Source organism: Oenanthe melanoleuca, chromosome 7 (assembly GCF_029582105.1).
Source record: "Oenanthe melanoleuca isolate GR-GAL-2019-014 chromosome 7, OMel1.0, whole genome shotgun sequence".
NCBI classification, from domain to species: Eukaryota; Metazoa; Chordata; class Aves; order Passeriformes; family Muscicapidae; genus Oenanthe; species Oenanthe melanoleuca.
The window spans coordinates 18,620,790-18,742,685 of NC_079341.1; the positions used below are offsets into that span (position 1 = coordinate 18,620,790).

Sequence of the window (121,896 nt, forward strand, 5' to 3'; positions counted from 1 at the left end):
GGACTAAAACTTATATTTTATCATTATTTTGTTTATGCTATAAATAATCCAGGTGCAGAACCAGAATCTATACCTAGAACTGCAAACTGAAAGCTGAAGCACACTCCACTAGTGTGCTACTGTCATAAATAAAGCCTAAGAGTGAAAAGTCCTTCATTAAAATCACAACAATTACAAGCGTATAACTTTGTTAAGTACTTTTTATTTTGTGTCCTAGATATCATTCAGGTTAAAAGCATTATTAAAATCCATATTTTTAATGAGCTAGAAAATTTATTTCTTTCAAGCCAAATAAAAGGACACATCTCTTTGGTACAGAGCACTGCCACACACAGCAGCCCTCCTCGGCTCCCAGGTTCTCATGCCAAGCATTATCCCATGCTTAATGCAGAACTGCATCAGCATTTCCTTCTGCTGGTTTTCCATTTTAACACAGCCTTGTTAGATACAGGCAGGGATGCAGCCATCGTATTATTGTTCAGACCTTTCTCAACTGTTCATATGCATTAAGTTCACTTTATAGACCTGCATCAGAAAATACCCTTTCAAAACCAGCAAATAATTAACTCCATTATTACTATTGTTGCTATTACTATGCTTTCAATACCGTTTTTGAGGTAAGAAATGAGAAAAGAAAATGTGTATGAGTTTCCTGGGCACACTGTAAATGGACAGTAAAGCAAGGTGATACCATTAAAATTAAGATAGTCTGACAGCTTGCATTTTGCTACCATGAAGAGTTTCTTTTCTTTCTCTTAAACAATAAACTAGAAAATTTCCAGGCAAGACAACATTCAAGAAGGTGTTAAGTAAAAAATGTTAACTCTTCGGTGGCTGTTAGAGCTTAGAGTTGTAAGTGCTTATTTTCAAGATCTGAGTTCTCCAAAACAGATTTCTGGTAAAGATTCCCACAAGCCCTGCATGTTTTGTAGTTAATTTCATCTTATTCCATATCTGCCCTTGTCAAATCAGGAATGGGACTGATTAATGGTACTCCTCTAGAAGTGGAGGCTTCATACAGTTGAGAGCCACTGCCAATCACTGAGACCTTATACAGGTAAGTCTTATTTAAGAGAGGGGGAGAAAATTATCCCATCAAACTGCAATGTGAAGGTGAAATTTTTCATCTTCCTGCTTCTGCTCTATCCTCACATACTCCAGACACATTCTGAAATTATTCTAGGACAGAAGCCAACTGCACCTGTAAGACTAGAGTAAACTGTCCAAGGGGAAAAGAGCTTAGGAGTTCAGCAGGATGGCTCACTCTGCATTAAGTTCTAAAAACTACTTGTTATCTGTGATAGTTCTCACTACAAAATATGAAAACTTTTTAGCAGCAATAAGCAGTTACTGTAGTTATGCTCATATGATAAAAAAAGGATCCCAGGTCATATAAAAGATTACTCAAAATAATCAGCAGAAAACACAACACTAAGTTTTAGTCCTCTATTTGATTATAATATTCAAATTTAGACCTCCTGAGGTCAGGGGTCTCACTCTTTCAACATCAACAGCAAAAACAGACCAGCATAATTTTTATTACTCTCCCACAGGCGAGAAGTGTGGAGGGCCAGGAGGATGCAAGGCCCACTCCTGTGATAAAGTTTCCTGGCTGGTAACCACTCCTCTGTAGGCAAAGCTGAGAGGGAACATTTGCCAAGCCTTCAACTGAAGAAAGCCCAGTGAATGGAAGCTGGAAGGAAATACAGGGTGGATCCAATTAATGCACTGCTCATTATGCAAGTGTACTCATTCAGAGGCCTCTTTATGTCAGTCAGTGTAAACAAATACCTGCAGCACTACCAGGCAAGCCAAAAAAAGCCTTGTTGTGAAGCAGAGTGGCAGACTTGTTGAGACAGTCATGGAGGTCATCATTATAAACTATTTTAATATCAACATGTACACACACCCCATTGTACTCTCTAAATCACAAAAGCATCACATGTGGAAGAAACATTATCATCATCATCATGAGGATGACACTTTTCTTTTTCTGTTTGTTTGTCCTCAGAGCTCTTAATAGCTGCTTATATTGTTACTCTGGAAATGACTACAGTTTACATAGAACACCTGGGTTCACATTAAACTACCTGTCACATGGACTGACAGCAATGCAGTTGCAGCACACTGCCTGCTAGGGCAACACCTGAATACTACTTCCAGGCCACTCTATACATGTAGACAGGAGCTACAACCACTGCACAGATGTATCAAACCTTCTTCTCCACTATAAAATATCTTTGTGCAAGAGCAGAACTGAGGCAGGACACAGGAAAGCTGCCTACAAGGTGCATACCAGCAGCCTGTCACTGAGCAGCAGGCTCAGTCTTCAGTCACTATTAGAGATGTTCTCCTTAAAGGGACTGGGGGAAGGAGTAGCAAGGCTAGCACATGGTCCCTTTCACTGCTCCATCTCCCTACAGCATGTAGGAGCACTTTTCACCCTGTGAAAAAACAGCAAGTCATTCTAGTTGACATCAAATATTAATCAACGTTTTGTGTGTGGATTTCCAGACAAAATTAATACTTTTGGCTGTATACTGCTACATACTACTAGTCCTGAAAAAATGGAAGAGGGGGGAAAATTTATATATTTATATATACATGTATATATAGTTATAGAGATAGAATTGTTTCTGCTTCCTAATTACTAAAACAGCAACCTAATTACTAGGTAAGATTACTATAGTACTAAAACTCCACAGCTACACATGACCACGCATAATGTCATAAGATTTCTGGTCTTTCACAGAAGCTATATGCTGATAAAACAAACACCAGAACTCAGCAAAAGTTGATTTCTAATTTATATAGGCAGAAGATCAGACTCAGGAAATTTGAGCAAATAAATAATATTTAAGCGTAATACAGACCCTCAAATCAGTTCAACCACCCTCAAAGAAATTGTAATTTACACCTCCTGCAGACCTTACTGTACGAAAATAGTCTGATAAGACTGTGTGACAAAACTCTCTATGCTTGTAATACAGTTTCACAAAATCAATGCTCTTTTTATATTAAAAATTCATCTAGGAAAACAAATGCTAACATTGGAACACCAACAACTAGCCTGATGTATAGACTCCAGGATGTTTCACAGCAAACTCGACAAAGTCACTGGGATGGGAGCATGAAAACCCCGACCCTTATTTTTTCATGTATGATTTAGGATTTACCAGTCCATGTGCATCAGGCAGGCCTAAAGCTTTGCAAGAGATTCACAGGAGCCCCAAGTGAAGTTAATATAAGTCTGAAAAAGAAGACAAGATGTAAGTGGTAATGTCTGGATTCCAAAGACTGTTTTTATATATGAAGATGAACTAATTTCACTTTTTTTTTGAAATTTCTACATGTGAACAAAAAGAAAAAATAAGATGTTGGATACTACTGCCTTGGCTCTTCATTCCAGCAAGCCTTCCCCCAGACAGAAACCCACCATCATAAATAAACAAAAAAGTGAAACAGAATCCATAATAACAGCTTCCTATTGAGGTCAAGGCCCCAAGTCAGCCACGGGTATTCAAGGGAAGCAGAGGTCCTTTGCATTTTGTACACAAAACAGTGGATATGCAGGACTGAGATGAAAGAATCACTTAATGGACCACATAGCTGGCACATCTTTGCTTTGACAGATAGCTCCTCTCCATACATAGTTTCTCAATGTGCTGTGCTCTAGTCTGAGAGCTGGAAGAGGATGATAGATTATTTAGCAGATGTCATTTTCTTAGTCAATGACCTTGGGTTATTTTCAAACAATTGCAAAAAAAATCCTGTTAGAGACATAGGACTTTATAGAAAGAAAATGTGAAAGAAGTGATGGTTTGCTCCTGATAAACATGTGAAACATTTTGAGATGAGGATGACCAACACATTGTTTTCATACCAAACTAAGAAAGAGTCGTGATAAAATTAGGATCAGTTTGAAACCCTTGAGAACTCTTAAAAATAAGTGCAAAAGCAGATGCTTTAAGGTAAACTTGAAGTTTCTTTCCTATGAGGCAATTTACTTAAGAGATTTGTTATTGATATTTAAAGCTCTAAACCACTCTGGTGTTACACCTGAATTATTCCTGTCAGGAAACAAGGCAAAACACAAGGAATACTTATGTGATGGATACAAGTGGCCGAGTTCTCTTCAAACCTTGGAGTCAGGTCTCAATGGAAAAGCAAGCAAGATGAAGTAGTGCTCTGTTTCTGCTTGTGCACTTTTCATCTTGGCAACTGAAGGTAAATGTCAGGCTAGAGATTCAAACTCTTGCCATGACTCTAACAAACCATCAGACTATTTTCAAGAAAATCAATATGTTAAGAGGTATTTTTTTCCTCCAATAAAATACCAAACAAACTGAAAAACACAATTAAACTTCCTGTGTATCATGCATGATACAAACTGTTAACTCTGGTGAAGAATGTGTGATTCTGGAGGCTGGCAATGCTATAGAGATCTCATTTTTAACTCTACATCCTTGTCTTGTAACCAAACCCATTTATCTGTGTTGGCTGAAAGCCAGGACATCTGTTCCTGATGAAATTTTGACATTTCTAACTTTCCACTGCATTCCAAACTGGAAGAAAACCAAGTATTTTTCATGTTTCCTATAAATGCTCTAGAAAATAACAATTCCAGATTAGCACACATGACAGTACCTCTAATTAGCAGGAAAGATATGTTTCTTGTGTCAAATATCAAACTGTTTCATTATCACTCCATAAAGTGACATTTTGAAATATCTAATTTTCTAGAGCAGTCAATATTTCACATCCACTCCTTACAACTATTTTTTGATGAAATGATATTAAAAATAAAATAGAAAAAAAGCAGATTGCATCAGAGTGATTTGATGCCACTGTGGTATATAAATTGCCCTCTGTCACACACATACACAAATATATTTTCAACTGCGTATTTTATTACCAAAATAAAGAATTAGCAAATGTGAAACTAAAGATTGGCTTCTCTTTTTTCCCCCCTAAGTCTGATTTACTCTTACTATCCTGAACAAAAAGGGAATAAAAGCTTTTCCAGTAAGGCATGTGATTTCTGCTTTCTGTCATCTAAGCACTTCTTTCCATGATTTTTTTCAAATCCAAAATTATCTTACAGATATTTCAGTATAGAAAAGAAACAACTTAAGTGGAACAAAACTAAAATTATCCTGAAAATGGCCTGTTATAATCAAATTTCATGATGTAGGAGACTCAAAGCATTGATCCTAGAAGGGAATAGAATGTGTTTATTTCAAAGCAACTCAGACTTCATTTTGGGTACCCATAAGGTAATTCCTGCCTTAGGTAGAAGAGGTCAACATCTATTTCTCAATTTACATCTCATCTGCTCATACACCAAACTACAATAAAACCAAAAGATTCATCCTACCAAAAATGGAAAATCCATATGTCCACTCAATTAAATGTTATGTGCTCTGCCCTAATTTTCTTCTATAGGTTTTCAGTGAACTTCAACTTAATCCTCTTCTATTCAGTTTTCCAACACAGTTTACAAACTTCATGCAGACACAGATCTCAGGAGCGCCCTGGAGCCCTGCACTGATGTCATTCAGTAAGGTTTGTGATTTCACACCATCGCCAAGGTTGGAAGAGACCTCTGGAGATCACCAAGTCCACTGGATGCTCAATCAGTGCAGGACTATGCCCATGTTTTTCAAGTACATCCACAACTAGAGACTCCACAGCCTCTTTGGGTAACCTGTCACAATGTTTCACCACCATCCCAAGTAAAAGTTTGTTTAAACAAAATTTCCTGCATATCAATTGCTTGCTGCCTCTTGTCCTTTCAACTGTACACCATTAAGAATCTCTGCCCACCAGCACTCCCAGGACTCCATCTACAGTTCAATTTGTCATCATAACAATGCAATCACTGTTAATTTAGTATAAGTGTTGTAAGACTGGGAAATGTTTGGCACTGGAATTGTTCACACTTTCAGGCTACTCTCTTATCATATCAGTTCTCACCCTTCTCTCATACCACTGTGTGGGAAAACACGACAGATAAGAATCAACCACTCAATCACCACTCAATTATTGCTTCAATACATACACAACACGTTTCTGCTTGTGGTCTAACCACCTGCTTTTCTTTTTCTCAACAATTTCTTTCCAATATGATGCCCATAACTGGAATTAATTATACCCTGCTGGACCTGACCATCTCATCCAGCAGCATGCTTTGGACAACCACAAGTATTGAAGCAGGAAGTTTGAGAAAAGCTAATGGACAAATGCAGAAAAGCTTGTCAATAGGCACATATTCATGACCCACTCATTTCCTAGACCTTCGTTTTCAACAGAAACAACTGGTCTTACCAGTTCCAAGGGGGATTCTGGTCTTGACAAAGCACTGATCTCATCTGCTACAACAGAGCTCAGGAAAGCCACAATACTGATAGTAAACTGATGAGAAGCTGGAGCCCTCCAGCTCCCCAGCTGCACAGGTCTTCTCCTGGTTGAGAAGTGCTACCCGAGATCACCCACCAGCCCAAAAATTTCTGAGCTCAGTTCCATTTTGTGTAGATTTAATTTTGTCTGCTTTGTCACACTGTAATGCCCACTGGTTTAGACTAGCATTCCACATTTACGCTCCCCACTTACGATGTTTCAGCAGTTGCCATATCAAGGCTAATTTCTGTGCATGTTAAGGAACATAACCTGTTTGAGCAGTCCCCTGAATAAAGGCACACCAAGCAGTCTATCCCCAACCATGGAGGCAACTGCATCTCATCAGTACATCACACAGTCACAACAGACACAAGGAAAAGCAAGCACAAGGGATATTACAACGCACCACTGTGATCTTCCTTTCACATTACGTCTGTGATCAGAAACTCCTTTGAGTAAGCTCTTTACTTTGAGCTATAGAGCACAGTCTTCCAAATAAGCAATTCCCTGCCACTGCAGGAAAGCATCTCTCCTTAGCCCAGGCAGTTTAGCTCATTTGTACCATTTCAAGGGTAGACAGTATTGGTACAAAAGCAGTTCTCATAGTTTAAAGTTCTGTCAAACAACATAGGAAAGCAAAATCAGAGTAGTCTTTGCTTCTAATCTCTTCTCAGTGAAAAGATAGGAGTCCCATGGACATAGTAACAGTCCCAATGAAAGTTCAGGTATCTGAATTTTATGTCATGTAGAACTGAATTCAGTCAGGAAAAGCAGTGAAAAGAGATCCCAAAGCTGAAGTGAGAATTTCAGCATCATTTCTATTAAGCCTTTTTCTCTTTCTGCTTGTGAAACTAAAAATACTGAGTTTATCTCAGAGGATGGCAACTGGGCAGTGAATAGATTTGATGACACCAAATGTTATGTTATTTCATTATTGATAAAAATAGAGCTACTAGCTTTTGCAAATGATAAACACTGCTGCAAGCACAAATACTCTAATAGCCTCAAGAATGCAAGATTTTATGGCAATGAACACATTCCAAGCTCTAACCTCCGTTTGTGCAATAGGGTTCACTATGTTAGGTAGATTTATTTTTTTAATATAGTACTACAGGTTATTGTCCTCATCCATACAGGAGAAACCAATACAGTGAAGATATTATTAAAAGAAATCTTCTACTGCACTAGCATTGAGGAAAAAATGCAAGTGGTTTAGGGATTATGCTTTAACTATCCTAGTGTGACCTGTGAGCGCAAAGAAGGCTCTTCATCACTTCAGACCAAACTTTAATGTGCATCATTAATAATATTAAAATGAACTTTAGGTTAGTGAACCTGAAAGATATTTCATTAATACAAGGTAGTCTGGAGACCCTTAGCATTTCATTTCTCCCTGTGCAAAACATAACTTGGATAAATGGCCAACACACATAACATGGTTAACTGGATGTTACACTCCTTCACAATTCTTGAATTTTTAAGTAATTATACAATTACCTCAAGAGTTAAAATTTGATTGAGCTACATCAATAATAGTTACATGAGGCTTTACAATTGCTTAGACATTTTAAAGCTTAACAACAGCAGAATTTGCTATTAAGACAGGTATTAACTTTGTAGAAAAAAATACCGTTTTCTAGTTTTTGTGCAGAAGTCACAACTTTGTGTTACAGGTCCACCTAAAAACCATCTCTAAGATTACAACCGACTGTGCTAAATAGTCCAGTTCTCTCACCCTGGCTGCAATTAGAGTACTTCAGAATAACCAGAAAGGCATTGCCAGAAACTGATGGACGCCATGGGGTGTAGAGTTAGTCTTCTGTAAGGACTATGTGCTAAAAACACTTCCTCCCAGAGGACGGAAGTTCTCAGGCCATCTGATTGTCAGAAACTTGCTCACCTTACAGCAAGACATTAGTGATTCCTCCTGTTTCAAGTTATCAGAGACCCACATGTTTCATGATCAGAGACCCTTCCTTTCCCTTGACCTAGTTGTCCCCCAAAATCTGTAAGTGCCCAGCAAGTGAATGAAGTCACTCTGGTGGGAGACACAAAGCAATCCAGGCGTTAGATCAACAACTCCAAGGAATTGTTGATACACATTATATGCATGTGACTGTCCATAAGCTATCAACTACAGTCTTAAGCATACTACTGGATATCATGTAAGGCTACATCACTTACAAAAGCTACATAGTTTTATGCTGCAAAACTCCAAGACCAACTCGAGACAGGCACAGAAACACTAAATACTAATAAACTGTCAACCTACTGCAGGCATGGGATATTTAACAAATTGAGAAAAAGGAACAAACCTCTCCCCCCTCCCCCCAAAATATGGTCAAATAAACATTGTTCAGCTCAGGGATCAACCCTGTTGACAGGAACAGAGATAGATTTAAGGGAACAGAATATCCCAAATGGAATAGGAAATAAAAACTGGTTATATAAAGAAAAAAATAAATGACAGAAAACGAGTAACTTAAACACAGATCAGCAAGATATAAACGCATTTTAAAGCTATTTATTGATAAGGCTCTATTGTTACTTTTTAAAACTAAATTGGTTTAAAGTTGAAAAGAAATAGGTTTTTTAGGTATTTTCTTTCCAGAGTCTGTCTTTTCATACAAGTTAGTAATTCCAACATCCTATTCAATTTTGACAGAATTAAGTATTTAGTAAATAGAAATCAAGCAAAAAGAAAAAACCCTACATGTCATCTTATGAAAAAAAAATTATTAAAAAAATAAATAAATAACTGAGAAAGTTATTGCCAGAAGACATGCATCCACTTACATACAAATGAATTACACCTGAATGATCGGATTTTGCCTAACACACAGGGAAGTAAGCAAAAAAAAAAAAAAATCTATAAATATTACAGCCTAGGAAAAGGTTTTGACAAAAATAACCATCAATGCCCCACCCAACCTCTCCAGATGAGGTTTTGGGCTGCTGGAAGTACAGCAAGTTTGTACATTCTCTTCCAGAATTTGTATCCTGTCTAGCATCTTTTTTGTTGTAAAAAATACCCACTGATACTAGATGTCCAAGGGAGTACAAAAATCAAATTTGTATGTGTACACTACACACCAGAAACACTTGTAAGACTGTATGTATTGTCATCCAAATGAATTTTTATAGTTAGCAAAAATATATACCTATACAAGCCCAGACAATCATTGCAACACATCACCCAGATCCGCTAGGAATTCTACTGTGTCATGCTAAATGAAAATCTGCTGAGGTTACCTTTGAGATTGAATTATCATTACAAAACTAAATTTTCATATAAAAGCCATGAATTTTCACATGCTCAATGTCTACAGTTTCTTGATCAGAGTAGTAGTAAATGATGTGGCTGGCTCAGCTCAAGTCAGTGCAGCTGGAGGGCTGCTGCTATATATAATCAAGCTATCTCTGACCTTATGAGACATTCCATCAACTGCAGAATATCAGCATCACCTTTGAGAACTGCTCCCCATCACGGCCAGATTACAATAAAAGCAGTATAAGCTTAGTTTGCTGATTCATGGAGTGATTTCATTAAATAAATTTGCAACTACATTGCAAAGATGAAATATTAGTAACTTCAATAGATGAGCCAAGTGTAAAGAAAGCAGAAATATCAGACTACTTGACTCAGAAGATTGCTGGACCACAGCAGAAATCTGTTTAGTCAGAAATTGTCTTGGAGGATTCAGTCAACTTCTGGCTTGAGAGAAGTCTCTAAAACAGAAGTGTTATCCTCTTGCTTTGTGTCCAACAAGAACACTGACTGCTGAGTGAATACTGTTTTTGTATAAGCACACACTCCTCACAGAGGACATGCTTAGGAGTTCAGGAAAGGATGCTGCATCTGAGCAGTGAGGTCTAGCACAGGGGGAGAGAGCCATGTTATCCCATAAACAAAAGAAGAAAAATTGTATTTTCTCAGAATAACGGGTGTTCCATTTTTTTTTTTTTTTAGGCCAATCAAAACTACAATACCCTGCTATTAGTAAGACCAGTTTCAATTCAGCTTTAACCTGTCTTTCCCAGACTAGAACTGGAAAGCATCCAGGAAGACAGAGACTAATTATTGAGCACTTATATTACCTGAAGGCTTTGTTTACAACAGAGGGTGTCCTTAATTGCTTACATGCCTTTAAAAGAAGTAGTAAGACACACAAAACAAATACGTACTATGGGGAAATATGTTCCCACATTATTCACTGCACTACTAAACTTCCACCATCTTCCAAATTACTAAGTAACACTATCTTTGTGCTTAGTTATTATAGTTTTCTAAAACTTACTTTGTGTTTAAAGAAAGAGATAAATGAGAAGGAAGGGAAAAGAGAAAAGGCTGTTAAAATATGCCAGCATCTTTTTACATCCATAACTATGATAATCTCAGCAGACACATCCACTAAATCTCATGGCTATGAGATTATACCTCAGACCAAACCTTATTTCAGAGCACTCATCATCATCAGACTCACTTGCTGAGGCAGCTGAACATAGAAATAATGTTCTAATCTACCTTCTCCTTTCATTCAAGAGGGCTGGTCAGGGATAGCGGGACAAGGAAATGAATAAAAAGTAACTCACTTGAAAAGAGAAAAAAATTAAGAAGTGTCTAGATTATTTTCTTGGCTTGGTTAGCTGATTCACCAAACCGGTAACAAACAACAACAACAAAAATCCCTGTAGGATTAACTCTGTAAATAGGACGTGTATATGCAAAGAACAAAATTTCCAAGTTCTATCATTTCAATTCCACCTGCAAGTATGTACAAACAAATACATACTTATATAAAATATACACATATATATCACCTTGCAGCTTTGCCAAGTTGTATCCCCCAAACACGTCAAGAACTTTGTAAGCAACGATACGTGAAGTCCAACTCCCCCAAACTATATTTCTTACTATTGTGAGGATTCATGAAGTTAGTAACCCTTCCTGTAAAGCAGAGGAATAAACTCCAGCAGCCTAGCAGTCAGTTGCTATGAAGCAGTCTGAAAATAATGGACATAAAACACATAATCAGATTCTTAATATCTTGTGTCTGCTTACCTACCAGTGTACAGAATTACAAGAGCACCTCTATTAGAATTAAGATATTTTACCAAAAAAAAAAAAAATAGAATACATTGATGTTACAGTACTACAGTACAATCATAGATCTAAAATAAAACTGCAGGTTTTTCAAATGGGTTACAGAACCTATATCTATTTTTTCTTTAGCTGCTACCTTTGACTCTGCTAAACATCTGCAAGGGCATGTTGCAGGATGCAGCACATTCATCAGTCATCCACAGCTTGAATTAAAAAAAAACCCACATTTTAACAGAGAGAAGAAAGAAAAAAAAAAAAAATCAATTTCAAAGATATTCCTCTCTTCCCCTTCTCAATCTTGTATAATTGCAGACCTTTAATTGATGATGTGCATGAAGGATTTCTGTAGCTCCCAACAACCAAAGCACAGAAATCTGAAAAAACCAATTAACAATAGGCACTAATAAAGCTTGATCATTCCTCCATTCAAAGTCATACACAATCCCCCTACTTTCATCAGGTCCAGATGCTTTCGCTCAGCCTGCTTTAATAAAATGCTATACATGAAAAATCACTGTTGCACCATGCTGCGTGGATTAATCCCACACAAAACAGCCTGATCCTACACTCACAGCACAGTTTTGAAATTGATTTTAATTTTAAACGGAAAAAACACATGCCTAAGCAATTGTTAATAAAACATCTTTGGAGGTCTCTCACCTACAATCAAGTTAGCAAAACACATTTCTAGATATAAATTTCAAAATCGGTCTAATGAATACAGGCGAATTTTAAAAATACTGGTTCTCTCATCCATAAGTATAATTAACACTTAAAAATATAATTAAAAATCAATAATAAAATAATAAAAATTAATAAATTTAAACATTATTTTAAATTATTAAGAAAAATAACAAGAGTAAGTGGATGCAAACTACTACATAATCAGAGTAGCTTCTACAATGCTAACAACATCCATATCAGTATTAGCTGAAATATGAGTTAAACTTGAGGCTGAAACTATCTCTCGACTAACTATTCCTCCATCAAGACACAGTCCTGCTGTGATGCATACTGCAGTTCAGATGACAAGACATGCAATATCATGCACCCACTTTCAACACTCAAAAGTACACATCATACAGATTGCATAAAAAATTTAATTATTTGACATAATCTAAATACTTGTAGTCATTACTCCAGCTGTAACTATATTGCAGTATTTAACTCAATTGCTTCAATTAACTTTTCACAACCTCAGGTTTTCAGTCAGATGACAACTTTTTCTGTGTTGTTTAGTAAATCTGTAAAGCAACGCAGAAGATAACAGCCCATGACAACTTATTTTTCAAAACAAATATGGTCCTCTCAACCAAGCAAGGAATACAGGCAAGTTCTAACCGGGGAGAGGGAATACTTAGGAAATTTGAAGTGGTACCTGGCAGATCAGCTGTATTATCATTTTTGAAGTATCTTTACAGCCTTTCTCTGGCACGTAGTAACTACCGGACCTCCTGTAACTCCCTAGACTACCCTAATAGCATGCCTAAGAAGACAAGGCTGAAAACACGTAGGTGTTGGCATAAGGAATGTTTCTTTTGTTCTCAGCTGCTGAGGGAGCAGCACCTTTGTCGTGCGGCGCAGCAGCGAGCTCCAGGGAGCACCCTCTGGGCTGCAGCTGCCTCCCCGCGACAGGCGGCCCTGCCAGCGCCCGCACGGCAACGCTCACACAACACCGCCACTGCTCCCCCAGCGCCCCGCGATTAACTATGCGTATACACGTGTTTATGCATTTGTGAAACGTGGTTTATGAGTTCAGCAGCCTCGAAGAACGGTGAGTTTGGTTCAGGGATGAACAGCGTCTGGTGCGTTTCATCACTGAGCTTCCTGGCAGCCCCAGGAGTGTTCCGATGCTCGGCACGGACCGCTCACTGATACCATCTGCCACGCAGAGCTCTGCGCTGCCCCGGGCTGCCCTCACCAAGAACTGTCCCTTCCCACCTGAGCCCCACGCCGAACCCGCCGCCGCCCCGGGCACCCAGCGCGGGCTTGGCTGCGGAGGGCGGCCCTGCGCCGGGGCACGGGCAAACTCTCCTGCCGGGACCGCTTCCCGCCGCGGCCCGCCGCCACCGCTCCTCTCGCCGAGCTCCCGTGAGGGGGGCGGACAGGACGCCCCGACCCGCACAGGTGCCGGTGGGCCCTTCTCTCCCGCCCGCCGCGGCCGGCGCAGGTGGCGGGAGGGCTGCGCCCATTCCCGGGCAGACCTCGCCTCCTAGTGCCCGCGCCGGGCCGCGCCGCACGCAGCGGGAAGGGCAACTGGCTGCCTCTCGAAGCCCTCCACCTCCCTGCATCGGGCCCGCTACGTGACCGACAGGGCAGGGATAACGCAAGGGCCCGGTGAGGCCGGCAGAAGCGGCGGCGGGGAAATACGCTGGGCTGACAAGGCTCCCCGGCTGCCCTTGGGCCCGCCCAGCCCAGCCCAGCACGAGGGGCTCGGCGTTACCTTTCGAAGAGCAGCCGGATCATGAAGATGCAGAAGGCCAGGGGGAAGGCGAGGTAGAGGTCCTCCGCCTGTGGAAAAGTGGCTTCCTCCGTGCTCTGCAGGTCCGCCCAGGTGACGTTGTGCGGCAGCCAGAACCGCTCGTTCCAGAACCAGGCGAGGATCCCTGCCATCTTTGCTTTGTCTGCCGCGGCGCCCCTCGCTCCGCTCCGCCCGCGGCGAGGCGCGTGTGAGCGGCTGCCGGGAGAGAGGAGGATGGAGGCGTGTGTCAGCCCCGCAGCCGCGGATGATGCTGCCGAGCGCCGCCGTGCAGGTTCCCCGCCCGGCGGGGGCAGCGGCCGCCCCGCCTGTCACACGGCCGCGCGGCGCCCATTGGCTCCCGCCGCCGCTCGGGGCCCCGCCGGCCGCTCCGGAGCCGCCTTTCCCCGCCCCTTTCCCCTGCCGAAAGACCGCGCCGTAGCCTGAAACCGAAGTGGCGCGACCCGAGCAAGGGGGACCCTGTCCCGGGGGCACCCACCGCGGCCGAGGCTGGCGGCAGCAGCGCTGCACCCACCGGGCGCAGCCTCCGCCTCAGCGCCGCCGCCCTGGCCGCTCCGCTCCGTGTCACCCACCCGCCCTTTCGCCGCCCGGCCGGGTCCCGGCAGCCTGGAAGGGCTGTGGCCCGATTGGAGTAGGCGGGTGGCAGCAGTGAGAAGCCCTCTGTGAGTTCTGCAGGGCCACACGGGCCGGGGTCGGCTCCCGCAGTCCGCTCCCCGAGTGACCCCTGCCCCGGCCGCTCCCGGCCCTCTCGGCTGAGGTGTTTAACCTGGAACGGGACTGTCCCACGTGGAAGGACCCTCAGACATTCAAGGACTTTACTCTGACCTTTGCGGGTACAGCAATCAGGTGTACATGCGGCATGTAAAAGCGTCAGAAAGCATACGACTCATCAGCAACAAGATTGAGGTTAGGACTTTAGTTTTGCACTCCTAGCTAAAGAAAACCTTTTTCGTTTTACATAATTTTTTACCTCTGATTCCTTATCTCATTGCCATGTCTTGCTAGAGATACGTTGTGAGAGGAAAACTACAATTGATTCCACTAAACTTTACAGCAGGCTGTAGTATAGCTATAGCCACAGACTGCACATGTGGTGGTCCCGGCACAAACAAAATTACTTGAAGCAGTAGCCCCTGTAAAATCATTGTTTTTCTGCCCTGCCTCAGTTTATTGTAGATAGATATTGTAGGCTTCTGTTTTCTTCACTGTATCATCATACTTTCCATCAGGCCATTGAATACTGGGACACAGACCTCTGCACATGCCATACTTCAGAGTTTTATCATCCTGCTTTTATGTTTTATGCTAACTTGCTCTTTTCACCCCACTGGCTCTATTTGCCCTTCCTGAAAAATTAATTGCACAGCTCCTCATGTCTGTGCTGACATTTCTGTGCTGAATAAAATCATAAATCAATCACAATGCTGTGGAAAATGCCACATCAATTTAAAGGAAGCAAACAACTTCTGTATGTGGAGATAATTTCCATCTAGGACATTTCAGGGAAGTTTCAGGAAATACTTTGGCAGGATGGCTGATGAGCCATGCAGGTGAATCTGCCAGTGAATGTTCTGTTTTATTGATGAGACAATTTCCTAAGTGTCTGTGTTATTATTCAAATTCAGCTCTTGTGGTTGCTTCTGGGGGAGAGAGTACAGACACCTAGTCCTTCAAATTGTCTGGAAAAAAGTGTGAGTTCTAGCACCAGTGGCAGGTCTGCCTGGCCTCATCTCTTCCTTCACTTTGTATCAGGATTCTTCTCTGACGAGAGCTGTCAAAATCCAGGGCTTTGCTGTAATTTCAGTTCAGAGGAAAGCAGACTATTAGTTCCACACCCCTAATGAAGCTTTCCTCACATAAAAATAAGATTTTCTGAGCATAAGAAAACATTTCTTCACTCAAATAGTCAAGACTCCTCTTATCCAGTACCAAAATATCCTTCTTCCTTCCGACTTCTCTGCCTTGATCTCACAGTCAGACTTCACCCCTCTCCCAGCTGACCTAGAGCTCCCCTAGAATTTCCCCTGGGAGCATATCTTTCAGCACATTCTCACAAATACCTGAGCTGGCTCCTGCACATACTCCTACGCCATCCAGATCACTCCATTTTCTGAATGGACGTGCATAAGTGAGTTTTAAATGGAGGCATGAGGGCATCTCCTCAGAATGACCTCATAAATATCATCTTTGAAATCTGATGAAAAGTTCTTTAGATATCATTTTAATATCTATAAATACACAGATAACCATTTACTTCATTAATAATTGTGTTTGAGGCAGAGGTATTTTTAATCAGAAAATCGGTGCCATTATCCCACAGCTGAAGGTGACCTGTCTCTTTGCAGCCTATTTCAATATTCCAATCAGTTTAGAAGTACATTCAATATTTATGTCTCATTCCAATAAAGTAGTTATTTTCCAGTCAGTACTGAGACTCACAGGTGCTGCTGCTTAGCTTTGCTTATGTACAGACAAAGGAAAGATCTTTGCAAAATGAACCTAGCAACAGTAATAATGTGATGATGCATAAGAGGTTAATTCCTGATGAACAATTAGTGTAATTGACTTTTGTGTCAGACTAAAATCATGTTAGGACAATAGATCTGTAGGCATATCTGAAAATGAATGACAGTTTGGAAGGATGACCAATTAAAAGCTTTTAATTGAATTTAAACTGTAGCTGTAGCCAAGATATGACTATGGAATAAGAATCTCTTAATACTGTGCTTTGAAGGGAGATAGTGCCACATTTTTTTTTTCTTTCCTGTCCCCTAGAGTTATAATATCACAAAATGGAGCCCAGAACTTTAAAAACTGTGGTTTCATATGTGGTCTCATATCTTGAAGGAACTTACTCCAAGATAGTGGTAAAACTTGGCTGTAAAAGAAGGTGAAGTGCTGAAACTAAGACTCATTCCTCAAAAACCCAGCCTAGGTACTTTGTAATTACTAACAAGAGTTCATGATAGCTAAACAGAAACAGACACATAGATTCCCCAAAAGTTACTGAATTTATGTTACCATTCCAAAAAGGAGAAGACTGACAGCCTACACATTGCTAGTTCAAGACCCTGAGCCATATTGCTGGCCACCTGGAGGAGTTTGCCTACAAAAACAGGAAAAAGCTGCAGAACAAACCTCTTGATTTTAAAGGATTGCTGAAGATTTGAAAGCAATCAGCCAATTTTTTTTTTTTTTAATCTCATTTAGTCTACTGTATTTCTGGAGTAGCATCAGGCTTGCACATAATCAACTGTGATAAGACTCTGGACCAGTCCTTTTAATGAACTGGGTAGTACAGGTGCCAATAACACAATCCACTGAGATTTCTTGTTATTCAAACCTGAACTGCATTGTTCCTAAGCGGAAGCGATGGCTACAGTTGATATTTATAAAAGCATTGGTGCCAGTCCCATTTCCAGAGGTCAGTATCATCAGGCTACTAATGATGTGCCAAGCAAAAGGGCCAAGAATTATCTGGGTGTTGTATGACTGCTTTGTGCCCTCCCGGGGAAGATGAAGGACCGTGGGCACAGGGGAAGTGGCAGTGCAAGTCATGCCAATGAGCTGTCATTCTTCTAACATGTCTTCTACCAGCTGGTCCTGGCAGTTTTGTGCTCCCTTCTAGCTTCTTGTGCTACTAGTTTTGCCAGATTTTCTAATAATTTCACCTAAGAATCCCACTAACAGAGCAGCAGTCTTCATTACAAAAGCTATGTCACATCAGTCCTGACTCCTGTGTGGGGTTGTATTACTCTGAAGAGACCAGTCTGGCTTTACCCAATTGCCAAACAACATGCCCTGAATTCAAATCACTAGCAGAGCTCTGTGTAATAGCACTTAAAATACAGCAATACAGAGGTGTCCCCAGGTTACATAAATTCTCAGCCTTCCAAATGTTTTATCTTGGCAGACAAGCGAGTTTTGTCACTTGGAAAGACAAGCCATGGTAATTAGTTTGGCTGCCTGGAAAGATATGTGGACAAATAGCCCTAGCTGAAAGAAAGGTTTACAAGACTTGGGATGGTTTTTGCTTTGTGCTGGGCTCCAATAAATGTCAAGAGCTGAAGCAGAACTGCCCAATGAGGATGGTTCAGAAGCAGAGGAGGAAGCAGGGATTGCCTGAGTCAGTATGTCTCCATGCTTCATTTGTCTTCATTGTTCATTTTGATTTGGCTTCCTGCTCTAGATTTCTATAGAAAGCGTGCCAAAATGTATGTCCTAATTATGATACCATCATAATTTTCATGATTGCAATGTTGCTTAACTGCCCAAATATATTCTACACTGAACTAGGCCCACTCAAACTACAGTAAGAGTAATCAGAGTCTTCCATACCAATTTTAAATAAATCATCCTGAAAAAAAACTTATAATGAGATTTGCACAACTCTGAGTAAAGACAGGCAGCTGGAAAAAGTGCTGGTTTTATCTTAAACTAAATACACTGTGTCACATTTCAACTGACCCTTCAGAAGCATGTACTTCATGCCTATTTGTGCGTCCAGGTTTGGGCTATAGAGTCACCTTAGAATTACCTTAGTAAAGGACTTCCTATTTTACTTAGAAAGGATCTTTCATACCTGCATGACATCAAAATTTACTGTATACTGTGTGCATTTTATTTCCCCAGGATCCAGACACACTTTGTGGGACTGCAGACTTTCAGTAGCCAGGCCTTGTCTGCAATGCTCAGTGAAATCTGGGCTCTGACAAACCACACTGCTGTGCCCAATGAACATGCAATCTGGAGTCTGTGCCAGCTTTGTGTCAGCTGTGAGGGGACAGACAATACCTGACTCTCCATGCAATGAGAGATCTAATCTAGCATAAAAAGTCAGCTACTACAATGCTGACCTGTCATATCATTTACAGGGAATTCGCATTGTCAGTGTGAACTTCTGTGAGATCAGTACCTCCCATCTCGTGCTGCAAACCGTGTTCCAGTCCTGGGAGCCTGGGAGTCATTTGCTGTCTTATTAAACCACAGTCTTGAATACTCCAGAAATTACTGTCAGAACTAAATTTTCTTATTTTCTAGTCATTTTCAGACAGCTTCCAAGGTAATTACATTCTGCCCAGAGGAACATTCACCTAGTCATCTCAGATTTTTCTTCAAAGCTCATTTAACATCTCTGTCACAATGTCATCTGGTAGTTACTTGGTAACAGTTTGTGTTCATATCTGAATGAAGCCAGTGCTATGTAGTGTTTGGTTTTAAGACCCCATCTAGATGTAAATTATATTTCCCTAGGAGCTAGGGGACAGTTAACAGGATGGCAATAAATCTGTATTTTCTTACACAGATTTAAATATCTTCTTTATGAATTTCATTATACTTATGTTACAGCTGTACAGAATTTTATTTTCACCCAAAATATACATTTGGATTGACTGAAAATATTGCTAAATTAATGCCGGATTGATTAAATTAGCATTTTGTGTTCCACAAATTATCACGTGTATATTCTGACATTTTTAAACTAAAGCATCCATTTTTTATTTCATAATGACATTGCAAGGATAAGGTTATTTCTTTTTTTATATGACTTGGAAGTAAAATATAAACCAAAGGACTGGGTAAAATCAGACACACAATAATTGATACAAGTTTATCTTTAAAGCTCTAGATAGTAATTAAAGATTCCCTTAACTATACTGATTGTGTCAAAATTCTCAAGATTATAGGTCACACACTATTGCACTTAAATCAGTTAAGTGGAAAAGATACCAGAAAGCTGAAGGGATAACTCACTGGGCCACACTCCCTGGTGGTGGCACTGTTCATGCTCTGTAGGGAACGTGTCCTGCAAATACAGCCCCGACTCCGCAAATGAAAGCTGACCATCTTTTCTCCTCCCTCTGATACAGACCACAGCTATTATGGGCACTGACACAGTAGACTAGTTAGACATGGCTTTAAGCATTTTCTGAGTTGGAAATATAATACTCTATTTCTGTTTTCTCTGGACTTGAGAAGAGACAAAACCAGAGAACAACACTTCTTTTCCCAACTTTGTTTCAACCCCAGCATGTGTTTTCTCTTTTACAAGTTCATGCGGGATAACTAATCAACAGAAAAATGAGAGTACCTTCATCCCAGCTATGAAAAAGGGGTTGTTTTCATTCCTCCCATGAAAACAAAAAGCACCAAAAAACTTTGTCTGTTGGGTCATGTGTGTAGGTACTATATTATTACACAAAACATTATATATACACCTGGATTTAAATGTTGCATTTAGTCTTTGACCAGTGTCATCATTTTACCTCTTCCTGTGGGAACACTCCTCCAGTTAGTGACTGCAGCCCATTTGTATTCTTCAGAGCCTTTGTCTCTCTCGATACCCAAAGCTGCCATCCACCCTCCAAATCAGCTGGTCAACCCAGGCTAAATCTGCTTTGTGTCCAGGCACAGCAACATGAACACAGAAACTAAATCTGTTCAGGGATTTATCTTTCCTTCAATTTATTCTCATCCACGTGCCATTTTTGGAATAAATAGTGGGTTAGCTGTTTAGTGTTTTTGACAAAAAAGGTGTAAAGATTTATAAATGTGAGTTCCAGCATCCAGAAGGCAAGATGAGGGAGTTGTTCAGTCAGTATCTAAATACTTAAGTTTTAATGACTTTTAAAATTAAAGGAAATATAGTAAAATAGGAAAATCTTTCCTGCTTTTCCTTTGGTAAATTTAGTTTACTGTGTTGCATTGTGTTTCACCAAACCTATTACATGATATAGAACAAACTGAGGAGGAATCAAGGGATCATAACACTAAGCACTAAACAAAGTGCAAGCATCTGCAAGGATGGGCTGAGCTAAAGACAGTGTGGATAGTCACCATGTGAGGGAGCACTTAATGTCAATTCGTCAACTCCTTTTAACCACACTTGGCAGTTACAATTTTCTCCTTTTATTTTACTCTACCAATCAGTAACTGTAAAAAGACCAGCTGCCAGTGCTTTGCAGGTGTTCTTTTATAACAAGATAACATTAATTAGGTATTTAAATCTGTAATTGCTGTTTATTTCCTTGACTTTCTGTATCAACAATTTCTTAATGCTTTCTTTCTGCAGACTTTTTATTAGCTCCTAAACCATTTGTTCTTTCTCACTTGTCTGCCTCTCTTCTGTTCTTTCCTGTAACATGGTCATTTTCCCACTCACTTGTTATTCAGAATCAATGTTCAGTAAATGTAAGCCATGAAAATATGGATATTTTTACTGCAGTATTATTTGAAACAGTTACTGTGTTTATTAGTGCACTCACAGAATTATGATGTTCTGTTTGACTTCATGCTGGTTTGATTACTAGATTGTCTTAGGAACCAAAAGTAACCAGCAAAGAGTGTAGAGGTTGAGGCTGTTTTAAATAGGAATTAGGAGGGTACTAAAATATGCTTTTAAAATCACTCACCCAGCAATATTGAAGATAGTTGTCATGTTTACCAAAACATTCTCAGTGTGTTTAGTCATCCCATAAGCCAGCAAGGCAAATATGAGCAAGGATACATCTAATAGGGATTGGATGTGAAACAATATTACCAGATTTTCAATTTTAGGATGGGAAAAGGTACCAGCCATAAGGAATGCATATGGCCAAGAAGAAAAATTCATTTGTGTTTTTTGAAATCTCATCTTTAATTCTTTGTCTACCTCAGCATTTGCTGTCAATTCTGCAAAAAGCTGAGGTAACAGAGAAAAAGAGTGACTGAAGGGTGCATGAGAAACACCCTCAGCAGCAGAATTTTGTTGCCACTGACTTCAGAGGATCAGGAAGCAACACTAACAGAAGCCTGAACTCTGATGGTGACTCTACTTGACTCAAGAATCAGGTGAAGCAGATATAAAGGGAACTGTACCATACAATAAATGATTTAAGGATGATAAGGCTCCTGTCTGCCTGGAAGGAGTAGAGAGCAATGGCTTGTCTACAGCATAGCACTTACCTTAAGGGATACTTCATATGCTATTTCCCAACCTAGCAGCTAAAAGCACTACAAAAATGACTTATGGAGCCAGGACCCAAGAATGAGATTTGCTAGTAGAGCAACCACTGACTGCCCCACTTTGGGTTGGCCATGTCATAATATTGGGTGACAACTGACACTATGTCTGTGTTCCCTGTATAGAAGTACTCTAAATGGAAAGCAGATCCACCTTTTACTAACAGTTAATTGTTCCACAGTCATTACAGAAATGACCAGGAGTACCATGGTATTTTCCAGCAATTTGTTAATAGCAAGTTTCTTCTCATCTTGTCTGCTGCTGTTGACACATATCAGGATGGATATTAAAAAGATTCTTAACAATCTTTGCCTTCCCAGGCTAGCCATTAAGGGCCTTTAAAAAAAAGTATGCATAACTTGAAGATACTTTGGTGGTTTTACAAGCAGGACAAATGCATCTCTGTACATGGCTCAAACTACATAACTATGCCAATTAAATGCCACTATTCTTCCCCTTGTACAGGAACCAATCTGTGCCAAAGACCAACTGTCTAGCAGGTTTGACTTCTGAGTTTACTATTTTCCTAAGCTTAATATTCCAAATCCTTAAATCCTGCGACCTTCTACTTCTAATGTAATTCCATTTTATACATATGACTCTACAGCTGCTTCCCAGCACTGATCTAATCCTATCAATTTTGCCTATTAAGTCACTAGATGTATTTCCTTCTATAGACCTACTATAGGATTGCAAGATGGTGAATGACATCCTTTTGTCACCATGACTCTTGGCTTATTTCCCAACACACTGATTCATGTCTTCTCCATCGTTTCATTTAGCAGTAGGTTTCTAGTTCTCCTTGATTTCAGAGCTTCTTAAAGGAATATTTTATCAATTTTAAGACCCTTCCTTCTTTAAAAATGAGCTATATGTAAGGAGGTGCACAAAAGACTGTAATGTTATTTATAACTCAGGTGGTGGGACAAGATTTCTAAAACAAAACACAGCTTAGTCTTCGTGTAATTCTAAGCAGCATAAGCATCCCATTACTTCTGAAATTCTATTGTCTCAGTGAAGTCCTGCTACCTCCCTTAACCTTAATTTTTACATTTGTAAAATAGCAGAAACAGTATACAGCATTTTTTGTCTTCAAGGACAAACAAGGGACTGCATTCCTTTTTTTTTTTTTTTTTTTTTTTTTTGAGGCTAAATCTTAACTAATTTCACAGGAAAAAAGGAATACTATAATGAGCTTCTTTGCAACCTGAAATCTTAATTATCTCACAGCATTCACCACAGCTGGTCTCTCAGAGCCTTTGTTAGTAGTGCCTTTTTTTCTGACATCCTTGAATTGTGTGGCTGATAGTCACATCAGGATTTGAGCAGTTTCAAATATTCTAGTCAGCTAACCACATGCATCTACAGCTCTACTCATTTCCCTGGTTCCAGTGACAGCTGTGAAGCTCTGAAATGCAAACCAGAAACAATGTGTGAAAGTGTTTGCAATCCACAGCAACTGGAGTCAGAACAGTAGGATTTTACTTTCACCACATGCTTCTGGAAATAAGGGGGACAGCAGGAAAGCAGTAACTTCTGCTCCCTATTAAGATATTTTGGTCATTCCATCCTGATCCATGCCTTTGTGACTGCAGACAAGGTCATGAGCCCTTCATTTTCATCTTCTACTCCATGCCTAAAAGAAATCCTCCACAGTCCTGCACTGATTCTTGGATTTGTGGGTTAGCAGCTAGCAATAACAAAATTCAGTGTGGAGGGGCTGACACTGGGTAAAGAGAAGGCATAGTGCATATTCAGAAATGTGCAAGGAAGACAAATGTGGAAGAAATCGGAGCTGGAGAGCTGGTTGGTTGCATGTCTTGGCATTTTCTGCATAACTGGAAATTTATTCCACATGTACAGGATGGTTGTATCCTGTTCCCAAGCCCTCAGTTTATCAAGCCTGGCTGGGCAGCCCTTGCAAGTCTGAAGTCAGATCTGAAGAATCAAGGATAAACATATGCCATCTGTCCTAATGGCTTAAACAACAGAGATCCAGGACTGTAGAGAAGGGATTAATAAAAAGAGGAAAGGCACTTTACTGGTGAATTTATATTAATTACAGGCAAAGGAACTAAGGATACAATTTTCAGGTCATTGCATCTCTGCTATTCCAATGGCTGTAGGGACTTAATCCTCATCTATCTTGACTGCACATTGTGTGGGTTAATTGGCATTTCTGCACAAACTGTAATATATGAAGTGTGCTAGTAAATTTTAAGAGTCCTTTAAAAGTATTAACTCCTTAGAAAATTAGTAACATATTAATAACTTAGTTCTGAAAATTACGCTATATTTAAACATTCATTTTAAATCACTTCAAATTTCAGCAATGAACACCTACAAATCATCCTTTCTGAGAATCAGCAAAAAGACAGCCTGAAGCTAAGGAAGATTAGCAGTTGGAGGAAAAATAATTTACTTGCCACTCCATTATGCTTCAGGCTTCTAGACTGGGATTTACTCAGAGAAAAATCTGTTTAATTTGCCTTTTGAATTCTTTGTCTTCTGATGCCTTAACCTGGGGGAGAGCAGGTTGTGCCTCACCAGGCAGCTGGGAGACACAGAAATGAATGACTTCTTGATTGAATTCTACCTGTCATTGCTGCCAGGGTGCCCAGTGCCCCACCACAGGAGTGGCCCTGGTGGCGCACCCGGCTTTGGCGCAGCATAGCCCATGCTGCCCTGTCCTCCCACCTAACCCTGGGCTCCCACAGGTGCTGCCTTCCTGCCTCCCATGCTAAAGAGCCAGCAGGGCAAGGTGCAGGGGTCCACTCTCTTTTGCAACTGATGATGAAAGAGGAATACACTAATTAAATGTAAACAAGTAGAGACATACACTTCCAAAGAAAACTGCACACTGCAATGCCACCTGTGTGAACATCCCAGGAGGGAAACATGCCACAGGGATGAGCAACAGCTGCAGCCCACATGCTGCCCACATGCCCTGGGTTCTGGAAGGCACAGTGGGACTGCCCCACAGTCATTCACTTTGGTGGATGCTTGTAGATGTCACTACCTGACAAAGTTATTTTCTGTGACAGATTTCGCCGGGGGAGGAGTCATTTTACTCTAATTGCTTTGCACACATTCACACATTGCAAATACACATGCAAATAATCTGGGATTATTCCTTCTGACATCACAATAGCAGACAATTTAATTAAGAATGTGCAACATCTACCATATGTTAAAGTTAACCCAAGAGCTAGATGTCCATGAGACCATTATGCAAAATAGAAGCCACAATTTTAAAAAAAGCCAAATCATCAACCCTAGGGTGTCTGGTGACCCTGTTATGGCAGGAAGGTAGGAGGCTGGTAATGATATTGTGTAACTCTCTGGAAGTCTCAGTGATAGAGCCCCACCTGTTAGGCAAACTCTGCCATTTGGAAACCTGGCCTCCTTGTGTACATGTTGTGTAGAAACTGAGTGTTGCAAATAATCAGCTTTCTGGCATGCAAGAGTTTCAGGTGGTGGCATTTGCTGGCAGCCAGATCATATCCATCTTGCCAGGCTGGGAACAGGGAGAAAGGGATACCCCATAGTGAAAAATCCTTCCATTCATTCAGCAGCTGTTATCCTTATGTACCCTGGGGCTATGCTTACTCTACTGACACTCTGCTAGAGAAAGCTTCAGTTTAACATGCAGTATTTATTAACACCTTTTCAAATCCTAGTGTAAACCAAACTGTGAAAAGTTTGCAGTCATGAGCTGGTTAAAATTAACCCTAGCATAAGGTCCAGGGTTTAGCTTGAAAAGCTAACAGCATATAAACCACAGACTGTCATTGTACCAGAGCAAAAGCAATTACGGGGTGATTGCTCTTAACACAATACTGTGTTAAGAATAATAATATCTGGAAGAAGTGTTTCATTTTTCTATAACTGCTTTGTTTTGAAATACTAATATAAGCAGTTTCTATCCTGATGTGTTTAATTGGAGACCTCTGAAACACAAATAGTTTCAAATTACCTCCTTCTACCTGCACCTCGCCTGCTCCTCACCAAAGGGACTCCTCACTTAAAGGAAGTGTCCCAGCACCCCATCCTTGTCCCAAATACAAAACAATCTCCCTGTGGAAAAAGAGCAAAGAAAACTCAAAAATTTAAGCAGCTACAGGCAGAGCACACTTCCCTTTGACACGTTTTACAGAGGCCTCTCCTGTTTGAGGCTTGGAGATACCTACTGCACCAGAAATCCTGCTCTGCTGGGAGAACCTCTCGGAGTCCTTTGCCCTGCTCTACTATGAGGCCTGCAGCAGAGCAGAGGCTCTGGTGCAGAGCCAAGCTGATGTCTGCAGTGGGCTGATGAAAAGCACATCGTGTCAGAGAGAGCCACGTGGTGAGAATCCAGCCCAGGGAGCTCAGGAGAGATGCAGCCTTTGCAGGTGGCCTGGGAGGAGGCTCTGCAGCTCTTCTGACACTTAGTGCAAGCCATTGCAAACAGGCTTAAAGGTGCATTCCAGCCTTCTAAATTAGAGTCTGAAATTCATCATCAGGCACATGCTACTTTAGTATTTTGTAACATGATGATTGATTGTCAGTGCAGTTAAAGCAATTAATACATTTCTGAAAAGTAAGGTCAAAAACTTAATATTTTGATGTGTCCCAGAACAAATCAAGAACTTGGCATCTGAATCAGACCAAGGATTCCTTTGGTCTGCCAGCAGTCAGTACAAGGTGTTTCAGAAGAATACATAAGACCACTGTAGCCAGTGTATGAGGGAAATATTGTGTCTTCTATTCTTACCCTAGACATGCTTTAGATTTCTTCCAGATCTAATGGAGATTTTTAAAATACTTAAAAATACCTTTCAGAGAGCTTTGACCTTAGTTAAAACTCTGGTTATTTATTATTTAGGGGAACTCTAACTATCACCTGTCAGTCTTCATCTTTTTCCTTATCCTGGAGGAATACAAAGATTATATTAACTGTCCAGTGTAGAGCCTCAATTCTTTTGTATGCCTGTTCTGTAATATAATTGAATGTTGCCTTGTTCTTTTCTGTAAAAGTACTGCAGACAAAAAGCTTCAAGTGACTTCATAATATTATTTTTATTTACCGTGTTCTTATTTATCTCCACATTAAGCATATCTTGTACTTTTAACTTGTCTTCCTGTGAGACTTTTTCCATTCCCTTGATTCCACTTCCAATTTTTTTGATTTACCTTTTTTTTTTCTGAAACTACTCCAACTACCCCTGTGATATCCTTTTTGAAATGTTGTTACAAAGACTGTGCAGGTGATGCTGCAGTGGCAATACAAATGATGACAGATTTTTTTTTTCCATCACAGTGTATTTGCTATCTTTTCTTCCCCTCTAGTGACTTGTTTGCTCTTCTGGCTGCCAATGCCCATTGAGAAACATGCAATGATGCTTCAGTAAGTTATAAATTAGTTTGGACTCTATGAGACAAATGATTAGTTTAATTTTTCACTTTCAATCTACAGTAGATTGCATATCTCACCACTGAAAATTCTATTCTGTCTCATCTGACAGACTTCAAAGAGACCATTTAAAAATATTCCACTCTCTTTTAATAAGCTATGTTTTCTATAGATAATTTTCTAGATAATAGTCTCCTAGATAATTTCAGCATCTCTTCTGTTGTGGAAGTAAACTGGGGTGATAAAAAGAAAACATAATTTTTAAAAATACCCCTTTATTTACCTTTATATTTCAATTTCACAATATAAAAAGTGCAAGAAAATTATGAGGTTGAGGGGACTCTAGGGTAAGTTTTTAAAGCTAATTTAATACTAATACTGTCTTTTTTGGCAATTATGGAACAAGCCTGTTTGCTGTAAAATTTTTAAAGCCTTACTTAAATATTTATTTAGGGACCCCAATAAGTTAAGGGTATTCAATTAATTAAACTTTTTTTTTATACCTTTTAAAAATATGGCAAGTAACTTCTTATTAGCTACCTAAATTAAACATAATGATGCTGTTTTATTAATATATTAATGGGAAAATTCTGATAGCTTCCGTGATACCAGAGCATATGTGCTTACCCTCCTTGTTTGATACTATCTGGTTATATCAGCCAGGACAAGCCTTCAATAACACTTGTGTTAACAGTCTGTGAATTGGAGCTGAGAATTAAGTGCTTTTCTCTACACAAAATGAACCATTCAGCAGCACTTCTCATCATGAGTACACTATGAAATACTTTTGTGAAACCAGTTTAGCAGAGCTGCCTAACAACTGGCCACATAAGTACTTCCATCAGAAAAGTGAGCTCCTTCTATTTCTTAATTTCAGCTTTCAAAAATTGATTTTGGCCTTTATTTCAAGTACATTCCACTGCTGTCTCAAAACAGAAGGTTAGTAAGCTACTTAAATGATTGGAACCGTTTATCATTGTGTCAGGAGGAGAAATCTGTAAAAACATAGAAAAATGATCACTTGATTAAGATGTAAGAATAAGAATGGGAACCAGAACTATCTTGAGAGCCAAGGAATATGAATTCATGTTTTTATGTCTGTGAAAGGAACACAACATGGCCTAAGACAGATCACTTTGTATCACTGTAGTTCTGCTTCCTCTCCAGCTGTCAAACAGGGATAATTTTAGTCTGCAGAAGAGGAAAAAATGTAATCTCCACAGTAAATAGGTAGTGTGGTAGTGTATGATATTACTGGCAGAGTCCCATGGCCACTAGGACTCTTGGTAATCTGGATCCAATGTGCATCCAAATCTTGTTGGTCTGTGCAGAATTCAGGCACCATTTCTGGCTTGATCTCTTGTGTTTTCAGTGGAGGCAGGATCAGGCAGCTCAGCTCTTCAGTGTTCTTAAACTATCCCTGGGACCTGCCTGTACAGCCCTTAGAAGTGTTTCTGTGACTGGCAGGCTGCTTGATAGACTCTACCTCCAGTGATACCAACTGCACATCCTAACTTATTACTCAGTCATAACCCTCAGTCATACCAGCTTCCTTCCTAACTTGTTACTCAGTTATAAACCCTCAGTCATACCAGCTTCCTTCCTAACTTGTTACTCAGTTATAAACCCTCAGTCATACCAGATTCCTTGATCATGGAGAGCTGAGGCCCCCCAGGATACTTGTTAGAAGCACCATTACCATTACACCAAGTGAAATCTATTCAAAGTCCCCATGTGCCTCCAGAAGCATTTACTCTGGACAGTCTGTGCCACCCCAAAAGATTGTATTCCAAAATCAAAATGCAGACAAATGGCAAGAGAGATTTTAAATAACCTTGGCCCAAATTACAGTAATACTAATTAAAATAAATATATGCCTTGGAATCATAGAATTGTTAAGGGTGGAAAAGACCTTTAAGATCATGGACCATTACCATGGACCATAGCTCAGACCATTAAATATGGTTTTGGAAAGTGAAATGATTTCCATTTTCTCTTCTTTTCCTGTCTCTCTACAACACTTGAGTCATACTAATGATGGAGCATAAAGGAAAGTATTCTTACTTTTAAATTTTATGATGGTCACTTAAGTTGCCATAATGGCACTGCAGAGTGTCATTATTTCCTGTTTGATTCTAAGATTTGTGGAATATGAGAACTCTGTTGAGGTACTTCTTACAGTAAAAGCCATAAACAGACTTAAAACACATAACACAATGAAAAACTGGGGACAGAATTTTCAGAATTGGTAATTAATTAAAAATTGCTTCTTCATTCTCAGCTCCTATTTAAGTAATTTATCAGTTTAAGTGTTGCATGCCCCACAATTTCTGCTTTCTGATAGAAGACTTTATAAAACCAATAATGAAATATATATAAATATCAGGTCCATAATCCCAATTTAATTTGGTACAATCAGAGAAAAACATGGTCCTGCTCTATTCAACAGTGCCAGGCTAGAAGCAGCTCTCAGCAGTGCCTGGTGCAGTGCAGATGCCCCTGTCTCAAGGAGACTGAATGAGCTCCTCTGAGCAAGGGCATTCAGTGGAAGCAAAATGCAGCTCCCCCGTGCTCTGAGCAACTCTCACAGCCTTTGGCATATCTCAGCAAGCATACCATGGGCTGGTGGTAATGGAAGGAAATTGTGTGAATCTGTTTTATATTTGTCTCACTTGCCTGTGCTTAATCTTGCCCCTTCCCCACAGAGGCAGGAGGACTTGGCTCTTCTGGGAGAAACCAGTGTCTCTGTTCTCTCATCCCTCTGGACTCAGGGGAGTGTTTGAAGTCCAATGGTAAGCTCTAGACTGGGGTATCTTTTGAAGGAAAAATCAAAGCATTAGAAGTAGTTAAAAAAATCATTGAATGCCAAATACTGTATTTGAAGTAAGGTAAACTGTGTAAGGATTTATCTTTTTGGTATGCTGGCATGATAATGGGGTGGATTTTTACACACTTCCAAAGAGCTTTGCAAAACAACTATTTAACCCTCCAAAGAGAATGTTAGGAACAGGAGGTGGTAGGGTAATTCCAGTAGCTTGCAACTTCTCTGAGTACCCTCACATTAGGAATCTATCTGGTTTTGTAGCTCTCTTACAAAGAGCTTTGTTAACTGCAAATAAATTATGTTGCACGTTTCTTATGCATGCATGTATCCACCAGGGAATAAAGCTGCTGCAAACAAACACTGAAAACTTTCTTGAACAAATAAACCTTCAGCAATTCTTTCTCCCTCTATTATCTCAATACGAACTTTTATACAACTTGTTTCAAGCATGTCAATGTCCTTTCTGATTAAAGGAAAATACTTTAGATGGTAGTTCTCAGCATTCAAGTTCTGCTTTTAATTTATAATTTCTATTTTTTTTCTAAAGACCAGGAAAAGATAAGAAAGGGACAAAAAAAGATGGCTTAAAAATCAGATAATATTATGAGAATAGGATAAAGAGTATTATTAAATAAATAAAACAGTAGTGGACTGAATGTACGTTGGAAGAAACATTATGTTGATACACATTTTCTGACCAGTGTTAGGAAGTGCCAGAAAGAGCCAGGCACAGCAGTGAACTTTCTGGATTCTCACGCATTAATGGAATTCTGAAAAATTTAACTGTAGTTGCACAGATGGCCACTGAATTTTTTTGTTTGATTACCATTAAGCACAACAAGGAAACTAGTACAGAATGTTAACTTGTATCAGCTTCTCTTCAACATTACTGCACTTGTGGGGTCTTAAACTTTAGAGCACTGTTAGACATGATGGACCTAAGTCAAGAAGCTCTGCTTCTTCTTTGCCTATAGGTCCCACCAGCACCCCTATCCTTTGAAAATTTGAACTATCCTTTGAACTTCCAATGGACAGAACTGAATTAAAACAAAGCCATGACTAAAGCCTTGGGTCCATCACCACTCAATGTTGCCTTTCAGGGATTGCACTGCCTGTGCTTGAGGCCCACTCTGACACAGCATGGCTTGGGGATCTGAAGCAGCCTGCTGTGAAAGCTGTAAGACCTGCCCTCCTCCCCTGGCTGGGGTCTTGCCAGACTGTCCCCTGCCACTGGCCCTGCTGGCACCCAGAGCTCCCTGACTGCCCTGTCCTTGCTGCACCCCGACTGACGCAGATGTACACAGTCACCTTCCAGAAAGCTTCAGGTCTGGGAACACAGCCAATGCTAAACAAAACTAGAAAATATATTCTCCCTTGTATGCACCTAAATGCATGTGTGCTCGCCCTGTGGTCTGTGACAAGTTCCAGGAATCAGCCCATGGATAAAAGCAAGCAAAGTTTATGGAAGAGTAAGGAATGCTATTCTAAAGCTATGGTGGGACAAATATGAGAGATTACATCTTTTATAGAGCATTGATCAACCTTCAAACCTAGAAACTGACAGTCTGCAAGTGAGGTAGCTCTATTTTCCTCTGATTACAGAGTGTCCCTGTCACCTGGCTGAGAGAAATCAGTTTGTTCTCTCCTTGCAGTTTGAGGGCACTGCTAAATGATGCTGTGTGGCAGTCTCTGCAGAGACCTTGAAGATTGATGGGGTGGTGGAGCCTGGGACTGTGTTGATTCTGCAACTGCAGGAATCCTATCTGCCTGCCTTGCAATATTGCTCTTCCTCCATTAAGTAAGTGGCTCTAGCATCCAGGCTAGCCAGCTTGGCAACTTCCAGGGTACAGGGTTAAAATGCTTCAAAACCTGAGAAAACATTAGCTCTTTCTGTTTTGAAACCTCTCATTTGAAAGTGGTAGTTCTTTGTGTTTGTCTGCCTTGTCTCTACAAGCAATATGAAATAATTCATCAAGAGAGAGGAAATGTCGCCTGAAACTTGCTGAGGAATATAAGATCAGCACTAATACAAATCAATACAGGTTACTTTCCTGATTCATAGTGTGTGTCAGGCTGCAATTCCCATAGCTGAAGGCAGCTTGCCTAATATATTTTAGTCTAGTACTTGAATCAATGCCCAGCTCTGCAGAATATAAGATTTTCATTTACATGTAATAGTGAGTTTTGAGGTTTGTTGAGAGATCTCACACTCTCATTGGAATACACAGGTTTTTAAATGTGTTTGGATATGTGCCCTAAGAAAAGTCCTATTGGTGATGGTGAATGAGCAGGACTATTTCCAGCTCAGAGTCATTGTGGTCAGCAGGGAGAGTATCCTGAAGGGTGTCATCATTCATACGCTGGCACATCACTTGTGCTGTATCCAGTGTGCCTTAGACAGCAGGACTGAGTCCTGCATCTCTCATGAGTCACCTTTACATTCCCTGCAAATATAGCTGGCAATTTTTGTTTCAATTTCTTATTTTTAATTTTTTTTTTCCGAATCTGAAATATTAGTAGGTTTGGGATAAAAAATATTTAAACGGGTTTAAGACCTTCCTTCTGATTTTTGAATGGTTTCCACATCAATGCTTCACATATGTTACATAGTTGGATAAAGATTTTACCAGAATATCTAGGCTGTTTTTAAGAGAACTAGTACTATGTGCAGTTCAAATATTAATTCAAGCAAACATAACCAAAACTAATTTATTCATATTGCAGGAAAATCTTGTGTAAGTCTAGTGCAGTTAATTTTTTGTTATTTTTTTACTTTACTGCCCAGAATCTAAGACACTAATTAAAAGTATAAGTCTTTATTATCTGATTTAAGACATTTGGAGGACAAGATCTGAATATAAAAGTAAACATATTTTCTCAATATGCTCTTCTTCTAATTGTTCAGTATAGCATTTGTATTGCATAATCTGTCAGGCAATATCAATACATATTCACACAATCTGTGTGAAAATAAAGCTTTTGTATTGTTTATTTTATTAAAAATAGTAGTATTTTACTGCAGCAGAATAGAGAATTCTTGCAAATGTTATAACTCCTGCGCATTTTGAGTTTACATATTGTACTGTTTCAAGCAGCAAAATACAACTTCAGAAGTACATCAAAGAGAACATAAACTTGTCCCTTTAAGTGGGAGACAACAAAAAGCCCTTTATGTATTGTCACTTTCTGGGAGACTTGGAAGCATTAACAAAACCAAACTCATATTTTATTCTTTGTTTGACAAGGCAGCAAAGGAAATATTAATTTCTTTTGCCATTATTAAAGGCTACTATGTTTCTGCCTATTAGAGAAAAACTATCCAATTTAAAAGCAAATACAAAACCCATTGAGCCTCCCCTAACTGCAGTATTAATACATTCTTGGAATACATTCAAACATCTGCTTGCTAAAAAGCTCATTGCAGAGAAAGGAGTTTCTAGCCTTCTGTTGGGGTGGTGTAATGACCATAAGAAAGTCCTTAGCTGTTTTTAATGCTTCAAATTTCTTTCTGGCCAGATTAAAAAAAATATGAATATTTTTAAAATTTCGTGTGATAAATGGAATCTTCTTAGATGGCTAGCAACTTTAAAATGACAGTGATTCTTAGCTGAAATACCACTGCCACTAGTAATAGAGAAAATTAATTTGTTCTGCTTGTTTTGTATCAGGAGATGAGGTGGTCTTGGCTCAGTTCTGCAGCAAGCCATTATTCTTACATCTCATTTTGTGTGTTTGGTATCACACCTTTCTGGGAGTTGGGTAAGGTGCCATGTGCTCCTTTTTTCCTTTGACTGTCTCTGGTTGTAGATGACCTTACCTGTCATCTCTGATACTTGTTCCCATCTCTTCTTGTGCGTTCAGCTTCCTCCATTGTAAGTATTCTAGTTGGGAATTTTCTATCAAAAGTGTCCTCAGGTTACCGCCAATGAGTCATTGTTAGAACTGTCAAATTATAGTTTGTGCTATTAAATAACAGGATATGGCATCAATGAAACTGAATCTGACACTGTTTCTCTACAATCCTTTCCAATAGGGATGGTAGTCCTTTCAAGGGACTTTCAGCAATCTACTAAATTAAGGGATAAAGACAATCAACTTTACTGTGATCTGCCCAAACTTGTACCACACAAACTGCAATTTAGAATATTTCTGTAGCTAAAAAAGGCTGACTTTGTCAATCAGCTGCCTAGCTAAGATACTTCCTTAACATATCTGTTCCAGAAAATTGAGAATATTAAATTGTATATTTTCACCATCAACATAGATAGTTCTATGAAAGATTTTACCCATGCTCTTTTTTCTTTTTTCTTTTCATTTCTTTTTTTTTCTTTTTGTCCCTACTGAACTTCTGTTGGACCGTATCTTGTTTGCTTTTTAAATTCACATATAGCCTATAATTTTTATTCTATTTTGATCTTAAAGACCAGTCCTCAGCTGTCTTAAAAAAAAAAAATTAAAATTAGCATATGAGTAAGATCTTGCTCCAGAACTGTTAAGTGGAGCTGGGCACCTCCTGTCCCAATTTGTGCTAATGGCTTTAGCTTTGTAAGGTGTGCCCTGAAGAATGTTATTTTTGACAATCACAGCCCACACATTCAATCAGTTTTCTGGGTGTGGGTGGTGTTTTTTTGGTTTGTTTTGGTTTGGTTTTTTTTGTGTTTTGTTTTTTAATCATTATTTCTCTGCCTGCCTTATCTTCACTCATGGAAGCAAAGGTTTTCAGGGCTTTTGTGATGTTTAGTGCTACTGTTAGAACCACCTGCCAGTCTTCCTGGATTTAGAGCTCTGCCACATTTCCTCCCCAAAGATTGTGCTGGTTCTCAGTGCCATGTTTTCCATCCTCTGCAGATTTCTTCCTAGAGTAGATAACTTCAGTTGTCTCAGCATGTCAGGCTAACCAAGATTCTGGACTATTGAAAGACTGGGAATCATGTTTCTGTTCACGCTTCCAGCAGCAACCCAGTCAACTGTAAAAAAACAGAATAAGTTCATAAAAGTACACAGCTTAGACAGGTTTCATATTTCCCTAGAGTTTCTCTTTCCTTTGGTTAAAAGATATTGCACACATACATTTCAAATATAAGTGTAATACACTGCTCAAGTGTATTTTGTAATAAAAATTCATAGTAAACTTATTCTAAGTAGACAGTGTCTGAAGAACTTTCAGCTACTGTAGGAAATGAGCTGATACCCCAAGAGTTTTTTTGTTTGTTGTGGGTTTTTTTTTCACAGTAGCAGTACAGATTCAGATGAAAGTTCTGTTTAAGTATCTTCCTGTTGTCATTTGTACTGCTGGATCACAGAATCAGAGAACCACAGAATTGTTAGGGTTGGAAGGGACCACTGAAGATCATTATCTAGATATTCAATTCAGAGCTTCCAGAAACCTCATTCTTCCCATCAAATAATATTCTTACCTTTTGGTTGCTACCCCTCAGTATTCTCCTGGCCCTTACACATCCCAGAGCAAGCTGTGCCTGCTGCCCTGGCTTGTAGCATCCTCTTCCCATACAGCTCTCTCTGGTGCCACTCAAAGATCACATCCCAGAACTACAGCACTCCAGCTGATGCTCTGGCTGAGTGCTATGACCTATATCAGTGAGTACTTTCATAACAGCACTAAGCCATGTGCTGGTGGTGTAATCACTGGTTAAAGAAAGCTGTGCCTGTGCTAGGACATGTTTACTAACAGAGATAATTTGCGTTTTACTGGCACCGTTTCCTAGTATGTTTTTCAATATATTGGCAAAACCAGGCTTATATATCAATACAATAAGCACCCTTACATAAGCACATTAACGAAACTAGTCGAAGTGTGGCTTCTACAGCTATGCCTGGTTTTGTAGGTGCAATTGTACTGGCCAGAATGCCAGGTCGGGTTGGGGACTTTGACTGCTGTATTTGCAGGGGATGCATTACAACAATGTCTGTAACAGCAAAGTCTGCTTAAACTAGAGTAGATGATATTTGTGCACAGTTGATTTTACTATTGGTAAAGCAGGAAACAAAAATAAGAGTTCTGTCTTGGCATGTTATACCTAGTTGTATATACTAAAAGTAAGGCTTTTATGGGTACATCATCTGTGGATAACGATGCCCATTGAGTGTACTTTGTAAATTTTAATGATATGCCAGTAAATCTGAAAAAAGAACTGTTATGCCTAAACTGCCTAATTTCTGTTTCTCATCTATTAAAACACAGTGTTGATTAGAATTTTTTCTGTTCTTCTTGGATAAATTATGTTTTTAAAGAAATCATAAAAATAATAAGGGATATGTTAGAAAAAATATAATTTATAATTCTACATTCAAATTCCTTTTCTGAATGACACAAATTGTGCAAGATCCAAAGCAATTGTTAAAGTCTTTAAAAGAAGACTAACATCTAAATTTTTGAGTCAACAAATGTTTGGGTTTTTTAATACTGTGAACATTCTAGGAGATATGGAGAGGAGAGAAAGAAGTGGTTAGAGATTTTAAAGAACCTCATTGTTTTGAGGAAGAGAGATTTTTCTTTAGTTTGAGTTCTATTTTTAATGCCTTAACTGGTATTTTAATCTTCCTACAGTAGAGGCTACTCATTTGCTGGATTTACTCCATGTTGCTGGGGTTTTGTTTCAGACATTATCCAAAGTTTATCTTAATCCAGGAAGCTTTATGAGATTTAGCTGATACACAGGAAAGGATGGTAACTTCTATACTTTCCTCTTTGGGTAGTTTCTTGCAGTTTTTCAGCACTTTATTAGAGTAGAGAGAATTAGAGCAATAGGTAATTTTCTGATTTAAAAACTGAAGCTACACTGACAGTACTTTTGATCTGTCATGTGGCTCTGGAAATTAATGGTGGATATGGCAAACTCTCCTAACAAGAGAAACACTCAGAGTTATTGATGCTAAGCCCATGTTGCCAGGGCTCTGAGCACACCAACTGGATTTTCAACCTCTTTCCCTACACCTAGAGTTTTACTGTCTGTAATCAAGGCCAGCTCAGACATGGTGCTGCTCTGTAATCTCAGATCAAGGTGCTGTGAAAAAAACCAAGTTTCAAGACAGAGGTATGAGAAGCCTTGCCTGAGTCCTCTGCTGGGTTCAAGCTCAGACCTTTGCCTGTGGTTCTTGCCTGAGCAATGTTGTGGCTATGCTTGGTCTTTGCCTGAGCCTGCTTATGCTGTAGTGAAGCCCAGTCTTGCACCCTGATAATCCTGACCTTCCTTGCTGACTGAGCTCTCTAGCTGCAGCTTGGACCTGGCTCACCTGACAGTCACTGTTAGCTGGCTCTGGCTGCCACCCCTGGGCCTGTCCGGGCTCCTGACAGGATGTCTCCTGCTTGGTGTGGCCACTGGCCCTGCTGGCCACTGGTACTTGTGGCTCCTGGCTCACCTGCCCTCCAGGGCAGCCCAGCCCTTGCTGCTCCCTGACATGACTTGCTCAAGCAGAAGCTCTTCATTAAAGAGCTCTCTTCCTCAAGGATGACCTAGACTGAGGAGCTCTGCCAGCCCTGTAAAAGCCAAGCAAGCTGGACTGAGAGATAGCAACCTGAGCTTTTTCATAATGCTCAAGTTTGACTAGGAATCTTGTTGACTTACTTGAGGGGAAATTTTTCCAGCAGCATTGGACAATTTAATTTCTCATTTGTAAATCATAATGTTAGACAGAAATTATAAAATATAAACAAGATTTATTTTGGTTTTAACTACTGTTTTGATTTTGCAGGAAGCACTGCTCATCAGACCCCAAGTTTTCCCAGGACACAAAAAAACCCCCAAACAAACAAACAAACAAACAAACAACAAACAAATCTAAATGTAATCACAGGTTGTTTTTTTTTTTTTTTTAATATTTGAGTTTCATACAGGCACACTTACAGCACTTAGATTAAAAAATTATCTGAACTTACACCCCTAAAACTAAAAGGAAAACCTGTAGAAATGTTTAAATCTCAAGAAATCAAGCACGTTATAAACATTGCTGCATTGAAGCTTGTAGCTTTCCAGTAAAATATGAACAGTTTCTTCACTGGTACTATAAAAAGAAAATGAACAAAGGCTAGGGTCATTTACTTGATTGATGAATAGCCTATTGTAATTAAGGTATTGTTTTTGTCATTCCATGGCTATCTAACAAAGCTGAAACTGTGCTCCTGCTAAAATGGTGGCATTTCCTATTCCCCACTACTGGCCACATTTTTCTCAGGTCTCCCTTGTTTATCCCATCTTTGGCTAACCAGTGACTAGCCAATATTTTCAGATGAACCAAACCAGGAACTAGCTATCAACCAGGTTAGATCCTTGATCTTGTGAAGTTGTGTGAAATCTCATCCTTAGAAAATACATATTACACTCCCAGCTTTGCTACAGAGTTCTTTTATGACCTTTAGCAAATCCCTTAAGCTTTTTCTGTTTCCACTTGTGAAACTGAGGTAATTATATTCCCCAGTCTTTTTGTATGTGAAGATTATTTTATTAATATGCATGAGATATTCATCTGCTACAGTGATGAAAGCCATAGAAGATCCTAGATCAAATCTTTTACATATTTGAATTTTATTAATTCACAGCTATGGAGAGTTTATTCCTGCTGAAAGCTTCAGGAAGCCAGACACCTCCACATCATCTTAATTATATTAAACTGTAGTTCAAAAGCAACAATTACATTTAGTTCACTGATGTTTTCATGGTGACTGTATCCTAATTCATTCAAATAATGAATAGTGGAAATATGTGATTCCTGCAGGTTCCAAAAAGGCTATTGTTCCCAATACATTAATGGCTAGAATGTAAATATTCTAAATGTATGCAAAATTCTGAATTTTGAATATTTGAAATGGATAATGATTGATGTGCCATCATGATTTAGGTAATTATCCACTGGGGCTCATGGTGCTGGAACGAGCTGGTGATTTGTCAGCAAGAGCAAGTTAATGGCACAATGTGTTCCCACAGCCTTGCTTGGAAAGCTGGATGGGCAGATGTGAAGGCTGAGCTGCTGTGACAGAGGTTCCCAGCATGCAAAGCCAGCTGTGACATTGAAGAACAAGCTCTGGTAACACTGAGGCTGCATTTGCTCTCCACCTCTGCAGAGAAGCTCTGTTATTCTTTTAAAGTTATTTCTTCAATATGCCTGTCAGGGCTCTGTACCTTCAAAGGAGTTGAGATAAAGATGTGAACATTTCCTCTATCTGTGGCCTGAAAACCAGGTTAACAAAAAATACACATAAAAAGCTTTTTGCAAGGACCAGTAGCAGCTTGAGTGACATATAAGTAAATAATTGAAAGGCCCATTTGACTACATAGCAACAAACTTTAGCTTAATGGTTATTGGCTCAATAATCATTAATATCCAGAACACAGCTTTTTCCTAGGATCTTAAAAGGGCTGAGTGGAACAGCTTGCAAAGGTCTACAAGGGTGGGGGGGGGGGGCGGGGGGGACGAGAAGAAATAGACGAAGGCATCAAGGCCTTCAAGCTAGGAAAAGAATAGAAATGGCTAATTTTGTAAGGTCACTATGCTTTGATGGACATTAACTTCAGAGAAACTTAGTAAGAACTCAGCTGACAGTGTCACTGGAATTGAAGGCTTTCCAGTGCAAATGTTCCAGTGTTTCCATCGCAACATGAGGAAGAACTTCTTTACATTAAGTATTGCAGAGCACTGGAACACACTGCCCAGGGAGGTTGTGAAGTCTCCTTCTCTGAAGACATTTGAAATTCACCTGGACACATCCCGTGTAACTTGCTCTAGGTGATCCTGCCTTGGTTGGGACAGGGTTGGGCTGGATGATCTCGACTGGTCTCTTCTAACCCAAATGATGCTGTATTAATGCATTTTGTAATGTGAATTGCCAAGAAGGTACTCATTTGTTCTCTGTGAGCAAACTAACCTAAGGCAGCATCCTACATCCAACAATAATGGGCATGTTACCTACTTAACTGTGCATTCACAAGAGGAGAAAGAGAGGTTGAAAGTAATTAGTCTGCTCCCCTCAGAACCAGCTGTTGTTGTGTCAGGCTTCATATCTCATGAAATTGTTTAAAGCACAGCCAGTTTAAAGCTCAGTGCTACCAAATTAGAGGCTTTCAGACCTTACCTACATAATTGCAGAGAGCTGTGCTGCTGTGTGTGATAGTCATAACTGCATTTTTAGGCCATTTTTGGAAAAGAGGTTGGTTTTGCTTCACTTATTTCTCTGAGATAGACTAAGTGACAGTAGAGAGAAGAGTTCCTTCTCCCTCTGGGTTAGTCTGTGGTAAGTTATATTGCTGTTTTAGTTGCATCTTGCATGCTGCTTTTCTATTTAGAAAAAAAAACAGTTTGGGTGGGTGCTGTCCCTTGTCTATGCTATTAGCATACATACCATTGCTTATAAACCCCAGTTCTTACACTTGTCTGTGATTTTATATAGGTATGCTTACGCTTGAAATTAATAAGCTGTCTGCAATGTTCCTATAAGCACCAATGTTATCTTGCCTAAATTCTGCAAACCTAGAAAAGGAGTCTGAGTTATTTTCCTCTGAACACTTATTTGTTCCATCTGCAGAGGGTACTGCAGGGAACTTTCAAAAGGTCTGAGTGTGGTTTAACTCTTTTGCCATGGTGGCCTATGTGGTTTTAAATATTGCCAGTTTTATTGTAAACTGGCTGTGTAAAGCCTTTATTCACTTTGGAATCAATCGTTTGGTAACTGGGCTCAGTGATCCAGATGATCTCATGGAAACCTACATCTTCAGGCACTCAGAAAGACCAAATCACATTCAGATGGGACCATTCAGAAATAACTATAATGCTATCAGATGTTAACCAGCAGTTTAAAGAGTGGGATGGCAGTAGCATCACAGAAATTCATGGCTCAGAAACGAACCACCTCCAACAACAACTGAGTGCAGATGGAGAAGTTGGCTGTTTTCCATCAATAGTGAGTAACCCATTTTCTCTGCTGATTGATTTGGCCTGTGCTGTTGCTCTCTTACTATTTTTTTTTTATGCTATTCCTGGCAGAAAGGTCTTGGCATTAAACTAATGCTGAATGACAATTTAATACTTCCTCTTCCAAGTCTTGCTGACCTTTAATTTTGTGGCAAATAATTTCTAATTTGTATATAGGAAAATACTTTAATCATCTAGCTTTTAAAAATGAGATTGAAAGGAATCAATAGTTTAGCACAAAAATGTGCAACGTTTTTATTCTACTGCTAGAAGTCTCTATACTAAGCTGAACTGTTGCTTGTGAGAAAATGGAAGTGCAGTGTACAAATATTTGCAAGTTGCTGATACACCTGATGAATCATCAAGCAGTGGGTAGGACTTCCTTCAGCTTTTTCAACAGCACAACAAAATAGAAGTAACTTGCTTTCTTTTTTGAATAACCTTGCATTACCTGAGTCTTCACTGAATTAACCACACACAAAAAAATTAGTTAGTAGAAGGGCATTATCTCACACTGATCAAAGCAGCTAACAGGTGTTATTGTTACATGTATCTTTTGACTTTAAATCACACGTCATCATACTTCCTAACAATTCCTGAGGTTCCATTCTTTTAGACAGTGCTATAGCTTTCCTGCTCACATACTGTATTATTTCTAATTACCTTAAATTCATTCTGGAGCAGGAAGTAAGATTTTGAATATATGGAAATCTTATGTTACCACTCTTCTCAGAGCTCCATAAATCTTAAAATGCAAAGCATTCAAAGTAGGAGTGAGACTGTAGACTACACAAAAAACTATTTTCTAAAAGTAAATAAAATCCTGATGATATCATTGAACACTTGACACTACTAAGAGTGTAGAAGAAAAAGATCTATATTATTATTAACAGCAGTTTCATTTACCCCAGTTTTTTTTCTTTTTCTTTTTTTTTTTTTTTTTTTTTTTTGTAACTTTGCACTGTATAATGGGAAGCACTAGAGACGTTTAATCATGATTCTTATTTGTTTAAATCATGACTTCTAGTTAGCCAAGGGAAGCATTTCAAGTTCCTCAGTCCGTCTTGGTGGCATGAGCTGCGGCAGTGTCTGCACTCAAGTGACACAGTGCAGCTGTCCTAGCCCTAGCCCTCCTGGAGAGGGCTACTCGTCATATGGGGATTTAAACACTTTGCAAGACTGCAGCACTTTCACCAATGAAAGCAAATGCTTTCCTCACGTCCTCAAATTCGAATACAAGTCATCTTGCAGCAGCAGCAGCGCTCTCAGCAGTGACACTTCTATGTGAGCTGTGCTGCAGAGCAGCCTGTGTGCCCATACTATCGGCCTAACAGGTGCTTTAGCATCCTCTACGCGACGAGGCTTCCCTCCCTGCAGCCCGGCCCGGCCCCGGCGGGGTGCGGCAATCCGCCGGCGGGGCCGTGGCCTGCACACCTCAGCCCTCTGCCCTGGGCAAGATCTCGCAGCACTTCCAGACGCTCAGAGCATCTCAGCGAGCCGCGGGATGAGCGGGGAAGGGCGATGGCCAGAGCCGCCGCCAGCCGGCGGGCAGGTAGGTTCCGCGGCGCTGGGGAAGGCGGCGAGCAGCGGGGTGCGCGGGGCCGCTCCCGCGGGGCGTCTCGGCCGGAGCGCCCGCGCTTCTCCCTCGGGCCGGGGCGCGGTAGGGCCCCGCCTGGTTCTACCGACACCGGTACCGGCACCGCCCGGGGCCGCCGGGCCCAGCGCCGCGCTCGGGTTCGTCTCTCCCGCAGCGGCGCGGGGCGAGCGGCCGCGGCCGGCGGCGCCGCCCGCCTCTGCCTCCTCCCCCTCGGTGCCCTGCCTCCTCCCTCCGCCGGGCGGGCGGCCGGCTGCGCGGGCAGGGCGGGCGGGAGGCACGGCGCGGCTGGAAGGTGCTGCGGGAGGGGAACTTTGGAGAAGGTCGCCGGGTGCCTGGGCGCTCCGGCAGCATCATGGCGGAGCAGGGCGAGTCGCCGGTCCACGTCCAGCAGCCCCAGGCGGCACCCGCGCCCGCCGCCCCGGCCGCCGGCTGGCCCATCTGCAGGGACGCCTACGAGCTGCAGGAGGTGATCGGTCAGTGGAGCGGGGGCGCGGCGGGGCGGAGGCGGGGAGGGAAGGCAGGGATGCCGCGGTCGGCTCCGGGCCTACCGGCACTCGCTCTCCCGCAGGCAGGGCTCGTTCACTGCGGCGGACGCAGCCGGCATTGCAGCGGCGGCTGCTGCAAACTTTATCCGCCCGGAGCGGCGGCCCCGGGGGGCGGCGGCTGCTGCTGGAACCCGCCGCGCCCCGCCCGGTGCGGCTCGGCGGAGGTGCCGCTGTCCTGCGGTGCATCGTCACTCAAGCCTTGACCTGCTGCTTTGCGCTGGGACTCCGGCAACTCCGCAGATGCGCTCTGTGTGCTTTGTGTGTCTGCGCTGTGTCCGTGGATGCGCACATGTGCGTGCATCCGGTTACATTACTCTGCATTTTTTCCTGTGCTTTCATGGGGGAGGTAAATCTCACCCGTAGATCTGCTGCTCACGTGACGACTCTCTCTTAATCAGTATATATACATATATATATTTAAATTATGTCCTCTTCTGTTTCATCTTGTTCGCATCTCCTTGTGCCTCTCGGCCCTGTGCCCGTCGGTGGCACGTAAGGCCAGCAGGGGATTACAGCGTCGTTTTCACCCCAGGCAACCTGCTTTTGACCCGGTTTGCCATGTGAAGTTTAACCCGTCTGCTGGCCTCTTCCAATGTCCCTGTGGGAAGGGGACTTTCTTGGTTGTGTGCTTCAGCACTTTGTTCACGTGTCCAGCTAATGCAGATCAGATGTGTTCAGTCTGCATTCTCTTTATTTAAATAAAGTTATTTTGAATTTTGCTTTGTGAAATGCTAACTGTTGTTGAAAGTACGTGTGATGGAAAGTTTTTCATCTCTTGGCCTAGATGCTGCTTGTTGCTAATGATCTACTTTGGGAAAACTTGCTTTTATTTGTATGAAAAATTTTAAACTTCTAGCAAATACTGTAGATGGCAAAGACCAGCTTTGATTGCTGCTTCTTACAAATAAGGCCACCTAAGTGAGAAAAGACCGGGTGATTTGCCTGCTGATGCTGTTAATTATCTTCAGTATTATACTCATTACTAATTGTTGTCAGGCTGATGACAACCAGATCTGCATCGATCTGAAAGTTGAGTGTACCTAGCATTGTCATTAAGTTTTTTTATTTTCCACAGACAGAAACAAAATAGTTGAGAAAAGTACTTCTTCCTTAAAATGGGATGGCTTTTTGTTGACCCAGGTGGTATCTTTGTGTTTCTGTTTGTACGTGCAGGCTGTGAATATGGACTAAGGAGGGATGAAGGTTCAGGTGTTCTGGTCCCTGGAGGAGGCTGACTCTGTTCAGTATTGAGCAGGTGCTGCTGTGGAGGCCTCTCAAAAGTATGGGTTTACTGGACAGAGGACTTTGTCTTCTTCAGTCTGGGGAATGGATCAAAGTTAACCAAGTGGAAGTGATTCCAGTAGCATAAAGGTGTATCTTTGCTGAGGAGTAGGTGTCTTTTCTAAGGTGAAAAACGCCTCAAAGGTGTTGGATTAATCCTTGTCTAGGGTGTAATATGAGTCATATGAGTTACTTAAAAATAATTGTTTTCTGTTACAGTACTTGTAGAATGCCTGTGTGACAATTTCCTTTAGAAACTTTTTCCAATTTATTCTTTCCACTTAAAAGCTTGTATCTTTTGATATGTAAACTGTAATCCTAACTGCTAGTATGTGTTTATATACATCCATTGAACAAATGGATGCTAAATTGGACTAGCAGATACTAATCTGTAGAGAAACTTTTTTGCTAGTTACCTATGGGTGCTGCTAATTATTGATGTAGTTTAAATGAGTGCCTAGGGAGTAATTTGAGGTCAGGGTATATTGAATCAGATTCTCGGGCGCACTGAATTTGCCTGCCATAATTTCACTAAACTTAGGTTTCTTCCATGACTTTCTTTGAAAGTCGCTGAGATTTATTTTGTACCACCTGACTAAAAAATCTTGTGCTTAGTCAAAGATGTTTTTCATTAACAGCTTTTATTTGTTCTCTTAATTTACAGGAGACTCACTATGACATTAAATTTAGTCTGGTTACTATTAAAAATAGAAAAAATCCCAACTGAATGTGCCCCACCCCACTTTCTAAAAAAAAATGCAACCAAACCCTGGAGGCCCCTGGAAATTCCAAGCTTTTGACCACATGATAACGTACTTTTGGAGCTGTAGGATGAATGTAGTTGGTTTTAATGAACGTGTGAGGATGAGGGACTCTTAAAGAATCTTTTTTATATCTGAGGGAGGAGGGAATGACACGGTCTGAACTTGGTTCAGCAGCAACCCTTAGCATGTGCTCTGCCAGGGTTAATTGCATTGAACAGGAATAGTTACCACTTGCTGAAACAGAGCTGATCACCTCTGGAAAGCACTACATACTTCTCCCTGAGGAGCTGGGTAGTGTCAGTTGAGTTCAGGTACAGCAGCTCTTTGCCAGTTAAATGAGAAAAAGAACAATGTAGTGAGGCACCATTGTGGGCTTTGCCACCATAATGGTTTGTCACAATGCTTCCCGACAGAATAGACTTTAGATTCTTTGGTAACTAAAGCAGAGATGCAGGAATGGCTGTTTTAGGAATGTTTAAAAGTTTTGGTGGGGATTATGAAATGAAAGTAATTGTTAGTCTTGTGGACCATCTCCATCCCTTTGACTTAGCAGCTGAAGTTCTATTCTTCTTCTCTGTGAGAACCTGAACTTTTGTTATTGCTCATCTGTGTCTAGCCACATGCTATGTTGAAAACCAAGGCCATGTGATATGGATTTCCAATGAAAAAGTTATTTTTTTTAAATTTTTTTGTCTGTTGTGTCTTTCCTGATGACTGGGAGATTCCAGTGTCTGCTGAGAAGAAAATACTAGCTTTAAGGAGTGCTTCTTATGAGCTGTTATTCCAAATCTGCTTTGTTTTTTAGATGGCTGGGCAGTTCTCTGTAAACTCTTTGTGTGCAGTTTCATGATACATTTAATCTGCTCTAACAGGCAGCTGCTGAAAGGATCACATTGATCTGACAGCGAACTAGTTCTTCTGCCGGGTCAGTTTTCTGCTGGATCGGATTCCCTGTTTGACTTGCTGCATGGCTTTGTGATTGATAGGTTTGATGCAAGGAAGAGGCTCTTCCGATTAATCCCTAGATTCTTATATTTTCTGGAGTGGGAGAAAAACGTTCTGATTGTATAGTGTAAAGAGGAAATTTTTACATTAAGTCAGAATAATACAGGCTGTCCATATATAAAAGCACTTGGGCGTTAGAAGGGGATTCGTAATTGTTAGGAAAGGAGGATCCAACCTTCTCTGGCAGTAGTTACAGAGATAAGAACTGTAATTGCTATTAAGGTAGAGCCAGATTTAATTTAGAGAGGGCCTGGGAGATCTCTTTCTAAGATTTTAATGCATTAAAATGCTCAGTGGATTTTAATATGTGTAGAGGAGATTTTGTTGGTTTTTGTTGGGTTTTTCTGTGAGATGATTCTGACTTAGATTAAAAAAAACAGCTAATAAAAGCAACACTGTGAGAGGTGTTCTTATGCAGTTTGGGTTTATAACCAAGTATTCAGAATAAAATAACTGAAATAGATATCTTTGAATCTACCATGGACATATGTGAGTTTTTTTCCTCAGAAGCAATATAAATCTTCACAGAACAAGCATTTGAATGGTAATCAACATTAACACTTTATTAAATTTTCAGTTTTTTAAAAATCATCTTTCTACTTTTCAAATTGTAATGAGCATTACATCATCTGGATGAGATAAAGCAGCATTAAATCTTGGTTGGTTGTTTTGTTTTATTTTGCATGGGTTTTTTTTAAATTTTATTTTTTTTGCTCAGGTATGATCACGTAGCTTCGACTTATTTTGGAAAACTGCTTTGGAGTTGATACTTCTCTGCGAGATTTGACTTATTGTCATCCTGCATTGATGGAAGATGGATTCTGTTATGGTGGATTCTGATATGGATTATTTTGTGATTAGGTTGGGTACTAGTTTCCATTATAAAATTATATTTTTCTTTCCTGCTGCTGCTGACTTGGAAAATTATTTTCGCTGGGAAACAGCCAGAATTAGATTGAAATAAAAGGTTACTCTTATGAGACAGATTATCTATATTGGCTGCAAATCATTTAAAAGTTACCTTAGTTGAACTTTTGTGTTTGTCTATTTTTTCTTCTAACTTTAAGCTCAAAAATATCTTGTGGTTTGTTGCCTCATAAGGTGCAGTGCTGCTAGGTCAAATGTGTTGGGATTTCGAATAGAACAAGTTACCATGTGAGACTGTTCTGCTGATTTTATGGTTCTTAAGCAGCCTGTGAACTGCTCTTGGTTAATGGCTCTGGGGTCTTTGATGCTGTTTCCTGGTAGGTTAGTTACTTTTTTTTTTTTGTTTCTCCCCTGCTGCTTGTATTGCTAATGGCTCTTTGTCTGACAGAGAATGGACTCTCCCATATTTGTTGTTATCAGAGATCTTTGAGTGTCAGAGCAGTCTCTGTTTATGATGCTTAGGAACCCATGTTCACATTGGTAGTGCTGTATGCTTTTTGAAAAGCCTCTCTATAGTTAGAGGTAAAACTATAGTTCTGTGTTGTTGTTCTATTAATCAGATGCTCATTTCTCATTCTCATTTTCCAAAATTTCTTATCCCTGTGCTGAATATTTTTTTTTTTTTTTTTGAGATTTGAGGGTCTTTCTTTTGCCGTAGTTTTTATGTGTGTGCTGTAAATAAAATCACACTGTGCTGAATGAAATACCGCACTAGCAACTAAAGCTATGGCAAAATTTCATATTTGCTCTTGCAAATAATCTTGCATGAGAAGCTGCATATTTTGATAAGTAATACTTAATGCTACCTAAAGTTTTTGTACCAAAACTTTTTGTAAAAAAATGTGCCTGCCTTAATTCTACACCAAAGTAAATTCTATTCCTTACCAATAAATCTTAAAAGTTACTACAGCAGCTTAAGCATATTGTACATGCACATATTAAATACAGCCTTTGTAATATTAATTGTAACTCAATACAACTGCAGCTTGACAGGAAGAGTTTAATTTTGTAAATTAAATGTTTTGTTTTGGGAAATAATTGGTTGAGATTTTCTGTCTGTTAATACCCATATGTAGAAACTCTGGAAATATTAAATCTCCATTTAGTATTTTAATAAGGAGTGGCTTTTAATTCAGTCGCCAGGGTAAAGGTGGTCCTGGTGCAATTTAAAAACACCTTGTGGAACATTCACAGTGCTGTGGTGCTAATGAGGCTATGCAGAGCTTGAATTTATTAAGTTGTTAATTATTTGCTTTGTCGCCACATGGTAGTGTTGGGAAAGGGACCTCTGTCTTGGTTTTTTTTTCTGTATTTTTTTAAATTCATTTTTTTCTTTTTTTTTCCTTTTCTTTTTATTTCCTTTTTTTTTTAATGGAAATGCATTAGAAATACTCAGATTGGAGACATGGCTGTACATAGCTGTAGTTTTCATTGGTTCAAAGAGGTTGTACTTTAAGTGATTCGATATTCAAACTTTGTTGTATAATCTAGTGAATTTTAAAACAAAATTACCTCATGCAGTTGGAATTCAGACTTGTCAGGAAAAAGATTAGAAGATTAATTGTAATTTATATGGCATTGGTGAGATGCTGATGAAGATGTTAGATTTTCGAGAGTGCCTATGAACAATTCCCTGGTACATTCTTCCAGGGTTGCTGTTCATGACAGTCCTGTGGTCTGCTTGCAAGAGAAGCTCAGTGAAAAGTTTGTACAGTATTCTCCATTTGTTAGCTGAAGTAATAAGTTTGTGGCATTAGTGGAGTTAATATTTTCAGTCCTTTGTGTTTGACTAGGTATGTGGCTTTACTCAATAGTTCAGTGAAACTTCAGTATGATAAATTAGCTGTCTCCATTAATCGTTTGTCTTTGAAAATAACAATTTCTGAATCTTTTTATTAGACTAATTATTCCTGTGGATGTCTAAATGCCTCTGAGGTATTTTGATTGTGTTAAATATAGATGAAACTTGAGAATGTCCTATAGGCTGATGTAATGATTATGTTACATAGCTTTTGAGCTGTGCTTCTGCGCTTAAAGAAATTAGAATGAGAAGCAGAAAATTTGAAGCTTTTCTGTGTTCCTAATCATGCTTTCAGAAGAATCGTGTACTTAATGGTCTTGAAGGTCAGGATCCATGTTGAATGTCTATGTGCCGAGTATACCTGCGTCAGGGTAGTGGTACAAAAAATTTAACCGACCAGAGAAATACTGTGTATTTGTTAATCATGTTTTCTGTCTTTTAGGAGTAATATGAACAAGAGCATAAACTTGATCTATTGCTTTAGACTTCTGAGAAACAACATACTTGGATTCAGAAGCATAGCTATTTAATTATAAAGTTGCTTTTTCCTTCTCACTTTTTTGCTTTGAAGGTATTTTATTACAGGGACTGAATTTAAGCTTATAATTTATTCCTCTTAGTGTCCTCTGCTCCCAGACTCTAAGTCACTTCAGGCTAATAATAGAAACTTCATTAGAATAAGATTAGAATCACCTAATGAAAATTTAATTATATGATAGTATTTATATTGCTCCAACTCTTCCATTGTTTTATGAGAAGCAATATATAAGAAATAAGAAGTTTTCTGCTTGTAGTGTGTCGTCACAATAGACTCGAATTCTAGGAGGCACATTTTGTTGGAGTGAGCTAGCTGAAGATGATTTGTAGCTCAACACTGCTGTACTAATTAGAGCTCTTTATGACACTACAGTAGCAATAATGCCTTTGTTTTCGTGGATTGCTGTTTTTCATTCTCGGAAGAGAATGATGCACTGTGTGATGACATCCGGAATACTTGGAAAATACTGCATTCATGGTATTAGAATTGTTCCAAGTGTTTACTTTCAAACTAAATGAAAAACAATAAAATATGCCGACTAAATCAACACCAGAATTTGTTTATAGTGCTTCTTCAGAAATGAATAGTAATTCTTTTTTAAGAGCTTTTTTCTAGGCAGGAAATCTGGCTCAGCATAGCAAATCTTCAATATGCCCTATTTTTATAAGGGAGTTCTGTGGAATTCTGATGGTACCCTGGTAAGGTAACTTGGTTCCACGGTGAATGCCAGATACCAAGTTATACAGAGGCATTTTCAAGGGGTTTTGCCTTTCAGATTTTAGGAGTTGTATGCATATTGAATAATGATTTCTATATTGCTGATGAAACAACAGGGAGAATGAAATGATCAGAGTCCATGTTTCTTTTCATGTGAGGATGAATGGATAATAACATGGCAGCATAGACCAAAGAGCCTGCTGCAAGGTCTTTGGCTGATACTTGTTTATTCTTCCCTTAACATTTTGAAGTGTGAGTGAAGTTGGATTCTTTTTCATTTTAAAGGAAGCCAGGGTAGATCTGATTACAAAACAACATTTTTGGAGGGGGGGGGGGGGGGGGGGGGAAGAAAAGCTTTCCAAATTTCTTCAGTTTATCCTCAACTGAAGAAGGTGTCATACCTCTGTCCTTTGAGCTAGTTTACTGCTAGTTATTTTTAATTATGCTCAAAGATAAGTATTCCTTCAAATCTCTTCAAATAATGAACTGTTACATCTAATGTTACTCATTGTTCAATTGTTTGTGTATTTTTCTAGTCCTTAAATTTGATGAATTCACAAGTTGTGGTTATATGCTGATATGACAGTAATATGATATTGCTAACCTAATCTAGATTTGTGCGCAATTTTTGTGCACAAATGCATTCTGCTCCATGCAAAAAAGAAACCTGCAGTTATACTGCCTAGGAGTTACATTTAAGAATTACCTAGGGGACTCTTCTTCAGAACTAGGATGTCATGGGAGATTAAATAGAAATACTTCCATTGCTGCTTCATCTGTTTTCATAGTTTACTACTGGCTTTTTACAGATAGTTAAAATTTAGTCTTAGATTGGAGACTAGTTTAAAATTTGTGTCCACTCAACAGCTACATTTAATAAGAGGTTTCTATATGTTGGGGGAGCAGAAGAAGTATATAAAAATGCAGGTGGTATAGGTTGGTATGTAAGACTTGATAGATTCTGAGATAAGATACTTAGTCTTCTTCAATTGCAACTGCTCTCTAACCCTTCAGATACTTAGTCAACAAGAAAAATTACCATTTTCAATAAGTTTCATCCTCCTCTTCAGAAATTAGAACCACTGTGGTATTGGGAAAGTTCTCTTATTAGAGTGACCTAAACTGCAGAAATCTTTTAAAAGAGGTTTGTGCTGAAACACTGTGGAGACTAACACTGAGCCAGTAAAAGAGAGACTTGATGAATCATTATGGGCTAATGAGGTTATTGACTTTTGTTTTTAAGGAAAAGAAGAAAATTGAAAAGAAATGCTTGTGATCTATTTCAAATACATGTACTGTGCCATAAGTGGAAAGTATCAGACCTTTATCAATAATGGAATAATAAGTATCACATCCTTGTATGAAGGATGTGGGCATATGCAATAATGCTGGTAATGTGGTCCAACCATCTCACCTCACTGTCTGTCTTTTTGAGACTTGACTAGGGGAGAGTAGTTAAAACTAAAATGTTAATGTCATTTGTTGATCACAATTGTTCAAATATCCTTCTTCTCTTTGCCAAGTCAAGTTCCGCAAGGTTTAAAATAATGTTTAAAAAACAAATGGAGAGAGGAAAAGGTAGATTTATGTCAAGTTTAGAACAACTTGAAGGAACTTCTTCAGGTAATCTTAAATCCCAGAGGAGTATTTGTGGAGTTTTTATACGCTCTCTGTGAAGCATGTGCAAAGTAGAATGCAGAACACTGCTTTTAGGTCATACCCTTTTGAAAGAAGTGAAGTGTGGCCATATGTAGTAGCTCTTGAGAAGGTTTCTATTGTGTGAACCCAGATGGTTAAAAGCAATTCTAATGACTTTGTTGCGTTGAGGAAGGATGGTAGGGTGTGCATGGTGTGTAGCATGAAGGGACAGGTTGGCTGTAAGGGCGTGCTTACACTAGAGAGAATGGTAGCAAAAACACCAGGACAAGACGAAACTCTGACCTATTGTCTGTTGTGAAATGGGAATAGTAGGCATCTTGATGTGGTCTGAAATTGCATTATTTCACTGCTAACTTTTTAAATTGGCAAAGAGAACTTGTCTGTAGCAGAATGACTTTTCAAGTAGTGGAAAAACCCCATTGTTCTTACAAAGCTGGTTTGGTTTTGGTTTTGGTTTTTTTTTTTTGAGTCTGACTGTGAGTAATTCTTTTGTTTTGTTCTGCAGGAGACAACTGGATGATTTATGCAACCTGAGCTTTCATTATACTGTATCAGTTTCCTAAACAGAGACTGGGTGTTAAACCAGTCTATGTTTTGGTTATGGTGTAGTTGGTATTCTCTGCTTTGAGGGATTTGGAAAACTCATAAGGCTCAGTGTGTCTGAAGAAGCCCTACCTTCTGACAAGAAATAGTTGGCTGTAATCTATTCTATTCAATCATTTTCTGTGATCCCAATTTGTAATGCTAAAGGTTGCTTGTGACAATTTAGTTACGCTGTGTATAGTGCACTACTTCTGTAGTCTGTTACCTCTCAACTGAAATACTTATCTGTGTAATCTGGTCTCTAATAGCTGCTCCTCTGGAACACTTCACTCTTCAACTTGTTTAGTAGATGAGACAGAAGTCTTCTGACCAGATATGAAAACTGCAGGTTTGCCTTCTCTCTATCTCTGGTTGTTCACCTTGTGAGCCGGAGTAGGGGAGATCTTCAAGAGGAAGGAGGCATATAGCTGCTCAGTGTCTGGCTCCTACTTAAGTATGTGAAACTGTTTTTTCAAACAGTTTTATATGTATATAGGTCCAGCTGAGGACCTACTCGAATACTTGAGGAAGTATTCAAGATTTTATCCTGGCATTGGATAAATAAATTCTATGTGTGCTTATTCTGTTTATCTTTTTTGAGGCCTTTGTATACAAATCTATTTTAAAAGCAAAGATCTTGGTTGTTTTCTGCAAGTAGATAAAACTACTGGCATAGATGAAAAAGACACATAAGGAAAATCTTGGTCTTTTTTCCTATATACTTAATAGCTAAAAATACTTCTCCTCTTTTAATGTACATTTGTGTAGTCAAAGTAATGAGAGGATTTGTGTCTTGATGCCTGCTGAATGACAGATTCATTAAAGTGATGTACATGAGTCTTACCTTAGCTGAATTGTGCTGACTTGGTGATTTCTTCCTTGGGATGTCTTACTTAATTTTAAAAATCTCTTAATTCTTTTATTACCTACATTATTGGAATTTTTAAAGGCTTTGTTCTGTAAGCAGACAGAACAGGACATGTCAATATTTGTCTGTGACCACATCCTGCAGAAACATGACTAGTTAGTCCTGTTGAGAGTTTTTTTTAAAGAGACTTTTTTTAAAAGATGAGCTCAGAGTTTTGACACGAAATTCATACACAGTTAAAAAGCTTTGTGATTTGAGTGAAAACATCATGTGAACCAACAATACATGAAAATAGCTAAGCAAATAGCAATTAAAACATGTACAATAACTTTCAGTCATGAGGTATTGTTGGTGCTGTTTTCAGATGTGCAGAGGAAAAGCTCTCAATTGTTCTTAAGTCGGTTGGTAACTGAATCCATGTTTGTAGAGCTTGACAACAAAAGGCTTTTTGTTCACAATCTGTATTCATCTAGAACATGCCAAATAAATAGGACATAGTTTATAAGCAGGCCAATATAACATGTTGCTCAAATAATTTACCAGAAATCTATAATTTATATTGAAATATTTAGAATTACAGGTAGAAGCTTGTTGGGAGCTTTTAGATTTCTGCATGGATGAGCACAATGCAATTATTTGAGGAAGCGTACATTGCTATATTTGATGCAGCAGCAAGATGTGCAACTTGAGCAAACCTCCTTCTGAATATTACTTGAAATAATTTCATTAATTTAGTGAGGCAATACTGACTGGGCAATGCCAGTGGGTGTCTGATAAAAGAGGCATCAATATCTTTTATTCCTGTGGTTCACAAATAAAGCATACTAGAGAAAATTATTCTATTCCTTTCCTGCACATTTGTTCAATTCCCCTGGGCTTTGTCATTAGAGTAGTTGTGTGACCATACGTGATCTGCATGCCAAGTAAACATGAGTGACTTTCTCTGCTGGGCCATTCAATGACTTGCATCTTCTCACTGTTGGTGTGGCACTTGTGCCTCCTGTGCTCTTCACAAAGATCATCTTGCTCCTTGTAGGGTGTTACTCCAGTCATGATGAATGAGCAGGAACAGTGGTGGAACTGTAGGAGATTTGGCATGTAGAGTTTACTGATGTTTTTCTGTTCATTGGATAGGGGAACAAAAACCCTGGTTAAACAGGAACTGACCTAAAAGAACAGAAAGAAATAATATTTGATAAAGCACAGTACCCACTCCTCCATGTATGAATTGAGCAGGTCATGTTTTTGGTTAAAACAGATGTATCCAAAGACAGAAGTGTAATGTTCCCAAACTATGAAATGCATTGAGGTGGTAGTTGTGTCTTGATAAATAAGCACATCATTTTAAGTCGTTGACTTTGGAATTTCTTGTAGCATATGGAAAAATCTTTCAGGTTTTTCTTTTCCATCTGAAAAGTGTGAAAGGTGTCTTGCTAGTGGAAAGGTATGCATGTGGGAAATGTACTGAAAAAGGATAAACAGCAGATTTGAAGTTCTTTCTCAGTATGGGTTTCTCATGCTGGTCACAGGTTTAACTCATCTGAAGAATTTTATTTTCTGCTCTTTTTCAGGTAGTGGTGCTACAGCAGTTGTCCAGGCAGCGCTCTGCAAACCCAGGCAAGAACGTGTAGCAATAAAGAGAATCAACTTAGAAAAATGCCAAACCAGTATGGATGAATTACTTGTAAGTAAATAAGGGGGCAATATGTTATATGGAGACTTACCTTTTGTTTTGACTTTGTTTTTGGCTTGGTCCAAGGGTGAAGGTAGAATTTTATGCGGGATGTGAGAGAAGGATTTGAAAGTAATCTGAAAGATTTACACTATTCCCTAAAGATATAATTTTTAATGTATATTTTCTCATGTCACAAAAATAAGATATGCAAACTTGAGTCTTGGGATAATCAGCTTGGGATAACTGTGGGAAGACGCTAAATTCTTGTTTTCTGGAAGCTCAGTTTTTAAGAGATTACTGTCTGGTTGTCTGTCTTTTTTTAATACTGAGGAAAGATACATTTTCCTTTAGTTAAACACTGATTAAGAGTATGAACAAAAAATTTTGTAGGTCTCCTTAAAATGTCTAAAGCACCAAAACATCTTGTATCATTTTGTAATGATAACTGTTAAGGAGAAAAGGAGGAATGGCTATACTGCCATCTATGCAAGGAAACTCTTGTTAAAGCTAGTAACACACATTTATTGGATAGGCCATAACAGGAGTGTTTGAAGAATATTAATTGTTTAGGCCACTGATGAGAGAAAAAAGGGACTGTAAGAAGCCATTTGTAAAGGAACTGCAAGAGTTTTTTCTCTGCACTGGTTATGGCAATCCAGACAAAGTCAGAAAGAACTATTGAAACCCAAAACCTATTGCTTTCTAATGCTCCTAGATAGGTGCTTATAAGACTAATGTATGTTTATATATAGGCAGCATAACAAGATTTGAAGGACACAAAACCATTCTAAAAGTGAGAACACTCTCTTCTGTTCCACAGGTTATACTACAGCCTAGAGACTGTGGGCTTTTTCTAATGCAGAAATTCCTGCCTCTGAAGGAAATGATCTCCTCAGCAGGGAATTGCCAGTGCAAAAGATATCTTGAATTTGATACAGAGGGTATGGTCCATCCAGTTTCTTCAGATAAAATGGCTTTTTTACAGTGGAGGACCCAAAATGCTCTTCCCCTGGTGATTGATGGCATTCACCTTCAGTTTATGTGACCGCTTGTATGCAACATTGTTGTGGTTTTTACCAGGATTGTGATAATAGTGGAAGTTACTTCTGAGGTAGTGAGAATTCTGTCAACTGAAAAGTGAAAAGATAAATTCTGAACTGTCTTTAAGCCCAAGGTGGGATGCTGTGCATGATGTATTAACAGCTACAGTCCCCAAAGAACATTTCTATAAAAAGATAAATACTAATGACTGTAAGAAAAGATGGTCAGAATTGGATCTTTTTCGTTAGAATTTGAACCAATACTGGGAATTAAGAATTAAAATTTCACAAACAAACAAGCAAAACCAGACAAAACAGCCAGAAATCTGCAAGAGAAATTCTTGTGGTCTGGAGAAATGATTGCAGTTAGTTACGAGCTTGTAGAAAGTTACCTTGCCAAATCCTTGAGTGTCTTTACTGTTGACATGTCTCCACTGTCTGTCAAATGAGGCAGTAGGTCTTGAATTTTTGGTCCTATATTGCTTTCTTTTGGTACGAAGACAACTGTCCATACCATGTTTTTTATTTTATAACATAAGTCAATTTCTGCTTTTCTGTGCTCAGATTTTTTGTTTCTTTTATTTGTAGATCCGTTTTGATCTGAACATGACTTCTGGTTTCGTGGTTAGGAGAGTTAAAGAATCACATGCACATACATAACAAACTTCTTTTTCTGTGAGGTTCAGTATACTTATGACTCAGCTCTATTAGAGAAACTTTAAAATTTTGTTTGAAAAATAGAGACTTTTTCTGGAAAAAGGCATAATTGACCTTCGAAACTATTGTTACAACTGTACTAATATTTTCATTTCAGTTGGTAGTACTTAGAATGTTCTTGCATTTGTGGCAGAATCTGAGTTTAAAATTTTGAATCTTATCAGTTTTTAGTAACTTATTTTTCTGATGAAGCAATTTTTTTTGGCATAGGGATGTTCTAAAACTGTCTACTCTCTGAACGTGCTGTTTGTTGAATTGCTGGTGCAGAGTGCTTATGGACGCTGTGCACAGGCAGCCTTCACAAGCTCTCAGCTGTGTGGCCTTCAGGGAAGTGGAAATGCATCAATCCTGGTGGCCTTGTAAGCAGGCCTAGGATTTGGGCCAGTGTCAATTAAAGTAGAAAGGCAGTGTGGGAGGGAGTTTAAATATTACTGAGGTTACACAAACTGCCAAACTCCTGAAATTCGATACTCTGTTTCCTGCAATGTCCTGTGTTCTCACTATTGTAACCTAAGTGTAACTTAACCCCCTAAGCCAAGGAAAACGTCCTGTCCTTACCGCTGTCCTCACTGGGTATCTCTTCCCCGTTTCTTTGCCTCCAGTTTTTTTTAAGCAATCAAAACCTCCAGTCTGCGCGCTGCAGAGCGTTCTGTGGGATGGCAGTGTGATGGAGCAGGTCAGATTTTTCGGCTGTTGGCGTTTGTGCTGTGAGGCGGCTCTATGGGAGGCCGCGGGCAGCGCCCCCTGCCGGGGCCCGGCGCCGGCCCGGCCTGCGCCGAGCGCGGAGCGCGGAGCGGGGCTGCCAGAGGAGCTCTCGCAGTTGCTCATTAACTGTGTCACCCACCTGCCCTTAGGCTGAAAGACATTTTTATGCAGCTGCTCAGTGAAACTGGATCAGGAATAACCTGGCTGAAAGAGGTTAGCTTTTAACCTGGGCACATTGCCTGGTGCAGCACACAAATGCCTGTGCTAGCGCAAGGCAAGGGTGAATAGAGGGATGAGGGAGAGATTTAAAATTGCTGTTACTTCTTTGCTGCTGTTGAATGTCTAAGATGTCATAAATGTGAAGGCTCGAGCGTGTTCTCCTGGATGTTCTGCTGCGAGCTCTTTTCCTGGCAGTGTATTTGAAGTGAATGCTTTTCTCTCTCATCTCTGCATATCGTGGGCCACAGCCAAATAGATGAAGTCTGTGGAGACTTACTATTCTGTTTATGATAGGAGTTTTCTAGAGCTGCAAGTCTAAAATTAATTCTTTCCTGACTAAAATTTCATCCCTTATCTCTCATGAGGTGCTTTCTGCTTGTTTATTTTTGTTTTGCAAAGACTGAAAAAAAAAGTCATGAAATCTGAGACACAAGGTGCCTTTGGCAATGGTTACTGTGGTAGCTCAATTGTTGCCCATGAGTTGATGCAGGGAGGTAAAATATTCAAAGCGCTTTTCAGTTAAAGATAGTGAAGCTTATCTCATTCAATTAGTTACATTTCTGCATTATTAATGTCTGAGAAAAATAGATGAGGTGCATTTTTGCCCAGTGGTGTCAGCTGGACTTTTTGAGTCACTGTTTTATTACCAGCATGAGAAAATAATAAAACAGTGTAAGAAATGAAATAGTAACCAGGTGTGGGAGAGTTACAGTTAAGGTTTGGAATGGGTAGCTGAATTAAGACCCTGAGGCAGTAATTTGACTTGTGTTTAAGATGACATGTCTTCTGGGAGAGGAAAATGTGCTCCACATGTCTGTCTTCTGTCTTCCACCTACTATCTTCTGGGGGATGACAGGGAGCTGTCTTGCAAATTGCTCTTATTATTCAGGTTCATTGATTCATTATCCAGACATTCTCCCTTCTGTGATTCAGGTTCCGAAGTCTTCTAAGGAAGAGGACTTTGGACAGCAGAACAAGGTGCAATGTGTGTCAAACTACAGCCTGACTTTAAAAGGCACCTATAAGCACCATGAGATTACATCTCAGTCTTTAATACATATAACTAACTTTTTATTAAAAAAAGCTGTGATTTTGAGTGCACTGCAAATAAAAAAAAACCTCTTTCAAACAATTACTAAAATGAAGTTTAAAGTTGAAAATGGTATTTCTGGCAGTTTTAATCAACCTAAGTGGGACCTGCATAGTGCCTAACTTGCACAAGTGCTGTTGAGTCAGAGAGAAACACAGTCCAGCTCAAAGCAGTTGCTTTTTAGGGAGGGAGGAGAGGAGGAAGGGTTATTTTAGATGGATTGGCTTCTGGACTGGCTCACCCTCCAGGAGTGTGTCCTCTAGCACCAGGGATGGATCGGGGCTCTGTGGCTGGAGATGGAGAGGGAGGAATAGGGTTGTGGCAGCTTAAATTGGTGTGAGGCCAAACCCTCTGGTACTGAAGAGGCCTCATGCTCCTATGTAAAGGACTGGCAGGAGAATGAGAGTGGCCAGAAAGGTGTTACAGAACAATTATGTGAAAGAGTGAATAGAAAAAGAACTCTGCTTGAATTAACAGATACAAGACAGTCATTCTTAATGTGTACAGCTGTGGCCTGTCATAGATGCTGTTACTTGGTAGTGCCACGTTGTGCATCTGTTGGTGACTGTGTGTTCCTCTAGTCAATTGTTTCCTATGACTTTTGGCCTGTAATATTGCTTTTTCTCCATTTCTGTTTAATTGTGTGGCTCTGGTGTCCACCTGTCCATCCCACAGTAGCTGAGCCAGTAGTGCTGTGTCCTTTGTTCGACGTCTTCCTTCCTCCTTTCCTATATGTTCTCATTCTACTCTTCATATCCCTTTTGAACTGGAAGTGCAATAGATTTTGATCTTTCCTTGCATTTTGTTGTCCAGCCTGTACCCACACCTTCAGCTCTTGGAGACTACTCATTCTTCATTGCTTACGGTGAATTTGAGACTTTCACAGTAATTTCTTTGCTGTTCTTGGAAGAAAAGTGATGTAGCTATGCCTGTATCTCCTGGCCAAACTTCCCTCCTGTTCTTAGCAGTAATGTTTTTTCTTGCATGCAAATCTTTAGGTAAATTGAAGTGTTTTAATACCTTGATGTATATTCTGGACATACTTTAGTTCTGTTACAGTACTTCACTTTGGAAATTAAACTTTATATTAGCAAAACTGATAGCTGGCTCTGTTGTGTTGGGCTTTGTATTTCTTACAGAAAGAAATTCAAGCAATGAGTCAGTGCAATCACCCTAATGTGGTGACCTATTACACATCTTTTGTGGTGAAGGATGAACTTTGGCTGGTTATGAAGCTATTAAGTGGGGGTAAGTTACTGGTTTTACTTGTTTAGCTGCAAGGCAACTGTAGGATTTTTTTCCTAATGTACCACCTTTGAGTTCATTGATCTAAACTAATGAGAAAGGGGTAGATGCTACATAGGATGAACCTTGAGATGTAGGCATGTTAAGGAGGAATGTGCAAGCTTACAAAGTTTGTATATCTGTATTCATAGGACAGGTTAAGAATTACTGAAATACAGTAGTTATATAAACATAATTTAATTTCCATTCTGAACCAATTTATCAAAGTTCTCTATTAAGGCTGTGTAGGGAAAACTGATTAGAATTAAGTCAATTCTGTCAATGTGATCTTTCATGGAGTTTCTCTAGAGTTCTCTGTATTTTTATAAAAATGCATATATTTCTGATTTCATAATGAGTATTACTCATTCCTTATTCAAGCAAGATCTGTCTAGTATTACGCATATTGCATCCTTTTTATTGCTTAAGCTAACCAAACACTCATTGCATTTTTTATGATAGTTAGTGGTATAACATTCTTACTTAGTTCTGGAGGAGGAAAAGGAGCCTGAACTTAATGTGCTTGTACTTTAGAGAAGAGATGTCCCAGAATAAGATGTGATGGTCCTGGTTGTTACACAAAGTTGTTCAAGATTAGTCTTGATGGCAGCAAACTCCTTCACTGTGATGCTGGGAAACAAGGATGGGAAGTGCTCATAACACTTGTTGTGTCACATTTGGTTGAATCGGTCAGTTCAAGCAAAAGCAAGCATAAAGCATGAGAGAAACCAGTGATTCATGACAGGAATTTACTGTGAACTGTCAAATAGTGCTTGCATAAAAACAAAATGTTTCCATTAAATGCCTTGAAGTGTATACTGAAGTTCAATGTTAAACTGTGTGTCACTGGGAATGTAATTTGTTTGCATTTGTCTCCTTCCAATCTTGCAGCTGCATGTTTACATCGCGAACACATGAACCATAATCTAAACTGGATAATAAACCAAGACCTTTGCAGTACATATCTGTTTAAATACGGGGTATTCCTGAATTTTTAATTACTGGTTGCTTTGCAAGCTATTAGTAGATCTTTCTAATGGATCATTAAGTGTTAGGTGTTTTTGACAAAAAGCAGTGCTCTCTATCTCATTTGGATGGGTTAGTAGTGTGCTTTATTGTGACAGCTAGTTATGTGAAGCATTTACACATACATGCAAAGATTTAAATTGCAGTAGCATAGAAAGAATGAAGAAATACATCTTTCTAAAGAATCTGATATGATAATGCTTTGTATATGCTTTTTTTTCTCTCCTGGATCTGCAATACAGGTTCAATGCTTGATATAATAAAGTATATTGTCAACAGAGGAGAGCACAAAAATGGTGTGCTTGAAGAACCCATAATAGCAACAATTCTTAAAGAAGTTTTGGAGGGCTTAGACTATCTACACAGGAATGGGCAAATTCACAGGTAGGAGCATATACATAGTGAAAAACATTTTCAAAATTTACTGTAGCTTGTTGATTCTGGTCAGCTGCAGTGGCTTGGCTAAGGAAGTTGTATTGCCTCTTTCACTTCTGTAAATGTGATCAGTACTTATGAAGTGATAGTGATTGGGCAGATGCTGTAACCTTGATTGCAGTTTGTCACTAATATTTAGTATTTCCCTGGGTCTTTATCCTGTCTCTCTCCTTTAGTTTGGATGGCTTGTGCTGTGATAAGCATGCCAGAACGGTGGTCCGTAGTCCTGTGCCTGCTGGTGCTCCAGACACCTAATCTGATTCTAGTTTATGGTGTATGTTTTGTGACTTGTTTATTGTGTTTGCTGAGGAAACCTGTAATCTTGGGTGCTCGGACTCCTGTAAAAATGTGAAATTACTTTTTTCCTGATAATCAATAAATATCTATTACAACTCTACAGACTTTCTTTTATGACCACATGTGAAGCTAGGATTGGCACTGTGGAACTGCATCTTAGCATATATGCATCTAATGATTGCTGTGTTTTGTATATTCTCTCCTCCATGTAAATTGTGCAGATTCCCTGGGGCAGTATATACATATTTGCTATAGGAACCCAGAGGTTGTTCCCACTCTTTGATGGTTGGAAGTGTGTTCTGACCTTCCTATTAATTTTATTGAGGTGAATTTTTCTTTCGAGGAAGGTGTCTGCAGTAGATTCTCTGTTTCAAGCATTAGCCTATGGTGAGGGAATCTTTTCCCCAAAAACCAGGTTTGCTGCAGACAGGACTCTGAGAATGGAGATGGTACTGATGTAGCACAGTAATTGTTCTTTATGTGTGGTATGTCTTACATCTCATCTTGTAAATTAACTGTCTCTGATGTAAATCAAGAGCTATTTCCTCCTTTAGCAGAGAATAAATTGAGATGAACGGAGAAATAAAGAATAGCTATCTTGACTTCTGGTCTGGAATGCCAAAGATCTGCCTCAGACCTTAATTCACAGTATTCTTTTAAGATGATATTGTTTTGAAGGGCACATTCATGAGCTTTCAAGGATTTTTTTTTGAGGTCGGATTTGTGAATTTACTGTGTCTATTCTTAAAGCACAGAAATAAATAATATAATAAATAAATATAAATATATAAATATATATATAAATAATAAAATAAAAAGAGAGATCTGTATGATACATCTGAGATTTCTCCTTTCTAAAACTGTGCAGAAGTCCTGTTGAAGTTGAAACACTGTGCCTTCAATTTTTCATGTACATTATAGTTGTGGTGAAAGTTGTGGTATAGTTAGGGAATACTGTGTCTGCTGGCATTTGTTAGTTGAGATGTTTTCAAAATTATTCAGGGATCTTGTTCTGTTGTTTCAATTAATTCTTTTTTATGTGTATATATATATATGAGGAAACAGGTTATGTTTCCTTTCAGTAGTAATATAAATTTAGTAAAACTTGGAAAGGTTAATTTTCTCAAGTCTCAGTTATGATAGATTCTGTATGACAGTTTTAAACTGTGCATTAAGAATGAGGTGCATGTTTCTATGAAATAAAAAAAAAAGAAACAAACCAAACCAAAACAACCAGAAAGTTTTCTTCTGAACATTGCATGTGAATAGTGTGTTAAATAGATATTGTTAACTCTTAAGTATGTACTAAATTTTGAATACATTCAATGCCAAGTGACTTTTCACCACTGTACCTGATAGCAAAATATCTCTGCTATTCCTGAACTTTAATAGCTTAATTGGTTAGAAATGTACATTACATTTGCCTCTTTTGAAGATATGTCTCTTCTCTGAAGAGATCGAAGAGGACAGGGTTTTTTCAACTTTTCTTTTTCATTAGTGGTGCAGTTGGATGTGAAAAAGCACTAAGTGTTTCAGTTTGTGAGATTATATTTATAAAAGGTAGTAAAGTAGACTTTGAACCTAAATATCTGTCTCTCATAATCTATCCCTGAATTCTACTCATTTATGCTAGAGCTGAATTCTGGTCTTTTCATGTGTGAAAGTTTGTTAAGAGTTTGAGTTCTGCACTCTGTTTTAATGTTTACACATTTTTACACATCACCTTCCTTTTCTGGTTTAAATTTGAAAATGCTATCTTGTGAAACTATTCAGTATGCAATATTTATTTGTTTGCATAAAATATGCAGTATGTGCTTTCATGCTAACCCCTGTTTGTACATTCTAGAGATTTGAAGGCTGGCAACATTCTTCTGGGTGAGGATGGCTCCGTACAAATAGCAGGTAAATGGTGGTGGTAGAATAATGGATAAATAAAAGGTAATTGCAGCTGGATCAAGGGCAACTGATACCAAGGGAAAAAGTTTTTCTGTTGGCTTTTAACTATTCCTTTTGCTGTAGCCACAGGTTACCCAATTTCAGATTTCAGGATTCTTGATTAATGATACTTGACTCACAAATTATTTAGTATTTTTCTGTATCCCATCAAATATATAAGGAAGCTTTCTAATATCCTCTTAATGCTTCCGTTTGATTCACCCATGCACTTTGAACAGCTTGTAAATGGTAGAAAATTATATTTCTGTTAATTTTGTTTTTTTCTGCAAGAAATTGCAGTAATTCTTGGGGATCCAATAATCTGTGTGTCCTTCATAAGGACTTTGACTGTAAGTCTGCTAGTCACTGTGATGCATGAGATATATCTCACTGAGAATTATTTTTGGCATATCTGCCATTTTTCTGGCAGTGGTATCTGTTGAATGTAGTTTAGCATCTTAAACATCCTCTGAATGCATTGATGTGCTTCTTGGGCTGTAGTCTGTAAGAATTAAATTATTTGGTCTCATAAGAGCAAGGCTCATATCCCATCTCTTATTCTGGTATCAGATTATCTGGAAAACAATGGGAGCAGGTGGTGATACCTGTCCTTCCCCCAGCACAGTGCCAGGCCTTCCATGGTCTATAGTGGGTGACTGAGCACTGAGAGCCCTCAGTAATAAAAATGGCTGTAGACAGAAGCTGTAATTTTTATGTAAATGATGCTTTCAAACTACCTTGTAAATATGTGTTTTAAGGGCTTTAATATGCCAGTGTCAAAAAAAAAGATAAAACTACATTTTTCTGTCATTACTGGAGGTGTTTTCTTATCAGCTTTAAAATCAGATAACAGTAGGAAAGCAATAGGGAATAAATGGAAGTCTATAGTGAACTACTCGATTTCAGTATAAATGGATTGTAAGCAGTTGAAAATACTCTTCATATCGCTCCATTCAAAACTGACAGTATTTCTGCACTACATTGGGAACGTGCTCTTTCTTCCTCTTATATGCCTACCTCTCCCATACAGCTGTCACTGATGTAATAATGGGTTAACAGAACACTGAGCTTTTTTTTTTTTTTGTTCCTTCTTCTATTTTAGAATTTGGAAAAAGCTATATGTGTCCTGGTCTACTAAGTACATATTAGTGATGACTTTTCTGATTGTCTTTGGTTTATCAAATTCCCATGAGAATTGAAATTACATATAGTATTCTCTCTTGTTCAAGACACATTCATATTTAGTTGCTATGCAGAAGAAGGTCCTTGTCTTTGAACAATAGCAGATGCAAACCTTGGCACAAAGTGCATGTTTGAAAACCCTACGTGACAGATGTACTGGAGTCCTTTGCAACTTTATTCAGGAAGACACATACTGAAAGGTTAAACTTGAGGATGTTTTAGTCTGGATTTTCCTGATAAAACTATACCTTCTATTTAATAGCATTTAGTGAACAGTGTGTTGTGGAGCAAAGGTCAGCTCTGCAATGGAGAGTTTCAATGAGCATACCTTGGGAATGGACTTTATTTTTAAAATGTGAAACTTTTGCTTTGTTGTTGATAGTTTAACAGATCTCAACTTTTCTCATCTTTCACAGATTTTGGTGTTAGTGCATTTTTAGCAACTGGAGGTGATGTTACTCGTAACAAAGTAAGGAAAACATTTGTTGGTACTCCCTGTTGGATGGCCCCTGAAGTAATGGAGCAGGTATTTGTAATGCTAATTAAAAATTTAAAACATTTTGTCTTTTAGTTTTGGAATTTGAGACATTACCACCTTGGTTTTCCCTTCTGGTTCTGTTTCAGGTGCGAGGTTATGACTTCAAGGCCGACATGTGGAGTTTTGGGATAACAGCCATTGAGTTGGCAACAGGAGCAGCACCTTATCACAAATACCCTCCTATGAAAGTAACAATGACTTTGTAATTGTTAATGCTGTTAGCTGTATTCTTAACACTGCTAGATACTTAGTACTACTTCATTTTCAATAGCAACTCAGGGTATCTAAACATGTATTCTGTGGAGTATTTTTTCTCTTTTAATTTCTGCATTTCAAATTGGTTTTGCTTACGACACCTCATTTTTGGGTTTATTTTAGGTGTTAATGCTAACGCTTCAAAATGACCCTCCCACTTTAGAGACAGGTGTAGAGGACAAGGAGATGATGAAAAAGTATGGCAAATCCTTTAGAAAACTAATCTCATTATGCCTTCAAAAAGACCCTTCCAAAAGGTAGGTCACTATTGCCATGTAAAATAGAATTATTTTTGAAAATATGTAGACTACTTTAAGCTACAGTGACATAATCTCTAAGTGTATAGTTTGAATTTTATAAATAGCAGCCTTCAGTCACCTCCATCCAGCCAGAAGAAATTGCCTTTTTACTGTTCCTTAAGTTTACTTCTTCTGATTGTTAACCTAATGTATTTATACTTAAACACAGTATTGAATTAAACTCCTTGCTCTACATCTTAATTTCTTATCTGAAGCAAGATATCAATCTTGATACTGTGCACAAGTCTAATAAGACTGTTCAGACTAAGCAGCAGAACAGTTGTTAATCAAATATATCATTCTCTTGGCCTTTAAAAGAAAACAAAAATAAAAAATTTTATGTTGATTTTTCTCATAACATGAAATTAGTGTTTTTTTAAACTGGGATATTTCCAGAGAAAATTACTTACTAATATGTATTTTTTTTTTTTTACTGTGAAGTTAGGGGCTCCAAGTTTGTTGAATTTTCCTCATATTTATGTAGGGAATCGCATGTCACACTGTCTTTTCTGTTTGTTCTTTCTTGCTATGTTTTTAAGTACCAAGATGATGAAAGTATTAAACATCTATTCCAAAACCATTGTTGAGGTCCCAAGTTCCCTGAATGATTAGTTTATTTATTCGTTTTTATGCAGACCCATTTTTGCAGGCTTTTTTTGTTGAATAATTGTAGGAAGCACATTCTAATTAGCATTATTTCCTAAGGCATTTAGTATATCATTGTTTTCTTGAGTTTCAGAGCTGCAATTTTTGTGGAAAGATTGTTCTGAGAGAGCAATCCTTGTTGTGTCATTTGTGGTGTGTATTTCCTGATGTAGTGTAAGCCTAGGTCCAGGATGTGGTTGTAGGGAGTCAAATTGAAAAGGTGACAGCAGGAGTACTAGAGAACAAGTATAATTAAGAAAAAAGATTGTGGCTTGGTCTTTATTCTTGAAATACTTGAAAAATGTTTCACTCAAAGATAATTTGCTCTCAGGTTGTGTACTGCTTTCCCTTGTTGGTCTTAGTAGTAAGTCCTGATACTTTAGGCTTAGTGCTGCAGTTCGGCTGCTTACAGATAGGAATAACAATAATAGTGGATAATTAAGCTCCTGATAATCAAGGTTCTTTTAGTTTCCTGTATCTAAGAAGTTTCAGGGCAAGATTAAAGTGGTGTGAAGTAATGAGAAGTAAATAAAATGAGTTTTCCTTGTCTCCTCGAATGCATAATGCTGAGCTACCTGACGTGTAGTACAGGCATCGGTTTTGAAACATTGGTGTTTAAGGTACTTACTTAAATTTATACATTTATTAAAACACATGCAATACCTTCATGGAACAATTAGACCAGCAAATAGATGTTCAGATATAAACAGTTATAGGGCAATTGTTTTTATACTGGGGGGTCATCACTGTTTTTCATATTTCTTACAATCCAGGATGTAACTTTTCATGAAGATCCCTCCATAGCCATCATGTCAGTTGTGGGAGAAGTCTTTGCTCTTTGTGGGAAATTCTAGGAGTGGCATTGCACTGCTGTTGGCTCAGACTATGATGTTTTTCTTTTGGGGATCTCTGTGGGTGTTTCTCTCTCCCCAGTGCCAAGGATGCTGCTCACAGTCCTCTGTACAATTCATCGCCACAGCTTGTATGGAAGAACAGGGCCAGAAAGCATGTCCAGACCTGTTCAGAAGTGTCTGGCATGATTAATGGTAGAGGAATGGAGAACACTAGTTTGGATAAAACTTTACTAAAACATAGTTTAAAGTGTGCATAGCCCTGTTGTGAGATGTGATGGTACTGTACTTCAAGAATTTTAAAACTTTGGCACAGAAGCTGATTTTTCTTTTAAGTAGTTTTCCCTTTCTTTTTGCTCATCCAAAATACATGTATGAATTACTACTGAATCTGATGGTCTCCACAGGATCACTGATCAGAACTCCTTTATTGTAGAGCTTGGTGCTTTGGAGGTGAAGAAAAATACATGCTCTATGGAACCTACTGTCTGTGTTTAAATTGAATTCTTTTTGTTAATGTCAAGAGTTGTTTCATTAATCCTTGCAGGTATGAACTTATACATACATACATACAATTTTCTACTCCTCTTTCATTCACTTACTTTACAGATTTTCTCTTCAAGGAAATAAACTATGTCAGATGTTTGGGGTTTTCTTGAGATGGAGATTTTTCAAATGGATTCTTTCTCAGTGCCTTACCTAGTTTGTTCTATATTCAATCTCTTGTTGGAATTCAAAGGGAAAACTAGAGCAGATGTTACTTCTGTTCATTTAGAAATTATGAGTCTTGAAGATTTTGACTTCTGTAAATTTGTGTCAAGCTGTTTCAAAATTAGTCCCGGATGGTGGTATAGGCTCCTAATGGAAATGATAGAGGATTTTATCTGATCCCAAGAGATGCTTCACTTTCTCTCCAGAGTCTGCTTCAGTACCAGAGTCTGGCTTTGGCTAGATAAGTAGCCTTTTGGATCTCTGAAGCTAGGGAGACAAAACCTCCTGTTGGAATCACTTTGGTAGCTGTGACATTGTGGTTATCTTTTGGAAATGCTGAAACAGACTTAAACAGAACTGCAAGTAAAAACGAAGTGTGTCAGTTTTTACCTTACAGCTGTTGTTTTGGTTTGTATTTATCTGATTGGAAGATGATCCAAATGACTCTATTTGGTTTATGCATCAATTTAATAGTGTCAGTATAGTTTCTTGAGAATATCTGCTGACATCAATAAAGTAAAATAATGCCAATAGGAGGTACTGATGCTGCTGTATGGAAAATGTAATTATGCTTTTATTGCTGTGGAGCAAAGTTTTAATTATATTCATAGAGTCACTTTGGGAAAAAAATACCTGCCTTTTTTGTGAGTTTTTTTTGTTTGTCTTATTTGGTTTTATTTAAAAGGTTAAATGCATTTGTGTTGAACAAAAAAAAGGGGAAAATTGGCAGCTTAAGAGATTGATTTTATTTTTTTTTCTCTTTCTTTTTTGGTATTTTTGCCATAGAGAGGCTTAATTTTTTTGTGTGTGGTAAGTGAGTTTGTGTGAATTAATTCAGCAGCTATTATCATTCATTCCCCATTCATACAGTACTAATTCAAAAGTTTTAGAGACGTACCATTTAACTAACGTCTTGTACTGTATTCACTGAGAGGGGTCTTTGTTTTCTGTTCTAATTTATTATTGATCTTTCAGGCCCACAGCAGCAGAACTTTTAAAATGCAAATTTTTCCAGAAAGCCAAGGTAAAACGTTTAACCCTACGAGTAAATTTTGCTCTGCCTTAAAATCTATGTGAAATTTCTTCTTTCCTTGTATTGATTTTTAACTTAACAAATGTTGGTTTTGCAGAATAGAGAATACCTGATTGAAAAGCTTCTCACTAGAACACCTAATATAGCACAAAGAGCAAAAAAGGTGAGTGCATTAATGTATTTTTCTTGACTGGTATGGAAAATAAAGCAGGGACTCCTCAGTTGCCTTACATTTTTAGTTGACTTACTGAGCCATACTTTTAATGTAGTCCTTCAAAGATAGTGAATTTTGAATGAATGTTTTCTGCAGTCTTCCTTTCTCTAGGAAGCTCTGAGGCATTTTTACTTCCTTTATAACCTTGTCAAAATGATACATGATGTTTGTCATACTTGGTACAATTTTTTTCTCATGTCCTTTTAGAAAGCTACAGGTGAAGTAGGTGTGAGAAAAAAAGTTGACTTGCAAATATGTAGGTTCATAAACTGCACAATGCATATCTTCATTGATCACCTAGGGAAAGGGTGAAGATACTTTAAATTGCATTTATTGACAGCTACCTGATTATTTGGATTATATCAAATGCTATTCCCAAAAAGTCAGGTCGAAATTCTGCAAGAGTGCTGCTGAGTTTTTCAGACCAGTGAAGCCTTATTCCACAGGTGACAGTGTTAAACCCACAGCTATGGCATATGCTGGTATTTCTCTGGTGCCTTTGTATAAATGAGCTTACCAAGTCATGTGCAGCAGAATAAAAAAAAATAGTAACTCCTAACAGGTAAGTGTTTAAAAACCTTTAAATATGGAGCAAACTGCTGTTCGTAAGAGCTAAGAAACAGGAATGAATGTAGGCTCCTGTTTGTCGTGGGAAAAATTATTGAACTCCCTTTTCCCTTTCTGTTGTGGCTGAACTCACCATGCCTTTTCAGTATGGGGCACCTGCTCAGAGACTGCTGAGCTCTGCAGGTGACACAGTGTGCTGAGTGGCCTTCTAAAAGCAGGCTTACTGGGGGGGTATTTTGAGGAGAGCATTTCAGAAAAGGAGCTATTTCAGCCTTTGTTGGCATGTCAGTTAGACTGCAGCTGCCCTGACCGGCACTTGTATGATTTTGTTGTCTTTGGGAGTATTGGTTTGGTGTAATTCTGCAACATTGAAATGTTCTCACAGCTAGTGGCTCACATTTGGAAGAGACAGCAGGACCTGAGTGCTTAAAGTTCCTTCAAATGGTCTTTGTATGGCGGTAATTTTGGGAGCTCATTGATGTGGGCTCTGAGAGTCTGGAGCAGGAAGGGCTGCTGGGAGGGTTTGTGGCAGGGGTGCTGTGTGAGCAGGTTCGCAGTGCGACGGGGAAAGGAGTTGTTCAGGGTTTGGCCGTGCGGTGGCAGCAATGCCCGCATAAACCACGATCCAGCTGGAGAAAACCTCTGGATTTCGGTTCGCACCTCGGGAGCGCAGGAGTGATTTAGATGAGCTGGTACCAGCCGGGCTCCTGGCAGAGCGTGGCCTCCGGAGGTTTCCTCTCCCAGCTGCATCCCCGGGTCAGCTTTAGAGCATGCATGCACCTACACTTTATATTTCTGTAGATGGGATAGCACTTGGAATTGTGAAGGGAATGCAGGGTAGCCTCCTGTACACCGCCAGAAGTAATTTTCTGAATTACTTTTTTGACAATTCTTTCTAATTTGAAAGAGGTTTGAATCTTAAGAAATCCAAGCTATACAGTGGTGGAGACAAATTAATTTGTCTTTAATTACATCGTAAATGGAAAAAATATTTGGGTTTTAGCTACTGAAAATGCTAAATTATTTATATTTTAAAGGGACACAATATTAAAATTCATTGGAGATTTAAAGTTTAATTCACTTGTTAGAACTGTGCATGTAGCTGCTCTTTTAAGACACCATAAAATATAAATGTACTTTAATAATAAAACTCTGGGGTTTTGTTTAAAAAGCTTGTGTAAGTAGAATTTGGTTGCTTAAACATTAACATGTAAAATGTTTAAGAGCTTGCTCTTGGAAGAAGTAACCCCTGTAATTGAAAAGCTAATATCACTAGGGCAATAGATAGGAAGGAGCTGGTGTCATCACTGCTTAAATTATCTTCTGTAGCGCTTGGTGTAAAATGCCCATGACTAATGATCTGTAGCACCACAGCTAGTACAGATGTCAGATCTGCCCTGCAGTAATCTAATTTTTCTTCCATTTACCACATGTATAATTGCTTGCCTTGTTACCCGGAACTCTGGCTCAGTTTAGTTTTAACTTTAAATTCTTCTCTCTTGACATAGTGTTCACATGTTTTGCTTTGGCCTTTATAGCATATTCTTGCATCTGTTTTTTCTGAATGTGACTTCTGGTCTGTTTGTGAAATCCTGAAAGCAGGTACATAGGTCTTCTATGTGTGAAGAAAACATTTGTTGCTGTAAAGGTGTCCTACTTTAAACCCCAATTTGATAACTTTGAGCAACATCTTTCCATTTGAACATCATCATTGTGGTTTAAAATGCTATTTAACATTAGAGTTGTAAGTGATATATTCCCCTGTTCCATTGTTTTGTTTGCTTTTAATTCTGCTGAATTTTGAATTATGTCCTTCGTCCTTGCCCTAGCCTAGTAATTAAGGATAATGCTGAACCACTTATACAGGAGGAGCATGTCTTGCCTCTTTCTGTGCAGGACCTGGTTAGATACATATTGGTACTGATCCACAGGAGTGAGTGTTACATCATGCAACTTCTTACTGGCAATTCTGGGTTTTACTAATGGGACTGCTCACCTGTGAGAGCATTGCTGGTATGAAGAAGAGCTGGAGAAAAGGCTGTGAAGAATGGTCCAAGCTCAGTGTGGTTGGGCAAGCAGGGACATACTCTGAAGCCACACTTTTGTCATTGATATAAATGTAGGAGCCCTGACACCTTGTGCCTCTGCCTGATTAGATGATGTGATAGTAGAGCAGCCTGCCCTGTCCTGCTTGAATGAGGGCTGTGTGCATTGCTGGCATAAAACAGCCCACCAAGGATTTACATATACTATTTATAACACATTCTGAAGTAGTTTTAGTTTCTAACTGAACACTAAATCGTTTCATTTGTGATTAGGATTGCTGTATTGGAATAGAGCAATTTGAAATTTGAAACAGCTTGTAGAGTTCCACAGTCAGTTTTCAAATCTTGTGACACTAAAAAATTAATTATAACTGTAAGTACTCTGTATGCCCAAAGGCCCTGGGTCAATTTTATGGTTTTATAATCCTATTTTTTTAATTTTTAAAATCTCCTGCATGACTGTCACTTCTACAAAGTGAACAGGGAAAAAACATGTATCTGCATTTCATTTTATTACTGTCTGAAGTGCTGCTAGTAAAAAAAAACCCTGAGCAGTAATTGGGCTTGAATTCTATTTTTGGAATGATGGTATTGCATTGTGCTCTTAATAGAAGATTTTTTTAGAGCTGAGAGCTGTATGTTAGTGGGAAAAATCTGTGACAGCATGAAGAGATGATTAGTGTGAGTGATACCAGTTTTTATTATACTTCACTAAAAAATCTCTTATGGATGGGTTGGAATTCTAGCTCCTCAGTACAGCTATTTTAAGGTAATGATCATGTTTCATGACATAAGATATCATCAATCCCCTGCATTTAATGAGAAAAATATCATTATATGCCAGATTTCTTGGACAGCTATAACAGCATGACTGCACCTCAGCAAGACATACATGTGCAGCCCTTCCTTGCTTCAATAATGGATTTAATCTGATAGATACATCTCACCAGTGATGTATGTTAGTACAGCTGGACTATAGCTGAGTTGAAAAGCAGAGAGCAACATGAACCTGAGCTCAGATTGTTAATATAATCGTATATTAACTTTTCTTTACAGTTTAAGAAAAGGTTATTTAAATCATATTGGCATATAAAGTGAAGGGACATGTGCCATACTGGAGCACTTTTTCTGGAAGGCAATAGCTGAACTATAAATATGTGTTTGGCAAGGCTTTGTGTGAGGGAGGGCCCTCCATTGCAGAGGATTAATTTTTCAGGTTATCCAGAACAGTGGATTTAAAAAAAAAAAGTGGAACTGTGTTTATACAGTTGAATATACTTTAAAAAAAAAAAGGAGAAATTGCCGTTCACAACATGTCAGGTATTTTTTTTATTTTCAAGAAGTTGTTGGAAGGGAAATTTAATAAAAACACCTTTTCCAAAAATGTAATGTAAATTTGACAGCAGTTCTAATAATGAGAAAGCAGTGCCTGCATTAGTGGGTAGTACAATTGTAAGTGTTTTAAGGGGCAGACACATGCAGTTGTATCAGCTTTGTTTTAACATTTCTTATAAAGGAAGAAGATTGCTTAGTGTTTTTGCCACCCAATAGTTGCACAACAATAGTTGTGCTATTAGATGCATGGAACTCCTTGCAGTATGAGTTTGTCGGTCTTTCCTTTCACAGGGTGCTTTTACCATCTGTGTGATTGCTTGTGAGGTTGGATTTTGTGCCTTCTTAAATGGATTTAATTGTTACAGAAAAAGTGAGCTTTGAAACAAACCATGGCTTAGTTGAGTGCTTATGTACTTCAAACAGCCATATGCATATCTAAAATAATTTGGATTTAAAAGCTCATGCATGATTCAGCTTAGTAGTTGAAAAGTAGCCCTGCTCCCTATTGGAAGGTGTGTTCCAGTCCATGGGCTGTCATGATTCCACTTCAGATTCATTTTTGCAGTGAGTTCTTGTCTCTTGTGTAGATGCATTGATCTGCTCCCTAGCTAATGTTGTGCTCATGACCTGTTGTCTTGTTCAAAAACAACTTAAACATGGACTGACAGGGGGTCAGAGAGAACTTTTCTGATTAGACCAGTAGCTCAAAGTATTTGGCATTTATTGAAGCTGTTGAAACTTGCAGAACTGGAGGAGGATTTTCTTACAAGTGCTATTGAAGGAGTCGTTATTAAAGAATCAAGACAGGATAAAGGAAGTTCGAGTGTGTATGATGCTGGTGATAGTCTTTGATCAGGGAGTAAGCCTTGTAATTAAGCAGAAAATAATCCTATTTTATTGCCCTGTTTTGTAAGGATTTGGTTTTCTGTGACTGAAAATGTGCAGGAAGGTGCTGGTTTTACCTGTTTACTTTGTGAGAAATTAAACCTCAGATGTTTCACTTGCATGACATCCAATACCAGATCACTTCTCTTGGATTTGAAATGGCTTCCTAAGTGAAAGTATCTCAGTTGAATTAGTTTATATTGAATAGTTTTCCCAGTTTATATGCCAAATCAATATTGTGTCAATGCAGGCAGCAACAGCTGGCTAGCTTGGATCACCTTAGTGTCATGGAGTTTCCATTCTGGAAGAGACAGCCTTTCTGCCTTTGTTCATAAAGGTAACAATGAATTTTGGGAGGATGTGGAAATGTGTATTACATGTGACTTTATATTTTTTTGGGAAGTTTGTCAGGAAAGTCATGCAGGCAGTTGAATTGCAAAGAGGATTCTCTAAAAGCCAGGATGTTCAGATGCAGCATTCCCACCTGTTACCATTTGCTTAAAGACTGATGGAATAGGTATGTTAGAATTTTTGCTTTTATATGGAGAAATTAAATATTTAGCCCTAGAGTTAGGGAAAAAAAAAAAAAAAAGGGGAGGGAAATTTAAAATGAAAAGAGCCCAGGCTCAAGAATCTGAAGAAAGTGTAAAGTAAATACGTTTTCCTGGTTAGACCCTGTAAAGCTTTTACAAATACAATACCAAAAATAATTATGCGTCATTTGTTTTGACATTCCTTTTCCCCCTGCACTTGTGCTTGATACTGGTCATACTCTTGGAAGTTCCTGGGAAGAGCTGCAAGGGAAGTACAGGTGAAGTAGGACATCCTTGAGATGATGCTATGCAGTGATACTATAGGGGACTTAATTTAGCTCTTGTCTCAAGGAATTAAAATTATGTCTGGATCTGGAAACTTCAAGGTTTTAACCAGAACAAGTAGATGAAAGCCAGCAGAGCAGAAAGAAGGGCTGGAACAGTAATAGTTTTCTTCTGTTTAGCTCTGAGAAACAGTTCCAGAAGAAGGTTATTCAAACAGTGCACCTGCAGCTAAAGGTAAAGTCAGAAATATGGGAAGAGAAAGGGAGTGTCAGGGCTGCAGATCCCAGCAGGGCTGTGTGGGATTTCCTGGCAGCAGAGGGCAGCCACATCCAGTGCCGCAGGCCGGTGGGATTCATCCTGCCAGAGCTGTGTCTGCACTCACAGGCTGGGAGTCTCCCTCCAGCTCTGGGCTTTTAAATGCTGTAGGCTGGCTGAATGCATGCTGCTTCTTGATATCTGATTAAAATAGAAACACTGTGAGGTTTAGAAAATTGGATTTTATAAAAATTGCAGATCTCTGTTAATTATTTTCATGTTAATTTATGACTTTTCTTGGAGAACTACACTTAGTTTTTAATTTGATCACCTTAATATTTGAGAGAAACCTTGAATAAATTCAGGTCTCTTTAAAATCTATGTGGAATGCAGAAAGTGTATTACAGTAATTTCTCTTATGTACATAAGCAATTGGAAACCTTGGAGAAAATAGAAAAAGGTAGAAATTAGAATTTCACCTTGGCATGGTACTTTCAAGCCTCTGAGTTTGCAAGTAAGTGAAAGTCATAGTAATTTCTTCTTTGAATTCTGCAGTAATAGATTGTTTTCCTGAATATCCTTTACTCTGTCTCTAATGCTGACAATGAAACCCACCTTATAATGAGTTTTCTACTACTGAATAATGAAAACACTACATGAGGCTGTATTTGCCTTCTTTCTTTTCACCTCTGATTATTTTAAGAAAGTAAACAGCTTGGATGATAGAAAAGCATGGTAGAATTGGAAAATTATGATTATCAAGGTGGATTTAGTGATCCTTCTTTTGGAAAGTCTTCTTCACCATCATGATGTGCATTCATTAGAGCAGCCAGGAAAGAAAACTCTAAAGATCTGGATCTGTCTTCATCTTTCAGAGTACTGAGATACTTCACTAATTTGCTTTCTTTGATTCTTGCCGGGTATCCTTGGCCTTGGCACCTTAATTTGATTGGAAGGGTAGAGGGAAGCAGGCAGGGAAAAGAAAGAGGATAGAAAAGAGCCTCGCTCTGCATGTGTGAATTAGCCATCAGGTCATGCCTGATAGCCATTTGGGATTCCTTGTGTTTGAGGCAAAATGACACTTTTGTGGAGCAGTGTATCTCCTCTGCACAATTAATTGAAAACATCCTCCTGAGCACAGGTACACGTTCATGCCTGAAAGGACTATTGTTAAAATGTGAGTGAAAGAATTATTTGCAGCTAATAACATTCAGTAATTCAGAAGTTTACGTAGTGGAACTAATAAATGGAGAAATAATGTCTGAAAACCAAAAATCATACTGTGTTACTAAATTTGCACATTTCCCATGTGACTGGAATTTTAGCAAAACTGCAATTTCTCAAAGCAAAATCAGATTCCAATTTTGTACTCAGGTTGAAAGCAGAGATAATAAGTATGTTGCAATATTTAGGTAAAACCTTGTGTTTAAGGAAAGCAGAATTAGGAGTTCAGGGAATACTTGCACTTGTAAAAAAGATGTTTTGGTAATGACATAGTGTCTTACTCTGAGCCCCTACATTTTGCTGTCTCTGAGCAGCATTATCCCAGCAGTATAAGAATTGGTGAAGAGTGGAAAAGGGGGGGTGTTGGACAAGGAATCCCCGGAGTGGATGAGGACTTGGCACATGGATTCACTGGTACTTTTCTCATCATTTCCTTAGAGGTGCAGGAATGTGCTCCCTCATCGTGTCTCTCTTCAGCTAATAATGCCTTTGTTTTCCTCTCACTGATAGCTGCGCTGTATTCCGTTTCCAGATTGGGAGTGTAGCAGTCTTTTCAATTGATGGCCATGCCCTTGGGTGTCACAGTTGTCATCGTGTAACCATTATACTCTTTGGCATATAAAAACAAACCAGTTCCATAAATATTTAAAGCAGATTATCTTATTTGCTTTTTGGTTGGTTTTTTGTTGTTTTTTTTTAACAGAGATCTGTTTTTCGTTGACTTCTGCTGTGTTATCCCTTAAAAAGGATTCTCTTCCAGAACCAGTAGAAAGCTGAAGAGGTCCTGTCCAATGCAGAATTATTGGTCTTCTGTATTATTCTTTCATGAAGAAAGATATAATGATCTTATATTTCTTGACTTTAAGCTTCCAGTGTAATTGATTCCTCCAGGGAATATTCCAATAATTTCTGCATATGAGTATGAAACACTGCAAATTCTAACTTTTTTTCCAGGTAGGAGAACAACAAAGAAAGACTAAGGGTTTTTTCCATGATGATATTTTTAGCATTCAGAATGGTTTAAGAGGATGGGACAGGAATGAATAATAGATTCTTTTATTCCCAGTCTCTAACATCCACATATAGTGAGCACATCAGTGCCTAGAACAGAACAACTTTTGTTTCTCTATGTTGTAGTCTTCTTTCTATCAAGCCTTGGGAAATGTGGCAAACATTCTCCTGGAAAGCTAGTGCATGGTGTTATTGGCAGGAAATGTTAAATTATCTGTATCCTACTTTAAAAGGGTGGAGACAAATACAGCAGCTTAGTTTGTAATTAAATCTTTGTAACTATATTGTATTCTGCAATCAACTTTAACCAGGAACAATATAAATAGCAATACTACTATTACTATTAATGTAATTACTATTCTGTGGCAGTTCTGGTTTTTTCACTCACTATTTTGTCCAAGCATTCTCTGCTTTAACTCATGTTCATAATGTCTTTCTTCCACAGCTGTGGTAATGTTGATAGTGCCTAATTAGGCTTTTCTTCCTATAAATGGCTTTTGGTTGTACATTTCAATGTTCCGAGCTACTTTTGTGTTGACTGTAGTTTACCTGCCAGTCATTCAAAGTAATTTTTTATTCTCTGGTGTCTTCTGACTTACGTGAAATATATTTTCTAATATGTGTTAATTTGTCTTGTAAAATTGAACTGTCATTGTTTTCTTTATTAGCTGAAGTAATGATCAGTTTAGTTCGTATTTTGGAAGGATCATTTCGATTTTTAATCAGTAAAATCCAAATCAGAATTTAGCATATTTTACTTTGTTTTCCTTTCCCTCTGAAATACTTCCTGAGAGCTACAATTCTAGCATAAGGAATGTTCAATGTGTATTTTTGACTGAAGCTGATAGGGATATTGCATTTGTATGGCTACTGCATGCAATGTAAAATGTAAACCAACTTACTTCTTATTTTTGTAGATACACAAGAAGTTTGTTTAGGTTCTATGCTCTGTCCTGGATTTGCTTTATGCCCTTGTGCATAAATAGCTTCATTTGTTTGCTGCTTTATTCCTCTCTGTAAAATGGAAAACCTGTAGCAGGGTATCAGGAGAAATATAGAGAATATTCTTAGTTGTCTTAATGCTGTTATTATTGGAGTGGAACACAAGCATGCTGCGTGTGGTATCAGTCTGCTATTAGTATCTCAAGTGATAGCTAGAACAGAAATTTAATATATTTTATGAATTATGTATATTTCCATCCAATATCTGATACTAGAGTGAAATGTTTACAATGGACAAAGAGACAATTTATTTGCAGACATGGTGTGCCACTTGTGCTCTTTCTTTCACCTAGGCAGGATACATGCCCTCCATATGTGACTGATTCTTTAAGGCTTTAACCAGAAGTGAGTGATCAATGCCAGGCTTGTTAGTCTAAAAATTAATTCACCAAACATTGCAAGTGCTAAGCATGCACACCAATTTAAAAAATGTTCTAGACAACAACTTCACCTTTTTGGAAGTTGTATAGGTTGGGTACTTTGCTCTAGCTGAAATTATAATTTCTTTCCTGTGAACATGTGTGCTGGTGGGAATCAGTCAGATTGAAACAGAGTACTAGTAAACTTGTTTTGCTGCTTTCAGAAACCTCTCAAGAAAATAATTTAATTTAACATGATATTTTGCTTTGTGCTAAGTTTCTTTTCTTTGAGCCATTTGTTTATTTTTTATTAAAAGGCAGTCTATTTAAAAACTTGAATTGAGCTCCTCTCTGTAAATGATGCAAGCATCATTAAGCCCCATTAAAATCATTCTGTTTAGAATAAGCCTTCAAAAGAACTGAAAATGGAAGCAGAAGAGATACTGATTAGTGCATGATGCAGTGTTTGAATGTGGCTGTAAACCAATATATCCTATTGTGCTGGAAAAGATGGTTTTAGCTGGGGATGATGTCCTCTGCTAGGTTTGTGTAGAGCCATTTGGAAGATGCCTGTGCTGTTAAACAAAAGCCTACCTCAGTCTCCTTGAAAGATAATAAATTACATCCACAAGCAGCAGGCAAATTGCCTGCTAGATTACCTTGTGCCTGTGCTGATCCCTGACAATGTCGACAGTAAGAGCCCACTGGTTGTGCCTGGGCTAATTGCAGCTGAGTAAAGAATTGCAGTGCTACTGCTTGCTTTGATGTCTGCCTGGTCCTTTCTCCCAAACACACACAAGCTGCTTCTACCATGTTTGGAGGTAGCTAGGCTAAAACTGGTCCAACAGGAGGTTGGTATGGGAAACGGGGAAAATTGCACAGAATTTGTCCATCAAGAGATTGAGTATAGTATTCCCTCAATGTCCTGCATAGGTTTCCCCTCTTCTCAGTTAAAAATGAGAACAAAATACGGAGAAACTGAATAGGGCGCTCTAATTCAGTTTTACTGGGAAGAAATGCAAGGGAGCAATATTGTAAGGACTGAAGGAAGTGCAGAAGTGTGCTGAGGTCTGAAAATGTCACCCTCTTCTCTGGGTTAGTCTTATGTGTGCAAAAGGGAAGGGAGAGGGAGCAGGTGAGTGTTTGGGAAGTGAAGGAAAGAAGAGTGGAAAAGAGTCCAGACAGACATCAAGATACATATCTGTGAATGGACAATGTTTTGGAAGAAGGCCCTTATCACTCATCCTCTTGTGGTGTCAATCCAGCCAGCTCCAAATTATGGTTGGCCTAAGCCCAGTACAGAAATAGCATGAGTGCCCAGCTCTCTATGAAGATTTGTTTGGAGAAATTGTATTAATGCCTGCATCACAGTTTCCTTTGAAGTTCATGGTCTCAGACTTGAAGTGGTACATACTATTTTCATCTCATGCATCTTGCTGGTATGGTAGCTGCTGAGATTTAGAAGCAGCTGGAATTTGTCACATGCTTCATCTCTCTGCATATTATGGTTTGCAGCAAACCATAGGGGTTTAGAGCAGGGCTAATACCAGTTTAGCCTTTTTTTAAAGTTTCATTATGTTGAAAGGCACTGTAATTTTTTAAGTCAGATTTTTATATTTAGCTTTTTCTCCTGTTTTGTGTTGTTTTCCATCACTGCCACCAGCCAACAGAATGTAGAGCCAAGTTGATCACTGCTTATACAATGCAAGACATTGAAACACCACTGGCTTAAGGAGGTCAGATATTAGAATCTGTTAGTGGCTCCTGCAGCAAATTAATAAGAGCACATAGAATAAAAATTGCAAATAATTCCTTATTACTCAGAACACCAATAAAGACTAAAGATGTCTGTATATAATATTTTGGTAGGTCAGACGAGTGCCAGGTTCCAGTGGTCACCTCCATAAAACAGAAGATGGGGATTGGGAATGGAGTGATGATGAAATGGATGAGAAAAGTGAGGAAGGCAAAGCTGCTATTTCTCAGGAAAAGGTATTTTCTGTTTGTGTCAAGACATTGTCTTTTATGTTAATTGTTAGTATTTCTGGATCTTTGTTGCATAAATCTGCATAACATTCAATATTTCACTGTATTTGTTTTACAGTCACGAAGACTGAAAGAGGAAGAGAATGCAGAGGTAAAAATGTCTTTATCAATTCTTTTTTACTTTCAAGCATTTGAGTAAAGGGATTTCTTTTTCATGTCTGCTGTTAGAAATGTGAATTGAATTGGGAGTATTGTTCTGCAGCCTTGTATGACAAGTGCTTGTGAGGATAGAGCAGAATGTCATTGTGCCTGTAACAATGAACTTCAGCACACAGTGGATAAGATGGATAGGAATTTAAAAGTCATGTTATGTTTGTGCCCAGGACAGTTCATGAAGATAGGTAATTTGTCTGTTTTAAATGAATCTTTGCAACTAGATCACATTAATTGCTGTCTGTAAGGGTAATGAAGGCTGCATTGGAGTAGCCAGAACATCTCCAAATAATTTTTTCTTCTTAGGATCTATATCATGACATGTAGCTTCTAATTAAAATATTTTCTTCCATACACAGTAAAATAGTTCACTACTAAAGCATATTAGATTAATTCAGAAGAATAAAATACTATACAGAATTTCGTGGCCCTGTGCTAAGTGTGGGAAGCATTGCTGATATAATCAATTGTTTAATAGGATTATGGCTTAAAGACTAAATGGTTTTTAAAAATGTCTGTTCCTTGGGTGGGTGACCCTTGCCACTTCACCTGCAGTTTTAGATCCTCTGATTTTCATTGGTGTCAGAGAAGTCTTCTAAAAGCCTAGCAGCTTCCTGCCAGATTTAGTCCCATTAGCTCCTGTGATGACCCCAGTGTCTCCATTGCAGACCTAATTTACACTCCTCCTCAGCATCTGAGATACTTTATGTGAGCTGGGTATAAAAAAAAGACTTTCACCACACAGCCTTTCTGTCTTATATATTGGGAGTTTTACTGCTTGTGACCCAGTTTATACAGGTAACTCAGAATAAAAAAATTGCTTAGTTTATGAAAGAGGAAAAAAAAACTCTGTTTGAAGTCTTCTGTTGATTTTTGTTTCCCAAAATGCTCTAGAAGATGACTTGGAACTAAAACTAGTACATCTTGTCACTGTTGGTGTGTGCCTCTCGGGTCTTTGGGATCCACATTCCTATGTACTGGCATAATGTGTCTGTTGAAGATGCAGAAATAAGACTAGCTTATATGAATGGAAGAAATTTAATTGAAGCAGAAAAAACCCTGTTCTCATTTTAGTTATTGTGAAAAATAATTTTCCAAAAATTCAATGTTTGCTGAAAATACACAGATAATAAAATATGGGTCTTGTGCAAATTTTTTAAAGTAGCTTTGGTATAGAAAACTGTTTAAAAAATTGTCATATGAAATTTATGATGCAAGTCTTTATTTAGGGAGGGCTTCTGAACCCTTTGTAACCTTTGAACAGGCTGTTCAGTGACTGGTGACTATGCCAAGTTGGGTATGAGATCGTAGTAGGGTAGAGGAGCTTGGTGCATTCTGTATATAGGATACACTTTTGCTTGAGACTTCATACAGATTTGGGTTGAGAGCTGGGAGGATATCATAGTGTGAGGGAGGAGTGATAATGTGAAATATATCAGCGTTCCTGATTTTTCTGTGGAAAACATCCTCTGAGCTGTGATACCTGCTTTGATATGCTGCTAGGTCCTTGCATATGGGTAGATGTAATACTTCCTTAACAACCAAAACTGTTACACAAAAGTACTGTGAGTAGCAGCTTGGAATTCTCACTGTGTGCATATTATTTAATAGGTGATTGTTGTTTTGGTGCAAAGGGGATTATAAGCTCCTACACTCAGTGCTTTAATGCAGGCCTTATTTATTACAATTGAAGTATGGGAGTTTTACTGGTATCAGCTATATTATAGGCTGTGTACTGAAAGTGCTTAAAGGATTTCTGAGAGTTAAAGAATGTGTTAAATATTCTGTGCTAACTTCAAACTGTTAGCCTGGAAAGCTTTTGGTGTTTTTCTTTTCCTTTGGCATCCTTTACAAGACTTTTTGCTTTTTTCTCTAATAGTCTCAGCCTGCTGTTAGTGAGGAATACAGTGAAGTTCCATGTGCAGTGAATCTTGTCTTAAGATTAAGGTAAGAGATCCTTTTATTTATTTAGCTGTATTATCTTGATCTTCCTCATTACTTTCATAATATTAACATAAAATCAGTGCTGAAGTGTATAATCTTCTAGTAAGACTAGTATGAATAGGGTTTCTGTGACTAATTGCTGTCTTTTAATTGCTTACTGAAATAGTGTAAAATGAAAAGCAGAATATGAATGTGTCTTCAGGCTAAGTGTACCCTTCATTAAGTGTTTTCTTTCTTTTTTTTCCTTATAATGCAGAATCACAGTGAGAAGTTTTTAATGACTTTCTTTCACACTTCAGCAGTCAGCCTCTCACAGAAATAAGCCATAGCTGTATTACAAGTTACCTACTCAAAATGTTTTTCACTGGCAAGTTTGATCAGCCACTGTGGAGTAGAAATTAGTATTTTAGAAAATGGATACAAATATGTTGTCTGACTTAAATTTTTACTTAGTTGAAATGAGTCAGATTACCTTTAATTAAAATCAATTTATAACTAAGATTTGAATTGCTTAATTTTGCAGTCTAGTTCTTGGATAAAACTATTTTTTCATACAAAACTTTGATAGCTTTTTATGTGTATGATAGCTTTTTAATTTTTTTTTCTTAAAAAACGTAAATATCACTCACTTTAAAACTTGCTTACATCCAGTTTGTGTTGACAGGATATCTACGAGAGGTTGTAAATTCCTAATTATAGCTATGGAGAAGAGTTAAATGTTACAATTTTTTATGCTAACAAAAAGATAAGAAGTCAGAAATAATTAGAAAATTACAACCAGTGTGTTAGAAACAAATAGCAGATTTGTGCATAAACAAAGAGCTTCAAAAATTATTAGTGTCCTGATTCCAGCTGTTTGTAATCAGAAAAAAAAACAATTACACAGAATAAGTGCCAACTTTCAAAATCTATTTTCTTCCTCTTTTTTTGACTACTTCTCTAGTGAAAGCTGCAAAAAAAAATTGCTTGGCTTTCAAAGGTTGTATACAAAAGAGAGGATTAATGAATTTTATTGTAGGGATAGGAAAGACCTAAAGATTATTTGGAATAATTTTAGTTGTCCAATTTACATAACTGCCCAGTTATGCTATCAATTTTCTTTTTCATCTCTCTGCTAGCAGGTAGATGAAACCATTTACAAACAGACCAATTTGTATTGCTGCGTGGATGTACCAGTGAGGTGCTTTGGGTGTCTATAAATTATCATGAAACCCAAAGTGTGATTAGCTTCTTACCCAGTTATTTGCAGTGTTGGCATATTCAGAGGGGAAACATTCTAGACCTGCAAGTATAGTGAAACAACAGGGATTATGCTTTTAGTTTTCTGCAGCTTTTAAGCCAGAAGTGAAGGAGGACTGGTCCTGGGAGACTTGAGTTGCTAAGCTCTTACTTGCACAATGAACTTCTGTTCTTTTTAAGGCTCCTTTTTAATTCATGGCTGGAAAACATTCCCTCTCCCTACCTTCTCTAAAAGCAAGTCTCTAGTAACGAGGTTAATTTTTTATATATATGAACATATAGGTGGTTATTAGTAGAGAGGGAAGAAACAAGAATTCCTATTTTAGGAATCAGAAAGTTTCCCTTAAACAGAAAAGAATAGTCTTGAAAAGCAGATATGCTCTGGAGCCTGGGAACACCGTTGGCAGTGTCTTGAAAAAACCAAAAATCTGACGTGTAATTTTGCAGAGTTGTTAATTTAAAAGTCCTGCTTTTGAGGAAAGAATGCTCTATGGTGCAAACCTCTGTCCTATGTGAGTGCTGGCTATGTCCTGTCTCAGTGGTAGGAGGTGGGCAGAGTTATAAAACTTTGCACAGGCTTTGCTTGCACTGGAAGCCTGAGAATGTGAGTAGGGTTGGAGCAAGCACGTGAGCAGAGTGTGTGTGTGTGTGTGTGTGTGTGTGTGTGTGTGTGTGTGTGTGTGTGTGTGTGTGTGTTTGGGGGGAGTGGAGGGGTGCGGGCTGCACTAAATAACACACTCTGCTTTTGCACTTTAGAACTTTGTGAAGGGCTGATTTGACCCTGAGGGCTACAAGCTGCCTATATCTCTGCCCAGCAGTGTAGATTCAGAGATAGCATTTAGAATTTCTCTGTATTTTCTAGTTTAAAGGCGTTATTTTACTTATGGAACATTGACCAAAGCTCAGGCAGCCACTGGCTGACCATAGATATTGTCTTTAGCAAGGTACCTTTGGTAGCACTTGAGTTGTGCTTCCTGTTCACTGTTGACCCTCTTCACTGTTGAGACTTTTTCGTGGAAGTTGATGCAAACATTTAGAGCTTTTTGAGCAGAAACAACTTGGTATGAGGCTCAGGAGTGTGAACCATAAGGTTTAAAGAGTAGTGCCTGGGGATTTGGACAGGGCAAAGCGTAAGGAGATGGGCACCTTAAAAAGGAGCAAGAGGTGGTACAGTGGGGAGGAAGAAAGTGCTCCTCTGCTTTGCTTCTTTTTCCTCTTCTACAATAAGGCTACTCTGAAAATCCCTCACATTTTAGATGACAACTTGCATTTTTTTTCCCTGCCATTATGTTCCAGAACAAGGTTAATAGTACCCATAAAAATTAAAAATTACTTTCATGAGGGAGGAATTCTGGCAGAAGAATCAATGGATTTAAGTAATTCTTTACCTGAATGGTCAGGTTCTATTATTTTTTTTCGCAGTCAGAGGAGGGTTGGACTCATTCAGTAATTCAGTATGGTGTGCTAAATTAACAGTATCCTCTGTTTACTGCAAATGCCTTGTTGTAGATCAGAAGCACAACTAACAGTCTGAAAAAAATCTTTAAAGAATCCCTTGGTACTCTTTATACAAGTAGTGGTATTTAACTCCCCTTACTGGAGTTGAAAACCATCCAGACTAACTGATTTATCTGTCTTTAACTTGTATTTAATACCTTTCTGTTTTTATAGTTTTCTTAGTGTGAACTAACTGATCAAAACTTTTTCTACTGTCAGGGTTGCTTCATTGGCTGGAGACAGCAATTGCCAATTTATTTTCTATCTTTTGCAGTGTTGTCTTGGAGTACATTGCCCCAAAAGGGAAATTATCAGCAGTCTATTTTAGGTAATTCCATGCAATGCTCTTGAAAGGCTCTAGTATTAAATGCTTAATATGGGCCATTAGTGTTTTAAAGCTCAAGTGTAGTTAAGAGACTGTGCTTGCATTTTGCAGTGAACTGAAAATACTGGTTCTCACTGGCTGGATCTGTTGCCACAGTGTGTAACTGACCCAGCCTGAGCAGTTGTCACTTTGAAATGCTAATGTTTCTGTATCCTCATCCTCAAGAGGGAGTGGTATTTGGGAGCAAGGAGGAATGAAATCTGTAACCCAAATTTTTTCCAGTAAGGCTGTGAACACCACTTGTCTCAGCAGCAGACCCTGGCAGGAACTCTGCAAAAAGGGGCTGAAGAGAATTGTCTGTGATTTAGTCTTCCAACAGGACTTTCACAGCACTAGAGAAAGGAACTGGGAAGGAATTACCACCCTGGATTTGAAATTTCCAATCGAACCACCAAGCTGTTGCAGTTACAGATTTAGGAAGGTCACTGTTAGAGGGTTTGACTACTTGGATTAATAACAAAGATATTTCATGTTAAAGTAGGAGACTTGTTAATGGTTAATAGTTAAGAATTGCAAATTATCTGAAGCAATCTCAGATGGTTAAATTAGCTCCTATGACAGGAAGATGATTTATTGACAGTAATTTGGAATGTCCCAGGACCTAATTTAATACAGTTCCTGCACACTAGATGAATTAAGCCTATGGAAGAATAAAAGGGACAAGTGGAAATATTTTACTGGCAAGTGGGATATTTCTGTTATTGCATATCTTACTTTAAATAAAGCGTAGAGAAAATGCTAAGGCAAAATTGTCTGTAATGTCACTCTGTTATTTACATGTAAATGTTTGTGTGTATATATAATAGAAAAACATTTCTTTTGCTAATGTAGCTGGAAACTGTGGCATTTGATGAGTTCTGAGAAATATACTTTCTGGGGGTCTGGACAGACACAAGTCCAAGGAGTAGCTGGAAGCCGGTGGTTGCCTGTTCAGTGCTGCAGCAGCAAAGTTGTTAGGACTTGAGTAAAATGTGATTTCCTGTGTATACCAGAACACAGATGATGAGGTATTGCTCACTAGTCTGAGCATGAGCTGAAGTGCTGATCTTCCTGCTTTTAGGTTGGCCATTTTTTTGACCTCTTTCTTAAGAAAATTAATTACATGTAAAGTCATAAGAAAAATGTACTTGGCTGGAGGTACCTAGTAGAGCTACTCCTGTATTGGTTAATACCTAAGTTTGAAGCTTACACTTACAGGAATAAAACCCCAAGAACTATCAACAAGCAAATCCCAAAACCTGTTCTTGCTAGGGGCAGAATGAGTTTGGTAATTGGCTTAGTACCATAAATGAAAGTTCTCAATTCTCATTCTGTTTACAATATTTTATAGGTTTGTTTTGATATGTTAAGCAAAAACTTCCATCATTTCAATCTCTCTTGTAAGAAGTGGGGCTGGTATATATCTTTCTCCAATAATATTTTTATCAATATAAATATATATGTTTCTATTGATATATATCTCAACATTTTTGCTATTCAAGTGGCTTCTGTTGTCAAGTGTATTTAATGACTAAATCCACGAACGCGCTCCCAGCTGTGGAGTAGATTTACAGCTGTAAAGTAACAGAACTTCTGTATGGCCTGGGAATTGATCCAGTTACAAACATCATAAACAAATAAATGTACCTGTGATTATAGTATTGAGCTTTATTTTGCTTCCACTTCTAAGGATTTGTCCTGAGAATCAGGGAGGTGAACTGAATTTTATTTTCATGTCATGGAGATTTCATTTAAATACCCTGTATAACCATGATTAAATCATGACTGAAATCAGTAAGCAGGAACCCTTGATTAAACTATTGATTTTAATCCTGCTTTTTCTTTTTACATCTATTATTTCCTTCAAAGCTTGCTTTTTAAAAATGGTAAATTATGTATTTCTTATTTACTACTTCAGGATGTTTTTATGCCTTGCTGTATTTTTATTGAAAACAAATTAAAAATTGAAAAACTTACTTTCATTATGAGCTAGATAATCCTGTATGCAATTGCTGTACCATCACTCATTTATAGAGAAATGATATATTTTTAAATCAAAACAATGTGTAATTTATAATTATTGAATCAAGGAATCAATATATTTTTTCTGCTTATTAAATTTAGATTATCAAGAAGATTTTCATGTCTAAATATTTAGATAGAAAGTAATTAGGTTTTTAACCTGCACAGCTGAGTTTGTAAATTATGCAGGCAATTGTATTTGGGGATATTGCTGATACTGAAAATTTAAAATCACTAGAGCATTTTTATTCCATTTTGCCTTTTTTAATACTATTTACAAAAGAAAAAAAAAAAAAAAAAAGAGGAGAAATAAAAAATAACAATGATAAAAATTTAACATAGGAACAGACTTTGCTGGTGAAGCTGATTTTCTGTAAAGAAAAAGTTTGGCAGGATTAACAGATGAAACCTTTGAAGATTTTGAAACAAACCTTAGACTTTTTTCCATGCTTCCCACTCTTTTTGATAAGCTAGTTGGGATCCATGACTTTTAAATGGATGATATACAGATTGCAATTTTTGTGGTGGCTCAGGTGTCTTTCTGGTGTACCTGAAAGTCTCCTTTTGTTTGACAGTAATATACTGACAGGTGATCAGGACTGTAAAACTCTGAGCCAGTGGCATTAAAAGGATGCACACGTCCATGGAGTTTTTGATGCAACATGTTTAAAACTTCCTTTGATATGGATAAAGTCAAAAGTTTCTCTTTGCCTTCCCCTCAAAGCCTGTTTTGCGCACTGGGGAATTACAAGGTTCTATTAAAAAAACTCCATGTACCTACAGAACTTGTTGTAAGTCTTTTGTCTTGGTTTCATAAATAAAATCACTTTTCCAGAGCTCTATTCTCAAACACCCCCAGCCTTCTGGCAATGATTGGCCTTTCATGCTTTCTGATTTAAGGAACTGAAATTTTGCTTCAAGCATTGTGACTATTTTTCAATGCTGTACTTGAAGAATTTGTCACTGGAATAACAGGTTATAATCCCTCTTCTTGTGCACCAGGCATGCAGAGGCATACAAAGCAAGGCTTTGCGTGCTTAATCTCTAAGTTGCTCTGGTATTTCTTATCAGGCAGGCAGATGGTGTATCACTTCAGTCATGCAGCTAATACAAGTTTGACTTCCTTAAGGTGTGCACTGATCAATAATATTTGGTATCAAGACATACAGAGATCTTTCAGAGATACACCAAGAGTGGATAAATTAAATTATAGGCAAATCTGGAAAGGCAACTATAACCACAATGTGCTGTGATGTTTAACAAAGTGATCAAATTTTGTGCATATTTTCCTCTCTGTTACTGAAATGCTCTCTGAATACTCCCAGGAGATTTTTTTATCATCACTAATGTTCTCTCTACTTAATTCCAGTTCTTTCTAGGAAAAAATCTTTTTTAAATCACTTCTGGTTTTTACCAAACATTAAGATTTTACCACATTAATAGATTCTAAGTATAATTTTGTATTCCCTTCCTTGTATTTCAAGTACTTGTTAAAAATTTATGCTTTTCAGAAGTTAAATCTTTACCACTGGTCTTAAAAATACTAATGTGCTACTTCAAAGTAATTTCAGAGGAAAAAACTCATGATCAATATTGCCATCTCTGCTGCAAAAAACCTGATAGCTCTTAGCCAAAGTTATTCCCATTGCTGATGTATGAGAGCAGGTAGGAAGTGTGAACTTCAGAAAAGATGATGCAAGTGAGTACTGCTTTTTACTGCCTGTGCAGTGAAATGAGTCACTGATAACTGAGGCAAAAAATATTGTTTCAGAATTTGCTGCTTGACTTAGCTGGAAATGAACATAGCAAGTCAAAAAACTGAAGGGCTTTTAATGTTCTTCTGATTTAGCTTCTGGCATCAGCAACTGCAAAAAGAGAGAAGCAGTATATGTGGATATAGATATATTTAAAATGTCTCGAGTTCTAACACTTTTTTGTCATAAAATGTAGACTTGGGGCAGTAAACCAGTGGATTGGGAGAAAGGAATTAATGTATATATGTCACTTCTAAAATGTATCAGTTTTCTTGTGTTTCTTCTGTCACACTTTTTCTACGTTTCATAGTCCATCCATTTCTACTAGACCGCAATCACTCTAGTTTCTTTTGAGTCTTAAGCAATTTGTACCTATCAGCTATGGACAGAAGTGTTGCAAAGACTTCTCCTGAGGGAGAAGCTGCCCTGGAGCTTTGGACAGTGTTCCTAGCTGATCTGATTGTGACAATAACAGTTTCCTTGGTGGCTGATTTTTTCATATGCACTTGTCTTTTCTGCATGGTAAGTGGCATAGAGACAGTAAATCTCTAACAGGTAACTGCTGCTGTCTCGTTCCAACAGCTTAACAGCCAAATGATAGTGTTTCATTTTGGCACTGGCTGTTTTCTACTTTTGAAAGCATCATTTGGCTGTGCTCTGCTGTTTGTGTTGCTGCTACCTCTTGATGTGTACTGATTAACAAGTGTTTGCATCATCTGAGGCATCTGCTTTTTACCCAAGATCATGTGATAGTAGTGGCATTTTTTTGTGTATTAGACTGTTGAGTCCTATAACTTAATTGTGAAACATCATATACTAAACTTATTTCCTTCTTCCAGTAATATATATAGAGCGAGCTAAGTTGTAAACTCATGGAATCTTTCCAGAACCAGTGAAGTAAATGGTAAGGTTTTAATGAACTTCAAATAGCTGTTTCTTTTGGGACCACATTTTATTAATACAGAGAGATTTTATTCCTATTATTCTTGGTCGCAATCTGGAAGCAAAAGAGAATTCAAACATCTCTTTTGCTCTTACCAAAAGTTAGCAGCAATGCCTTTTCATTTAATTTAGAATTGACCTGAAGTAATTAAAACTAAGTTGAGAAGAGCTGTCTCCATAGTAATTTGCAATGAAAGAGCCTGGGTATTGATTAGTAAATGACAACTGAGCATGAAAGTGTTAGAAAGAAAAGGGTTTACATAAGCATGTGGTGAATCCTCAGGAGGCTAATGCTTCTTTACAAATGTTCTGTTCTGTTGTGTTTATATGATCCCACAGGAGCCTTCGAGTTCTGATTCACAAAATTATGTTAATAAACAGACTTCCTCTTATTCCTGCTTTGGTTCATCTGTGTGCATAGTATCATGACTTCAGAAATAAAGAAAGCAAGGATAGGAGCAGGAAAAAAGTGTGCTGTGATTTCTGTTGAGGTAGGAGAGGATTCTCACTTGTTCTGTCCTAGATTAATAGCTAGATTCCACAGCTGAAGCATAAGAAAATTGTTAGGCAGGGAACACAAATGTGTAGAAGATTGAGACCTGGCTAAATCTTGAATATGGGATGAATGAATATGTTTGCTTGTTTTTTCCAAGATTTTATTCCCTCATCCTCTTTATAATATTGAAAGTCAAGTGCCAGTTTGTATTTCACTTTTGTGTGTATATTAACTATGTTCTATAAATAAAGTTGAAATGAAGTTTTAATTAATCAAAACTGAGAGATAAGAAACAGATACTACAGATCATGAGTACAGGTATGTAATATTTAAGATTCTTCTGTTAATATAAAATACAATGAAATAAGCCAACAGTTTGAAAACAAGGCTATGCAAGCTACATGGGGAACTGTGTTTATCTTGGGCTTTCTGCCTTAAGCACATGAAAGAGAAAAATGGGTGACACGTTACTGAGAGAAAGCAGATGACCTTTTGAAATCTGAGTGACATTTGATGAGGCCAAACATTTACCTCTCCAGCATTTTTTCCAGCAAGAAAAAAAATGCAAGTAAAATTTCTTTTAAACAAACCTGCAAACCCTACTCTTCTGTGCTTCCCCCTCAAATAGATTTCTTGCATTGTACGCACTAAGATCTTGCCCCAGAGATGTAGAATGAAAATTAAATGAGTACAGCTCTAGGATGTGCAACCAACCTATCACCCTGATTAGTCCACTTCATTTTGATGTGAACTTCTGCATTCTCTGCAATCTAAATGAACAAGTAATTTGAATCCTTCTGTGGTTTTAATTACAGCAACAACTGCAGTGAGGTAGTGCAAATGCCAGACTGCTTGCCCTTGCTTCTTAGGGTTTGCTCTCTTGTTTTTTCCATTCTAGCTTTGCTTCCATGGTAGTTTCAATGCAGTTCAAATTTTAGATGGTAGGAACATCTGTGGGGCTGAAATTTTGTACAAGTGAGACAATTTTTTGGGGTGTGGTTTTTGTTAAAGCACTCTGGCTTAGACTTGGTCAATGTCATTAGTCCTTGATGGTGGGGGAGCTTCTGTCCTGGTGGGAATAGGGCTTGTTAGGAATATGAGGACAGGAAAAGCTGACCGGTGAAAGGTGCAATGTGGCACCATTGTTATGGTGTTTTTCATAATGAAGTTTCTACAGTTCTGATTAAAGATGAGCTTATTTCTGGTTCTAGAAAAGAATACATATTCTGCATTCTGCTGTTGTCTCTTCCAGTCATGATTCAGCTGTGTTTACCGTTCTGTCAGTACCTGCATTTTTGGACACTTAGCTCCCTACATCAGTCTTTAGAAACCACATGTGATGACTGAGTAGCCGAAGGCTGAAAATTAGGCAAGCAATGCAGAGACAAAATGTGGGTTTTCTTACACACATGCACATGCACTTCTTTTGGCTTAGCTTGTCTGAGAATTTTTTTTTTACATTGGGAAGGAAGAATATCCAGTTATTTAGCTATAGGAGGATGCATCTCAGCCAGGAATACAGACTCCCCCTGAGAGCTGTGTGGAAGATGCTGAAGCTTATGTGAAATGGAAGCTGATGTTTTAGATAACTTTGCTTTAGAAATTATGGATAAATTTGTGAGGGTAAAAATGGTAGGAAAAATGAAAGAAAATCTACTGCTTGATACATAATCAAAATACGCCAGCATGATTTAGTCCTAAAGTTTAATTTCCAACACATCTCATTTTCTTGAATTGCACTTACATGACAGGCATTCTTCTTTTACGGACAAAAGAAATAATGACATTTAATGTCTCTAATTTACAGTTGTATCATTGGACAAACAATTTTCTATTTTAATTCAACAATGCACATCTTTTGTCAATCATGTGGAACAGAGATAATTGACTGTAGCAGGAATTATGCTATCATTAGGTAATTATTTGAAGGCTTTATCTTTAAATGCCTGAAATCTCTCTCATGTTTTATGATTTTGTCAGTAGAACCATGTCAATCTGAACAGCTGCATAATTTGTTTATTCTCTACTCCTGATTTTGGTCAATATTAGCATTGTTTTGCAAATAACTTCCTTCAAAACAGAATATCTTTCCTTTATATCCTAATGACAGGATTGCCAAAGTTTGTAGGTGAGGGGCTAAGTGGGTGGCCCTTGTGCTTTTTCTACTTCCATGATGAAGCATTATTCCCTTGAAAACCAGATCTAGAAGTCTTGGTGTACACATCAAGTGGTTCTGATGAAAACAAAAATATAATGAAAGATGCAGAACGTGCATTCACAAAGTGTGAAGTTCTAGATTCTGAAATTACTTTGCCAGAAAGATGGCTGCCAAAATGTCTTAGTGTGGGGTGCTTTGGTGTCCCTTATTCAAAACACTCAGAATTCTTCCTGTTGGAGGTGAGTAGATAATGAAAATCAACTTGCAGTTAATGAACAAAAAAAAATGAAATTGAACAAAAGTGCTTAAAATGTACTACTTTTAAAAAGAGATGTGAGGTGGGCTAGTTTTATCCAGGATAATCAAGGTATATTGGTCTGTAATGGCACAGTGCTAGAAGCTCATAAGAGGTATTATAAGGGATGGTAAAAAGGTCTGAGTTGGCATTTTAAAACAGAAATAACTTTGACACAAATGCATTTGAGAAAATAGGAACCATTAAGAAATGATGAAGAAGATAAAATTATTAATCACAAAGGTACTAAGTGCCTTTCTTCCAATCCTATTTCTATATGGCAGAAATAAAGTCTGTGTGCTGCTGCATGATGAGAGTGTAATGGATGTAAGTAAAAAAAAAAGGAACAAAGAAACACTGCTTGGAAACTCTGCCTACAAATAAATCAACAAATCCAAACAGAGTTGTCACCAAGGGAACTAGCAAACTAATTTGCAGTTACAGTGACATTAACTACAACCAGAGAAGTGTCTAAAGGCTGGAAAAGAGCATGAGGAGCTTTTAGGGGAGAACTGAAGTGCATCTTCTATTCGGTGGATTATATAATGGAATACATAATTTATGGAAATCAATAAATGTCTGGAAGGTAATGGAACAATAAGTAAAAGCACTTACAGGCTTCTAGGAAATTAATCTTGCAAAACTTACATTGTTTTGCTTTCCTGAATAGTTGTATACCATTCCAGAGAAAGCAGCAGGGTCCTAAATTCAAAATAGTTCAGTGTAACAATTCTCAGTAGCAAAGTTGGATTGCTGAATACATACCAACCTTCAGTGAGTTTTCACCTTGAGTGAAATAAACTGATTTGACTCCTTAAATTTTGTCTGGGATACTTTGGAACTTGGACACAAAGCAACATATACCCCATGTGCATCTTGCTGGAGGAAAAAGAGTCTGTATCAGAAGCAGCTGGTCTTTCACACAGCTGTGAAAAGCTGGTAATTTTCATGAGAGTTCATAATTACTTGGTGCCTTTTTATGTGGTAGATGTTCTGCTTATGGGAGGTCTGTGGAAAAATATAATCAGAGAACCTAATGTGTTAGGTTTCTTGGTCATAGAATCAGAATGGTTTGGGTTGAAAGGGACCTTAAAGATCATCTAGTTCCCTACTCCTGGTTTACCTCTGCAAAGGTACGAAAGTTTTATTTGCTTGATTTGTTTCTTCCGAAGTGTGGGTGGGAAATGAGCATTTGAGTTACATCACACACTCAGTCAGAATATTTCTTATTTAAGAATAATTCTAAATTTCTGTGCATTTTCCTTTTTTTTTTTTTTGAAAGAACTTAAGAACTTTTTGTCAAAAGGGAACTTGGAGATGGGTCTTAAGTTGATGTTATTTAAATTTTGTTGTTGTTTGTTTTAACATCCATGTTTTTCTAGAAGAGAGAGAAAGGGGGAAAAAAATGTGGTTCATACTAATTCTCTGTTGAATAAAAATAGACAGTGCAATATTCCATATAATGGCAGCAGACTTCTACAGCACAAGTAAATGAGCCTTGTAAATCAGTACCTGGTTAGCTTCATTAACTGCAGCTTTGTGTTAGTGATCCTAAACTCCTGTAGCTCTTTATTTAGAGTAGAATTTTGGGAACCTGAAACTCCTTCAGCTTTGAAGCATTTCATTGATTCAGTAAATGAGTACTTTTCATTTTAAGCACTGCATGTGGCATACTCATTTTTCAGGGTTTGCTATCTTGCTCTTGTGTGTGTTGCCAATCATTCTGGGTTTTGTGTTTCTGCATGTTGCTGGTTTTGGCTCTGTAATATTCTTAGAAGTATTTAGCAAGCAATAATAGATGTAAGTCACAGCTGAATATGCCTGCCTATTTGATTTAGTTTTCCCACAGCAAGACTTCATGGCCTGGTATGCTGAAATACGAGCTTGCATACAGTTTCCTTGCTGAGGAGAATAAGGAGCTGCAAAACACATTCTGTTGCTATTAGCATTTCAAGTGGATTGAGCTATTCATTAGAAAAGAGCGGGCTACAGCAGTTATGTTCCTCCCTGTGCTCACTTGACTTGTCATTTTCAAAAATGAGATGGCTGTCTGTTTTGCAGAGGCTAATGTTTTGTTGATGGAAAAAATTATTAACTAAACCTGAAGCTGTAAACATGCATGGGATGGAGGTTTGGGGCACAGTACAAGGCTGCAAAGGAATTCTTTGACATTGGTATTAACTCCCTTATGACTGTGTCACACACACTGAACTGGTTAAAACACTCTTTTTGGCTAGCAGGAAGATAGGAAACCTTGGGATTTAACATTTTACTTCTCATTTTATGTGTAGGTGGAACCTCACTGCTAATATAAAGATGGCCAATGAAAGATTTTTTTTTCATTTCGGGTAAATAATTTACGCTTTTATAAATACTGTGCATCACTGCTACTTTTCAGCATATAACATTTGCTGGATACTTTGTCTCTTAAGCAGCTTTGTATAAGTGTGATCTCAAGTGGGGAGCTTTTAGTCCAAGTGAATCTTCTGTTGTTCTTGGAAGACAAGGTATTTGACTCAAACTGTGTTGAACTATTAGAGTCAATATGGCAGAGAATCTTTTAAAGATGAAAAGGAAAATATTTGTCAGAGGTCTTTATTTAATCCTGTATGTTACTGATTGCATTTTTAACTTAACCATATTTTTCTGTTGGTTTTCCCAAAATACTGCCATGAAAATGCAGTAGAGTCTTTCCAGTCTGGGTGCTTTGGGAGAGAAGTATTTCAAGGAAATACACGATACAAAAATGTGGTTGTCAATGCCAGAGGTATTCTTGGATGTAGGAACTGAATAGTTGTTCTATTCTTCATTACATTTTAATGTATGCACTGACTGTTTTTCAGGAACTCCAGGAAAGAACTTAATGACATACGGTTTGAGTTTACTCCAGGCAGAGGTAAGGCTCCTGCAACTGAATTATTCTCTTACTGCTTAAAAAGGCATTTCAGGAATGGATTACTGCTTATGGTTAATGCAGGCTGCCTCTCTGGAATGTTTCCTACTGTGCAGAGCTTTATATTGAACCTCAGTTGAGTAAGAATTGTAAATGTATGTAAATTCTAGTGGCAAGGTTGCATAATATATATATTAGAAGACTTTATTCACAGTATACTTTTATCAATTTCATATGTTATTGAAATGATCTATATGGTATTTAAGATCTTGCCTAGCAATATTTCTCTTTTCACATTTGGAAAACATTGTAGGAAATAGAATATAGTAGCCATAAAACTGTATGTAGTGATGGTAGTAATATTAAAGTTTCTTTCCGTTTTATAATAAGGGAAGATCTTTTAATGAGTATAAAGTGCACACCATTTTTCAAATGCTGTCTTCAGCTGAAAGTTGAGTTGTATCTCTATCTTTGGTATTATCACCAGAAACTTTAAACTGTACTGCATACTTATAGAACTGTAGGCTTTCCAGTGCAAAGAGCTGTAAGAACTTGTATAGTTGCCTCTGAAGAAAATCAACTATTACTGGGATGAAATGCACAGAAGGCTAATATTTTGAGTAAGAAGGTATCATCCTTGTTAAACTGCAACCCTTTGAACTATGAACCTATTTTATATTCCTTAGAAGTCAGTATTCACTTTAGAGTAGCCTTCAAAGAGCTTTCACATAAAAATAAATCGAGATTGGAAGAAGTGTCTCTTTCACAGTAAATCATAGTATCTTTCATGTGCAGTAGTTCTGTGCATGGATATATTCTGTGTTGTCTACCTGCTTTTCTTGTTGATTTGGGTAATGAGTGAAAATAAAGGAGGCATGTTACTTAATTGGGCACAGAACATCTCAGTTTGCCAAAAGTATTACTCGGGAAGCAGTTACTTAAGCAATTTGAGAATTTCTTATTGGTCAAAAATAAGAGGATAGACCAAGACTGTTTTTATGGTCAGTCACTGAGGCAGCTGTGCTTCTCATCTCCAGAAACTGCAGCTGTCTCAGCTACCCTGCTTTTCACCTGTGTGTGAGGTTCTTGAGGAAATTATAAAACTTTGTGTAGCTGCCACAAAGCATGAGCTCCATTAGGGTGTTTGGTGTTGGGGCCACATTACAGTTCAGACTTAGCTAGAATTTTTGCTTGTTCCTGCTGTTCCTGCCTACTTACATCTAAACCTTCTAAGGACTTTATCCAGGGCAAGTACTAGTCACAATGACTTAGGAGTTAACCCACTCAGGTACAGCAGTTAATAGAAAATCTATCCAAAGGTTTGAATTTTAGGAGTCACAATACTTAAAAGCTATTTAAAACCTGGATCTCAAAATAATGACTGTTCATATAAGTCCTTTACCCCACTTGTAACAAACAAGAAGGCCTATTCACCATGTCTCTGTCTAGATATGCAGAACAATGGAGGGCATAAAGAAAACAGTGAAAACCACACTGAAGCATTGTTCATTTTCTTGGTTGTGAAGATACTGAACTTGGAAAATGTGTATGAGGATGTAGTTAGATAACAGAGGAGAAATGCTGGTGGCCAGGAGAGGTCTGCAGGGGGTTTGCAATGAATCAAGTCATTACCTTATGTGATTTGCTGTGCAGAGGCTGATAAGATAATTATCTTTTTTCTTCCTAATTAAAGATAATTTTGAATTCAATCCTGCCTCCATGTGTTTTGGAACTAAAATATATTTTTGTTCAATTGCATTGGATGGGTGGTACTTTTTGCTGTTTTTGTGTACTCTTACACGTATTCCTTTCACCTTTTGGACAGACACAGCAGATGGCGTTTCTCAGGAGCTGTTCTCTGCAGGCCTGGTTGATGGCCATGATGTAGTTATAGGTAAATTGCATTTTTGTTTTCAATTATGCTCTTGTGACAAGTTTGTGTTAAATGGATGTGAAAAAAATGTTTTCTCTGGTGCTGGTTTTCAGAAAATCTTTTTTGTCCTAATTTTGCTTTCATGTGTGCATAGTTCAATCAACAAGGCAATTTTGATACCAGTCCAAGGACTGCTTTTTGGAAGTCAGATCACTTCAGTGGTTTGAGGGGTGATATTATATAGTTCTCCTGAAGGATTATTGACAATTCCATGATTCAGAATTTTTGTGATAACTTTTTTTTTTGTTAAACAATAAAATGATTTGTTGGATATTGCACAGTGTGCTTTGGCAGCTGTGAAGTTAGTAAGTCTTCTGTTTGGGTTCACAGAAGGAGGAACAAGACAGTGTTTAGGACCTATGGAAATTGCACCTAGTGGTGTTATTTCTGTGGTAAAAAAAAGGTAATCAGAAATCTTTTCTGGTGGCTGCAAGATGCTTCTTTATTTTTCTATTCCATTCTTAGTAATGCTTTATTTTTTTTTTATTTTACTTGAAATTCAGTGCCTTATAAAGATGATTAATTTGGAAGTGCTTATTTCTCTGCATCTTCTTCCTTTCTTCTGGATCCTCAAGACCAGTAAATGTATAGTCAACAAAATCAGAGGGAGATAGTATATGCTAGATGAGGGAGAACTGGATTGAGGAATACAACCAAGTAAATTTTTGTATTTTGGTCAAACAATTCTTATCAGTAGGTTAAGATTTCCGTACCAAACTCCTTAGTGGTAGGGAGAGTGTTTTGCAACTCCAGAAGTTCATGACTTGCCTGGAAGATTATGTAAAATACATTCTCATTGCATTTGTAGTTAAACTCCTGAGAGAAACCAATACTTTTTGCTTTTGGATGATCATAATATAGATCAATTCTAACTCATCTAAGAACTAAAATTCCTATCTGATCTTTTACCTTTATTTCTGAAGAAAAAGTATTTTAGGGAGGCTTGCAGATGGTATAAGCTGTAGGCACTCTTAGTCACTTTTACTGCATGGTTATTTTAAGGGTTCAGGAAAAGGAGTTGCTTGGCCTTGGTTTATTGTCATTTAAACATTCAGTATGAAAAAAATGTCATTGCCATACTGCTGATAATATTTTTGGTAGAATTTTCATTTAGAAAAAGGACATTTTTTCTGGCTAACAAAAGAATTGTTATTTGTTGGCTATTCCACCTGCCTGGGCAATCAGGTGGCACTCTGAGTCACAGCTGGTGATGCTGCAGTGCAAGTCCTCCTGGGACCCAGTGAGAAATCTTTTCGTTGTTCATTTTCCCTGTGATGCAAAATTCTCATTCAGTGCAAAATGCAAGTACTTATGTGAAAATGGCAGCATGAATGGGATTTGTTATCATTTTGCAAGGGGCATGATGGGGGAAAGGCAAATGAAAATAGATTCATGTGACAAATTCCCATCCCACAGTGATAGCACTTTGGTCCTTAAAGAAGCACAAGTATTTAAAGATTTTCCCTAGCAGGCTAGGTTAGAGACACTGTCTAGTTAGTGATAGAATTTTACTTCTTTGCTTAGTCCCTGTTTTGAATTGCATCAGACTTTGATTTTTAGGATTATGGTGGTTCCTTCTGTATTTTCATCTTTTATCTTTTATCGTGGTATTAAAAAAATCTGATGAAATAAATTTTCTTGTATATAATGAAATGAATCAACTTATATTTAATTTCATACATTTTTTGCTTATATTAATACTTATTTATTTTATATGGTACATTTTTTTTATTATATAACTTATCTCAAGCTCCACAGGTATAAATTCTTGAGTGAATTTGTGCTATAATCTTGTGTCTGCTACATCTGTGAAGTTTTCAAATATGTTTGGACATTGTTACCTTCCTAGAAAATGACTTCAGATTTCATATTTTACTGAAAGAAGAGCTCTGCAAAATGTGATTTTTCTTTTAATTAAGTAAAAAAATTAAATTTACACTTTGTTAGAATATTTCACTTTAGCAGTGCAATCTTAAGAAGTGTTTCAGTTTGAAGCCAGAGGTCATGTAAGAGAGCAGATGGTGCTTAAAATGAAAATCTGCTTACAAAACTAATTTTCTGTGTTAAATTATGTTAGCACGTTGTTCACTCAAAAGGTTTAAAATCTTTCTATATAGGAAGAAGGGAATACTGTAGAAGATCTTGGTTAACCTTCACCAGAAGAACTGATTCCATTAGCTTCCAAATTGAAAGCAGGTGATAAATTACCTTTCATTTTTTTTAGCTGAAGCAGGCAGAAATTCAGGCTCTGTAACCTGAATGAAAACAAGGTTCTGAGACAGTCTCATGAAAGTTGTTCTGTAGATTCTTTTCGTGAATGTTGAAACATGTAGAGACTTGGAAAAAAGAGGAAGGTGAAAATACTTGGTTTGATGTTGAACTCAACAATTTATTGGCATAATGGCTGATCCTCTGAAAAGACATTTAAATTGGAGTCAGTAAAAGCTGTTGTGGAAAGTATGGCCATGACATGTGTGAGCTGAAGTTGTTAGTGTATAGAATTTACCAGCTGACACATTAAGTTCTATAGAATTTGCTTCTAAACATCAACTCGCTTCACCTTTTGAGCCTTGCTGGATTTGCTTCACTTAACACAGGCTTCCCAGGAAGATTTCCTTTCTGATGTACATTAAGTTCTGCACCTGTAGCTGTTCTGCAGAAAAGGAAAAATCCCAGCTTGCATGTTCTGTTTTGGCTCTGTTTGGCTGGTTTCTTTTCCTTTAGCATTGTTTCACAGAAGGTCCGTAGATCATGGGAGTCAGCACAGAGAATTTGTTTAGAAGCAAACTAGAGTTCATGTTTCCAGAGGGGAATGAGCCTTGGAACCAGTGGAATCTTGCTAATGAGATATTTTTATGCAGTTCTGAATTATCTATGTTAGATCTGGAATATATTCAAAATTCCTTTTGAGATACTGTGTCTCTGTATGCAGTACATGTATATTAGCTGATAAATGTTCATCAGGTAATGTTTCATTATATTTTTGGTACCATAAGGAAAACTCAAATCATACCAACAGTCAATTCTGTTGAAAATCATGTAGTTGCAGTCGTACTCCACTGGTATATACAATGTGCATATAATTACAATGAAGCCTTAGACTACAGTTACATTTCTGGAGTCCTTGCTTAAATTTCAGAACCTGAAGGTGTATTTATAATTATTAAATTGCAGCATATACATATCCACCACCCTCTTCCCTTCCTGAATACTGCTTAAATAAAAGCCTTGATGTCCATGCCATCCAGAAATGTACAGTTGTCCTCTACTATGTTAATGTACCTTTTTAAAGATGTTTTTGTCAAAAAAGTATCTCCTAATATGTTGACCATCATGGAAGATACACCTTCACTTTGACATAAACTACTGCTGAAAGTCTTTGATGTTGGAGATATCCACTTAGTAAACAAAGGAAAAGCTTTTAGTCAGTTAAGAAAAAAACCAAAATCTTCCTGCTGAAATGCCTAATATGTTTAGAAGAACCAGCTGAAAACCCAACAGATTGTATTTTGTAATGAGGTCATATTTTAAAAGTAGCAAGATTTTCATCAACATCTTGAATATTTTCTTAGAAATGTGAATAGATGCCATAGTAGTTTGATACAATTACTTTGGTAAGTATGCAGAACTTAAATTGGCATCTAGATTTACAAAGAAAGCCCAGCATGGGCTGGATAGGTTGTGGATAGGTTATTTGCCATGAGTTCAGAGAGCATGTATCTGACTGAATCCAGAATAACATTATTTCAAGGGTTGTTAAACAGTAAGTAATAAATATAATATAGTATAGCAATAATATATAGTTACCAATTAATCACAGTATTAAAGCATTTGAAATTGAGACAGCTGGCTGTCTTACTGTATGATGTCTGTTGATGCTGAAGGTACTTTTATACTAAAATGGAGCAATGAAAAAGCACCAGCCCTGTTTGTTAGTACACTTAGCTTATGGTGGCACTGATAATCCCCATTCCTAGAAAAGCCGTGGACTTACGCAGTAAATATCCTTTGGCTTTCCTAGGTTTTGCTCTGCATTTGCTTATACCTAGTTTTATGTTGTCTTGGTAGATTAGTCATCTTTGAAACTGAATGAAGTGATGATTTCTGTTCAACTAATTCCAACTCAACTTACTGCAGTTAGGAAATGGGATAGAGCTGCACTAGTGGAAAACATACTGCATATATTTTTGTACTCAAAGAACAGTATAGGTGGGTAACTGGAATGGCACTACCATTTGAAGAGACCTTAGGTTTGTCATTTAATATCAGTAATGTTTTGAGGTGCACTGATTTTTGTAATATTTAGGACATTTTTTAGAATTTTTTTTTCTTGTGGTTCAAACTGAGTGAAATAACTTTTTTTTAGTTAAATGTATCACAATTTTATTTATTCCAAAGCTCAATATACTCATAAACTTTCTAATGAGAAAATGCCTTTACAGATTCTTACCAATTAATTTCAACGAAATTACATAGACTAAAAATAGTATGTGTTTACTTTTAATGTGTTATCCAGAAAGAAAACATATAGATTTAATGAAAACCTGACTGCATTTTAAGGCATTTTGTAGAAGCCTATGTGCCTTCAATATGTGTACATAACTCAGTACCTCTTTAGCAAGATATGCAAATGCATTACAAGTGGAAGAATATCTCTAAAATCCCCAGGGGCTTAAATGAGGACTTAAATATTTCAACACATCTGGCTCATTTAGAGCTAATGCACTGAAGGGTGACTTATAATGATGAGACTGCCGGGAGTTCTGGAAGCTTGAGGTGCACCTGCAGCTAATGAATTTTTGTGTCTAATTGCACCTAAGTTATTTTAGACTTTCTGTGTTGGACATAAAAGGTGCACTTGAGGAAGTGTATTGTGTGAAGCTGGCAGGATTCATAGAAGTCCCCACTGTGATGAATTTTCAATGTGGTGAATGTGCAAAGGTTCAAGGTGAAAAAAAAATATGTTAGGTGAATACTCACTGTTGCTGTGGTTTATGGCAGAAATTCTCCAAGTGTGCAAATTATTCTTCACACATACCTGTGTTCATGTGTCATAGTGAATGTGCCTGTCTAACAGTCATAATAAAGCAAGTAATAATTTCTAGTTATTTTAAATTTTTAAAAAGGGTAGAATTGGCAGCTGCCTTCAAAGAGAGTTCCTTTTTTCAACCTGCAGTCCACCAGTTCCTACTTAAGTATGCAAATGAGGAATAAATCCATATGGTTCTTAGTAGGATCCATTTGAGTTTTGCCTGATACAGTAAGTGATAAACCCTCTGCCCCTCATAGATCTGAATCAAAGTTTCAAGGACTTTCCTTTCTAGTTAAGAAGAAAACAAAAGAAACCAATTATGAGTTTTAGTCAGAAATTGCAAAAGCAACAATGTATTTTAAGTTCCTGTTTTCAATAGTAATTTGCTTGCTGTTCTTTATTTCCTTGGCATTCACTTCTCTGCCAGGGGTTAGTATGTCAAAATAAGGATTTATTGAGGTTCTTCAAACTAGATGTATTCTATTTCAGAACCTAACTCCAGCACATCAGGGAGTCTTTTCTAAATATAGTCTTCTTGTTTCAAGTTTCAGATGCAAGGTATTGAAGTAGCCTGGCTGCTATTTCATCTTCTTAATAGTTTTGTCAGAACATTATCTATAATTCATAGCTGAACTTGGGACAGGAGGACTTGTGAAGATCTGATAGGGAAAGGAGATTGCAAAGTAATAATATGCATAGTAGAATATGACCTGCCTTATTTCTGCATAGACCTATATTTCAAATCTAATCCAGTGTGATGAAGATACTTGTTAGAGCTGTCTTCAGTATCTTGATGATTATCAAACTGTTGTCAAAACCTGTCTGAAAACTAGCACTTGATTTCTACATTCAGTCACAGGAAAATTATTCTTTCAACCTAGAACTCTCATTCTTTTGATAGAGAATTTAAGAGAACAATTTACTGTAATATCTCAAGCTTGTTAAATAGCCCTACTAGCAGTGTTGGGGAGCAGCTCTAAATTTTTATTTTAAGTGTTCATTTGAGAATAGACTGAGATTTAGAATGCTCAGGATCATCAAAGTGAAGGGGAAGTGATGAAATATGTATATTCTCATCCCTCACCTTCCTAAATGATTAGTCTATTAAGCACATGAAGAATTAAGGTCTGAAATAGATAAGTATTTAATTATCCAAATATTTTCTATTTATGCTTTTATAAAGGAAAGTAGAGTATCCTTTTACTTTGTTTATTTATGCCTTAAGTTTGTTTTAAACATGCAGTGATTTCCCTGAGCATTTTTCACATCCTCTAGGGGAAGAAAAATCAATTTGAAATATCAACCACCTTTTTTTTCCCATAAGTTTCTGGGAAAAGGTACAATTTTCCAGTTGTATTAATATTTTAATTTATCAATAAAACCAATTGTCACAGTTGTTGTATTTTTCCTTTTTTGTTTTTTTTTTTTTTTCCCCTTCTCACAGACTGTAGAATGTAAAATGTTTCTGGGATCAGATATCCATACGAAGTAATTGAGAATTCAGGAGCTTAATAATGTGTTATTGGAATTTATATAGGTAGATTTCCAGCACTAACTTATGTCACTTTCTATTTGAATGCAGTGCTCCTGTTTCATAAAATGTACTGCTTCTGTTGGGTGTGAATTTTCCCATCAGTTACCTAAAGAAAAATTACAACTTGTGTATTACTTTTCCAATCCTCAGTTTTCCAGTTTTTGCCTGTGACCCCTGGATATCAATACTTCCTGTTAATTGGTCTTAATGTGAAGACATTTGAGATCTGCTATTATTTTGTAAACTTTTGTTTACATTCCTTTGAATAACCTAGTGTAATTGGTTCATTGTTAAAGCTTTGGTCCCAACCAAATCTCTCTCTGGGTTTCGTTTTTTCTTTTGTTTTGGTCTTTTATTTATTTATTTATTTTTTACAAGATAGACTGGTGCCAAATGCTAATTAATGTCCTTAATGTCTAAAATGACATGAACCAGTCTAAACCTAGGATGCCTTTATAGAATAAAGAATTAATACAGTATTGGGGCTCAGAACTCTTATGAACCACAGAGCTCAAGTGGTGCTAAAAATTGCTTTAAATTGTGGAAAGTGCAGGTGGAAATTGTTCACTAGGACCCCTGTTCACTGGGATGCTGTAGGAGACTATTTTCAGTCTTCAAAGCAGAACTGCTTTGACCTTCTGTTGTCCTGTACCTGCTCCCTTTAATCTGCGTTTTCTGATGGTTAGGCTGTAAATCAAGCTGTTGGAAATTATCATGGTATCAAATGTTGAAATGGAGATAATTTCCACTGTTTTTTATCTATATCTACTGATTCAGCAACACACTTTAAGAATTCAGACAAATTTGTGAGCCTTAATCTCCCTTTGATAAATTCCTAATGACAGTCCCTTCATAAATAATAAATTTCTAAATGTTTTTAATGCTTCTGCCATATCAGTGTCCAATAGCCTCCTCAGAAGAGAAGCCAGGTTTACTGTTGATCTTTTTGTTTTCTCTTATTTTTTACTTACAAGAATCATGTCTAGGTCCTTGCAGTCCTCTAGCAATAAACACTTGCTGCTTAGCTGCCTTCAATTGCTTTAATATTTTCCTTTCTACTGAGCAACATAAACTGAAGGGAATTTTTTATGAGCATCCTGAATGGTTGAACTAATGGAATCACATTACACTTAGGTGACCTTTTTGATCTCTCTTTGAAGATCTTTCTGCCTTTAATCTTTCAAGGCAGACAGTTGGTAAGCTGTTAGATAATAACAAGACAGAGATCTGGAGGAATTGTTACCAATAGCTCTAACCACTGATAATTTTCACTGTTTGCATAATATACTATAGTCCAGTACTAGCTAGGTTCTAAAACTTAGTTTTGACTTCATTCGGAACTTGCAAATGCATGAAAACCACTGTGTAGTATGAAATATAAATGAATGCTTAGATTGCAATGAATCTCTTGCAATATGTGAAATGGCCTCAAGAGCGTGCATAATAAATTCATCCCTTTGGAGGAAAACCCTAGCAGTAGCAGAATTTTTAGGAGTGATAACTCCACTTAAAGTATTCCCTGCTACTCAGGCACCCTATATCCTAAAACCCATACAAGAGAGCAAACCAGCAAAAAACCCTCAAAACCCAAGGCAGTTAATTATGGTGAGCTCTGTGTATCAGATGAAAATGGTAAAATAACGTCTACTGTTGGGGAAGAGGTAATATTTGAAACAATCAGCAGGAAAGCCAATAAATCTGTGGAGGTTTGAGTTTGTCTTCTCTATGAGCCATACTGTTGATGAAGTAGGGAGCAGTTGAAGGTACCTATTCTTTATAGACTGTGTTTTAGACTACATAAATAATATTTCACTTTTAACTTATTAAAAATATTTTTCATTTTCTCCTAGGTTATAATTTTTCTTTTTTTTTTTTTTTTGTGGCAGTAAGTTTGTGCCTGAGTAATACTTCCCTTTCCTCATATCTGAATTTCAAGATTATGATATGCAATAGCTTTGCAAACTATTGAACCTAAGCATGAGTTCATGAGCTATTTCTGAGGTTGCCCATCCATTCTTTACAAAATGGAAAAGCAGATGAATCATTATTCTTTTGAGAGCACCCCAGAAATATCATCTGAAGCTTTAGAATCTGCTTGTGTCTGTGTTTATGCCAGATGGCTCTGACTTAGTTGGCTGGGTGGGCATTGTACTGGAAATAGTTTAACTGTACTTCATATAGCTTTATTTACTGTCTCATTAATTTTAACTTTTCCAGAAGTTTTCCCTCTTCAGAAGCCATTAGGGTTAAGTTTCATGCCGTGTTAAGAATTTTAAGTAACCAGAGATAGGGCTTTGTCACATAACGAAAGCAAAAAAGCTTTTTGAGTCTGCCCAAAGTGTGGTTATTCTCTTATATTTGTAAGATCTTGAGGGTGGCCTTTTTTTGTTCTGTTACAACGTGTCAATCACTCATTTAAAAAATGTAATTTATGTAATTTATGTAATTGGCCAAAATTGTAATATAGCAATGAGTAAGTAATTTGCTTTATATACATGCCAAAGTCTCTAGTTACGTGGGGTTTTTTTATTCCATCTGCAATTAGCAGCCTGTGTTCTGTATATTTATATGCTGGGTATGACCTTTTCTCCTATTGCATGTTCTGCAAGTGCAGACACTTATTTTGTCAGAGTGGCACAACCATTTGTCACTGAGCAAAACCTGCAAAAGAACCTGGAATGATTTGTGGCGTGTAGGTTGATTACATGTCCTTCAGAAGCCTTCTGAAGAAAGCCAACAGCACCTCATTTATTGTTGTAAACAACAAAAAGCTTCTTGTCCTAACTGCTGCTAATGTTTGAAGAGAGCTTTTGCTCCAAGGCATGATCTGAAGTATACTCTATTTACCTGAGGTTACTGCTGGCAAAGATGTTTCCATCACACTTAATTTTTTCTTGCTCATATTTCTTCTTCTGACTTTTATAGGTGCATGGCCATAACATATTGAGAAAACACTCTGCAAAATAAAGTTGAGTATAGAATATTTAGGTCTTACAGAAACTGTGAATTCCCAACAGGATTTTAATTTTCAATTAGTGCTGCTTGCAGGCAAGCTAATCTATGAATTTCACAAGTACAACATCCAAGGCGTGACTTCATAGTATTTCAAAGAAAAATGGCTTTGTCAATAGGAACTGCAGTGTACTTAACTTAGCATAAGGTATAAAGAGCCATATATTTTAAAATGTTCTTCACTTTTCCAAATAATTTAAGTATCCGTGGAGAAAACAATTCCTGTCTCTCTAGAAAGTGCTAGCATGAAACTCCTTTTCACTTTAGGGATAGTATTTCTGTACTAAATTGACTTTGTTCACCAGCTTACAATGCAAGAACTGTTGGGACTATGGGGTGGGGAAAGGTGGTGAGAATGGGATAGTTATTGTCCTCACTATTGTTTGCAGATGTGATTGTGTTCATTTAGACACTGAGCATTTAGAAACTTTAGTCTCATTTGTTATATTTAATCCAAATTAGAACTTTGCATGTGAACTGTACTAGGAGGATTAGAGAGCCTCAGCCAAGTAAATAATTTTCCTGAATGCCTAAATCCAGTAGCTGGGGGAGGTTTTAATCAATAAAACCTAATAGATCCACTTAAAAATAATAGAGTTTTTTTACTTACCTGAAGTGACCAGTAATTCTGAATAGGGCTGAACAGTAACAGCAACTGCTTGTAAGTGAAAGCATTCTTTACTGTCATGAGTGTATGGCTGGCATGAATTTTTTTGGTGTCTTTGGGGAAAATTTGCATACCTAGTGGTCCAAACTGTGTAGATTTAGTAACAGTCCAAACTTTTTAGAAATATATTTATAGAAGTGGTGAGTCAGTTATATTTACTGCCAATGATAGCTTGGTTTAATTGTATTTAAAGTAAGATAAGTATTCAACTGTAGAGTATGTTGTTGTATTTATAATTCCGAGGATATCTTTACTGTGTGGGATCCTCAGACCTTCTGGAGAAATAATTGGAAGCGACTGCAGGCATTCAGGAAGAACTTTCACCTGCTTAGATGGCTTCTACTGCCTGTGCTGCAGGCTCTGTTTCCAGTGGAAGTTAGCTGAATTAGGGATGCCATGGACACCTGCAGTTTATGAGTTATGTTTTTCTTAAGTGACTTCATCAGGCTCCAAAGGATTTCAGTTACCACTTGAACCCAGATCTTAAACATTTCAGGTGCAGGGGGACCCATGCAAAGCTATGTACTTACTGAGGTCCTGGGTTTGGCTTGCATTAAAGTGAAAAGAGTAAAGATTGTCTCATCCCTAAAGCTAACGAACCATATTTTAGAGTTTTCTGAAATACTGACTTTAGGTATCCAAAGTTGCCTTTATTTTTTGCCCTTGTGGTCTAATTAAGGGCAAGACCTAGCAAAACAAAAGCAAGGAGTTAGAAAACTGAAAAAGAGACCAGCAGGACAGTGTGGTTTTGATTCATAAGTATGTGCCAATACTTGGCTCTTAGTTGGAGATAACTACATATGCTTTCAGATATTGCAGAAAGAGTAGGCTTTGGGGGGATTTGCATTCATGGTGGCTTGATTGACTGTGATTAATGACATTATTTCGGCTAAATGATTTCTGTTGCCTTTTTGTAAAGGCCAGAAAATGTAAAACACAGTACCAAAGTCAGAGGTGAAATGCTGGTTGTACTTGAAAATGCTGAATATGTACGATTAAAATTGAAAAGATCTCTCTGTAGGAAACCGCAGGTGTGACTATTCTTAACATAAACTTATATTCTAATATTACAAACTCTTTACAGATCTGCGCTCTCATTTTCAAGCACAGCCTGAAAATATGTGACATTTCTCCCTTAAATTCTCCTAATCTTCTATCTGATTACACGTCCCACTCTAGTTATGGTCCATCAGAAAAACAACAAAAAAAGCATATTTAATATGTAAAAGTTTCTGACTTGAGTTCATATTAAAAGTAAAGACAAATGAATAAATAAAACTGTGTCCCTGTAGCCTTTTCCTGAGCACTGTTCTTGGATTTATTGAGGGATGTTAACCATCTAAAATATCAGTCATTTCTGGTAAGTGTTTAACTAACAACAGCAACAACAAAGTAATTAACTATTTACATATATTGAAAATCTAATTTTGCTATTTTTACTCTTTGAAATTTTTAATTTCTTCCCTGGTAAAGAATCAAGGGTTTTTAAAGACTTTGATACTACCTGTGACATCCTTGAAGCCCCTTACCCGACTGTATGCTAGCTCATTAAAACACTTGCTGCTCAAGGGCTGCTGTTTCAGATGCAGTAATAATACTTTGCCAGTAACTGCCTAAGGCAGCTGGAAGGTTTTGCTCTGGAGGAATAGTCCAGCAGCATGCTGACTTGCCTTAGTTGTTCCACAGCTGGTCAACATTAAATGAAAGGCTGCCCCTCCTAAAGACATGCATGCACTTGAATCTCATATTTTTGTAACATTTTATTTAGGTGAAGTTGGAAATCTTTGGATTTAGGACTCAATGCCTATTTGGTTTTGTAGCACTGTCTTCATTTCAGTGAAGCCAGCTAGGACTAGCTAGCAAATTTGTTCTTTTTTTTTATTATTATTATATGATTTACAGAAATTTGAATAAACCAGAGATGCTCTTGAGTACATGAACGTATTTTATAAATTTTAAAAACATAAAAAGTTGAAGCTATTCCTGACTTTGGGAGATATGAGGCTGAATGTTCCTAAGATTCTAAATATTAATTGTAATGAAAATCATTATATGTATTTGCGTGCATTTTATCAGGTAGGAGGTATTGCAATAAAATTGACTTAAAGATTGTGGAAGTGAATTGTGTGACTAAAATAAAAACTGTTTGTTATTGCTAGAATAGAAAAGTTTATGAATAATGAAGCTTTAAAATGGAAAGATTTCCTATTGTAGTGCCTGTAGTTGAGTTCATTTAACTGTAAAGGTTAATTCTTTTCTTTGCAAAAAGTGTTCTCTACAAAATGTACCTTATGCTTGCTTTTAAGTCACAAGTTTTTAGTTTAAAACACACTTTAATTTCCAGCTAAATTTATTATAAGTGTATGAACAATCCTTGGTGCCAATTTAATTGTATAAAGAAAATGAGACTCACAGAAAATTAGTTTGCATTTAACAGTGGTAGATTAGCCTAATTGTTTGCTTCTCTAAATTCCCTTGCTAGATACTGTACTTCCCCTGTGAGGTGAATTTCTGTTATTACACATTGGATCTTGCATGATCAGGCACAGTGGGAGTGAAAATGTTGTCATCACAAAGTTAGAAGACATAGGAAGCAGAAACCTAAGTTTGTAGCAGCAGGACATGGAATGTGCAAATGTTTGGTGTGTATCTTCCACCATATGAATTATGTGGAGAGAATTATTTATGGCCAGCATCTACTTTCTTGCTTCTCTGCTTTATGGTACTCACTGAGTCAGTGCAGTAAGAAATGTCTGCTACTGAATACCTGTTAATATCCTTTTTATAATCTTGTTTAAACAGCTCTGCCAAGTGTGAAATATTTATCTGATGCTCATATCCTGTTGATGACATCTTGTGCTCGTACATCAGTCTTGAACAAAAGCCCTTAAATGAGTTGGTCTGATTTAGTTCAGAATCTGTGACTGTGCAAAGCTGGGGAGCCAGTTTAGTAAACATACAAAGCTGAAAGCAGGCATTGGGGTTTTTTGGGTCAAGATTAATGGTAGCAATAATATTAAAACAGACCAATTAAAAATGTAACTTAGCTGTCTTGATAGAAAAAGTGTTTATTAATTTCCTGCATTCTCCTCTGATTTCAAAGAGTAAATTGTTTCCTTTCTGCTATTTCTGTTACAGCATAGAGCTTCCTTTTCTGGACACTCAAGCTCTGTTCATCCAGTTAAAATGTTTATTGCTGATACTTGACAAATCTTAATCATGTTTTCTAGAGTATTTTGAAGATCAGCTTTTTTGTGTCACTCTCATATTTTAACTTTTTTTTTTCTTTTTTTTTCCTGCTAGTGAGCTGTAACATATCAGCTAGAGTCTGTATTAGTGCCAGCCCAAAAAAGGAGACAAGCATATGCATAAAACCAGTTAGAGGGGACAGTGAGCTCAGTGTTCTGAAGCTGATGCTGATAGTGACCCTGCTATAGCAGAAACATGATATAAATCATGCCAGCCATCAACTTATACTTGGTTGTATGATTCTCCCATCTTCCTTCACTTGCATTTGTGTGATTGTTAACTGTTTATGGAGTAGACTAAACTGAAAATTAGTAGGTTTTTTGGTTTTTTTCTGTCATAGCATTTTCAGGCAGGTTATCTCCCTGAATCAGTTCACATAGGCATGAAAGTATCAGTGACCACAAAAGAAAGGAAGTGGGATTTATGGCAGCCCAAATGCCCTTTGAAACAACAGCTAGAGAGTGATTAAATTATTCAAGTGGTAATTTACAGACATGTATATGTGTATTACAGACATGTACATGTGTAAAATTAAGTAGAAGATTCAACAAAAGGCTTGATGTCAAGTTGAACACAATTTTCTGTAAATCATATTTTTGTCTTACAGTTGCTGCTAACTTACAGAAGATAGTAGATGATCCAAAGGCCTTGAAAACATTGACTTTTAAGTTGGTAAGTAAAAGCATCAGTGCGAGAAACAAATAAATTATCACAATATTCACATAGTGTCTCGGTTCTATCTCAGTTACAGCTATTTTGTTGAATAAATGTATTGACAGATAAAGTGACTGAAATTTCCATGTATTAGAGAAAAAGCTTAAGCCCTGTTTTGAGAGGACAGTTCCATAACTGCATGGGGAAGAAGGCTCAGTCACACAAGTTCTGAGGCAGTCGGAGGCTTAGGTGAGAAGCTGCAGAAAGAAATCTCCTGGGAAGAATTGCAGGAACAAATAAAGCAGAGAAAGCTGTAATAGCTAGGTTAACACTCCTTCACGCCCACTCCCTTAGATCTACCCTGGCTGAAGTGTCCTCTGCTGATGGAAATGTTGTTCCACTCCCATTTTTTCAAACACCTGCCCCCATTTTTCTTGCATGCAGGTCACCTTCTCCACTGATTGCTTCTCCTTAGTTCTTCTTTTCAACCTTCTTTTGGCTGACCATCCACACCTGCAAGTTGGTCTTTCTCCCACTGTTTCATTGCTGTTTCTCCTTCACCTCTTTCTATCTTCTGTATGTCATCAGACCCTGGATTGAGGCTTGGGACTCCTTTCTTTCCATGATGCATTTTGTACACTGGACCATGGGTCCTTAATTTTGGTCAATTTTGATCACAGCATGATAGATTTAATATTAATAAATTTACATTGCAAAAACTTGAGTCAGAATTGATGTGCTATATTTGTTTTTTTTTTTCTTGTTAAAATTAAGTTGAAAAATATATACCTGAAGCTACTGAATTATTAGTTATATAAATACCAATTAGCTTTCAGCACCTTTTGCTGAGAGTGACTCAGTCACATGAGAGACTAGACTGAATGTTTGTTAGATAAGTAGGTCTCCAGAATCACAGCTTTGTTTCTAAAAGCAGCTGCTGTAGAGAGCCATTTTTAGACCTAATTGATGATGATGTATTAATTCAGGACTCTTCTTCCCATGTCATTCTTTATACAGATCTGAGGAGATTTAGCTGACTCATTTGAACTCATTTTTCCTCTACAGTTTAGTAAAATCCCCAGAACTTCCAAATTCCTTGTGAGAAGGGGTTGGGGTAGTGGCATAAAGACAGGTATAAAGACAAATTCTTTCCTTTCTCTGGCCTTTGCTATAAATATAGCTTAAAAGCTAATGCCTTTCTGTTTGCAGCTGATCTGTACTCTTGCTGTCTAAACATCTGACTTGGCTTTATTGTGTCGTAAATGGCATCTCACCAAGAGCATTTAGATAATAGATATTCCAGAGGCTCTGCAGAAACCTGGGTTTCTCATTCCCACACTTAAAACAGAGGCTTGTGATTCCAAAGTGTAATATCCCATAGTATCCAGGTTATATATGTTGAAAACAAACCCACTTGAAAATTTAGGGATTTTTTTTCTATTTTTTGGTGATTTATTGCTGGGGTTCAGTCAATGTCACATAGAATTTCAGGTTCCAGTGAGTGAATGCTGGTATGATCCTGCTCCTTACCATAATAAGAATTAATAGATTGTCCCTGCTGTAGGTAAGTTCCACTGGATAGGTAGGAATTCTGAAGGTTCATTTTTAACCTTAGTTTCTTCCTCATACTTTTGACCTAGGTTTTCTGCACTAGTTCTTATTTTGACAGGAAAAGACCATAAAAAGAAGTATCCCAATTTATTTTTCTCCTCAGATTAATTTAATGTATGTTCTGCTTCTGCCTGTTTCTGTATTGTTTAGTGAAGTTGCTAAATGAATTGTTGCCTATTAGAACTCATCCATATTTTTGTATGCACTACTGGGTCTTTGTTACTTCTTAGCAAGATCTCACTGAATTTGAGAATACTTGTATACAACTTGATTAAAGTACATTTTGTTGGTAAATATTTAATGGGGGTTAAAGGTGTAAATGTAGCTAATCTTATATCCATTCAGAAAATTCAATTGAAGAAAAGTTCCTTAGTCTCGGATTAGTTGCTAGTATTTCTAGACAAGGAGTCTGGTTAGTATCTCACTGCTTAAAGGTTGCTGGTATTTTGCTGGTATATAATATTTCTATTCAAACAGCATGTTCATCTTTGGGGCAGAAAAGAAACAGTTTATGTCATAACTATTTTTGTATATAATTATTACCAAAATAGTAAAGAAGATTTTTAAGGAAAGGTTCCTGGATGGCAGGGATTGGAATCTCCCCCTTGCATATTTTTAAACAATGTGTCTTTGCTCTTACAAGGATGTCATTCTGCAGAACATATAATATTAAATATCTCCTACCTATGTTGTCTAACACAGAATGAAAACTTCCATGTAGGATCCAGCTGTCCACACTTTGAGAAGGAGGCTGCTTTAATACACAAATAATCTTGGAAAAACTCAAGGAAACACAAAATTATTGCACAAAGCATAATTTGCTTTTTGTGTAAGGATCTTGCTGATGAAAGAGGATGGAAAAAACCCATTAATGAAAGAGTGTGTTCAGTCTCTGCTGAATATTTTTATGTTGCAGTTTGGGTATAGTATTTGTGTTTATGCTAAGCACAAAATCCAAGTTAATAGATTCCAAGTGCATTAAATAGATATAAGATAATATTTATTGATAAGGAAGGTATTTAAAAATTTGTATGCATCTAGATATGTTACTTAGCATGACTTTGAGGAGATCGATAGCTAGCTAGAGTGTAGAACAATGTTAGGATTATTAGCACTTTTTAGCATTAAATTTTAAGTGCAAAATTCAAACTCCATTTATTTGGTGAATTGACAAACTAAGCACCATTCAGATATCTGAATAATAACCAAAAGTGATGATCTCAGACCTTTAACTTGCTGCTTCTGTGGAATAAGAGCTGTGAAATACTATCTGAAGAGAGAACTTCCGTTCTCTGTGTCTACTCAAAATAAATTTGAAGGAGGAGCCTGATGTAATGCTTCCATAAGTGTCAACACAGTTTATTTCTGGTCATGAAAATTCAATGGATTGTGTCACTTAGTGCTCCTTGTATGCACAGTCTGAGAGCTCTTTATCTTATAGTACATGTTCACAAACCAGTTGTATTAAAGGCTGCAACTGCTACTGATGCAAAAAAGGATCAAAAGCATTTTCATAGGGTGAACTAATTGTTCTGTTGGGGATATTTTGTGATATGCAAAAGCATCTGAAGGCATCTGTCATAATTAAGTTAGCATTGCACACTTTTAATCCAATTCTGTTAATATTTTGACTTATCTACCATGTGGATAAAAATGTATAAACCCCTTTATTTAAAATGTCACTTTTGTCCTACAGAAGCTAATTTTGTGTTTAAAAATCAAAACATAAAAATATTTTTCCTCCAGTATGCTTTTTTCTAAAACAGACCTAAAGTAATAGTTTAGTCCTGAGAAAAGTGATTTTATATTCTTACTGTTATATATGAAAAATGAACTGATCACTTGTGCCAGGTTGTTTTGGGACAGGCTTTAGTGAAGAATCTAAGCTGTACAGTTTTAAGTACTAGACTGTACTGTCAGGAGGGAGCTGTCATTTTTGCAAATATTGGGATTTACTCTTTGTAGACTGCTTCAATTTCTTGCTTAAAAATTCAGCTTGTTGGTATTCCAAACTAACTTGCTGGCTGGACTCATGAGGCATTTGCTGTGTACAGCACAGTGGTAAAAAGTTGATTCTCTACATGTATATTAGATGCTCTTCATGAGTGAAAACTGTTAACTCCCATGAAAAAGCAAATCTGGCTCCAGTCTGGAAAGTTTGGTTTAAAGATTTTGGGTATTTCAGTGTCCATTTTCCAGTATTTCTTTCGCATGATTTTAAATATTGACTATAAGAGTTTGCTAAAATTAAGGATAAAATTGGTTGACACTGACAAAGGCCACATGAAGTAGTCTGAGAGCTTTCCTTCAATCAAGCTATTTGCTTACTAGGCGATATGGGGAAACTTTATATCCTGGCTGTCAAATGCTGCTTTGTAGCTTGATATACTAAACATTTCTGTTTGCACTTGCAGGCTTCTGGCTGTGATGGCACTGAGATTCCTGATGAAGTGAAACTCATTGGTTTTGCTCAGTTAAGTGTCAGCTGATCTCTGTCCTTTGACCCCAAGCCGAATTGTGAGGTTACGAAAAAGCCAGCTTAGATGCAAAGGAAAATTAATGCACCACACACTGAGTTCTGCTTCATTATCTAGCAATTCACAAGGTCAGAACAAGCAAAGCCCACAGCTACACCGCTGCTGTTAACGTTCAAAATGCTCCTAAATGTCTCTTAGCAGTTGATTTGGATTCCCCCTAAGTGAAAAGCCTGTGGAAATGCACTCAGGTGGCTGTATTTATTGGTTACAAAAGGAATTTTCTATCAAGCTTACTTCTTTCATAGACTTTGACTGATACTATTTTACCTGTACTTGTTGTTAATACTGCCTCTGTTCTGTTACATTTAGAAATTAACATACATATAAAAGTTTAGAAATATTAGCCAAACTTGAATTCTAGTTTTAAAAATGACTGTGAATTTTATTTTTCATATATTTATGCATTACATATACTAGTAATAAGAAAATTATTTGACTTGATTATGTGCTATTTGCAGTTAATCTCCCACTATTTAAAAAAGTTTCAGGTATGTCTTTCAAGTATTTAGTAACTTCTAGGGGTTTTTTGAAATAATTTGATTTGGCATTAGCAAGCTTTTGTTGGTTGTGTGTCAAAAAACAGTCCACAAACTGATCATCAAGGGAGTGGGAGGTGCCTTGCAGATATTAATGTTTTAAGAACGTGCCTGAGGCTGCTTATATAAATAATCTCCATTTTCTAGAAGTACCATATGTATGGTACTATATATATATAGCTATCTGAGCAAGGAAGGGATGTACAGTAGCAAAGATGTTAGAGTATTTTGACTATGCTTTATTGGGGAGTCTATCAGCTGGAGTTACTGTGAACTGTTGTTAAGGTAGAAGAACACTTGCTGTGTCCATCTCTGATCTGACTTACCCTTAATGATAGAAACCGGTTTCATACAGGTGAATAAAAACTTGAAGAATGGAACTGAAGCTTTATTTGAAGTTCTGCAAAATACCAAGGTGGAGTGAAAATAATAGGGCTTTGTGCAATGATCAAGTAAAACCCTGTTACAAAGAAAACACTTCGACCCAAGTAGTCCTCTGTTTAACCTGTGACATAGATGTTGTGGAGCTAGGGAACCTTAGAAAGACTTCCACGATTGGAGATTTATTTCTCAGAGGTTACACTTTAAACTACTTCCTAGTTAATCCTAGATAAGTGGCAGCTCTTTAATGTACTGAAAACGGCAAATATATATTGTTAAGAGAAATTATTTATAATGCCTTGTCATAATCGTTGAGGTGTTCTAGAACTATTTGCATACGACTCAATGTAATCCCATCCCATCCTACTGTTTACATGATGATTACTCCAAGATGACTGCAAAGGTTAAAAAAATAAAATTAAAATAAAGATGTATTGCACAAACTGATTTGTATTTTGAATTTCCATGCTCTGAGTGGATTACAGAGTTGTTATTACAAAAGGCTGCTGCCCTTAGTTTGGGAGCAGCAGGTGGGGAGGAGACGAAATGCTGCCCTCGGGGTAGAGGGTTGCTTTGGCTCCTTGCTCTCCAGGGCTTTGCAGAAGCCATTTTTAAGGGCAATTTTAATCCCAGGGCGTTACTTCAAGAAATCAATGGTTTTGTGTGGGCGGAGAGCGGGAGGGCCCGGTGGGCTCGGCAGCCCGGGTGAGGCGCGTTGGGGCCGCTCGGTGCCCGCAGAGCTCCTGGTGGGCGAGCCCCGGGCCGGGCTGGCTCTTGATACGCGTGTGGCTGGCGAACAGCAGGGTAAGTGAGCCTTTCCCCAGGGGCCCGGCCCGGGCACTCTCTCGGTACTGTGCTGGCCCGGCTCGGACACACTCTGGGCACTGTGCTGGCCCGGCCCGGGCACTCTCTCGGCACTGTGCTGGCCCGGCTCGGACACTCTGGGCACTGTGCTGGCCCGGTCCGGGCACTCTCTGGGCACTGTGCTGGCCCGGCCCGGGCACTCTCTGGGCACTGTGCTGGCCCGGCCCGGGCACTCTCTCGGTACTGTGCTGGCCCGGCCCGGGCACTCTCTCGGCACTGTGCTGGCCCGGCCCGGGCACTCTCTGGGCACTGTGCTGGCCCGGCCCGGGCACTCTCTGGGCACTGTGCTGGCCCGGCCCGGGCACTCTCTCGGCACAGTGCTGGCCCGGCTCGGACACTCTGGGCACTGTGCTGGCCCGGCCCGGGCACTCTCTGGGCACTGTGCTGGCCCGGCCCGGGCACTCTCTCGGCACTGTGCTGGCCCGGCCCGGGCACTCTCTGGGCACTGTGCTGGCCCGGCCCGGGCACTCTCTCGGCACTGTCTGGCCCGGCTCGGACTCTCTCGGCACTGTGCTGGCCCGGCCCGGGCACTCTCTGGGCACTGTGCTGGCCCGGCCCGGGCACTCTCTGGGCACTGTGCTGGCCCGGCGGGGCTGCGGGCCCTGGGCAGCCTCGGCCCTGAGGGCTCAGAACGCAGCGCTCGTCTGTGGGGCCGGCTGCAACTCGGCTGTGGGATTTATTCACCTTTGTGCTGGGGCGTGAAGAAATAAAAAAGGTACCTGAAACAGGCACATGCCAGTGAGCCAGGTGATCACCTGCAGCACTGCGATGGGGAGGGCCTAAATTCTGAGCGTTCCTGTGGGATTATTTTTATGTATTTTAATGTATATTTCTCCAAGCATTGCACCGTTAGTGACTAGTCCCCCTGCAAAGTCGTTAGCTTCTACAATACTTTCTCAGATGAAGTGAATGTTCAAGGAAGTTTATTTTTTTTCACTGTTCTATAAAAAGAAGTGGAATATATATAGAATATATATTTGGATGAAAGTAATGTTCAACTTGCTATACATCTCCCCAGAAGCTGAGAAAAAGTGTTGGGATATGAGTAGCATCTGTCAAAAGTGCTCGTGTTCAGTGGTGGTTGGGCTGCAGGAGGTATCTAAATAAAGAATGTAGTGCTTTAATTGAGGCAGTCAGCAGTATTGTAACAAGATAGAGCCGCAACAGTTGCTGCTCGCTTGTGGTCTGATGCAGAAACATGGTGATGCTTCAGTGAGGCAGAAAATTCGAGTGGCGCTGTTATCACAGCTATGTTGGGATTAGAAACTTTTTTCTTGTCTTTACTGCTAAGATATTGTGTATAAATACAATGTGAGCAAAATGCATTTTTAAAATGGTAGAAAGAAAGGGTAATTAACGCTTTGGTGTGTTAAAATGACGTTTATAAGTAGTTTATACTTTTAGTATATACAGGTTAAAAAGAAGGTGAAAATAGATATACATTGGAGTAGAAAGCAGTGAGACAGCTATGACAGAGTATAAGTAAATACCAAATGTAACAGCAATTTGCTTCTTTATTACTATATACACATCCTCTGTTGAATAATAAGGGAGAAGGGAAAACCATCAGCTATTCATTTGTTCATATTTACATGCAAAGTGTTTAGAAGCTGGGTGAAGTTCTTATATGTGTGACATGACTTGCCCCAAAATAGTTTTGGTTCTGGTGTTGCTTGCTACAGCACCTGTCTTGTTTGAAAGAAAAGGTCTCTAATTAATGAGGTGGAGCTGGAACAGGGGAGCTACCATGTAGCTATCTCTAAGGCCAGGAAAATAGGGCTTAATTAGATGGTGCTAAAAATATAATCATCTGTATGATGATTATATGCCAGTGCACTTGCAGGCTCTATGGGCTGATTAATGTCAGTGTCCATGGAGCCAGCCATGCCAGTGTGCTGTGCTTTAGCTTGCTGAAAGCAGCTCTGTGGGCTGAGATGAAATCCAGTCAAAACACCATTCTGCATTTATTAGTTTCAAAGTGTTTGGATGCATATAAACATAGACTTCAGCTCAGCACAAAACCAGGTCTGGAGACTAACTGCATGTGTAAAGGAGTGGGAGAGAAGGGACATTTCCAGCCTTTTATCTCGTGGGACTCCAGCGTGGGCTTTAGGCCAGGAAAGCTGTTTTCCCATGCTGGCAACATATGCTTTCTGTGCCGAGAGAACGGGAGCACATCTCTTCCTTCTGACAAATGCTGACCTCAGATCTTCCCACCATGCACAGAATTGTGCATTCAAACTGTAATTCAGCTAGCTAGTTGTGATAAGTATTGTTTCCTAAAATACTATCCTGTGTACTATCACAATTTCCTCTATTGCCCTAGAACACCCTTTGTGAGTGGGAGTGGAAGGAGGAGCAGGGAAATAAGTCAGGAAACATAACTGAATTTTCTCTCGCCCATGTTCTCTCCTGAGAGATAAAATGTGTGTCTTTTCACAGCTTGGTCCAATGTCACATCTCCAATTTTGAGGCTTCCAGAGCAGTCCTGTGAAATTTGGTTGTGAGGCATCTCTTCAGAATGTTTTTAAACACTGTTATTTCTCTGAGAGGGAATGCTGTGTGCAGCTTGTAAATGGTGTGCCTCCCCCTCATGCTTTTCTTTAATCAGAGATGTTTTCCTTTTCACCACCTACCTCTGCATAATGATGTTGAATGGTGAGATTGGCCTGTGCCTGAAATCAATTAACTCTGATGAGGAATCTGACATAGACCTAAAACACTGCTAATTGAGTGCATTGAAAATGCTGATTTCTGTTTAGCAGGGAGCAGAGGATGTTGCTGCCCCGTTCCCACCTTACCCTCCCACATTTTATCGAAGCAGCAAAAAAAAAAAAAAAAAAAAGCCCAAAAGAGAGACATTGTTGATAACAAATAGCAGTTGGTCTATTTTTTCTCTGAATCAATTGTGATAGAACTTTATTCAGTCAATTGTGGGTTTTTCATCAAGTGGCCAGCCTTCCCACTCTCTTGCAATGTACTCATGCTGGTGCATGCACAAAGAATGCTAATTATTTTAAAATG

The 121,896-nt window shown here is 38.2% G+C and overlaps 2 protein-coding genes across 6 annotated transcripts in view; one reads left to right on the forward strand and one right to left on the reverse strand.

Annotated features, from left to right (window-relative positions):
• Nucleotides 1-14,310, reverse strand: part of CERS6 (ceramide synthase 6) — an 89,779-nt gene extending 75,469 nt beyond the window's left edge. The window contains exon 1 of one of the 2 annotated variants that reach the window (XM_056496319.1): nucleotides 13,947-14,310. In XM_056496319.1, the coding sequence (XP_056352294.1) occupies nucleotides 13,947-14,116 (170 nt within the window). In that variant the 5' untranslated portion in view covers nucleotides 14,117-14,310. The remainder of the gene's footprint in view (nucleotides 1-13,946) is intronic. The other variant, XM_056496320.1, reaches the window with a different exon arrangement.
• A 27,819-nt stretch (nucleotides 14,311-42,129) lies between these two features.
• Nucleotides 42,130-118,448, forward strand: STK39 (serine/threonine kinase 39). 4 transcript variants are annotated; one of them, XM_056496324.1, is made up of 18 exons: nucleotides 42,130-42,675; nucleotides 54,979-55,091; nucleotides 59,993-60,101; nucleotides 61,406-61,547; nucleotides 63,742-63,797; nucleotides 65,429-65,538; nucleotides 65,637-65,738; nucleotides 65,929-66,062; nucleotides 69,287-69,335; nucleotides 69,442-69,507; nucleotides 80,929-81,051; nucleotides 81,164-81,196; nucleotides 83,138-83,205; nucleotides 96,813-96,865; nucleotides 98,688-98,756; nucleotides 112,897-112,961; nucleotides 116,969-117,027; nucleotides 117,983-118,448. In XM_056496324.1, exons 1-18 carry the CDS (start codon nucleotides 42,645-42,647, stop codon nucleotides 117,984-117,986), a joined length of 1,386 nt encoding a protein of 461 aa, XP_056352299.1. In that variant the 5' UTR covers nucleotides 42,130-42,644; the 3' UTR covers nucleotides 117,987-118,448. The 4 variants fall into 4 exon arrangements, with proteins under 4 accessions (XP_056352299.1, XP_056352298.1, XP_056352300.1 ...); XM_056496322.1 differs by lacking the exon at nucleotides 42,130-42,675 and adding an exon at nucleotides 42,963-43,193 and having other exon boundaries at nucleotides 117,983-118,442; XM_056496323.1 differs by lacking the exon at nucleotides 117,983-118,448 and having other exon boundaries at nucleotides 116,969-117,533.
• Nucleotides 118,449-121,896: the final 3,448 nt, after the last annotated feature.

Excerpts from the sequence above, each read along its gene's own strand:
- STK39 (XM_056496325.1), top strand. The coding sequence starts at position 43,073 with ATGGCGGAGCAGGGCGAGTCGCCGGTCCACGTCCAGCAGCCCCAGGCG. Across the intron at positions 81,197-83,137 it reads AAGAGGAAGAGAATGCAGAG|TCTCAGCCTGCTGTTAGTGA; the intron begins GTAAAAATGTCT and ends TTTCTCTAATAG. Across the intron at positions 98,757-112,896 it reads TGGCCATGATGTAGTTATAG|TTGCTGCTAACTTACAGAAG; the intron begins GTAAATTGCATT and ends TTTGTCTTACAG.